General features: G+C 30.8%; 1 protein-coding gene across 4 annotated transcripts; it reads right to left on the reverse strand.

The window, feature by feature from the left end:
- Nucleotides 1-7,577: 7,577 nt before the first annotated feature.
- Nucleotides 7,578-119,163, reverse strand: ktub (Tub domain-containing protein ktub). 4 transcript variants are annotated; one of them, XM_040724988.2, is made up of 8 exons: nt 118,931-119,163; nt 79,586-79,702; nt 72,325-72,421; nt 72,097-72,246; nt 54,595-54,838; nt 22,399-22,590; nt 21,462-21,697; nt 7,578-8,263 (listed from the first exon to the last, which is right to left on the reverse strand). In XM_040724988.2, exons 2-8 carry the CDS (start codon nt 79,678-79,680, stop codon nt 7,817-7,819), a joined length of 1,461 nt encoding a protein of 486 aa, XP_040580922.1. In that variant the 5' UTR covers nt 79,681-79,702; nt 118,931-119,163; the 3' UTR covers nt 7,578-7,816. The 4 variants fall into 4 exon arrangements, with proteins under 4 accessions (XP_040580922.1, XP_040580920.1, XP_040580921.1 ...); XM_040724986.2 differs by lacking the exon at nt 118,931-119,163 and adding an exon at nt 99,623-99,867; XM_040724987.2 differs by lacking the exon at nt 118,931-119,163 and adding an exon at nt 99,627-99,798.
- Between the last annotated feature and the right edge of the window lie 15,207 nt (nt 119,164-134,370).

Here is a 134,370-nt window from a genome sequence, read left to right on the forward strand (position 1 = left end):
AAAGTTTCCTAACAAACTGAAAGCTTAGGTTCTCAGCTTGATTTATAGACCATAAACAAAACAAGCAAGATAATCCTAATGAAAGAAAAAAGATTGTTAGAAATTGTTTGATATTTGGAGACAAGCTTCAGGACAAGTCTAAGAGTGGTAGATCAACAAAGTTGAAGCAAAATAAAGCTTGAAGCTTTTTTCTGATAAAGATACAACCACTGATGACCCAGTCCACAACAAGAAAAATGACATAATCGTTTACTCTGGCAATACCAACACCAACTGGCACTAAGATCAAGCTGCCGGCTTCTATGATTATGTTAGGAATTAGAGAAGATATTCTCAATAGGTGGAATATGGTCCAAATTCGTTCTGTGTGTACATTTCCTACCCGTGAAAATTATTCAATAGTGAAATACAAATGTTGGTATAATTAGCTTAAATTAAGTTACTAAAGAAAGACTGAGGTGCACTGCCCAATAATTAGAGCTGGGCATAAGGATTAGTGCAAGGAAAAGTGGAGCAAGACATATGGTTTTATTATTATTTTTTTAATTGCATAATGTAATGATTTTGGAGGATGGAATATGACGTATTTTTGCTCTAGAAATATTTCATATGAAAGAGAATAAATACAAAATAACGAAAAAATTTAATATCATATAATAATATTTTCTTCAATTTCCTCCATTAAAGTTGCAAATATGATATGTAATACGATGAGAAATCAAGAACTAAAAATGATCACTCTACCCATGGCAGTAAATTACTAGTAAATAGATAGAGTAAAGTACCATAACGTATATTTTGATAGTAAGTGAAATATATAGGAGTAAATAAATAAAAAAACAATTAACTATTAGGTCGCTTTTTGGAGTTGTAAATGTAGATAGGTTGATGACTCTCTCTGTTCCTCATTGGGTCTTACAGTCGAGTACTAAACGTCAATTAATTTAATGTTCAATAGAAATTACGGCCAACATGCCACTTGAAAGGATTTATTCATCTCATTTTTGCTAACAACCAAACACAGTTAATAGACCCGGGTATAGATCCTGAATAGGAAAAAAATCTTGTTCTTGCACACTAGAACACCAATATAAGATCTTTATTCTTCCATCATGATAACCTTGCATGGTTTGTTTAGAGTATACTAAGTGTCTACAACTTTCTAATTAAACTAAACTTATCAAGAAATACTAGTGAAAATGGTCTGAATAATTTTTTTTCCATCATTCAATGTATATAAAAGTGTTAAAATGATACCAATTTTTTTGTATCAATTCCAGTAGCAAAATAGTAATCGGAACTTTGAAACGTTTTTATACTTTTTATAATAAATATATACCAAAAAAAATAGTTATTGTAGCGCTTGCAGGACTTCTGCCTAGAGTGGGGACTTGTTTTAACATTTGAAAACTTTTTTTCCTGTATAGAGAGTTTTATACATAGTAAATTTTGTTATTTAGAGTCTTAAATTTGAAGGAGTCCGTAATGACTTAGTGGAAATGAAAGTACCAGTTAAATATAGCACGTTTTTAAATGTATCATCATCCGGTACTACTGTAGTTCTGGTATACCGAACTACAGTAGTACATACTTAAATTGTGTTCATGAACTGTTTTATTCTTTTAGATATAAAAAATCTTTCACATAACTCAATCATCTGAGGAACAAAATAACAAACAATTCAAATATTGCTTCTTATTAGTTATAAGAAGAACTACATTTTCATCACTAGGAATATTGATTAAATAAAAAAACTTTGAGCTAACATATATTTTTCAGAATATTTCTTACTGATTTTGATGCAATAAATCAAATAATCCTATGTACATATGTATTTTTAAATATTATATTCTTTACATCATAATATTCTATTTGCTGAATTGAATACATATGATTTTTATGTATCCTGTATTGTGTGTATAGTACATTTATGCTTGTATATCCACATATACCTATACAGTGTAGAAAATAAGTATTTGATCCCATACCGATTTTATGACTTTCCTTTCTGAAAGAGTAAATAATGGTTTATAATTTGAATAGTAGGTTTATTTAAGCCTTGAGGAAGTGCACTGAAAATAGATGGAACTTCCTGTACGACAATGACGCAAAACATACAACCAAAGCAACAAAGGAGTGCCTCAATAAGAAGCACATTAAGATCATGGAGTAACCAAGTCTGTTTCCAGATTTCTTCGTACTCTTGATCAGTAGTTAAACTTATAATTTTGTCGAGCGATCAAATACTAAATTTCCTACACTGTGGATTCTAAGTTTCCAGCATTCAAGGGAATCCTGGAAACATATCATCACAAAATCAAATCAATGTGGTAAGGGGAAGTTCAGTGGGGATTTTGTTGGGAAGGATTTTTTCCTCACATACTCACACTTCTCAAATGATGAACACCGATCCTGAATTCTGAAACCTATTCTCAAGAGGGTTTTAATTTGACACTTTTTGAGTTTGTCACAAATTGACAACGATATTGAGTATTTTTCAGAAAGTTATTTTTTTTAAATTAAAGTATAGACTTTCAGCTATCAAATTAGATATTTTTTAACTTTCTTAATAAATTATTCTTGAAGCTATGAGCCTTTAAATACTAAAGCACTAATTTTCAAATTTAAACAACATAACTTGAGTTATAAACATAATACAGACATTTTAGGTTTTGAAATATATTCGCATAATGTATCCTTATCTTCAACACCACACATTTCATAAAGTTTTAAATCTTAAAAATAGCTAAACATCATTTATGGTACTTTATTACATTTTTCTGAAGACCATGAGGCTAATAAAAAATAAGCTCATCTCAGGAATAAAGAGATTAAATTGAACTGAATTCATTATATGTCATTCTTGTGACAAAAAAAAAAGTGTGATTTTGTTGGATAATGTTATTATTTGATTTAACGATTTGATTAATATGGGTTGATGAAAAAATTGCAAGCAACGACTGGCTAGAGAGCTTTCATTTTCAAAGTTGAACACACTAATGTAAGTCATTAAGCGGCAAAAATTCATATATACGTATTATGTATACTAATATTAAAATAAGTGTTTTATTTATTTAAATAAATCAAATAAGTAATATTTGGTAACATGGGACCATTTCATGTTATGTGTCTTTATCTTGATATCTTATGGGTTAAAACCATGTGATATACATTATTTTTTACAGCACAGAAAACTTAGATTTGGATTACATTCTATCATATTTATTCGTTGCAGATATTTCACAGAGCTGACTTGAAATGCAGCTGAGATATTTTTTTGTCTATATTCCCCTGTGCTACTTTAGTCTCTAAAGCGTTCACTAACAAAAACAAACAAACCAGTGCTCCCTGTATGCTACGTACAAACCACCTTCGAAAGTTTTTTGCATTTTTAGATAGTACCTCTTTTTTTTTTATTCAAGTCTTAACTTATACTGTAAATACATATGAATTATGATACACATAAAAAAGCAATAAAAAAATCAAACAGAAAGAGTATCTTTGTATACATGCACACACCTGCAATATTTAACTAAAACGACTACATTGTCTTTTTTAGATAAAAAATATGTATATGACATACATCAGAGTTCACTATATAAAGTGTACCCTGTATATACACCTGATACGATATGCATACCCCTACAATATCTGACTAATATGACTCCTTGTTATTTCTTAGATGAAAATACGTTTATAATATAGGGGAACATTAGGAAAATATATGCACAGTGCACCCTGTAACTGTTTTTAATACAATTAGACATAGTTGAATACATCTAAACTTTACTTATTAATAAGATATGTTGTGTGTAAAGCAAAATTCCAGGGGTTCCCATTCAAGTATGTAAAATTTAATAATGTATTATTTTGGTGTATGATATAGCTAGAAATATTTCATAATATACGTTTCATAAAATTAGCTCTGAGATAAACACAAGACCCACTCCGTATATAGCAAGGGCATTCAGGTAGAACTAAAAACAATGTCAATCCTCAATTATACTTTTAGTCCAACAGGGACACTCATTACGCCTCAGCTTTACTCTATGCCATTCATGTGTACATCCACTAATGGTTACACTTTATAATTTTATTTTTTCTTATCAACGTAGATCAATGGACAATGGCACTCCGGATATATTTGCGCAGGTTTGTGTCATGGTCATTTCTAAAGAAATAAATATACTTTATGCAATGGATGTCACGCAAGAGTCCTAGGTCTGATGGAGTAAATGTAATACTACAATGTTTACTTATACTTAATCAGTACATATGACTAATTAAAGGAACATCAAAAAAATTAATGGTATCTTCTCTCCTCAAGAATAAAATAACAACATCTTTATAAAATAAAGTATTGTTCAGGTTGTTCAAACTTGCACACTAAAAAATGTTTAGGATTTACAACCCTAGTGCAAGTCCTTTTTAGACTCAGAGTAGAATTGAGGATCCTTATCGGAGTAACTTCTGCATATGTCCATTCTAGATATGAATTTAAAATTATATTTATTTCCTTGCTCTCACAGCTAATTTAATGAAACAGGATAACAGCTAAGCTGCAATCCTCTTAAACATTCTTTCAATTGTCAGGGTTACCATGCTCATTTCGCTTTCTTTAATTTTACCTAACAAAAAAGCTTACAATTTAAAACACTAACTCACACTTAAAAGTTCCCAATAAATCTTCAGTGATGTCCTTTATAAATACATGTACTTAGAAGTGCTCTCATCAAAAATGAGAAACATAGTCGTTGCAGATTTGAAATATTAATAAACACTGCGCAAAATGGCAACCACTTAAAATTTTGCATGAGTTTAGGTTGTATTTTTTTTTAAGTATTTGTGTGATTTTAATAGTACTTTTATTTGGTAACTTATGTAATTATTTGTTTTTATTCGGAATCAGGATTGGCATTTTAAATTCGGAACAAGTATAGACCTCAAAATATTGGCAACTCTGAGATATATGTTTATGAAAGTATGCTCATCAGATTTAGCTGATAAAACTGTGTAAGAAAACATCCGTCTTCCATTCATGACTAGTTATCACTCACCTCCATTGCCAACTGCCCAGTCCTCCCTCAACATCCCTACACAACAACTACTAAATAGTTGAAAAACCTCAATTGTATGACGTCAATAAATAAATATGAATTGTCCGCGGATAAATTTTACTCTAAGACAAGTACATTTTATTCTAAAAAAGACCATAAAATTTACTAGTTCTTATATGTGATTATGTAGGCTTTTTGAACTAAATGTAAATGCAAATTCCTTTATTTGTTTACCCATATGAAAATTCAAAATTGAAAAAAGCTTTGAATAAAACTAAAAATTTGTTATTTGAAAGCACAACTATATAATATAATTGCTAATATAAATAAAATGTTGATAAAATTCTGATGGGAGCATTCATCTTATGTTATTATAAAAGTTATTACAAGAAAAATGTAAAAGTATTGTATATTCGATGTGTTCAAAGGCATTTAAAAGTTTGTATGTAATATTTACCATGATTTTGAATTTGAATAATCAGTTGACAAACATAGGAAATATAAATGATTTATGTTTCCTTAATTGGTGAGATGGAGTTGCACTGATTCCGTATAAGCAAACATTATAGTATTACAATTACTCAATCTGATCTATAAATTGTCTTTGAAGTTCCAATGTATTTCATAATGCATATTCCCTGTCCTAAAAACGACTGTGAATTGAACCTAGGTACATTGAGTTCAAGAGAACATATTCTTCCGACATTTAGAAATTGTTCACGAACACTGAAGTGTCGTATTTATGTATCACAATTCCTAGGTATTTCAACCTAATACAAACTGTGAATATTGATATCACAGAAATTATATCTACAATATCTTATACAAAACAAAATATAGAGAAAATGTTTTCCTCTATTCAGAACAACTGCATTCTAAAACAGTTTAATATTTATATTCTTGTGGTGACTTCGGATTAAGATTTGTTGTATCGAACAAATTCGATCATGTAAATAAGTTATGTCTGAATTGGTCCCATTTAAAGTTCGATATATTTATAATTTGTTGATGACTTCATGTGTCTTTTCATATGGTGAAAATCAATAAATACAATAATGTAATTTAAAGCTTAAAATGTTTTATATGTGTACAATTGAATGGGGGCAAGTCAGTTCATAAAATGAGACCCAAAAACCAGTCAACGATTTAAAAACGATTAAATATCGGTCCATAATATGATACTTTATCATAAGTATATTTGGATAACAAAAGTATTTTTGTATTTCCATATACAATTTTGTATGAAAAAGGCTTTCCATTCACCTAATCTAGGAGTATTTCGGTTCAGAAAAGACACAGAATACTTTTAATGAAAAATATGTGCTGTTCTTCCAAACCCCTTCAAAATGCACTATGATAAAACTCTTTTCTATGATTGATTCCTTGAAATGCTTATAATGATTAAGTTATAGAAAAGTTTGCCTTGCTCCTCTATTTTTATTTTTTTTTAAACCAATGTTTTACTATTTTTATCCGTATATATGTTACTGGTAATATGTATAATTAGGTATTGTATAGGATACCTAGGTAATGTATATTATTAATTAGGCATTTGAATTAATAAACATTTAAAAATAGATATTATTTTCAGGAAAAAAATGATAGCAAAAATAAGACTGAAAATGGAAAAGCTGGAATGACCTTAGTTATTATATTATTCGTAAAAACTACTCTGACATTCTGATGTTATACACAGAGACATTTTTCGATGAAAAAATCTTGTTAAATTTGGAAAAACTAGCTTATGAACTTTTAAGTTGTTTTTTTTTTACATAAATCCCACAAATAAAACTCAGGAATTAAATTGTTTATTTTTCATGAAATATTATATCAAGGTATTTTTGGTATTATTTATTTCCGGTTACATTCGCACTTTCCTCACTACTCCGACGCATGATTGCAACTGATTGTATCTCTAAGAAAAACTTTATAATATTTCCTTTCGAATGAAAACACGACCAACCCGCTATTATATCTACAGCCGAAATACCATGCATTATAAAAAAATTAGTTTTATTGCCGCACCCTGTTTCTATGTACTAACCATCCTCAAAGAGGCGTAGCTAATGTAGCGCTAATTGGTGGTTATTCTACAAAAGTGCTGGGTATGAACTTACTTTAAAATTAAAGTGCATTGATTTACCTAAATAGTAGCTGTCTTTTCAAAATGAAATTACATTTGTAACTTCATTTACGTATTATTAACAGGGGTATAAGATACTCTGTTGAATAATACTATTTTATTGTGTGTTCAGTACTTATCAAGATATAAAATCATATATTTCATAATATTGGATTTGACTATTACGACAAATTAAAAATTATAATTTGTTGTATTTGGTTTACAATAAAAATGATTTAAATCTGGCTTATAAAATATATGAATAATAATAATATATTATTAAAATTGATATGCATACGCCATATTGGAGAGATCAATTGCATTAAGCTCTTGAGAGCTATCCATATGAAAAAAAGAACAACAATGACAAGACACAGAAGGAGTTTAATTGAACAGTCTTAATATTTGAAACAATTTATTAACTTTCAAAAGAATACGTATTTATATGAAGAAATGGACTTAAAAATAAATTAGTGTGACAGTCCATTTTCATACCACAAAAAAATTAGAAATGATCATACAAACATAAAGTGAAAAATAAGTAGTTAATTGAATACACTAATTTTGGTAGCAGTTAATTACTTCTTTTTTTTTTTTTTTGGTAGATAAAAGTCTTCAAAAAAGGGTGTTTACTCCATTATTCACAGGCAAGTTTGGAATCGAAACTAGAGAGTGCTATTCCAAAAGCCTGAAGAGCACACATTGGATATCGATAGTCCATAGTAAAAACATCTTCAGCAACCCTTCCAAACTGCATGACAACATAGTCTGTATCCGATTCATGCACAATTTGAAAGTTTTTAACACTGGCTTGTGTGACACGTCCATGGAAGTTTAGAACGTAGCTTTGGGTTTCATCATTCCAAACAGGAGTTTTATTCCTAAGCTCAAGAATACCTTCCAGGTTTTTAGATTTGTAGCGCTCTATGAGGCCATCATGCTCAGAGAGTGCTTTAAATTCGATTCGATTTCCCTCAGCGTTCATTCCCGGAAGAATCACAGTCATTCTTCGAGGACCTTTGAATCCTAGTACATTTGTGTCATAGAGTATGCCAACAAGCTCCTTGCGTTGTGATGTCTGATCCTGAAAAATAGATGAAGAGTGATGAAAAAATAAGAAATATCGAACTTCTTAAATGACTTTGATTGATCAAGGTATTTCTATTCTATTTTCATTATTTATTTAACAACATAATTAATTTGTCAATTTTAAAGCGTACTAATAGAATATTTTTATAAATGAACCTTCTTTTCATTGAACGGAATGATAGATAGTTCATCCATCTTCTTTCCTCAAAATACAGTGTATAAATGTCTTTCTATGTATATGCATACAACCAATATTGGCATCAGTATTAAAATAATATGTAGATTGTACTATGTATATACCTACTCTCCAAACTCTACGATCCTAATATATATGTACATTAATCAAAAAATATACTCTACATGGAACCCACAATTTTATTTTCACTTCCTTTTTTTTACTAACTAATGGCTATTTTTATAGCGGAATATAATTGTTAAAAATTGACCAAAAACGAGTGTGTTATTTTCCAAAGCTTTTACCATTATGTATCCTTTAATCCTTGAGGAGGGTATATCCAAGTATACAATGCTTATGCTCATAAATGATGGTTTGTTATAAGTGAAAGTCTCATGTTGGATTTGGAGTAAAATTGTGGATCCACATCGGATTAAGGCCTATCTATTTATTTCCTAGATACGGAACCTCATAATTATTGATTATTTCCTTAATCTAATTTAAATCAAATTAACATTTTAACTGATCTAAAACCTTCAAAAAACAAATACTCTCTTGTATATAAAGGTTATGTTATAAACACTTTAAAAGAAATCCTTTCATGTCTTTATTAATTTTTTACATCTAAAAATTTTTTGTAAAGTTGAAGGAATTAAAATATTTTTTTGGTTAGATCTATTTATTTTGTATAATTATAAATTAAATTTATTGTTTTTTTAAAAAAATTTTACGAGAATTGAATTAAGGCAATTGTGCGATTGTTTAAGTTTGAATAAACGTTGAAGAGATAATACTTTTTTTAAATAACTGGTGCTAGTAGGGAATCTTCATTGCATTTTTCAACTTTTTCTTCAAAAAGTAAAAAGATCCTAAATTAACTGGAAGCTTAACACGATGTAATTATCCTTAATTGTTGAACAACTACTTAGTTAGTAAGTTCAACAAATTAACAAAGAACAATAAAAATAAGTTAATTTTTAACCAGCTTTAAATATTTTTGTACAAGACAAACTTATATGCAGATAAGTAGAATCTATCTTCCCAATTACTTAAACCTAATATTTGCAAAATTATTTATTAACAAAAATATAACGATAACGTCCTCGAATATGGTATTTTTTAATAAGCTCGGATATAAGGAATGAAGGGAAAAAACTGAAGACTTCTCTAAATGACAATCATCTCCAATAAAACTTATAAAAAGTTACTCTATGATATATATACGACTATGACTTCTATTTGATATTCCGTTATTGCACAAAAATGTAGTTATTTTCTTCTTAGTTATTTTGTTTTGTATATTATTTATCTATTTTTACACAATAATAAAACTTTCCATTGTCTTGACATAATATACAAAAAGAATAACAAACTTAGCATTCTGTTTAAATTCCAAGTCAAGTCAATGTTTGTGGTGGAATTGACTCAAAAATTAAAATCCTATCTACAAGTATTCATTAGTATTTGTTTTATATCAAAGGAATTAGTTACGGCCTAAAATTATTCTTAATTCATTAGGGTAACAAAAAAATGAACTTTACTGTTGTCTAAGGTTTAGAACCAAAAAAAGATACTTCTAACTGGATCATCCATGACAAAAGATTATCAAATTCAAAAATTCCACAGTCCACGAGGGTCTACGGGATGAAAATTCATCTGAGGAATATGTTAACAAAGTAAAGTCGACCCTTTTCTTGGAAATGAAATTCCAGGATAAAAACAATGAAATACCTATTCAGGCATAGTAAAGAATCTAAATACTAATTAATCTAAATCTAATTAAAAAGAAAAAATATCATTTATATGAGCTTTTATAGGCATCAGGATATAATATAAATAAAAAACTTCAAAAATATTTTTTAATAAGAACAATATCCTAAAGAGACTTTGAAATCCACTTGGTCACATTATATAAAAAAAGTAAATATTTATAACTATGCACCATGCCTGTGAAAGTATGTATATTCGGACGAATGACTGTAAATAATAACATTAGAAATTCATAAAAAATATTATAATCATAGAAAAAAAATATATAATTTGCATCAAAAAATATAAACATATTCCTTATATTAATCATAAACTAGCTTTTATCACAATTAAGTAGAATATATAGACATGGAAATTAATGCTACAACTGTTTATTTAAAAAGAGACTTTGAATTCCATTAAAGGGTTATAAGCTTTGTTTATCGCCACTTTTCGAAATAAATAAATGAAATAAAATAAGATACAGATTCAGTAGAAATATTTATAAAATTATGTAAAATTCGCCAACACAAGTTTTACGAATCGTATTTTAAATTTGGTGATTATTTTAATGATGAAAAATGGCTCTGAACGATATTAATCTCAAATTACAATTAACCAAGATATATCAGAAACAAGAGAACTAAGTGAAAAGTTGAGCTCATTTTTGGATTATACGCTCAAAAATCAATTATATTGCTGTCTTAAACTCAACGGTGCACATTCTGACCTCAAAATTGTTCCCTTAAGGGATCAATGTGTTTACGAGTATCGATGCCCCTCTAAAGTATTTTTAACTTCGGATCTACTCCTTTTTCGATAAAATGTGTTCATTAAATATTATACATCATATTTATATTGGTTTTAAATTTAATATTTTGGTTTCTTTTTGATGAAATAAATAGATATGATTTAAGCTAGAGTTTTCTAAAATTCATTATAATTTGATTAAACCCATTAACTAGAAAATAAATTCGCAATTTATCTTGTAATTTTCTGATTATAACATCTTTTGTAAGAAGCGTCCACAAGGGGTGGGCTGGCAGGGCTGTAGCCCCAAAAAATAAGGAAATTTTGCTTTTTACAACAAATGTTTTTATTTTGAAAATTTAAAAAAAAAATGATTTTCTGTTAATAGCTATGGATTTTTGAAATTGTTCTCAAAAAAATTTAATCAGGAAATATTTTGAGAAAAGATTTAATATTTTGTGAGCAGCACAGGATTTTGGAAAGTTTTTACCAAAACTTAATATTTGAGGTTTTTTTTTTTCAAAAACTTAATATTTTAAGAATAGCCATGCCATTGATTTTTCAAAAAAAAATCCAAAAATTTAATATATTTTTTTTTTTTTTCAAAAATCATTTTTTTGTGAATAACTTAGTATTTTTGGAAATTTTTCCCCAAAAATTTAGTTTTTCTAATTTTTAGGTTTCTATTTTTCAAAAAAAGAATCTAAAAACCCAGCTTTTTACAAAATATAATCCTGCGGACACCCTTGTTTGTGTATATATATATGTTATATTTTGCATCTTTTTATAATTTCGAAGTCCAAGGTCATTTACTTATTGTTGTTTTTTTAATCACAAAATTTCTATCAAAAACAGCCAAAATAATAATGAATGCTAATCAACAGAAAAAAAAATATTTAATTTCATATTCAATACTTGAAATTTTTGACAAGATGATCATAAATAAAAGGTTAAGTACAGCTGTAATATTGATTTGATTTTAATTTTATGAAGGAAATAGTTAGTAAAAGTTTGAATAAATAATCTATAAAACTTTTTTTTAAGATTTCAGCAATTAACCTCGATAAACTTCTAGTTAAGAAAATCAAATCATTATTGCAGCTGAAGTAGATATTTTAGAACCAAATATTTTTTTGTATATGAAATCCATACTATTTACGCTTCAAATATTTTTCTTTCAGAGTAAAAACTATGAACAAATTCAGATGTTATTCTATTTTTAACAAACCCAATAAAACATGGTGATTTTATAAGCTTTAAAATGCATCTTTCAACAATGGATAATCGCATATATAATATCACATATACATATGTAATTAACATAACATTTTGCAAAAAATAAACTAACTATTTATGCAAATTACGGATATTTTTATCTCTCAAAAGTTGTCTCAACCTATAACAAGGGTAAAAACACTCCAAAAATTAAAAATAAAATTTTCAAAACCAAATTAGATACGGAAAAACTAATTAAAGAATCGTTATCCGTGCTCCAAATACTACTAGAATAGAACATGAAATGTAAGTTATTTTTGAAACAGTAACAATATTCGAGAAGAAGCCATAAATGGCAAGATATTGAATGATGAAGATAATTTCCCATGAAGAAGGAACACAAAAAAACATGGGAAAAAGAAAACGCCTAGTTCTTATAATTTGTGATAATTATTTTTTTTCCAAACCTTATTCGTTTGGTGTGCCATGACAATTTGGAGGAGTGGGGTTAGTTGTCACAAAATTCATTCTTGAGTATATTACTTGGCGTGTAGAAATGACATGGATACTTTTTTTTTTTTTTTGCAAAATTCACAATAATATTCCATTTTTGGGACAAATTTCATACATATTGTTAATGGCAATAATGTCAATTTTATGTTCAACTTATCCCATCGATGGGTCAAAGTTTGAACAGTATTGATTATAAATAAATAGTTATGTTTATCAGTATGTCACATTGCTCAGAATTTGATATGCAGCAACATAACTTATTTTTTCCAAAGGGCAATATAACAAGTTTTATAGATCAAAAAAGTTATAATTTTGTTTCATAATGAAAATAAACCTCTAAGCTTTCGTTTAACACAGTATTGAGACTCATATCAGATAGATGACATCACCCAATGTCCAATACCGAGTGATTTTTTTCTTTGTTTCGTTTCTCTTTAAATAATTTTTCATTTAGAAGTTTTAGAAGGATAAATATGTAATATAAATGCCATTTGACTGGACAAAATATCTTGTTCTTTAACTTTTGATGGTTATTTAATTAATTAAAGATTTAAAAATGTTGGTTTTTTTAGGAATAAATTCAGTTTTAATGATTCGATTTGAACAAATTGCACCAATTTAGAATTTTTGCATGACACCGGATCTCTAGCATTATCATTGAAGTTATTCGAGTAAACATAATTGTGCAAATTTTCAGTTATTAAAATTAATTTATTAAAATGTTGTTTTTTTCTGTTTGTTTTTTATATATTAGAAATTGAAGCAATTATATGATTTGCACCAATCACACAAATAAAAACTCAGGAATTAAATTACAATTAGTAGATTTTTCATGAAATATTACATCAAACCATTTGTTGGCAATATTTATTCCCTATTACAAACACACTTTGGTCACTATTTTAACGCTTGAGAACGACTGACTATATTTCTTTAAAAAAAATTGGATTTTTGCCTTTACAATAAAATAACGCCCACCCCGCTAATACTTCTACAGACTGATAGCGACGCATAATAAAAAATAAGTTATGTTGTAAACGCCCTTTGATTCTGATTGGTGATTTAAATGTAGACCTCAGAAAACGAAAAAACTCCTACCCGAATGTGGCAATACTTGAGAAATTAATGAACTTAACTTAGTCGATCTTTTTGTGAACTCCGATAAGAATGAAATTGTTAAGTGGACTAGCCTCCAAGATAATTTTTTATTATCACAAAAAAAACAAAAAAAATAAATTATAGATTCGATCCTTTATTTGATCACAAATTGATCGACCTGGAATTTTAAACCAAACCTTGTAGCAAAAAATTTAGAATCCCAAATTGGGTTAATGACGATAATAAATTCAAATTAAAAATAGATTGAGGATTCCATTTGACTCTACGTAATCCTCCAATAAACTTAATAGAATATTTACAAAAATTATTCAAGATACACTTATTACTTTAATCAATAAGAAAAGGAATGCAGAGATTCTGATAAAGGAAGAAGTCGACGACATAATGAAGAGAGGTTCCTTTTTTACTCGAGGCATAACGAGGGGCATTTTTAACATTAGAAAAATTTCTGAGATTTCTGAAAAAGAAATTAGGAAAAATGTTCAGATGGAAAGAAACTCGTACAAAAGATTGAAATGTATGGCAAAAAAAAATTGACTATCCACTCGAGGAATAAAAAAGATAGTAACTGAAAATGAAGTGCTTAAATAATCAAAGTCCATTCTCAAATATTTCCATGAGTGTTACACAAAAAGTGGGATTTAAAGCATCCGGCCCAGATAAAATCAAAATAAGGTATTTACTTTATATCCTGAGGAAAATATTCCATACCTATTGAGATTTGAAGCCAATATAGAGACAAAATGGTAAGCTCCCTGGTATTCTTACACATTTCACAGGGCAGAATCTCTTTGATTCATAAAAAAAAGGTGATGGGAAAAGGATACGCCTTTTGAGACCATTAACAATACTAAATGAAGCACATAGAATTTTGACCAGAGTATTAACTAAGCAAATGAACTTATATTAAATAGAAAGATTGGCCAATAACAAAAAGGGTTTCTACAAAAGAGACATATTGCAGATATTTCAGGGAATATACGGACTGCTATTGACTCCACAAGATTAAAAGACACATATGGATCAATCATTGCACTTTACTTGAGTATAGTTTTCAATTTGATCAGTCATAAGTTTACCCTGAAGCTGTGAAAAAACAGTAACCAATATGTTTCTTTAACCTTATTGGTGCAATTTTGTTCAATGGAACTTTTTTTTTTTTGGTGGATGGAGCCCAGAGTGACCCCATAAAGTTAGGGAAAATCTGCAGACAAGGGTGTTCCGTGTCTCCCCTTCCTTTTTCTAACTGTAATCGAACATTTAAATTTATACTTAAATCGTAAATACAAGGGCATTGGGATTTGTATCCGATAAGTACGACATTTGGTTTATTTATACACGGATGACCTTACGCTTATGATTGAGACAAATTCATGCAAAAAATTGGAAAATAGAGTCAAAATTATATTCTTTTTGCTTTCGAAAAGTTCACCAGGGTTTCAAGAATAAGGGTGAGTTTCGACAAAACTTATAACCTCCCTATAGATCACTGGCATCCTTCGTCCGGTTTGAAGATGGGTGCTTGTGCCATTTAACACAGTCAATATCTTCGGAGGTGAATGGAAAGGGGATGAAAACACTCATTCCAATTGGAGTAAAACTAACTCAGCCTAGGAAATATAACCTACAAAAGAGATCTTTGATAGCAAATTGATTCCACAAATTGTATAATTGATTCTGCTATCCTTTCGGTGGGGGGATGAGTCGTTAATAGAATGGAAATCAATGGCTTGGAGAATCGTTTAATAAAAGTTACATCCCTACCCTAAAGAGGTCACGGTCCTAATTAGTAGCTAACGTTTTACCAAAAATCTATCTCAACATTTTCAAAGATGTAATTTCGAAGCTCAATAGGAATGGATAAATTTTATATACGGTCACGGTGTATGATTGTTTGTATTATTAATTATTTATTCATAGTAAATAGAGTGTATTACAAACAAGTAAATAAATTCAAGATTATTCTGATATATATTATTAAAGTACGAGTAAAAAGACTTATTATATTTTGTAATCTTCAAGGATGATTTAGTGCTTAGAGATTTGTAGTTATAATCATTAACCATGGTACAATCGGGCTTTAAGATTATGAAAATGTTTTCCAGACATAATTAATTAAATTAGTGAGTGATCTTGTAATGAATTATCCACAAAAAATTCTAAATATCTTGTTTTTAACAAAGTGGTTGGAGAAAATGACTTAAAACGCAACCCTATTTTTGATACATTGAAATTTTTCTTCCCTTTGCAAAGGATGGCTGTTTATCATCTTCTACTAAATCATTGATGCTTAAAATTGGCCAACAGTATTTCCATTTCTAAGAAGGCTAAGGAAATACTCACTGAATTTTATAACTGATCTCAAGCTTGATAAATCTTGCCATGTAAAACTGTACACACTTTGAAAATAAATGTATCATAATATTATCCACGCTTTTATGACTGTCCAGATCTTTCAATAATAAAGCAATTTCTTATACTCAATCATATGTACTTATAAAAATTTGAAGAAGAGAAAATTACAAGATAACTCTATTCGGTGTCTCTTCTTGAAGGACCAAGATCTCTCAAGAAGAGAAGGCAATAAATGCGTCTCTAAGTAACTATAAGTCGCTTATAGATCAGAGTATTACTGAATGCCGTGTTAGTATTTAATGTAAGATCCATACAAATTACTGCTGTTGCAAGATACGCTACACTTTCATTGAATTTGAAGTTCAGATTTGATAAAATACTTCCCGCAGATTTAAGTGCAACAAGAAAAGGCTCTACAATTTATAATTCGTCCTATAAAAAACCCATTAGTGAATAATATTATCTATTAAATTATCTCTTAGGTTATTCTGTTTGTTTATCTTATTCCATTGTTGTAGTATTAACTGTTTGTTTTTTCGATAAGCATTTTACTTAATTTTTGTTATAAATAATGATGTTTTATTTGAAGATATTAATTTTATACTATAATATTTAATGATGTCTTAATATGAACGCAAATATTCTGTAAATAAAACCTTGTTGATAAGAGAAAAAAAAATTGATGGAAAAAAATAGGTATAAAATTAAAAAAATCCATTAAAATAATTGATGTATTTTTGCTACACCAATGATGTAGCTTATTCTCTCTTTATTTAATGTTTAACTATGTTTTGTTTTTCTTGTTTTTTATATATGTTGAATTAAATATAAGATACTTTTAAATAAACAAATTAAGAACAGCCTCAAAACTTTTTCTAGCCCAAATACAAATGATTAATAACAATTGAGCATTTTAATGGAATTACTTTTGTAATTAACGCTCTGTAATGGACTGCATTTATTCACAAGATATTTATTTAAAAATCGAAACATGCATAATATAAATAAATATTCATCGATGGATGCATGAAGGGGGAAAAATGATGATTTTAAAAAAAATCCATCTTTGAGAGTTGGTTTTTAAATGAAAGAGTAAAAAGTTGAATTCACAAATAAAAGTAAATGGACTTGAAAATTTATTGAATTTATTATAAAAAATAAAAGAGGACAGAGCAAATAGATGGAGAAAGCGTATAAATAAAAGAGGGATAGAGTCAATCTAAGTGTACGTACGATTTTTTTAATTTTATACTTTACTTTACAAAATATGTTTTTTTTAAAAATGTTTGCATTTGCAACGATAACTCAATATTTTATCTTTATAGTTTTTTTTGTAAAATGGAATAGAGTAGGAAAAAAAAGATGTTAAAAAAATAAATTACTAATCTTCCTTTTGGATAATGAATTTATCTAAAAGAAAAAGGAAGTCCACCATATGTAGCGAGTTAGCATAAAATCAATCCTGCATAAAAATCAAGAGAAGGAGAAAGTCCCAATTTATAACTTATGTACATTAGGACGGTTTATTTTTCAACTTTTTTCGAATTTCGATTACGGCAAGTGTGGAAAGGTTGTGATATGATAAGAAAATAAACTATGCAAAATTTCTGTTATAGGTTGCACATCTAAATCCAAGTTTGGACGGAGACAAAAAAAAATATTTCGTCAATAATTATTAAAATACAGCATTAATCATTATTTTGCAATTGTAAATTATACAATAAATTATTTAACCCAATAAAAAATATTATAAAAATTCATTTCAAAAGCCATTTCTATTTAGCAAAAAGAAAGCATAATAAAGAAAAAAATCATCTTTATTTTTTGAAAATGTAAAAAAAAGATGCATCTTATACGTGGATCATCAACTTTCCCTAAACTTTTCTCTTCTTTTATTCCATAGGACAATTTTAGAAAAACAAATTACACTTTTTAAAGGTTAATAAAAATTTTCAAAATTATTTTATATATAATCCGAAAATGCCTTCTTAGCATCTATCTTTACTAAGTAAAGAGTTTTTGTCTTCTTTCACACTTTGATAGAGAAGTTGAAAGAGCATTGAAATTTTGCATAAGTCTTTTTCATACCAATTACACAACTTTTCCGTGCTTGCTACAATCAAAATTCGAAGAAAGTTGAAAAACGAACCACCCTACTGTGTATACAGCCTAATATTTCATAGACATATTTCTGTTAATTATAGGCTTATTATTCAAATTTCTTGGATAATTTAAATCACCCAAGAGTGTTGTTAACTATAGTTTATAACCTTCATTTAATGTATGAGACTTATGCTAGCCCCAATATGACCCCTTTCAAAAAAATAGATCTTTTTTTAATTATAATCCAACTTTGAAAAACAGCGCAAAGACCTTGCTCATACTTTGGGATGTTTTCTTTAGATAAAGGGGGGGGGGACAAATTTTGAAAAAAATATATTTTAACGGAAAAAAATTTAAAATGAAGATGTAAAATTAAGGTAACACGTAATATTTTATAAGTTTTACTTTACTTTCTAATTTGAATAAAATTTAATATCTCAAATAACCTATTATTAGGAAAATTAGAAATGAAGTTTCAGATCTATTACTCAATCCAAGAGAGAAAGACATGTACAAGGATAGAGAAAAGAATTACTCCGATCTCAATCCTCCATTACTCCGTAAAAAAACCTCAGATTTACTATCTCTCTATATTATAAGCACACGAAAATGTTCCATCCCATTTCATATATATCAATGACATCTTGTAAGTAGTAAAAAAAGGATGTTCGCTCCTCAGGAATTAAATGACAATGGCAACAGCTACTGAAAATATCTTCCGTTTGCCATCTCCAAAAAGAAAAAAATGGAACAGCTAAAAATACACACGACATATTAATAAAACTTTAATTAGAAAACGTTAAAATCACTATCATACTTGAGAAAAAAAGAGTTATGGGACTATGCATTCACCAAATGCTTGGTTTTGTAACTATGATTTAAAATGCAAGGGTATAAAAGGCAATTTTGATCACATTCATCATCAAAAAGAGCTCTAAACTCAGAGTTGGATTGAGTAACAGATCTGAAATTTGCTTTTTAGTTATCCAGTAATAGGTTATTTGAACCACACTAAATGTTATTCAAATCGGATGAAAAAATAAAGTATATTTTCTGTGAAATGACCCTTATACATATATTATAAAATATTTCATAAATTTATTTTGTCAATTGTAGTCTTGTTATTCGAATTACTGGAATGATTTAAGACATCCCAGAATGTTTACTTTGGTTAATAACCTTCATTTGATTTATGATACATAATTAAGCCCCGATATCGCCCTTCAAATAAAATATATCAATTTCCAATTTTTTCCTTATTATTTGTTAATGTTACTGCAATTTGCGGGACCTTCAAAGGGTTACTCAGAACAATACGAGTTTATTAATAGAAATTGACAATAATTCATTAGTAAAATAATATAAATGTAATTCTTACTCCGTTTTGACAATATTCATTCTAACTTGATTTTGGATATAATAAAAAATACAAATGTATTAGTAATAAAATGTATGATAAAATAAACCAAAAAATGATAAGAAATCGTTCTTCATAATGCCTCCAAAAAAAATTATTTACACAACTTTTCATTTAGTTGCATTTCCAATCTTGGATTTGACTAAAACCTTTTTGTCAAATTTGTCTAAAGAAAAAGTTTTTTTTCAATTATTTAATGTTGTATTCACAACTTTGAAATTTACAATTTTCTGTAATCAAAGTAGTCTTTTGATTAATATTTTTTGCCAAATTAATCAAAAAAATGACCCCCTCATTAAAAAAATTTAAGGTAATTTTGTTAAATTTTGTCTTTTCGAAGGAAATTAAACGTAAAATTGTTTCTTTTGTTTGTTTGTCATTTGTTTTTAAAAAACATTCTTTCAAGACTTGAAGAGATGAGTCAAAAAGTCCCCCCCACACACACAAAAAGAAAAATCCTAGTCACGGCCCTGATTACATTTTTGAAATTCTCAAAAACTCAAACTTGACTCAATTCGATACAGAAATGAAAGACTTGAACTTGAAAATATTGACTCAAATACAACACTAGTACAGAGTTATTCAATGTGGTTCACTAACCGCATTATAAAAAGATGTGAACAAACGGCAGATTAAAAAAACATCGAAAATAGCCAATTTATCAGTATTTATTATTATGGATTTTATCAGCTCATTAATATATTAATATTTTTACTTTTGTATCACTCAACTTTTTCAAATTATTCAATATAACATTTCCTATTTATGTCTTAAGTACACCCAGACTATCTTTGTCACTTTATTTTTCTACAATATTTAAAATGAATTACATATTTATATACTTATATTTCATCACATTAAAATCCTACATGGTAATTTATTTGAAACTGTGTTATAATAGTGCTTAGTAATATTTCACTAAAAGCGTAGCTATTCATTTGTATTCGTATATAATAGCCAAAATTTATTCATGCAAATAATAAAATGCTAATCTACTATCATATAATATTATAGTATGGGTTTGTATGTATGTATGTCTACTAATAAAAACGCATAACCAGGATATTTACTTCACAAACGGAGACAGACACATACTTTAGACCAACTTAATCAAAGTTGTTCAAAATTCTGAGTCACGTACTTAAGGCCATGTATAATTATGATCCGACCATATTCCTGGGCTCTGGAGGGCAGGTTTGTTTTTAGCAAATAAATTATTTTTTTTCAACAAGATCGATTCCCCGTGTCTCAAAGTTATGGGTTGTAGATTCGAAAATGCATCAAAAAAATTAAAAATCCAAAAAACGAATAGGAGAGAACGTACATATATTATATACGAATTAAAAAAGGGAATGAGGAATAGGATTAGTGAGTTTGTCTTAGTATAGTTCTGTATAAAATATACAATACGGGTACATCATCCTAGTATATATATGTATATACATTTAAATTGTATTCCTGTACTTTTAGAAACAGAGCATATATATAGAATAACTTATTACTTTGCTTATTTATCAAAAAGAATAAATTATGAAACAGCCGTAACGTATCAAGTGTGACGAGGGAATCGACAGCTAACAACAAAGTACACTTATCATTTTATTGGTAACACAGTGAGAGAGTAGAAAACCCGGTCTAAAAAAAAACATTTACGATGAAACCGAAAAAATGGTCTTAAACTGAGTCTCAACACTAGTAGCTACATTGCAAATGATCCTTCATTCATAAAATATGCGAGTGTTTTTACATACAGGACAGCATATTGATCAAACGTATCGAAAAAATTCATGGACTTACTTGCAAAGCGTTTTTTGATTTCACATTATCCCCTCCATCAAAAATGGTAAACTGCGTGCCCATCATGTTTGAACGAAGCTTTCCTATGAATGAATCACCTGCACGGGATAAGTCCGTGGGGTCTGTTGTGATGAGGTAATTAGAAGTTGCACTTTTCTTTCTTTTCCTTCCAGCGATGAGGAAAACTCTTTTTCCGTCCTCACGTTCCATGTGAAGAAAATAAGTGGGAAAGAGGCCTGGAAAAATCACAATAAAAGTTGTAATGTGTTCTCGTAAAGGGGCTTTTAACACTCCGTCACTTCCCTGGGATGTGTATCTATACATGAGACTGTAATATTTCTGAAATATATTGTTTCTATCCTTTTTCTTTCCCCTTCCAAAAATACTTAATTTTTTCTTATAGCCAATTTTATTTCGGACAGGTTTTCATGTTTTTTTAGTTATTTAAAACAACTGATGAGCTAGAAATACATTAGTAATCTACGTGAAAATTAGTCTTATCTTGCAAGATGTAATTTTAATTTTAAATGTATGCTTATATTTTGTATGCGAACCACTTTTCCAAATGTTTTTACGGCAAAATTTTGTATTTCAAGCGTAATTTATAAAAGTTTCATTTATTAAAGGGTATTTCGTTCTGACTGGTCTAATTCAGTCGCAATATTAATTGGTTTTCTTCAAATATTTTAGGAAAATTAAAATTTGTTGACTTGTATTAAGAATTTCCCGGAATAAGATACAAGGGTAAAAAAGGATTCAATTTGTTCACTGATTCTTACAATAGTATCATATGCATCCACTACAAATAATGTTGTATATTGCTAAAATATCCATTGTTAAATACACACGTTAGGATTTGAAGAGACGTGACGAGAGATTAAATCTTACACGACATTAATAAATTAAATAAATAGATAAGTCGAAATTGCATTATTACCTCTATCCATTCCCTTTCTATCCCGAGTAATTCTACACTTTACAAGAGCTCCTTGAGGCGAGGGCTCCAAAACGAATTGATCTAGATTATCCATCATTGTAGCAAGAATGCCAATGTCCCCTGGCTCCTCCTTCGAGTTTTTAGAGTTCAATATATTACTTGCTTCATTTTTAGTAGATGGTTCGTCTGATTCTGAAATTGAAAATTTCAAACAATAAAAGAGTTGATTCATCATTCCATTTTCATTTAATTATTTACACTCATTAATAGTAACGTACATTGGTACATATATATTCTTTTTTTTAATGTGCCTGTAATTGGTCAGATGGAGTTGAGTTGCACACATTAAGTATATGGAATGACAAATAAAATATGTCCCGCCAGCATGTGAACTAAAATAAACCGAGAGTTCAAGTGGTAATCCTGACAATTTGAGGAATTTTGGGGAAGAAAACAGCTTAGAGGAGAGAAAGGTGATACACACAAATTCCAGTCCGTATATAGCAAGGTCATTTAGGCTCGAATTAAATCGATTTCGATCCTCAATTCTACTCCAAATCCAACTAGTACTTATATTTATATCTCCCGCGTAAACCCTCAGTGTTAACCTCTCTTATTGATGAGCACACACACTAGTGATCACTTTATACTTAGAATTAAATAATAAGCACGTAGAAAAATAAAGCTTGTTAAGATTGTAAACTAGAAAAAACCGCTCCCACTTTCTAGAAATGTGTTATACACCTTTAAGTGTAAAGTAAATATTAAAGTTGAGGGTGGGTTTTCTGTAAGAGTGCGAGGATAAGGCGGGATCAAGATATATGGTATACATGAATTAAGACCTTTGGTAATATCAACTGCCTGTTTTATAATTTTTGAAGAATGCATTTCTGCAATAAATAGGAAAATCTTCTACATGTAAAATAGCTTTAGTTCAGGAGAAATATAATAATTATATTTAAATTTATATATGGTATATCTATTTTATGATGCATTTTACATCAATTTAAACCAAAGATACGAGAGAGTTATTCTTTGAGAGGGAGATGTTTACACAGACACGACGTATTAAATAATGAACAAAAAAGAAAAAAGAGCACATGCATCAAATGTGTTACCTTTTTTAATCGCTATTCTTAGTTTCTTTCTTTACACACATCCCCTCTTTAATGATAGTATTACAATCCTTCCATCTGACCTAGGAATTGTCTTTGAAGTACATTAAGTATATTTCTTTTTCAATGAGCGATCGAGTATCAAACCTGCTCATTGATTTCATAATAAAAATTTATCCCGAGCGCGTTGTTTATTGAGCTACACCACTCCACCTACAAATATTTATGCTGCAAACAAAGGAATTGAGACAATATAAGCGCTTAGATAACAGACAAAACGGAAATGAAAGTGATTTCAAACAATTGAATGTCTAAATATATATGTATGTTGTTGTTGTTTTTTAAACCGTTTATGCATTAATTTATTAGCTTTTATTTTATAATATATTAAATACTATGAACTATCATACCCATAAAGAAGGATTACTTTATTTACGCACTTATTCTTTCAAATAATGTTATAGGGTTGAAAGTCAAGTCAAAGTAGAAACTTCCTTTTGTTTGTCACTATACATTGTACAGGGTGCGTGGACAAAATCTGCCACTTCAAAAAAACAACGACTACAAGCTTATTTTATAATATTTATTGATAAAATAAAAACCAATATATTTATTAGGATATAGAGCAGCTATCTATTCAATGTAGCCACCGTCTGCAGCCAAACCCCACTCAATGCGGCTACGAAACCGAGAACAGACATTTTAGATCTGCGCTGATCCTATCTCACTGAATTTCTCCTTGATGCAGGTGATGAGAGACTGCTTGGTGTTATGGGAGGAGCGGTTGGTTATGTTCTCCACGTAGGATCAGACAAAGTAGTCCAACGGGTTCAAATCCGGTGATGAGGGAAGCCAAGAGGAGAAGGGTACGAACGCAAAAGCATAGCTTTTCCCCCATTCTTGCGTCCGCTTAGCTTTGTGGGTCGGAGCCAAGTCCTGCTGCCCCATCCACGACCTGTCGCTGACAACAGACTTGAGACGACCCCAATGACTATGACAGTGGCCGGAAACTTGGTCTTCATGACTATGGGGACGTCTCTGCTGTTCACGGCAATCCAGCGATGGTTCTGGGAGTTGTGGATTTGATCCTGAACGTCCATCGGGTCTGATGACTCCTCCAGCTGCTTCCTGAGACTTCTGACAGTTCTAACTGGTGTTGACAAAAGGCCAGAGATGTCAGCATTGCTTAATTTCATGTGATCACTAAGCATAATCTGAATAGCAGCGTACCTACGATCTCTCTCATTGAACATAATGACTTTTCTTGGGCACTTAAAATGATGCTATCGCTACAAGTGGTAGCCTATGACCCGGGAAAAATTTTAACACCAAAACAGATGGATCAAATATCAACTGATGTAGTAATGTCGTCTTTAAAATATGCCAGATTTTGTTCACGCACCCTGTATTAATAAGGGTTGAATTTTGGGGGTCTTGAGTTCTACTAAATAAAGTATACAGGGATAATTGAACTTCAGGCTTGACTAGAACTGAATATACATATAACCACGTCTTTTCATACCCATAATTAATTTATAGCTGGACAGCCCGGAGTACAAATAAACTTCATAGGTAGATCATATTGGGATTATACACTTTAAAAGTAATGCATTCAAGTTACCTCAAGTAGATATGTAAAAATTGCTGAATAAAAAAGTGTAATAACCTATGAAAATGGCATACATACACGGTAAATTTAAGATACAACATATATGCTGACAGAGATAACTAGAGTTGTAAATCTTAAGCACTCACAGTAGTTAAAAAAAAAAATTAATGACTCAGATAATTGAAAGAATGTTTTGGAATTGGGAATTACTCTGATTTCGATCATCAATTCTACTATGAGGCAAGATCTAACACGTACTAGTTTGAAAAATCTTGAAGGTTTATACAGTCTCCAAACAAAACATCAATTTTAGCTCCTGTTTTTGAGTTGGTCAATATTGTGGAAGTGAACAGAAGCCTGGGTGTAGGGGCCACAACATAAAGTGATTGGAGGAGTTTGTGAGTACCTTTGGTATTGAGGCAAATCCTCCAACACACACTCTTTGTAAAGAGACAATCAGGAATGACGTGAAAGACATCGACCTCAAGAGTTACATCCAGCAAAACCAAAGGTCTTCACAGCAACGGTAACGGACACCAGATTGCCCAAGTTCAAAAAACTCCTAATAATAAGGGTGCATTTCTTGCCCTGGACATTGTGTCCTCCTCCCTCACCAAATCGGAACCCACTTGACTATAAGATTCGGGGCTCCATTGAGAACATTTGCTGTCCCCACAGAATTACTGTTTAGCTAAAGCCTTCATTGAGCGGGAGTGAATGTTTATATCTGATGAGTATGTTATCATAGTGTACAAGGCATTCCAACCTCGTGTAGAGGCTGCAATTGAGGCTGAAGGTGGAAATTTTGAATTTTAAGGAAGGAAGATATATTTTTTCACTAGTTAATAAATTTCAAGGTGCTAAGCTAAATCGAGTTTGAGCTCTTGATGATTTTGTTAATGTTGTCTGCTATAATGCATTTTACACACACACTCTTTAGGCACTATAGATAATCAAATAATTAAACATGTGGCCTTTTAGAAATACTAACTGATTAGCTACATTGAAATGTATAAATGTAAATACCTGGATTAGAGAACATACATATGCTTTACATAGATACGTACAAATGTAAATTTCAATCCAATTCCATCAATCTCTTCAAGCAAATTTAAAGAAAATTTATGTACATAGGTATATCAACAATAGAATAAAACATACAATTGAAAGAATAAGAAAATGAAAACAGCGTTATAAAAATAGGGATTTCCATCACACAATACCTTTTCTAATATTTATCTAGGGTTTTCTTATACATGGTACATCCATACATATGTGAGCCTAAGCTTATACGCATTTTTTAGAATTGTTTTTATCTTCCTTACTTTCTTTTTTTTCTTTCATGTAAATCACTGATTCCCAAAGTATTATATAGCAAAATTTTTTTACAAAATAGGAGTCTACATATATAGAGGTCACAAAGCTACAGTAAACGTAAATTTTCCTAACATAATTTTAATAATAAATTAATATTCTGTATATTTATGCGTAAAAACTATTATCGTTTAAACATCCAACAATTAAATTCCCTTCATGCAGATTTTAACACTAAGCTTGATAAAGTTTTTACAATGGACTATGGATTATCAGCTCATACACTCTCGGGTCTAGTTGTCAACACCAAACAGACAGAAGTCTAAAGAACCTTTGAAAATATGTTTTTCGTTATTAAAAGTTCCAGTAAATCAACTCTTCTTGGAACCTCAGTAACAAAAGAAGATGAAGCGATTGGCATCAACATTAACACAGAGAATTATAGAATATATGTATATACAGTACACACCATATAAATATCTTAGATAAGGTAAAAGTATGGAATATGGTCGCAATAATCCAAGTAGTTCACTTGCTAAGGTATATTCTTCATTCAGAAAAAATTAAAGAGAAGATTATACAACAAAAATATTTATGAGGATCGAGGCGAGCTTATCTTTCAAGGAGCCCCCGGTATACTCCAATTTAATCAGAGGACATAAGACTAAAAAATAAAGAAAACTGTGTGGAAAACTTTAAACATCACAGGGTTGATCAGCCACAAAAGAAGTTCGGAATTCTAGGCTAAAAGCTTGAGACATTTTTAAAAGGAATACGTGGTTTCCATTTAACGAAATAATTACCATTTGTCCTGCGGAGCTGTTTAAGTCTTGAGGTATTTTTAGTACATACAGGAAACCAATGGCCCATCATGGAAATCAATTGTGGACTAGTTATTCCTATGCTGGGTGGAGTCAAGCCGCTGATATTCAACATAAGATTAAAAACTAGAGATGATTTTTTCAAGACATCAGGACTATCAGAATTTACTAAAATTTTGGAACAAAACCAGTGACCTAATTTTCTATAATTACAATTTGAGAAAATATTTAACCCTCATAATACAAAGTTTTAAAGCCATCCATCCCGTACTACTTTGGGTTTGGAAACCGTACCTCTTCCAAATCGGCAAGAAAGCCAAATTGTTGATTTGGTTCATAAAAATTCCCTTGTTTATGTTATAAATTATCGGAAAAGTAACTAACAAACTAAAAAATATATTTTACACCCCTTTCATGGACTCAAAAGAAAATTAATTCCTATACAGAATGGCTTCTTCATCCTTTTTACGAATAAATTGAGGATACGGAGAGAGACTGCACATTATGTAAGTTCTGAGTAAGTCTGAGTAGACTCCTCAAAAGATCCTACGCTTATTGTTTGAGTAACTGGGGAATGGAAAAAGACCCATCCAATCGGAAATTTACGTGAGTATATTTGATTTAAAATTATGTGGCAACTACTTTTTTTGTTTGGTTAGTTATAATTTATCATATAAGCTGTCCCTTTTTATGCGGGGAATCAACTAACAAATATAATATAACCATTGTAGAGACAATGCTTGTCGCTCGTATTGTTATCATTATTTACGTCAGTCTTCAATTCCTAGGCATCTGAAATGAGCCCAAACTTAAATAAGATCAAAGCAGTGTGGATTATATGACTAAATACTATGTTTATAAAAAAAAAAAGGAAAATGATTTTTTAGAAGCATATTGCAGAATAGAAAAGCATATCTTGTAAGTTCAATTTTAGCTATTGTTCTCTCAAACAACTCTGTTACTATGACAGTAGCATCGTCGGACATTGCTGCGCCTTTAATTCTAGCAGAAGGAAAAACTGTATACTCAATATATTGAAATTACCACTTAGCTCTGCATCTTCAAATATTATTTATGTAATATATCTCAATCTTGTTGAATTGTTAAAGTATTACAAAAAGAACGGGATAGTGTTGGGGATGAAAGTTCAATATCAACCAGGGACAACTTCAAGCAGTGGATCGGTCATTATGTGACATTAGAAACAATGAAACTTTCATTTGGAGCATCAGATACTCTACGTGGGATGCTCAAGTGTTGGAAGTCCTCATAATTTAGCCACATTAAATAGGATATACCAAAAAAGTCGCCATTTTAGTAACTTTCATTATTCACTAAATATATATTTTTGTGTTGAGATTTTTTTATTATCCTTTTATAATTTATATCTAAAATCCTGGACGACATACATAAAGAAAATTTAATCTGATGTAAAAATTTAAAAACAAATAGATGAAATACATGTTGGATCCTATGATATTCTTTATATCCTGTTAAGACGGGAAAAAAAAAGTTCGGTTTCGATACATCAAGTTATGACAGTAAGACAACAAAATGAGACATGAACGTTTAACGAACTTCTGTTGAAGAACTGTCATACAAACAATCATAAATTTAATGTTTAGTTTTCTAATGCATAAATAGTCATATGCCAATTAGTTGGCCTCTTATTTTGTATAACTATGTATATCAAATTGAATTAATAGTAAGACTTTTGATTTCTATAGACAGAAGTGTATTAAGTAATTTTCTAGAAGCAGGAGCTTCCTAGTTGGCAATATAAACACGCTATTTTCCGCAGCTGTAATCCTTATTATTTAATTATTGAAGCCACAACATCTAATAATAACTTGTGCTTTTGAAAAACAAAGAGTAGGTTTTCTCGTGAATTATAAGTGAAGATTGATATCAGAGTACCTTCAGCCTGTATATTTTTGCTATATACGGAATGAGATTTGTGTTAATTTCTAACGGAAATACAAAAAAAAAACGGTTCATTTTTGTTTCAGGTGTCACTTGGTTGAGTAAAGAAGCCTCGTAACAAAAAATACTTTAATTTTTGGGTTTCCACTCTGTTTCTATGCAAAAGTAGGTTTTTATAAAGAGGATATTTTTGATTTGTTTGTTGCTTCATGTGGTAACAGAACTAATGCATTAAAATGTCCTTAGACAAAAATGATTTCCTTTCTTTTATTTGCCTTCGTAGCACTTTTTTCACTTATGTTGGAATCTCTATCTCTCTTTTTCATCACATAAAAATTTTATTTGCTCACATTATTATGAAAAGAGTCATACATCAACATACATAAGTAAAATCAATATAACACCCTTCCATACCACAAAAAAAAAAAAAAACACTTGAATTTTGATTAAATTTGTACGTACTAGAAATGTGATATCTCCCAAAAGTCATTTTACCAAATATTAAAGTACATGAATCACAGCGTCCATTCATTTGAGCGAGTATCATTATGCAAAATTCATTTGAGTCATCATTTCTTTGGACAACGATAATATTTATACAAGATATTCGATCGATGCATCTTCCTGGAGTAGGGTCTTAAAAAATGGATGCATATTCTCCAATCATTCTCGTTGTCAATGTTACAAACGTAAAATTTTCATTCATAGGCAGTCTTTGATTCCAAAAATAACTAAATGTATTTTGTTTTTTTAAGGAGAAGGTCACACGAGAGACAGGTGGACCTTTCGGGTGCTCCCTCTTAACTCTAAGCTATCTCGAGGAATCTTATAGATTATAATCCGAAATTAATGAGTTTTATATTATTATAAAGTGTATCGTTCTGTGTTTTCAATTTATTTTAAGTGGAGGCATAGAAAAAAGATTAAACTGTTTTAACAGCATCAATGAGTGGTTTTTTTTTTTGTTTTTTTGTATATACAGGGTGCAATCTCTATTTAACAACAAACATGATTTTTTCCTAAACTAATCATCCAATTTTAATAAAAACCAATAACACCCTCTTCTGGACCTCGGAAACGGGAGCAGGTCTTGATGACAGCCTCCATTGGTCGAATTAAGAATTCCTCCTGGATCCTGGAGATCAGCTCGGATTTTATGCTGCAGGAGTATTTGTTGATGCATTGCTCAACTGCAACCCAAAAAAAGAAGTCCATGGGGTTGAGGTTGAGGCCCAACACTAATTCCAACCACGGTTAAGGGCTTGTTAAAATCTTCAATTTGATATATCGTACCGACTACTGGGCACGACAGGCAGATTTTTCAAAACACGTAACCAATCAAAGTATATGAAGTGACTATTGCTAGAATTTTCAATTTGATGCATCATACCGACTGCTGGGTAAGAACCACAGATTTTGAAAAAACATGTAACCCCTCACACACTATGACGTCAATCATTAAAAGCGTCGTGGAAGTCGAACATTAGTCGTACACGCCCTCTTGTATAACTTTGGGTCCATCTAAGTAAAAAAAAGTATGACAACCAGGTCAACTTTTACTTTGCAGTGTGGCTTTGCTGTTGATCCATAATCACCTCTAGACTTTTCTTGTTCCTTCCTGACTCTTCAGAAAAAGGACTTGTCCATATTTAAGGAGTTTGCAATCTCAATATTGTAACACCAAAGAAACTCTGCCTATTCCACGATTGTGGAATAAATACTTTGTTGATTGATTATTTTTTTACTGACGCTAAACGCTTCTGGGTATCCGCCAAAACAACAAACAGCGTCCTACTTGAGTATGCACAGCTGTCTCATGGACTCAATGTTTGTTGTTAAACAATGGCCCAATCGCTGTTGTATGAAAAATCGCTGAAAAGAACATCGCCCAATTCAATTCTGGCTCGAATGAATGTCGAAAAGATTAGGCTCACTGAAAATAAACTCGCTCAAATGAGAAACACCGAATATCACGTGTACGATTATAAATAAATTTTTGCATTAGACTGCTTAAGAAATGCAGCAAAGAATAAGAAGAAACAGTTTTTTGGTTCATTATAATTAAAATAGGAGCTGAGTTACATTTTTAACCATTTGATTTTGTTGTCTTTCCACATTTCATAAACGTAGGAACTAAAAACAACACAAATTTGTTGGCCCATTATTAAAATTCATAATGATGGTTAAAACTTAAATTCAAGCTCGAAAATCTTCATTTCATTTAAGAATTTATACAGAAATGTATTTTTCATTCTGAATAATCTACTAACAGCTGAATTTTATGGACATTTTATATTGAAATTATAATTCGTCTAAAGACAGTTTTTTTTTTTAATTAAATACAAATTATCCAATTAGATTTTAAGATTTAACTTAATTTTGAGTTTTAATAATTGCTGAACAAATGAACAAAATAAGAAAACGTTTGTATGAGGATGCACACATTTACAAAAAAAAAAATCATTTGAAATACTAAATAACTGAGAAGTTATAAAAGTAAAAGCTCATATACACTTCCATTAACCTGCCTTTAAAAGTTTTTCTTTTAATCCTTAAAAGTTCATGTGTGCAAATATTATTGACTGATTAAACGTAAAAAGTAGGAGTTCATATTTTATTAATAATAACTAAAAAATCGTATTTTCTCATGAATTTAATATAAATATGATTTACATTGTGAATTTTTATAGTATAAATAGTCTATAATTAGAATACTTAATTAATATTTCCCATACAACAAAAATTAATTAACTATAGAAGCTTAGAACTGAAGTTATCTTTATTTAAAGTTGAAAATAAGAGCTTTTTACTCAGAGGTTCATGGCTTCAAGAAAAGTATATTCAGAAAGTTTAAAAATATTTCATTTGAAAGCTGAAAGTCTGAAATATTTAAGAAAAAAAAAAGGGTGCTTTTTCAAAAATGCTAAATATTTATGTCTATTTAAGATACAATCACGACAATATTTCAAGGATAAAACTTAATTTTTAATTGATCATATAAGAGAAGTCCATATATTTGCGTGCAATAGCTAGGATGAGAAGAAAAGAAAGAGGAGTTGGTAGAACTGAAAAAGTGTCCATTGGTATCCTTCTTGGGAGTAAGATCCCGAATTCGGGATCGGTGATTATCCATAGAGAAGTGTGCAAGTATGGGAAGGAATCCTTGGCAAGAAAATCCCACTAAGCTGCATCTGGCCACTAGTATTTTTTTTTCTTTGTGGATTTGCTTTGAGAACTCCCTTGAAATCCCTCCCTTACTACGGGTCTGCAACGATGATATTGTCTCAAGAGGGATTTCATTTGAGGCTTTTTCTAGATCTAACGTCTCCTTTTTTTATTTTTCTTTCTCTTCCTAGCTATAACACGCAAATTTTATTGGATTTAGCCAAATACTGGATTTGGCTACATCTAATAAATAAAAAATAAATTAAATTACGTACATAATAAACATTTCACTTTGTTGAAAGTGTTTTTTATCAAAGCATCAAAGAATTTTTTGTCGGTGTAACTTATTACACTTCATACACATAAATTCATTATGGCAAAATTACAATACTTTTTTTAAATCAAGGCACTATAAACTAGTATTGGATTTGACTCAAAATTTTCTGGTTGGGATGAGCTCATGTTTGGGCAATATACCAATTTTGAGTAGAGTCAAATTCGATTTTTTGATAATTTCACCATATTAAGTAATGTGAGTTCTCCTTATTAAAACATAAATCAACTCTTCCTTCGTTTTTGACTGTCTTTTTGAGCAATACCATAAATTGGACTCATCATTAATTCAAAGTATTTCAATTTGTATTGATGATTATTCAACTCGAAAGTCGAAATTAAAAATAAAAAAAAAAATAGGGAGTCGAGTTTTTGCGATTTCGATTTATATATGAATCAAACACAACTAAAAACTAACAAAAAATTACTCATATGATGCTTACTTCAAGATTTTAAATCACTTTGAATAGAAGTCATGACACACTCCGTGGGAAAAAGAATCAGAAAAGTACACTGTAATTGCACAAGAAAGTAACTGTTCCTTTAGAACAAAAAAAAAAATGAAAACAACGTCCTCACCGTTTGAGAGACTCTTCACGACTGAGCGTCAAAGTTTCAAAGTATTTTATTATTTCCATTTATATTGTTTAATGTTATCGCCGTTACTTTATCAAAACCTATATGTATATGACAGAGTTCTTACTTTCGTCGCTCTAGGCGCGCGGATTTACAAGAAAACGTCTCTACATACAAAACTACGATTTTTGTGCTTAATTATATTATTAATATTCCTGTATAATATGCATACTGATAAAAAAGATAAAGTAATGCTTACTACTCTCTATGAGAGACTACAGAAATTAAACATTGAGTAAAAAAGGAAGGAGGACAAATTATATAGCCAGGATAAATGCAACAGTCATGAGGAACAAAGATAATGAAGCAATTTATGTCTTGTCATTCAATCAACCATATCCAAAACAATGTTCACAAATGATTTACTACAGAAAAATAATGATTCAATCCCCTAAAAATAACAACACATTAATATGTAATAGCAGGAACACCTGGTACTGCTAGGAGTTACAAAAACAAGTAGACTTTGGTGTATAAATATAGAAGTTAACTGCTCAACAATTCCTTAGAGTTACTCTCTGTTTTTGATGAGTACACTCATACGTAGTGAGTCAATACTTGAATGTATTCTCCTCAAGAATAAAGATAAAAAAGCTTAATAAAAAAAACAGTAATAGGGATACAATGAGTACTTTAAGTCTCCAGATACCTACCTAGTGATAAGGTATGTATTTTTATAATGATTTATAATCTTCTTGTTTTTCCAATTACAGTAAATTTATGCGTACATATCAATAGGAAAAATATAAAGTAATATCAGTAATTGGAGGAATTGTAATTTGATGAAGAAAAAAAAACCATCGTATATGAATTTAAGAGATGTATCCCTTCCAAAAAAAAATGAAGTTCCGTTTGGTCTTAAGGACATTCATGAATGAGAAGGAAATATCTTTGATAAATGAGAAAATCATAGCTTTGACTACTTGACCTTATTGTCAATCTATCTTGAAGTTATGTACTGGGTCAACCGTTATTATTTACCCATTTTAATACACATCGTATTCAAGTCCATGGCAGGATCCTGAATGAATTAGAAAACAAGTTTATGAACTATTAATTGAAACCCAAAGAACATGTTTTAGTCAATGTATCTACCCTCAGAATTGATACTGAGCTACAGGCGGTGACCGAAGCTATTACAGACATTCTGGATATACTCAGAGCTCATGGAGGCCCAGGACTTATTGTCGGAGGTATATAGGGTGAGGTGCTGTTGTGGATCCTTGGACGTTTCTAGGGTTTCAGGCTCTGCGGCACCCAGAAGTCCTTTACCAAGAGGTGTATGCTGGCCCAGAGGAATTCGTGAGTTTTTTGGGGTGTGGGAAGGAGTTTCATCTTGTTGGAACACCCCGGAAGATTGCCGACGATGGATTTTGATCCATAAGAGAACTTTAATACCCAGAATTTTGACGTACTCATCACCCTTCAGTGTGTTTCCAAAGGAGAACCACACGGGATTCATAGCCTTCCTGTTGGATGCAACCAGCACTAACATCATCACCGAAGAAGGGTGTTTGGTGGTGGATACATAGCACTGCTCCTCTGCTACATCCCCAAATGTCTCAACTTGATCTTTATGCCTCATGAAGACAGGGTCAACAGTAAAGTCTTCTCACCAGAAAATATATCAATAAGTTCAACGGTTCACTTGAGGTGGTTCAACATTTTTTTTGTAGGCTCCACAAACACTTTTCTCTACTTTTCTATCCACTGAGGCCTCAGAATACGCCACAGAGACTTTCCTCCTGCCTTGTTTTTATAGCCTGGAACCCCATAATGGTGACTTGTTCATCTTTCTGGTCATGTCAGCAATTGAAGAATTCGGCTTTCTATTGAAGGCCGACTTCAGGCGATTGACGAACACAGAGTGTTACTGCCTGCTCTCCAAGAAAGGGTTGAGGTCCTCTCCGACCTTCAACCCCATGCATACATTGTACAACGTCTTCCTTGAGACCCAGTCTGCTCCCAGATGGCCTTCTGGGACAATCCCGGATGGAGGAGCACAACAATTTCAATCCTCTTTTAGTGATCTGTGTGTGCTCATGGTGGTGACTAGGACAATATTTTTCTTGGAAATAGAAAAAAATTACTATTAATCTCTCAAAATTTGCATAATAGAGATGAGTAAATAATAAAAGTTAGCCTGGTATACACATTCCATGCTTTACAAAAATGAAAGATGCTGGTTATGTATCGGTCTCAAAATTTTGACGGGCGTCCGTCTTTGTTTTAAATCTAAAAATAGACATATAAAATTTACTCAAAGACAACGCACGTAAATATCTTGGTTAACGACGTTTTCATAGAGTCGGTCAGGGATGTTGGATATTATTATCAACATATAATGGTTACAGAAATGATAAATACTTTAATCAAGTTCTTTTTACGGAAGTGTCAAAATAGATAGAAGGTGGGGATTTTCAATCTGGTAAATTTAAGGATAATGTATTTTACAATTTTATTCCCAAAATTAATTAAGGAACTCAAAATATTTTGCTCTTACATCTAAGGGTTCATAGTGAAGCCAATAACTCAAACCAAATACTTCCAGCTTTAACCACAGTCTCCAACCTGCTCCCGACAACAGGCCTGGATGAGAAACTCTTTGTCCATGTTGTCCATTACCTCAAGAATAGAAGCCCACAAGGATTCAAAAGAGTGCGGGTTTATTGGACTTTCTCTGCAAGACACCCCGCACATAGTAGTATAAGGGGTCCAGATCCAGCGAGATATGAGGCCATATTTCCTTCGCCAATTGCTTCAGGAAGTCTGGAGTGTGTTTTTGCTCTCACAATTATCCTGATTCTTCCTTTCAGTTGTTCCCAACTTATTGGAGCCTTGGCAACATCATTAACAGTTGATTTGGGCAGCATCGTAGACTTAATAATATCTTTGGGCCCGGACCCGTCACAGAGGCTCACAATAATGGCCACAGAGCCTTCTTATTCGAAGGATATTTCAAGGATTTTATATTTTTCCTTACATATATGCAATTTTTTCATTTGAATTTGATGAATACACTTCATAAGCATAGATGAAAATAAGAATAGAGTTTATTGTTCTGATATAATAACAGCTAATCACGCACAACTTTGGATTCTTCAATTCCGTTCTGATAATTTTGATGTCAAAAAAGCACCAAGCTATCGAAGGACAATGTCGAAAATGTGGATAATTACCAAGAAGATTAGACAATCCATTTAAAAAATTAACAAAAAAATCCATAAAAAATAATGCATTTTTACAAAGTGTACAAATTGCAATGTCTGTGCAAGTTGCAACTGGTATAAGCAAATTGCCCAAGTTTCAATTTATTTTTCTTCAAATGCATTATTTAACATTTTTTCTTATAGCATATATATGTATGTACATTGATAGTATCACTTCATTTTGATCAATTAAAATTTCATAGTTAATATGAGTTGATGAGTAATATAACTGTGGGGATTTGAACTTTATAATGTACCATGAAATATTATACATATTTTAGTAATTTGTACTAAAATAGTCAAAAATGACACCACAAATATAAGGATTACCATTGCCTTCATCAAAAGTACTTAAAATCTTTTCTTTCTTTTTTTTAATTATACGTCATTTTTTTGTTTTACAAAATGTACAGTTTGCTATTATAAGTTACAAACTTCTTCACGACATATACATGTATATATATGTATGTGTGTGTATTTTTTATTCAGAACACTATAAGAAACCTAATGCGTCATTGTCCTTAAGCTTTTTCCATTCTTTTCCTCACATAATTTATTATAATATTATCAGTAAACAATACGCTCAAATAACCGGTGTTGGTTGTCCCCAATAATCATAAGAGTAAATATTACCAAAACGTGGTATCAAGCAATCAATATAGTATCACGTTTCGTTAGGATATTGTATTGAAAATACAAGTAAGAAAAACTACGTGTACAATAAATCAAAATTTGTAAGAATATGTAATTACACAGATAAATATACAACTTAATCAATAATAGCTCCATAAATGTTATATACGTGAATAATTTATTACTTTTTTATATAATTAAATTCACTGAGAAAATTAAGGCTACAATCAGTAGCAAATAATTTATTATCAAACATTTTTAACTTTTCTATTATATTTATAAATAGATTTTACATTTTACACATGTTTAATTATAATTGTTGACAATATATATATATTAAACAACTTGACTTCAACCTTTGAATACTTAACATGTGTAGATCTTCAGTGATGCATAAAACATATTAAAAATAAAAAAAATAAAAAATGCAAGTGATAATCCTGACAAAAACGTTTTCGAGGAGAGCAGCTTAGATTCCGTGACATTGTATTAGATCAAATGCAAGTAGCATGAAGGAAATTAACAAAATACTAGTCCGTATATGGCAAGGACATATAGACCGCAATGATTCCAAGGTCAATTCTCAATTCTACCCCGATTACAACAAAAACTTACACTTACCACTCCCGAGAAATCCTTCATGGTTACTTTTCGTCTTTCATGATCATACACACTAGTTATTACTTTATACTGGGATGTACTCTCTCCAAGAATTAAATAATAATGATAACAGCTTTGGAGAATAAAAAAAACTGCTCAAATTGAAACTAAAAAAGCCGCTCCCGCTTTTTAAGACATGTTTTATACATTTCTGTAGATATATCTACCAACAATTCAATGTTCAAGGTTAGCATATAGCTAGCTAAAGTATAACGAGCTTTTGAAAGGTAATTTATTGACATCTACATACTTGCCAGTGTTTAAAAATGAGCAAAAAAATACTACTTAGATTTTTGTCCTTACTATACCCTAATAATTAAACGACAAACATATACCAAAAAATAAAACTACAAAATAAAATCCACTCAGGGCTAATTATATCTGCCGTTTAGCTGTTAAAATGTTTGGCAAACATGCTAGCTCATAGCCGACTTTGAACAGCTCTGTAGTTGCGCATAGCTTTTCTTATGCCAGGGAAAAGTTAACCAGGGATATTTTTCCATCGAAGTATTTTTATAATAATGAAAAGCATAACTATTTATTACAAAACTTTTAATGACTGAATATCATTCACGAAAGTAATTTTAAAATCTTTGTATGTTGAAGGATAAAGCCAAATACTTCTAAATTTTGATTAAAAAGTAAATAAAAGGAGATATTATAAACTTTAAAATTAAAGTAGAAAAAAAAGCTTTGTAAATAAAAAAAAATATATATATATATAAAGTTTAGTTTTAAAGTACACAAAGTCCAAGAAAAACATTGAAAATAACGATAAACATAGTGTCCATGCCCCCCAAAAAAAAAAAAAAAAATATATATATACATAGAATGATTTTTGAAAGTAACCTTCATGGTTATAAAACGTCTTAAGTAAGAAGTTCTACTAAGCACAAAATGATCCCTAAATGACGAAGTTGCAGTGAAAAATGGTGAATGAAAATACTGAATATTCAAAAATAATTGCACAACAAGGCAGGGTAAAAAAAACAAGGAATAAAGTTTTTATTAACTTTAAACTCGTAAATGTATACAAGTATTTTGTATACCTACATACAATATCTATCTTCCTTTGGGAGATCTTTATCTTGAAAAATTCATAGTCAAAAGTTATTATTTTGTAAATTGTATGTATATAAATAGATTCCCCTGTGAAATTACAAGTGTTAATGGAGAACACAAAAAAAAAGTCATAATTGATAATCTAAAAAGTTAAATACATTTTGAAAAGGGAATTTGTTTATCGATTAGAGAGTTCAAATTTTGAGTATGTAAAGAAACTTTGACTATTAATTTCAAATTTTCTAAGAATATATAAAGGATTAAATTATAGATATTGTTCCCCTGAATGTCAATATGTACTAAGTAGACTCGGAAATACGGGGGCTCCTTGTTTATAACAGTTTTGGGAACAATCTAAATCCGTGTTATATGAAATTTGTATTCTACTAAAATCTGTAAAATAGAAGAATTTATTTTCTTAAGTCCACTTTTTACTATTTTTCATTTTTTTAAAGTATGATTGGAACCTTAAAAACATTATATTCCTAATATATGATTTAAAATAATGTATGCCAGACAAGATGCTCGTAAATAATAGTCAAATTTAATTTAAACCGAGCATTGACTACTTTTTTATCCATTCATTTCACTACTGTAACAATTTCAATAATTGGAACTTAACAAATAATTTAATTAATAATTTTTAATTGCAAGTTTCTACTATAATAAATAATTTTTAAGTAGTCTTAAGTATAGATGCAGGAGCGTCTGCAGGATTAGATTTGGGAGGAAATTACAGGCCCTCCAGTCCTTTTATCTGCGGGTACACCTAAGATATAAAATCAAATGCTTACAGGACTCTCCCAGACCCAATATGCAAAATTTTACAATTATATTATTTGAATATGTAGTCAAAGTATTAACAAACTCCTCAAAAAATACAAAAAATTCTTGTTAACTTCAATATATAGTTTTTTTATGATATGTTATCATAATATAAAAAAGTGCATTATAAGGGGGAATTTACCTCACTATACGGAGAGTGAGAATAATTCAAAACACCACGTTATGCGAAATCCTCAATGTTTGAACCCGTGTCATGCGGGGACCTCCAGTACTAAAAAAGGGGTTATAGTTATATATGGGTCATTCCACGTCAAGTGTACACACTTTTTTGTAATTTACGACATGATCATTTCCGATTTTGATGATTTTTAGTAAGCTGGCTTTTCTATATAAAATAAGAGAGTGTGTGAAATATTAGGGTTCTGTGACTCACCTGGTCCGTTCTAGGCCCGCTCAAAGTTGGGTCTAATGCATCGGAGCTGCGTTGTTTAGAAGGCCATAATTCCGCTCAAAGTGGCTTGATTTTAACACAAATTACGTCAAAAGATGCACAAGAACACAAACTTTATCTCATATTCAATCATAATCTCATTTTAATCGAAAATAAAAGTTAGAAGCTCAGGTGCAGCCTTCAAAATGGCGCCCCTGCCATGGTTTCAAAGATATCCAAAATTCAGAGTGGGATCTTAATGGGATCACTTCCAACAAGAGCATTATTTTGAGTATATAAAACCGCTTTTATAGCATATTGGTATTATTGTTCTATATTTAAACTCGTATTATAAATAATATACATATTTTCTGTTGATTAATAAAATAAAGTATGATTTTTATTTAAGTATAAATGAATTGAAAATTTATATATTTTAATCAACAAAATATTATGGATTAAATTTTGCACTAATTTCGTCACAAGGCCCTGGGTCCTCACTGTAACAGTTATTTAAATAAATGTGTTTATTTTAACCAAAACATAAGCCCCAAATCCTTAAATTTATAAAAATGTACATACATATGTATTGTCTGAAATATATTCTAAAGGACTGAATCTAAAACAATCTTATGAGAGCGAAGAGGATTTATTTTTACCTTGTTCGTAACATATTTGATAAAAAACAACATTATGAATTGATAAATATGAAAAAAACATTATACAAATATCTATTTGAGACTTGACAGCATAGCAACAAATATGATCTCTCAGGATTACCATATTTTTCATGACATCCAGACTTTGTGGACATAGGGCATTTATAAACGTAGCTTATTAAAAAAAAATTCAATTTACCTTTTTACTCATTTTACAATCACATTATAAACAAAAAATATATTTATAAATCTCTAAAAAATTACCTTTTAAATTTAACAAAAAAATTATATAATATATATTAAAAAATAATCATAATGTTGTTTTCCTTCAAAATTTTGCCAAATGTATCATTCTAGCTTATATAAGTATGATTAATAAAATTGTACTTCATAATGTTTGTTATATTTAAGAACTAACTTAGTCAATCATTCATAAATAAATAAAAAATGACTATTCATGGGTCATTTAAAAAAAATAAGGTTTTTTATGCATATTAAAAAAAAGTCAATACAATGACAATGTAATTTCTTTAAAACAATTTATTAAAATGGGCTTCATCGGTTTTGTCAAATTGTATATGTATATAAACTTGAACATCAAAAATCCTATTTTTAAGCTTTAAAGCAATTACCCAGAACTCAAAGACCGCCAATTAATTCTTCAAATACTATATTTTACTAGGAAGATCATAAAATTATTTTTTATTTCAAAAAACTCAAAATAGGGAGCAATAATTAATAATATGTATTGCAGGTTAAAACAATGTACTTATTTTTAAGTTTAATGGGATTTTGACACTTTTCACATCTCTGCTTATTACTCAATAGCCGTACGTGGAAGATTGGCAGTAGGAAAATTGCCTCCAGAATATTTTTGTCAGAAAATTACACTTAGAAAAATAGCTATCAACGTAAAAATACCCTCCGGAAAATACCACCAATGCTCATAATTAAATATTATCAAATTATAGAGATGAATATACCGATCTGTACCTTCTACAGATTGGTCGTGTCAATCACCAGATCTATTTATATTTTTAGCATCTGCAGATAAGCGATAACTGTCCTGATTTCCCAATTTTAATCCCCTAGGACACAGGGTTTGTGTAAAATAACCTATCTACTTAAAAAAAAAATAAGTACCCTATATATTCTCTAGGTCAACCGATAATGCAGTATAATATAAACTTGGGCCCTGAGGAAGATTAAAAACCACCAGTGCCACTTCAAGAACCATAAAGGGCATCTCCTAATTTCTCAATATTTTTTTGCAATGACAACATATGTTCAACGGTTTATCTGAAGATTATAAAAAAAGGTCAGTCCTTTCTGTAGATGGGACCGATTAGAAGATGAATTACTACATATTTATAAATAATTGTATTTCGGTTAATTATCAACTGATGGTAATTTTACAGAGATAATTTTCCGATGACAATATTCCTAGAACTGCAAATTATAATAAAATAGCAGTTAAACAAATGTCACTTCTAATTTTGCTATATTGGTTAGCAAATTTCATTAAAACTAGTGTTGAGAGTCCGTCCGAGACGTAGTTCCTCAGTAGCATTATTCTTAAAATACTTCGAGTACTCGTACATCATTTTTAAATGTCATGGCGTAGTAGGAATGAAGTTGTTAAGCAGTCCTTCTAATCGCAAAATATAATTTACCGTTCACAAATACCGAACCTGGGTATTTCAGAAGGTACAGTCAGAATAGAATTATGCATGCTGGACTTTCTAGGCATTTCGGACCCTCTGTATTGGCGAAGAAATGTTTCATTGCTTCCTTTTAATTAATTGAATATATAGTAGTGTTCTAGTCATACGTTGGTATTCCATATCATACAACACGATAAGCAGCACCCCATGAAAATGAGATTTTCTCGACTGATCTGTTTGATAAAATAGTACCCAACAACGTAACTCTGAATTGCATGAGGGGTTTTTCCCTTATGTAAATAAACATAATATGTTATATCTAGGGGATAATAGAAGATAGTAAAGTTAGCCAATCTCCTATAATTTTTTTTGGCCTTTTGAGAGAAGGGAGGTACTTTGAATAAAAAAGGGTCTTCATCCACGAATTTTCTTAATTAATTGCCTTTTCAGCTAAAAGAGGTAAAGAATTCACCTTATATAAAACCGGGGGACTATTTCAGCACCATAAAATTCAACTCTTTTTATTTCCATAATTATCTTACTTTTCTATTTACCAAATTACAGAGTGTTGTCCCATTTGTGTAAGTTTTACCGTGTCTTTGCTATTCTATCCCTAAAATTTCAAGCTTATTTTTTAAATTACAATCTAAAAGTTTATTTGAAGAGTCTGGCTTCCCAATCCATGCTGGGAAAACAGCAGTTTTGCTTTTATTAATTATTAAGCCAGACCTGTTGTAATATTTTTCAAAAGACTTTAGAATGACTTAAATTCATCTAACAAACTGACGTTCAGTGTTGGCTTCGACAAATAATGTGCCATAATCTGCATAAGTATCAAGTCAATCTTTAGAATTACCAAAGGAAGTTCTAAAGCTCCTATATTTCATTTGCAGATATATACATACAAAAGGTGCTGCGGGACATCCTTGCCTACAGCTTCCCTTGAGAAGAATATGTTCACTTATACAATCATAGATCTCAATTGTAGATTACCTATATATTTTTTTCGGTTCAGTCATAAGTCGTTTTTTCCAAATCCAACATGTTTAAAGGACTAAAATAGTTCGATCGACTAACTAGTTATAACATTGTCAGACCGGTCTAAGATTTTAACACCGAATCCCAACACTAATTAATACCGACCTTTACTAAAAGAAACAAACTACACTTGACACTGTCAATACAAATCTGGAATATATTTATATAAATCACATCTGGTTCTTAAGATTTTTGTTATCAATATTTGTCGTGTTTTATAAATTTTAGACATTTTTGTGGAATAAAAATAAAGACATGTACTTAATAAAGACTTATTTACAGTATAAATTTATCGTAATCATATTTGTATATAGATTTTTATTCACTGTGGTAATCTTGAGAAAATCTAATGCATAATAAATGAATACGGGTACCACAGATTGAGAACAACTGATTAAGTGCAGCAGTAAAATATTGACTAGATAATTTTTTTTTGGGAAAAAATACCTTAAGGTTAAGGGTGGAAATTATTAAAACTTTATAGAAGATTTACTCAAAAAAAGGCCAAAATTGATAGAAATGTAAATAAGTTAACTGTGGAAATTTAAAATATTCTTATATCAACTTCGTTTGATTATGGACATATTTTAAATTAACATTAAATGCATTTATTTTTTTCACAATCCCTTTGACCTAGCTATAAAATGTATTTTCAAGTATGCTTGATGAAATACATACTCGTATTAGTCAAAAGGGCAGACGAACATACTCATTTGATAATTTGGATGGAAAAACACTTTACTCCAAACATATTACACACACATAGACAATTCTACATATTACATGTCTATCCTATCTAATACACTAATAGGTCCATTCTCTTTAAAGGAATTTAACCAAACTTGGAAATAATCCCTTAAATGAGTTTATTTTATGCTTTTTTTTAGACTTTAGAATATATTATTATGTACTCTTTCTCATTTCCCGGGAAATTATCTTGGAGCTAAATCCCAAGGAACACATTTTTAAGTAATCTATTAGTTAGTCAATTAAAAAGACTATGCATTTCCTTATAGATTTTAAGATTAAAGAATAAATTGTAAGCTAGTCTTGTCCATAATATATACTCAATTCTCAGTTATGACTATCGCTCATAGTGCACAAGTTTGGTTTTTGAATACGGATAAACAAGCTAACTTATGGTGGAGCTGAGGGCAGTGGTAAAAAATAGATCAGGGAGAATGGCCATAGCAAACCCCCCTCCCCCAACATTTTTGAGGAAATATAAAAAAAGTTATTTCATTCTTTAAAAAATTTAAATTTTCCCAAAAAAAATTATCAATTTTTTTTCTTTTTAGAATTTTTATTCCTTCAAATCTTGTCTCTCTTAAAAAAATTTAGTTATAAAATAAATAAATAAATTTTTTTTTACTCTTCTAAAAGATAATATTTGTCAAACTTGGCAGTTAAGAAAAAAACTCTGATGTCAAAATAGGGCATGAGCAAAATAAATAATATACGCAAGGTATTATGATAGTCAGTAGCTTGCTTACAAATGACACATGCAAAAAAGAATTTTGACAGTGTTAATAATTGTTTTAATAATATTCAGGGAGTTGTATGGTTCCCCTACACCCCAAAAATCGTGATGACGACACAATTATACACTTTGACACCCAGACTTCGAATATTTCCTGAGGATTTACAGTCGGTCTAAAAATCCGGGAAAACAGGATCCCGGGATCTCGAGAGAGAAGCCCTAGTAGATAGGTTATGTATGTCAGGTAAAAATAAAATCTTGTATAAAATATATACATATATACAAATAGGATTTACACTATTTTCTTGTGTCTGTGGTCTTATACATCCATAGATATACGTTACTTATTTAAAATATGTATGTTTACACAAAATATACTCTTTATACTAAATATTTTCAGTTCAACAGAGTAGCTTTTCGAAAAGTAAATAATCTTTTAAAAAAGAGTAAATAGTGATATTCTCCCCAACTTTATTCAATTACATTACTACTTATATAAATTAGTTAATGTGTTATTTTTGTCTCATAATGAGAGAAATCATTTAAAGTTTTGTTGAAAAACTTATCACAGATAGGTAACGTTCCCCCATTGTCCATACACTGAATATGCCAAACTTTGCTATTTTAATACCCGGTGATTGTTTTCATTTTTTTCTTTCACATTAAATGATTTTTCATCAAGAGCTTTTAAAGGTATATTTTATTTTTATAAAAAAGATGCAAAATGTTATTAACAACAAAACTTATTTTATAGTTGTGGATGATCAGGTGATGAAATAGATGCAATAATTAGTTATTAGAGATTCTACAAAGGTATTGAAAATGTTGGTTTTCCGAAATTAATCTAGTTCCAAATACTAAATTTGAACAAACCGCACCACTTTAGAATCTATTAATGACACCAAAAATTTTAGGTCTCTAGAATCTTTATTCATGAAATTATTTGCGCTTAAAAAATTTTGCAAATCTCAAATTATCAAAATGAATCTAAACAATCGTTTTCGTTTATGAGAAATTGAATCCATATTGCAGTTAGTTTAATTTGATAAAATATTCTGTAAAAAGATTTTTTGCCAATATTAATTTTCGATTGGAAATGTACGTTCCTCACTTCTCCAATGCATGATAGCAACCGACTGTATTTGCAATATAACTTTAAAATATTGCCTCTAGAATCAAATCACGCCCGACCCTTGATTGCCACGAATTATAAAAAGAAGTTATGTTGCCGCACCTTCCATATTAAAAATTAACTAGAATATGCTTTTTTTACATATCTACTATCAATGAAACTTATATTACAAATGTTAAATTGAGGTACTATAATATTAGTGAAAATGATATGGATTTAAAAATTTGGAACTTTGTAAAGGATCAATATCAGGGAAGGAACCGATTTTAAGTACCATAGTAAGGACCAATACATCTCTAATAGAGACTTAAAGTATAATCACTTAATATACAGTCATATCCAGATATAAGATATTCGTATAGAATAAAAATCTGCTTCTACTCAACGTTCTCTCAAATAACGATTTTTTCGTACATAAAACACTTTGTATTGAAGAAACAAAAAATATGCATAAACTTCATAGGAGTTCATGAGAGTTAAGGATTCTCAGGAGAATTTTACTTTTTGTATGTACAAATCGTAAGTTGGCCCAAAAAAAAAAATTGTTTCTTTTTAAATAAATTTCACATTACTTTTTAATCAATACATATCATGAGTGCCCACCTAAAAAACACTTTTTGCGGAAAGATAGTAAAAAACTATCGATAATCTGTCAAAAACAGAATCCAATCAAAGACACTGGTTGCCTCGAAATGTAGAGTTTCAAAATTACTTATTTACGTAAGTATGCATAAATCGTATTCTCATGAATGCCCTAAGTATATAAAATAAGAAAAATCCAGATAAATTTAACTTCCGTTTCTGTTTCTAATTCTATTGAAGTAGACTTTTTCAGCGTTTTTTTCTTAAAGGAGTAATTCCTCAGTTTTATATCCCTTTACTGACCTTAGTTTTCTTATCCTAAAGTATAAAAACTACGAAGAACAAATGTAAAACTAAGGAGAAAAAAAAGTAAAAATCCACAGAATTAGTTGAGATGTCTTTAGATAAAAAAAAGTTTTTATTCATGTTGTTGTTTCTTTGTTATCTTTATGATCATGATAAGATATATTGAAGTAAAGAATAAATCCAAGACCATAAATAGTGAGAAAAATCTTCTGTACTTTGGGCATGTTAAAAAAACGAAAAACAACATCGAAAACTTGACAATTTGAATCATGTTTTGGAGGAGAGAAGCTTAGCTGTCTTGACATATTATTGGATCAGTTGTGATGATAGAAGGGGTGGAGATTGAAATAAAGAAGTACATTGGCATGAATTAATCCGATGTCGATCCTTTATTCTACTGAGAGTCCAGCAAGGATTTACAATATTAACTTCAAAACAAATCCACAAGGACACTTTCCGTCTTTTAAGTGCACATACGAATGTTAAATCAGATTTTGAATGTAGTAAGAAAGAAAGTTCAATTCTCAGGGGCTGTCTATAATATTGAGAATAGCTAAAGAAAAAGAGTTCATTCTTTAGATTACCGATTCCAAGGAAATAGGCTAGCAAAAAAAAAAAAAAAAATCACGATTTACATCACTAATCATAAATATATGGTGAATGCTTGTATGGAGAGAGTTTTTTATATTTCTTAGTTTTTAGGAGTGTAACCGTGAGAGTAGCAGCACTTTTTTTTTTTCTTTTTTCTTAGTTACTGAAAGCTGATTTGACTTAAACACCCCAAAATTTAAAACAACCTATCCATGTTATTGTTTGAATCTATTTGGTGGTTATAACACTCAACTTCTTAGAGAATACCGGCCCGTGCAGAATTATTTACCGATTTTTGTTCAGAACATATCGCGGACAATAATGACATTTGAATGACTTGAGAAACAATTTATTCATACATTTTTAGAATAATAAAATATTTTCTGATCAAATTTAATCAATGTAGCCACCATTTGACTCAATGACACTGGTCAGGCGACGTCTGAAGCTGCCACAGACTTGCTGGATGTAATCGGCGTCCATGGAGGTCCAGGCCTTGTTGACAGCAGCCTTTAAGGCATTTATGTTCTTGTGTCGTTTTTTTGCAGGCCTTGGTCCCCACGTGCGCCTAGATAGGGAAGTCTAGTGGGTTCAGATCTGGGCTCTGAGGGGGTCAGTAGTCCTTGGCCAAAAGTTCATGTTGTCCTTGAGCCACTCCTGAGCTTTCTTAGAAGCGTAAGCAGGTGCTCCATCTTGTTGAAAACCCCAAAGAGAGTTGCCGACTATGGATTTGATCCACGGAAGGACCTTGGACGCCAGCATAATCCTCCGCTGTTAATCTGAGCCAGTGGGGAACCATACCGGATTCATGGCCTTCCGTTGGATGTCCAAACATCTCCTAAGCTCACAACACGGTCATTTTGCCTGTTGAAAACAGGATCGACCGTAAAAGTTTTCTCATCTGAAAAAATGATGATGCGTCCAGATGAGCTCTTGATATCATTCAAGATTTTCTTGGCACGCTCAAGTCTGACTTCTCACTAACATTCAGTTAGCAGAGGGCGTTCAGTACGCCTCAGGGACTTTCCTCCAGCCCTTTTCAATGCCCTTGAAACAGTTGATGTCGACGTTCCCATCTTTCTGCCCATGTCGGCAATGGCCCTGTTGGGAGTCCTCTTGAACACTGACTTTACTTGCCTTGTTAAGACAGCGGGCTTCCTGCCAGCCCCAGGGGAATACTTGAGATCACCCCCAGCCTCCAAGCACTTGGAAACGTTGTAAATTGTCTTCAACGAGGCCCCAACCTGTTCCTTAATGTTGTTATGAGGCACTCCTGCTCGGAGGAGGGCTGCAATTTCGATCTTCTTTGTTTCCTGATTGGACATGGTCTCACATGTGGAAGTTGTTACGCTCTCACAGGAAGGATTTTTGTTTATTTTAACAATAAAAATAGGAAACAATCAGATTGGTTGCCACAAAACCTCTTAAAAAGTATATTTACATCATCGGTAAATAATTTTGCACGGCCCGGTATATTTGAATTTGACTCGTCAAAGGCTGCAATAGTATTTGATGTTCAAAGAATTATACAAAATTACATTCTTTAAGGAATTATTTACTAAACTTTTCACTTTAAATATGTATTATAAAATATTGATATATAAATTTATTGATTAGTATTTATCAGGTGAGGGAAATACACTCTCACACGCCTTTTCAAAGTCTTGACAAGACTAATAAACATACATGCTGTAAAGTTTAATTAAAGAAGAATAAAAAATGCAAAGAAAATTGCAATATTGGTTGCAACTTACTCGTTTTTAAACTGTAATATACAATATTTCAAATTTATCCCCAATGAGACAGTGATTTGTGAATTTTGAAAAAAACAAAACAGCATTTATAAACTGATAGCAAAAGAATCAATAATTCAAAGGATATAAGTTATAGTAAAACAATAAAACACATACTGCATCAATTACAAAATATTATTCTTCCAAAAAAATACTTCTACCCCTACAACTCACTTTTTATCCTTTTACTCAAAGAAAAATTGAAAAACATTATTGGTTTCTTGTCATAATAATCAGTCTTATATTTAACAATTGTAGTCAATTTATATACCTTGAGATGTTTGAGAAATAGGGCACGTTATAACCGTCCCCAATTTCCCTGTATAATGTAAATGAAGATTAACTTTATAGAAAACCCGTTGTTGGCTCGGATAAATAGGTTATTGCTGTTGTGGCAGATTTGGACTTAGATTAACGTAAGGATTAACCTTCATGTAATTCCTGTCTATAGTTCCACTACAGCATAGAATTCTAAATTATAGAGACTTGGAATAATACAACAGAATTTATATTCCCTTATAAAGCGAATATAAAAGACGTAATTGGCTGGAAAAAAAGGGAACGTCATTTTTTACTACATTCCTTCGAGAAGGAAAATAAAGAAGAACAAGCTCATCTACATGCATGAGTATTCCTTCTGTCCAGAATTCAGTCGCTAGAGATACAGGCTTTTTTTTTGGGGGGGGGAAGGTTGCTTTTTGACAAAACTTTGGCAATTTTGTTGTATACTTTTTATTTAGAAAAGTCAAATTTAACAAATGAACTATTTTCTTAATTTTAAATCAGACAATATACATAAACTACTCAACAAATTTGACTGAAATTTTTTTTAGTCAGGGGTATTGCAACTCTCCATAAACCTCCCCATCCTTTTTAGTTACGATGCTGACAACTGAAGAGAGCTGGTGCTTTTCTCCAAAATATTTTTCCAATTGTGAGGGTTACCAAATTAATTTTTGCATAAATCTACTCATGATCTATGTATAAAACTTATTAAATATAATAGGGGTTGTAAAAAGAAATCCATTATTTTTCCAATTGATGGCTTAAGTAATGTGTATCTCACGTTGTATCAGTGCGATCAGTTTATACTAAATGAAGTTAGACAGATAAGATTTCCAACAACAACAAAAAAACAATACATTTTTGTCATTATTAGACTCAGAATTGTTTGAGCGGTCCTCCAAAATGGGCATCAACTTTTAGAAAATACATCATATTCTATAGTTTTTCCTCGTTAAAGGGGAAAACGCAAGCCAGGCGGCTGAAAATGTGAATAGTGTTGATGGTTTATGATATTATAACTACCAATTAAGCGACATTTTGGTTTTTTTTTATTTTGTTCTGGTAATTTTGATGTCAAAGATGCACTGCGTTCTGGAAGGCCAACTATCGAAAACGTGTTTAAAATAATGGAAATTGTGGAGTCACGCCGTCATGTAAGCACTGTTTTGATTGCCAAGGAAATAAACAGTAATGGAAAAAAAAAAAAATAATCGATTTCTTTTTAGTACACCTTATATACTTATAGATATATGATTATATATAATTTGGTATCTCTATCTTTCTATTCTCAATAGTTAATTCTCCACTTTTTTGAACAATCTATAATCAAAATGTGTTTTTTTTCTATTTGTGTAATATTTCTCCAATTCTTACTTTTTCCCCTTTCTTTTATTCTTACCTTCATTCACCTTCAGCTTTCCTAATAATGAGAGAAATGATGTTAATTATATAATACTAACTATGCCTATAATAACTACAGTGATAAAATTAAAGAGAAAAGAACAAACTACACATGTACATAAAATTAAACTTGAGTTTGACATCTAAGTAGGTTGATCCTCAAATTAAAATGTTGAATTGACTCGAACGCAACAATTAAAATTAATTATGAAGAAGCTTACAAATTCGTTTTATTATTTCGTTAAAGCCCTTTCTAATCATATACCTATTATTCGGTTCAATTGACGCCTTTTACCTTGTAAAAAAAATAATTAAAAAACCCTTTTACAGGCTGGGGGGACAGAACTAGTTACAAGAAATTCAAGTTTTGGGCATATGAATCAGCTTATAGAACTAAGTTGAAGTATTGTCAAAAATTCAAATTATTTTGTAAATATCAAAACCCTATGAAACTTTTGAAATGATAATTTCATATCATAGTCAATGGTATTTTAGCTATAATATCAATTTTAATATGTATAATTGTATTTGTCAATTTTTCCTCATCAATGTGAGTAATTTGAGACAATTCTGGGACGCGTAGAGACAGTATAGATTGTCATTCACTCATAATAGATAATAATTATATTTATAGGTATAATTATTTCAAAATCTAATTGAACTAGGATATATATTTGATTTATGATATTCCGATAAGTATATATTATTTTAAATTATTTCAACATTTAAGGCTCAGATGTTGTTTTCTACTCACAACAAGCTGGGAAAGTTTAAAATTCTCATTTATACTCATTAATAACTTAAATGCCAATAATTAATTGGGAGCCTTTAATTTTGAATTAAAAACGATGATTTACATAATAATTTTGTATGTGTCCGGGTAATACCCTTACACAGAACTTCAATAAAAAAATTATCCATGTATTACCCACAACAGATACTCTGCGTCAACGAATAAAATTTAAAATATTTGTCAGACGGGTGCCCGTTTATACACGGGTATTTGTCTGATAACATATATACTTGTATCACAATTGAAGGTTAATTTCGAATCTTCCACTTTGTCTATGAGTCCTTATGTAAAAGAGTTATAACTGAGGATTCGATATAATTTTTTGGAACTTATCATCGTTCTTCAAAAATCAGCAAGGCCTGTTTACGATTACATCACTTATAGTTATAAATAAAATACAAAAATATACTCTTTCAACTGTCGATGTTTCTGTTTTTTTCCTTCAGTTAGTGTTTTAAACGTTGATTGCTTGAATTAGAACTAGCTCCTGTTAAGTCATCAACAATTATCTACAATTAATGATTAATGACTCTATAGTTTGGAAAAAATGTCCACTAACAACTACATAATTTAAAGGCTTTTTGGTATTTTTTCGGCAAAAAAGTTGAGTGATACATTAAAAGTAACAACATCTTAAATTGTATGTAATATCATCAGGCAAGTTTTGATTCTAATTTTTCTTCCAAAAAGTGAGGGGCTAATGGCCTCTCTATGTTGTGAATATACAGTGATGAAGCATAGACCATATAGTAATAGAAAACTGTAAGTAAAGGATCAAGGGCGTTCGCTACAAATGAGGTAGAAGAACGGAAAAATTAATGCAATGACATAACATAAGTTCAAAACGTCAATTGTCGACCATTTGCCATATTATTTTATAATAAAAGTATTTATTAGATTTAAATAATCCATCATAACCAATATTAAAAAATCAAACTGTGAAATTTATAAATCACAGTTTTTAGAAATGGGTTTAATTTTAACATCAAACCTATCACATGCCTCTTTTTTATGTATATGAATACATTCAACTCAAAACTTTTCAGTTTAAAATATTATAAGTACATTTTTAATACTTATGTGTAGCCCATACTATGGCCTATTAAACTCTATAAGATTAATCAAATTTATTTATTTGATTGTATGTTTTTGGGGTAATATATTGTTTAAAAAATATTCACGGAAATAATCAAATAAAGTAAAGTTTCTGGAGCTCAAAGAAAAAGATTAGTTCTAATTAATGTTAAGTAATTCAATGCATTAATTTAGCAAGTTTCAGAATCTATAAGGATTTTTTCCTATCTAAATTAGATTACCCAAAAAAATCACTTTTTCTATCTTGGGGACAAACAGGGTTAATTTAAGTAAAATGAGGCTATTTTACCAATATATGTTGTGTTCCTTCAAGTCCACTTACTATATGCACACCCTCCCTCCCAGGCTTTACTTTTTTTCGTTGGATTAAAACAGCATTTTTTAAACTGAATTGTCCTCTGACTTTGTCAACGGTCCCACCAAAAGGAAAATATTTTAATATCTAATTTCAAAAAAGTAAATAAATATGATATCAAATAAATTTTTTTACATATAAAAGGGTAACATTTTACATTCTTTCAATGAGGCATTATGCCAATAACCCATTTTTGCATACTGTTTTATCATTTAACCACAAAAATACATTTGACTTCACAAAGAACAAGGAACAAGTTAAATTCAAGCTTAAAAGAAAAGCTCTGCAAGACCTGGACAGATTGACAGTGAAATGAAGCCTCAGTCTACTTCAATCGAGCTTTTGACTACCAGCTTTATGTTTGCACCAAAAGTTGCAAAAGTAGACACTAATAATGCTTAAAAGAGAAAAATAAAACGACAATTATCTCAATTTTGGCTTCATCAGTACTAGGGATGAGGATTGGCCTCTCCCTTTGTGGAAGAAACATGCGCCATAAAATTGTCCAACCAAGGAGCATGGAAATATTCGAAAAGTACGCCCAATTTCTTGGGACAAATTGCCAAAAACGAAGCTACACCCATTAGACCCAGCTATGATGTACTAAGCTGTGAGCTAATACAAAAATAATCTGGAATAAAAATCAAGAAATAGGTACACATTACAGTCAAATATTGATGTCAATTGTAGGCTTCTATTCAAATTTCGGGAACGAGCCGAGACAGCCCGAATATTAGCTATAGTTTAGAATCTTTATTTAATTAATAATACTGAATATTGGCATGATATGATACTACAAAATATATCCCCTTTAATATTTTCATTGTAATGATAAAATTTAGCTTCTTTATGTACCCACAAAGAATTAATCAGAATAACTGTTTTGATAGTTTGAAATTGATGCTAAATATTTGTTGAAGAATACAAATAGTATCCAGATTCAATTTTGAGAAAATTCCTTCTATCTTGCTTTTGTATTGACTGTTCACATATAATCTACCCATTTTAAGTGTCACGAAATTCTATATAATATCCTATTAAAGTAAACAGTTAACGAAAATGTTGATCTAATTAAAATTTACAAGCTCGACCTAAAAATGGAATAACTCATAAATATATTTAAGCAAATTATCCTCAGTAAAGAAAATAAATATTAGGATGTCACGAAATTAAATTATCATTTTCTATCTAGGGAAAGAAAAATAATTAACAAAAATAAAAGAAGAGATTAAGTAAACACGCATAAAAGAAAAAGAAAATCAATAATTAGATGTTAATCCTACCTCCTTCTCTCCCACTCCCAAAACATACATATAGTAAACTTACCATTTTTTTTCTCAATGTCTTCATCCTCATTGTCATCAAAGCCATCTAGAGATGAAGGTATGGCATTTAAAATAGTTTCTTCAGTGTTCCTGTTTTTATTCGACTCAGTAGGTTTGAGTTCACTGTTTTCAAGCACATTTGAAGGAGACATGTGATGATCATGTTCATCTGGATCGTCATCCATAGATTCAGGAGTTGTAATCATAGTCAAACTTTCATTGCTTTTTCCAAGGATTGGAAGAACCTTTTGAAGAAAAAAAAAAGATATAGGCACATATTATATACTTTTCATTTTTCAATCATTATTATTGTTATCAAGCTCTATCATGCCTAATTATGTAATATGTATTTATTAGGACTGGGAGAGTACAGAATCGAACCAGAATTTAATTTTATAACTATTTTTCAAATAGATTTTAAGTAGTTCTTACTTGATAGCATTATCCTTCTTTTTTTTTAGCATAAAAATGAATTATATACAGATTAAAAGCAGTATACAATTTCTAATTAAAATAAGAATAGTCCAATTATCAAAATGGAAAAACTCATACTCAAAATAAAATAATCCACTTCAAAATGGGAATTGTTTAATTCAAAATGGGAATTATCTCGTTTAAAATGGAATAATACAGTTCCAAATGGGAATAGTCCAACTCAAAATGAGAACAATCAAATTCAAAATATGAAAAGTCAATTTCAAAATGAGAAAAGTCAAAATAAAAAAATTATCAATTCAAGAATTTAGGCTTAGAGAATAGGAGGTACCATACAAGAATTTACTACAGAAAGCTATGCAAGATGTATCACTAGTAGTTATATAAGCTAAAGTAAGTTTTTGCGATATATTTTAAGATTATTACATTTTAAAAGAATACACAAACAATTTGTTCTGACTATCTATTTGATTGTGCCATACGTTTATATATAGTCAACATATTTGTGGCATTATATTAGGATTATTAAAAAATATGTAATTTCCAAAAAAAGTGATTTCATTTGATTAATAGATCCTAAACTTTCAGGACTTTTTTTTTTTTTTTTTTTTTTAAACTAGACTATTTCCATTTTGAATTAGATAATTTCCAATTTAAATTGGAAGTAGTGTCATTTCTTGTAGAATATCATCCCAAACAGCCTTTTCTGCTGCCATGGCTTGATGCTTGCAAATCTATCTTGGAATAAAATTGGTAGTCTTTTCCACCAACATAGTAAAGAATAGGAGCTTGCAAAAAGAAAAATAAAGCAGCCAGAAATACTCAAAAATTGAACATAAACCCCCCAAAATAATTTTGGAAGTGGGCATAGGTAATCCATCCAGTTGAAAGCAGTTTGGGGTAAGTAAAAGCACTTTCTGGATCCATGGTGTTTTTTCCCTTCTTTTTTTTTTTTTTTTTTTTAAACTAGCAGTGCAAATGATTTGAGATTTTTGAGTGAGGGAGTTTTACATAGTGATGAAAATCGTATGTATTTTGGACAAGTTTAAAAAAAGCCAAAAATCGGCATGTGAAGTCATACGACTTGAAATATGTTTTGAAGAGGAGCCGCTTAGATGTCATGACGTTTCATTAGAACAGCTACAATTACTTGTGACTAGGGAAGAAGACGCAGAAGGATATAAACAACGTCATTGTCAAGAATTACTCAAATGTCGATCCTCAATTCCACTCTGAGTTCAAAAAGGACTTACAATTATAACTCCACAAAAAATCGTCAGGTCTACTTTCCGTCTTTTATAAGCACAAACAAATATGTCGCTAGTATGTTATAGAAAAGGAAGTTTACACCTCAGGAAGGAAATAATAATGATAACATCAATGGGCGAACTAAAAATGACACACGATTTACATCACTAGTTATAAAGATTATAACTTAAAATAAATTATTATTTCACACGCACCATTATTCAGTGTTATTATCCGGAATACTAATGACAGTATAAATAGAAAATATGAATGCATATTTCGTAAATATTATGAAGCATAAATTGATTTAGTATTTATTAAGTTGATATGTAATTATAAAAAATTCTGTGTAGATTTGGCTTTTGAATTTTTTTCGTAAATGTGACTTTCTAAGACAATAGAAGTTAATTAGAGAGGTATTATATAGGCAGCCTATACAGTATGTGATACTCAATTAAAAAAATGAAATATATTACTGTATGCATAAGTCCATTAATAAATATAGGTTGGTACCTATATAATTTATATCCATGTACGCGAATATATATATACATAATATATTAGACTGTCCCGTTTTATTCCTTCCTGCACAAAAGACTTTTATCTGTGAGCTGAATTAAAATAATTACTTTGTCGAAGTATCCGGCCTCTCAGGCCCTTTTTAGCGTAGTACAAGTAATTTAGTTGGAAAACATGCTATGTTTGTGTCAAAGTTTTGTATTTTTATGCTTCTTTTTGCATCATCTAAAATATTATGCTATGGGCAAATAATTTTGCTAGGTACATATATTTAGTGAAACTTGTTTGTAATAATTTAAGGGGTTTAAAATATGCAAAATGATTTGCAGTTTCCCTGTTTTATAAAACATAACATAGAAAAATTTAACCTTAGTTGAAGTAACGAAACTAGAACAAAAGGATAATTATTTTGTGTTATATTATATAAACGGGGAAACTGCACATCATTGAACACATCTTATGCAAAAACTTATTTTAGCTGATAAACTGAATTCTAAAAAATATTTATTTTACCCATAGCATTATATTTGGGACGGTACAAGAGACCTAAACTTCACTGATTTGGACCCAAAATCACATTTTTCCAAACTAAAATGGACTGTTCCCACCAAAAATAGTTTAAGAATTTTTAAACTTTGTCAAAATTAGTTTTACATTATTCCAAGTAGAAAAGTACTTACCCAAAAACAGGGCAGTCTAATATACATTATGCATACAAAAAATGTACATTATACTCATCGTATAATGCAATAAAATAATTTTCTCCGTTGGAGACTTATTTTTTTACAGGGGTAACCACCTTTTATATTTTTGAAAAGCAATCAATCAAACTTAATTAAAATAGTAATAATTTAGTGTAGTTCAGGGTTTGAAAAGGGTAAACATTTAGTTCATATGGGATTCATTTAGTTAACTAGAATAAAACTAGTGTAATTTTTCAAATAGATATAAGGTTGGGATTCACTATTATGTAATTTTAGCATATTAAAACTAGCTTAACCCACTTTTTTTTTTTAAATAATTTACCTATATTCATATTAATTTACATATTATGTATAGAGTGGGTCAAAATCGATCATGGGAGCTTTTGGGGAAATTGTCATTCTCTGAAATTGTAACATCCTAGATATTAGTAGGTTATATATATGTATACTCATTTGTTTATTTTTCTATCATGCAGAATATACTGGATTACTTATCGGAGCGGACGCGTAGATACTTTTAATAACAAGATATAAACCTGGCGAAGAGGAATCACAAATCAAGCTTACTACTACCGAACTGAACATATCCTAGGGGGAAACATATTGTGTTACTTTTTTTACTATTAAAATTAATTTTCCAGTAATTTATTATTAAAACTGATAAAATGGCATCAATCGGGTCATAACCATTTTTGATGGGAAGAAGAAAGTAATTGAGGATTACGTTACTAGAGTCCCCCTCTTTTTAATTTTAAAGAAGAATTATATGTAATTTATCTCTTGTCTAGGGATGAATTTTACTTATATTCTCATTGTAGAGACCTATTGTCTCCAATGGATCCCAGTCAAATCTCTCTTTAAGATGTAATTAAAACTTTAACTTGTCATTATAAACCTCCAACTTTAATCATATATGAGTGATTCAAATTTTATAACCGAAAACATAGCTCAGTAGTCTATCGTAGATTTAGCTGTAGCTTTAAAGTCGCTAGTTAAATTGTATTTTATATATATATATATGTAAGTCTTCATAACCCTTAAAATCCGGTAGTGGATGTGGTAAGAATCACTGACCTGGGGATTGATCTCAAAAGATTTTTTTTTGTTTGTTTTGTCAAAGGACTTAACATTTGAAAAAACATGTTTAAGTTTATTGAATTAAACTTTTCAAATAATTGTACAGAGTTCAAAGATGTAGATAATATGTTTTCTATAAATTCTTTAAATTATATTCAATCCTTCCACAAATGAAATTCAATTAGAAATGAATGGATGAAAGATTTATTGGCAGATGGATATCGGTTGTGCTAAAATTATAAAAATAGAAACAAATTTAAGTCTGTTTATGAAAATGATTTATTAAAAATTATTGAGTCAACATTACAATTAGCTATATATGGAGGATCTAGAGTAGCTGTTGTTCCAATTTTAATTGTAAAAAAAGAAAGTTATTTATTATGTAGAAAATCATGATGTTTTATTACAGTGGTATTTATTTATCTTAAAATAATTTAATGAAATATAGACTTCCACTATTGAAGGAGAAAGGCTTTTAAAATAGCAAGAAAAAATTACAGCATATCACTTCTTTTAATATAAATTATGTAACAATGTTCAAATGTACACACATACATATATATATATATATATATACAGGGTGATGACTCAAAAATTGGAATCCTCTTCGAACCTCAGTTCTAAAAGTCTGAAAATTTTGTACTTGGCGCCATTCGAAAGAACTGACAAAAAACTACAATTTTTTGTTCCTTTTGTCTTTGTGCAATCAAAAATATCCGAGCAACAAGCAAAACAACAGAAGGTGTGCGATCTCCTCCACACATACGTTGATCCAAAGAAGATTTCAGCCATTGTAAACATGTCCCTCGCCACCGTCCACAACACCAAGAAGGTGATGAACAACTACGACACAGTCTCTAGAATGCCTGGAAGCTGAGGCCATAACAGAGTGAGGAGTACCGAGTTCGTGGACATGGTCAAAGAGGAAATTGAGAAGGACCCGACGAAATCCATGAGGCAGATGGTGAACAACATGGTTCCTTAAGCATCACGGCGACATCGTCAAGATTTACTCCGAATATACCATTTTCAAACTGGACGCTATTCTTAACAGTAGAAATCATTGCTTCTTGACTGAACCAAGAGTTTAGGTCAAGGGAGCCTTCAGTACCGAACATCCAGCTCAGGTAATGGTCGTCGGCATCGTTGCATCCGACGGCAGCCAAATACCTCCCTAATTCTTCAAAGGCAACGAGAAAGTCAACACTCACGTCTACTACGAGGTCCTCATGGCTGGTCATTGTTGAAAAGCACTTTCCCCAGGGACAACTATGTGTTTACCCAAGATGGCGCACCGGCAAACACGTCCAAGAAGGTACAGTATTTCTGCAGGTAGAACATGTCTACGTTCTGGCCCACAGACTTCTGACCTTCGTCCTCACCTGACGTGAACCCCCTAGACTTGGCTGTTTGGAGCGTCATGGAGGGCAAGACAAACAAGACTTCTCACCCGAATATCGATACCCTGAATGTCTTTATCACGGAGGAGTGGGACATATTGATTAAAAAGTGTAGATAATTTTTGAAGTACCAACTTTTGCTTCAAGAATTTACCATAAAAACGGAACAAAATAAAAATATATATAAGTCAAAACGGATTTAAAAAATTTTAAATCCTCACCTTGTATATATATATACAGGTACGAAAACATTTTGCATTTAAAGGCTTCATTAATTTGTTTTTGTTTTTTCTTTTTCTTTCCTCTTTTTTAATTGGATTTATGAGGTAAAAGAAACAATTAAGGATATAAAACGATATTGTTATGAAAGAGGATCTGTCCTACATAAAAGAGGACATAGGACTGAGTTCCAGTGATGCTAGAGGCCTAACACAGGGTCCATCATAGCCCAAAAAAATCTTACAAACAAGTCGACATTTTCTTTGCGGTGTCATAATCACCTCCACACTATTCTAGTTCCTTCTTGATTCTCTAGAAAAAGGACCTGCTAAGGTTTATGAAGTTTGCAAAAAAAATCGATACACGGTGTAAGATCGAGATCTAGACCCAAACATTGATTCAAATTGCTGTAGAAAAAATAACCAGGGAAAAAATCTTTATCAAAACGAGTTGTAACACAACTAGTTAACAAATTACCCCATCCTTTAAATGTTCTTCCTTTTGAAGCAGTTTATAGATTAACAAGATATAAAACACCTAATTATGATTCAAAACACTAATAATACAGCCGGCAAAAAAATACTGAGTAATTTTCATGAATATGTACCCTCTGATTATATATTACAAATTATATGTAAAATATACCTATTTCCTTAATAAAGTTGTTTTTGTATTATTAAACAGTTTCTATAACAAAAGTAATGGAATTTGTTAGCTGTATAATTTACTATTTGCAAGAGCCAAGGGACTACCATTCAGTTGGTCTCACTTGTCATTCCTTAAAAAAGTTAAATCTGTTGACGTTGTTGAAGTGTTTTTTTTTTGTTGTTTTTTCCCTTTTTAACTATTAAAAAGTCTAATGGTACATGAACAGCCTATGCTCAACGTAGTAGAGTTTGACCCCTGATTTCAAAAATGGCCTTCAGAAAAAGGCATAACTTTCTTCTTATTTTTGAAGTTGGCAACTTCTTTAAGCCCTTGGTGTTGAAAAAAGTGAATTATGTGAAAAATTTCAAAGGCTAATTTGAAAACCCTTTTTAAAATGTATGAATCCTCCTTATAACTAGAGTTATCTTTGTTTAAAGTTGAAAATAAGTGATTTTTATTCAGTAAGAAAGTTTACATTTATCTCATTTGATAGCTGACAGTGTAACCCTTGGTTTAAAAAAAATCCTCCCCAAAAATGCTCTTTATCGATGCAAATTTGTGATCAGGGATAAAACTCATTTATAAATTAATCTCATTTCAATAGTTTATATATTTGCATGCCATAGATGGAAATATGTATACAGGTGAGGTTTAACTCAATCTAGTGAATTTTAGAGTCCATGTAAAATGATAAATCTTTTTTCTGAGTTGAATCTTGCTGAAATTGTAGCTCACTGTTCTTTAGTATATCAATGGTGATGTATGTAAGCACCATGGATGAAGGAACCCTTGATAAGGTATTATAAAATTTCTGGATAACGGCTCTTACTTACAAAGATTAGAAAATTGGAGGATCCAAAATGAATATCAACCTTCATAGAAACTTTTCACTGACATGATAATTTATATCATAATTGAACGAGGGATGCCATTTTGGGGCTTCAAAGTTGATAAATTTACTACATTAAGAAAATACTACAAATTTTCAAAAATCTTGATTAAACTCTATTTAAATGGCTTTATGAATAAAAACTTACACTTGCATGGAATACTACTTGCTGCCATCGATAAACACTAATATTTGAATATAATCAAAGTAATATGTGTTAAAATCCCTTATGAAATGTCTAAATTTTTAATCTTTTTTGAGCTATTAGAGAATAGAAAGGTCGGGTATTAGATAAAAATAAATGATTCCTTACATTCTAATAGTTCATCTTTATCTTCAACACGAAAATTCGAATGTATGACAATCTAATAATATATAATAAAACTAGGCAATAGAGTGAAAGGTTTTTATATATACTAAGGTTCATATCAAAGTTCTCAATTTTTTTGGGTGTTAGGCCAAATGAGATTAATAGACCATCTCGCGGGCCCTACCAATTGGCTTTAATATTATTGGAAAGTAAATAACATAAAAGTGATAATTCATTGACGTTCCAATATTTTTACTTATTATAACCAATAACTGTAATTTGCTCGTGACTTATAAGATGTTTTTTTAAATACATACAGGGTTCGGAAGAAAAACATGGACTGTTAATAAATATTAATTATGTAATGAAAATAGTGAGGTTTTGTAAAAAAAAATCCTGAATACTCCGAGTCTCCTGTCCTTTCTGCATAAGTAAACAATAACAAACATTTCTCAAATCTTTCATCATGAGTGAGCAGGAAGCAAAAAGGCAGAGGATCTCAGACCTTCTGGATGCCAAAATTGAGGTAACAGAGATTATGGACATAGTGAAGTCCTCCAGGAGCTTCATTTTCAAGGTGGCCAAGATGAAAAAGGATGGAAAAGACCTCTCAAGGAAAGAAGGAAGTGGGGGACAAAACTTGAAAAGGGATTCTGAGTTTCTGGAGGACCTGAAGAAGAAGATCAAGGACGATGCCACAAAATCAATGAATCGCTTCTCTAATGAATTTAACGTGGACAAGGGGACAATCAGGAGGGCTGTGAAGAAGGACTTGGGGTCGTCCTCCTGCACAAGAACCTCACACCACCTGTTGACGGACACTCTGAAGGAAAGGAGATTGCAGAGGTGCAAGAAAGTTCGTGCGTAGATCAAGGCCAATGGAACCACAGTAAAAAAATTCTCTGACGAAATTTTTTTTCACCGTGGACCAGGTCTACGACTGTTTGCTTTGGGGATCACCAGAGGAGGTCAAGGGGGTGTTCTGTACATAAAATCCGGCCCAAACAATGGTCCTATGGTCGTAGTATCCGACGGCAAGAAGATACATCCCTTCTTTTTAAAGTCTGGGGAGAAAATCGGCCAGGAGGCCTACTACAAGGTGCTGAGGTTCACCATACTGCCATGGCTCAAGGCCACCTACCCAGAGGACAACTATGTGTTGGCCCAAGGACATATTGCCATCATCTTCGCCGAATTTGAGCCCGTTGGACTTTGTTATGAGGGCACTTCGGAGAGATAGACCAACCGGACATCTCACCCAAACGTGGACTTCCTGAAGGCCACCATTGTGAAGGGATGGAAAAAATTGTCCAAGAAGTTGATCAACTCCTGCAAGGCTTTCTACCGCCGTAATTGCTATAATTACTGCTGAGGGCGACCATATTGAGTGAACATGTTCACAAAGGTCGTGTCTCAAAGTTTTGAAAAAAAAAAATTCAAAACTATTTATCAAAAAAGAAAATTATTGACATTTTTCTAAAATCAGTCATTCAGTCCACGTTTTGCTTCTGAACCTTGTACAATACATTAGGTTCAACAATCACTCTGAAATAAATTAAAGCAATCTGCGTATTTAAAACTATATTAAATCAATCAATCAATAAGAAATTAACTTATTTCATTATGCACCTTTCTGGAAAACAAAATTTTCTATACACCTTGGAATAGAGCAAATTCTGGATTAAAGAAACATTTTTACTCGAACCAAAGAGTTGCCCCATTCTGTATATATTTATAAAGGCTGAGACATGAAGCTTATGAAGTAATAAATCAGATAATATATCCTTATTTTTATTGAAACAATTATATAAAAATTTATTGAACTCTACAATACATACAAACGACATTTCACGAAACTTCGATTAAAATAAGCTAAATATGTGAATAAATCCTAAACTGGGAGTAATCAGGGAAAATAAGTAACTGCATAGCATCAGATTTAATGTTTTGGGAGCATAGTAAAAAGTATTGACGATAAAATGTACATTCAAAGGAATAAAAAAGCATTTTTCTCAATTTCAGGGTGTATTATATCCTATTTCATTAACGAAATAAAGAAAGAGCTATTTCTAAAATCTCTACTCATTGAATCCTGCCTAGAATAAAAATTAAGTTCTACTATAAAGTTTACAATAAAATAATATCGAATACAATGTTACTTAAACTGAATTCAATCTGTATATATACTCGGAGGTAAAGAGACTAAAAAGCAAAGAGGAGACATGATGGTTGGAATAAAAAGTAAACAAAAATATGAACTATGTTCAGGATTCACGTAGCCTCGATCAAAAAATATAGAACATAAATACCCTTCGTAGAAGATTAGGGTTATGTATTTTGCTTCAAAATATTTTTTTAGAGTATAATAATGATTAACATACAATGAACTATGATTTTAATTAATAGTTTATGTCTCTGGTTTATTCTTAAGAAAACTATATAACCTCGTCCAACACGTTGTTGACTTTTATTAAATTTCATTAGATAAGTTCGTAGCGCATTTACAAATTTTTAGACAAATCATAATTTGAGATAAGAAAAAACATTCATGATTGATATACAAGACTCATCTTTCCCTTATAGTCTCTTTACTCGTAAGTATACATATGGTATGTATAAATACTGTATTTCTTCGAATATAAATATTATTGAAATGAAGACAACAATATAAAAATGAAGTATTTCTATATTTTAAAGGGGCTATTATTCAAGGAGTTTTGATCAAAATTAGAAGAAATATATATATTTTTATTAGTCAACCTTATTTTAACCCTCCGTTACATTTTTTTCTAATCCTAACGTGATCAATTTTGGGGTTCTTTTTTTGGGACACACCAACACAAAGTCTAAATATGATAATTTTATAAGAATCCTCCTTTTCAATGTAATGGTATTGATAAACAATTTATGCATGTTTCAATTTTTTTTCCAATTTATTTTTTCAATAAAAATGTATTTTTAGTTCTTAATACCTAAAAAATATGAAAATGATATTGATAATGGCTATTTGTGTCTTTCGTAACTTTTACTTCTATAAGGGGAAAAAACAAAATTTGATGAATCTATGAAAAATTTGATAATTGAAGAATATTTTTTTAATTTATTTGTTATCATTTCATTCTTTGTGTATTACACATTTTTAATAATTTCATCGTTAAGGTTCTATTGAATGTCATCCTTATATACAATCTATAATTGGTAAATCATTCGCAGGGAAAATCACTTTTGCCAAGTCATTTCATAAATCTTAATTCATTATTAAAAACAAGGAAATTGCTAAATTAGTTTATTAATAACCTTATTTAATAACTTCTTGTCGTAATTTTACGTTTATAGAAGTCTAAGAAAATATGTAAAATAATATAAAAGTTATATCATTCTGATTTTCATATTAGTATTAGTGTATAATTTTTCAAAAGTGTTTATATCTTTTCAGCAAAAAATGGCTTAATATCAGAGAAAATAACATTAATAAGTGAGATTATACGATTTTAAGACTCCGCGCACCTAGATGTTTCTTTTTACCTTAATTTTACTGGGCAATCTTGATACTTTGATAATAAAATAAATAAAAAGTATTTTTCAAAAATAGTTATATTTTAGTTTAATGTTATTTTTTTTTACTTCAATGGTGTCTTTTATATATATTTTTTCTCCAAAAACATTCAAAGTTATCAAGAAGGTATTTGTAAAAACTTTAAGGCCAATGAGCCAGGGATTAGAACATACTTAGATCCCTAATCCTTGGTGTTTGGCCGGAAATTAATTTTTTTTTTTTTGTAGAGTGCTGGATACTTGCATCCGAAAAGTATGTCTATAATTGAATTTTATTTTAGCCCCCCTCTTTACTTATATGCTCCCTCCTCCAGAATGAAAATATAACTATAACAGCTTTTTAAATGAAGCACAGTAGAATTTGCCAATAACAACAAACTCGCCCCCTAAAAATGATTAGGATTTACATCTCTAATAGTGTACCCATATATTTTAGATACATACTTAAGTAAAGAGTATTGAAGGTAGAATTCTTCAAATTAATTAATAAAATTAGGTACGCACTTCATTTTTTATTATATATCAAAAGCTTCAAATCTATCTGTGTCCTAATAATTAAAAGATTCTCAGTCAAACAAGGAAATGAGTACAAGTAGAAATAATTTTTTCTTCCTTTTGCTTAATTAAGATAAAGAATTTTGTAGATGTACATGACAATTTCATTTTTTTCCCTTCCTTTTTTTTTTTGAGTTGAGGGAGCTTTCTTATTTCCTTTCTTCGGCTCAACTCTGCCCAGCATCAATGTAATATATTTTTTGAAAAAGGATTTAATTATAAACAAATCTCAAGGTTCTATTTTTAAAAGAATATATTTTAAAAGTTAAAATGTGTATGTCATTTTGCTATGTACTATCATTTTATTTTGCAAAAATGATAATCATAAATTAAAATGGTCACTCATAAAATGGTTTCTATACAATATTTCATGAAGAAAACATACACCATATTATGTGCTTAAGGAGTGGAAAATAACTTCTTACGTACATAGGAAGGTAAATATATGTATTTATATATAGGAGGTCCCTGCAAAACCCAGTTTCAAAGTTTTTTGATTAAAATTAAATTTCCATATATTTTACAAGTATCTTGGATGGCATACATTATTTTAAAGACTTTATAATGAATATAATGTTTTTTTCTCCTAGCCATACTAAAATAAAACAAAGGACAAAAAGTAAAAAGTGGACATTGAAAAGTAATTTCTCCCATTTTACAGGGTTTACTACTAAAAAAGCCGTACAACTCAGATATTCTTGTTCCCAAAAACTGCAATAAGCGGGAACCCATGTACCTGGATTTCTTTCCTGGGGAGATATCAGGGTTTACAACTAGACAAAATATATTTGACAAAAATAGGCTTATATATATATATATAGAATTGAATCCATGAAAAGTTGAATATTGTATGAAAGAATTACTTGAGATACAGTTTTAACTATTACTACCAATTACCTGATATGCACATATTCCGTTGTATTTTGCAAAACAAAACAACCATAAAAAAACCCAAATGAATATTTAAAGAGAACTTAATCTTATAACTTAGGAAATATTAGGCTAAGTAAAAAGTTTTGAGCGTAAATATCTTAAGTAAGCTATTTCTCAAAATTAATTTATGGTATAAAAAACTACAAGTATGATTAAAGGTGAAGAGTACCCTTTAAAATAAGTTAATTTAAAGTTTTGTATTTGGTGAAGCCAGTGGTGTGTTAATGCGTTCCAAAATGAAAGTAAAAAAAAGAAAAATTCGATATATCCATCAGTATCACTATGACCAAGTTGAAAGACAGAGTAGGCGACCACAAAATTGAACTATTCATGGACACCATATGGTATTGAATGCAACAATAAAGTGGTGGGTCCAACGACTTCGTTTGGTAATTTTATTGACAAAACAGAACTTTTTTCTTCACCTATTATGAATTAATTTGGGTTGGGGAAAAACTAGATTAAAATTCATTTATTCTTCTTAAAATATAAAATAAATTACCGAAAATTCAAAGTATTTATCATTTGTTATGTCATCCAGGAATTTTCTGGGAGCTCAAAAATTTAAAAATATATTTTGCCTTATTTCGCTAAAGGGTAATGTCCAATGAGCTGTTAAGAGCTTCTTAAGAACATGCACTTAAAGGAGCGTCTGCAGTACCTTTTAATAAGGAGAAGGGCAGGTGAGCTACTGGACTAGTTCAGAAATTAAATCCCGTCGTTTTTTTTTTTGGCTATCTCAGAAAAAAATAACAAAAAATTTTATTAGTACCATTTTAAATACATCATTTCCATAATAATACTAGTACACCGAATTATAACTTGTAGCTAGGTAAATACAGGAGTGGGCATACAAAACTTGCAGTAGTATTTCATTATAATTTGGCCTGTTATTTTTATTTAATTACAATGTTTCGTTACGCAACCAAAAGTCAGCTGAAAATAAAATAAAGAGGAGTGTTTTTATCTTTTATCTCTATGTGTAAAAATGTTGAAACAATAACAAAAAGCGTCTTGGAGAAAAATGGCTACTACACCTCTCATCCAAATTTGGATTGTCATTATGACAGGCGCTGTCAATCTGTTTGCCGCCGTATCGAGGCTGTTATTCGTTGTGAAGAAGAGTTATTGAATAAAATATATTATGTATATATACACATCACAAATGGGTTTTGAGTCGTCTTTTCTTACAAGAGCGTCCACAGGATTATTTTGTTTAGGGTAGAAGCTAAAAAAATTAAATGTGCTCCAACTTCCGGTTCCAATACCAGTTTGGTATAATAACGTTTAAATGCGTCAGTACCCTAGTATAACTATAGTACCAATATACCAAACAACAATAGTATATTTGTGTATTATTTTTTAATGTTACAAAATGCTAGTCAGAACCAAAATACACATTTATATGTTAAGGAATAAATCTTCCAATATAAAAAAAATGCATTATTTTTAAACAACTTTCTAAATAATATCATGTAAATGTTATTACATTGAAAGTAAAAACTATTTACATAATATAAGAAGTATAACCACAAAAACTCCCACATTTGTTGCTTGCCTGCTTGCTTTGTTAATTTAATTATACCTCAGGGAACATACATACATAAATACATATATGTACATAGTTATGTGTTTACTACATAATAAAAACCTAATGTTCCATAGAAAACATTAATTCCACGTGTTTATGGATGTTTTTGGAATGTATTAAAACATCTCTTGTGATTAAACTTTCAACATGATAAAATAAAAAGATAGTAGCAGGGATGCCTCCACACTCCATAATATCACAAGATCAACTTTTTTGTAATGTAATTCAGAATGCCGAGCCCGATAAAATTTCCCTTTATCAAAAGAACATTTCTTACTTTTGGGCAGCCCAAAAAGAATGGTGGTCGAGACGTAGTTTTAAAAAGTGTTCATGTGTCTTTCTAGAATCCATAAAACAAACATTCTTAATAGATGCAATAAGGGGCATTGAGCAAAGGTATGGAGAACTTAATTGAATATCTTACCACAGTCTTTGCAATCATGTATTACTGTTTCTCATAGCTGCTTACAGATAATCTAATTAGATATCATGGCAGTTAGCCTCTCTTAAATAACATTTTTCAAATTGTTAGGGATACCAAGTCATTTTAGGTATATTTTATTTTACATAGAAGAAGTAATTAGAATTTACAATTCTGATATTTTTTATAGGAAAAAAAATTATAAAATCTCTCTTGAAGTGATTTTGAATACAAGTTGCATTTCGTTAATCTGCATTTGAGTGAAATATAAAAAATGCGTACATACATACTAGGGTGGGCCTTATAAATCAATATTTTACTTTGACCCTCGCTTTCTATGCCAATACCTTTACTAGTTTAGTAGTTTTTGTAGAAATCCTAAGTATTACTCTCCGGGTTTCATGAGCACACTCAAATGTAACTACACAATACTTATATCAATTAATTTGTATTCTCTCCTCAATAAAAAGAATAAAATAAAAATTTAAGAGAAAATATATAATATTTTTGGATGAGGGATCCGTACTTTACTCTTTAGAGGGTGCACTTATGAGAACAAACAAAATTCATTTAATATATCAGCGTTTGTCTTTTATTTAAATCTTAGCATTTACTGTAAATAAATATAAATACATAAGAGACTAGTAACTCAAACTAACAGAAAATCCTCTTGTTATAAGCTCACACCTTCAATATTTCATATTCTAAGTACACAATGAGAGCCACCCTAAGGTTTACGCAAATATACACAATACACAACATGACTGCAAAATATAAACTGTACATGCATAATATGTATATTTTTGCATCATGGTAAAGTATCATGTTTCAATACTTTGTTATTCTACTTTTTGATGTACTCTGGGGATCAGTTAAAAATACTTTTAAGTGATGAATTCTATTAATAAATCAAATTTGTACTCGGTAGAGCACCCAGTTTAGTTCTGCAAAAAATCAAATTATTAGTAATTTATCTCATTATGTTCCAATGTTATGGTCTATTGTACATTTTTTTAATTACATTGACCTTTTATCTTGACCTCTCAAAATTTAAAGTCTAACTAACAAAAAAAAAAGGCAAAAATATAACCTCCACTTAACTTCATTGCGGAGGTAATTATGAATAACATATGTGGCCTGTAAAACAGATAAATAATCTAAACTAATTTTTCTAAAAATTGAGTAGGGTTTACATTTGTGTTCTTCAACACATAAACGTTGATTTCTCACAATAAATTATTTCTATTATCCCTTTATAGGCACCACAAATTACACTTAAAGTAGCCAAAATTGATCATCATAATAAAAAAAAAAGATCTAGTCCAAATAAATTTATTATTTGATTTTTTTTTATTATTGTTTATTTTCTCGGTAGTTTAAACATGAGGTCGAACTCGATGATTTACACTATTTTATCCACATTTTCGACAATTGATCTTACATCTTTGATATTAAATAACTAGAACGGAATAGACGAAATCAAATTGGTCGTAATTAACTGTTACAGTACCAGGATCACAAAATCAACACTCATATTTTTAGTTGCCTGACTTGCGTTTTCCCCTATATGAGTAAAACTATAAAATATTACATTTTTTTTCTGTGCTGATGTCCATCTTTGACGACCACTCTAATAATCACTGAACTGGCTAATAAAGTTTTTTTACTACGAAATCTTAAGTTTCTAACGCCATCTAGCGTAAATTGATTCCACTTATACAAAGCGGGATACACATAACTAAAGCCATCAATTGGAAAAACAATGTTTTTCTTTTTAATACACCTACATATTACAATGAAAAATGGATATATTTTATTGCAAAGGCCATATCGGGGGCAATATAAATATTTTAAATCAAATAAAGGCCCCTAACTATAACTAAAATTATAGGAAATCTTAAATCAACCCATACATTTGAAAACAAGACATATACTTAGCTTAAATATGCCATTGATAAATTGGGCTGTACCTGAAATAAAAAAAATAAGTGGATATTTTCTCATTTACTTGATCTTTGTTCAAGGTTCTTTTTATGTTGACAAACTACATATTTAACAGTGTTGGACTTCGATTCAAAAAATTAGACCGTTTCAGACCACAATAATTTTAGCTACCCAAGATTGCCTGGAGTTCATAGACTTCGACGAATAGACCAACATTGGTTTTATAATAAAGAAGATAACTCTTTTGGAAATCCTCAGTGCTACTTTCTATTTTTCATGAGAACAATCAAACGTTATTACTTAATACTTAATATGTTCTCTACTCAAAAATGAAAGAATAATGACGACAGCTTAAGAAAAAAATGACGTCATGAACCAATATTAAATAATATGTATTTATAATATACTTAAAATTAAAGTAAATAAAGTTTAAAGAAATATTGAAATCCAATATATTTTTTTAAAGATCCAAAAATTAAAACGGACACTAATTGGACTAAGTATCCACATTTTGAAATCAAAATGAATCTAATTATTTTTAGGTGTTTAGATTTCCTTATATTTAATTTAGTGGTAAACACCGAATTTTTTCTCCAAATTCAAAATTTCGAAATTTATCCCATTTAAAAGTAAATCACCTCTTATGTTTTTGTAGATCAGTGGTTCTGAAATAAGGTTCTCCTGAGCCCTTGTAGTTCCCACAGAATAAACATAAAAGATGATTATTTGTAGTGGGAACTTCATCTTTGCCCATATATTTTGGACTAGCATCTAAATTGACTTTTTTAGTACATATTCAATTACTTACATAGATATATATATTCAATTTTGGCTTCTTTAAATACTTTTAAAAAAATTGACTCCTCGAATATTACCTAAGTTGGGAGCGAGGAAAGGGGACAGAGGATATCTGACGACAATGTTACAAAAGATTACATAAATAAATAAGGACTTAAGTATATTTTACATGCCACATGATATTGAAAAATAATTTATGTGAAATTTTTTAAACTGAATATATACATTTTACAAATGCAATGTAATAACAACTTTACCTGTACAGAAGTCATGGCCGAGTCAGGATTGCCTTGATTTAAATACTGCAAAGGACCATCATAACCATGAATTTCTTTTCGACCAGACATGGGGCGCCCACGAGTTTTTGCACTTCCAGATTTTAAATCTGAGGCCTGGATCATTTTACTCTTAAAGTAGAAATAATATAATTGTGCATTAAATGATGAACCTTGGGGATATAATTAACAAAATGATGAACCACATACTTGTTGTTTTCTCTTTTGCTTTTGTTTATTCTCAATGAGTTGCCTTTGTTGTTCCAGCTTTTGTTGACGTAGATTTGCTGAAGGTATCAAATCCATTCTAAACAAAAAAAGAAAAAAAGTTCAAATCTATTAAAATAATCAAATTTACAGTATGCATATTAAAATGTATGTATGTTCATGCTCAATATTTAGATAACCATTTACAATTGTATTTCCCTTTTCGACATAAAAACATATATATTACTCGTATACCTATGTTTGTCCTTAAGTACAATTAAATAAAATTGAGTAACTCAAATACAAAACCCTATATGTGATGTCTTAACAAAAGAAAAAATAATCCACAACAAAAATCAACCAAATGATAAAAGTCATAATACTCTTTTTTAAATCATGTATATATACAGTCTAATATTTCCTAGAACATATTTAATTCAATTATAAGCATTGTATTCAAATTTGAGGAGAGATGAGATACTCAATAATAATAACTATAGTTTAAGATCCTCATTTGATTTATGAAATTGTACTTGGCCCCAATATGGCCAATCAAATTTATCAATTTATAATTTTTTCATTTTGATGAGAAATTTTAGTTACATTAAGTGCAATTTACAGCATATCCAAAAGATTCATGGGAAAACTTTGTTGAACGATAATTATTCGTAAAAGAATATAAATATATTTTTATTAAATCATTCAAGCTTGTTTTGTGTTGACGGTTCACATATGACCGTACTCATTATACTTAATAATAATTGTATATTTTATTTTAGTACACTCTAGATTAATTAAACATTTTAACATTGATCTCTTAAACATTCACTTATTTCTATACACTATATGTTTTAACATATCGAGTACAACAAACATATAATTCAAAAATGATTCAATATGAAGCCAAATTGCATCAGTAATGTGCTTCAATTGACCTTGAAGTAATGGACAGACCTTAATAACATAGCCTGAATCAAATTTTGTCAATTTTTCACTTATTCATTCCTTGAGGGCACTCAAGTTTGGTTCAGGTTTAGCACAGGTTCTGGGCTGTAAACGCACCCATGTCATGTAATAAAAGCGGTTAAGGTCAAGCTAAGATAGAGATCCAAATTTTTTGCCTAATATAAAGCAAATTAATCCAAAAATGTATGAAAGGGATCCATTCAGCTAAGTCGAATTCACCAGCATTATTATTCGTCTAGGCAATCAATTTAAGTTTAAATACAATCATTTAGGTATTTATTGATTGGCGTGAATTGCAATGAAAACTATTTTAATCCTTAAAATGGCAATATTATTGGTCCTTAGTCAGCTATCTTGACGTCATTTGATGCCCAAGGTCATCTCTTTCCACAAGACGTCGTTTTGCACGGATGAAAATACAGTGGATCCATTTTGTACACTGTCATTGGTAAAAATATCATTTAAAAATATGTGCCCTAATAAAATGTACTGCCAAAAATTGATCCTTAATATGCTTATCAAATAATGAACAAAATTGTATCCTTCTATAATGTTTATCCTCAGGCCTTTCTCTTTTATTCACTAAATCAAGACCGTCCTTACAATATTTGTTTCTCCCTCCTTTTTTGAGATATATGTATTTAATGAGGTCGATGAAATAGAGAACAATATGTCACAGGCTCTAAATTGATGCAATATATCTATTATACTGTTAATACAATACTTATGTCATGATTGTAATAACCCAATCAATGTTAATAGTCTCATAAAAGAAAATATAATAATGAAGTAAATAAAGTAAATGAGTCATGAAAACCTTTCAATAATTCTTCATCTGTTAAAGCGGGTTAACACTAAAGATACAGAACGGATCAAGGGCGGAACTGGATCGATTAGAATCTTTAGACGTTAATATTCAAGTCAATTTTTGAACTCCAAAACTATCAGATCCAGATCCGAAGTCAAAATTAGAGAAATTATTGTCTCAAATTTTATGAGCTAAAGTTCGGACCAAAATGAAATAGTGTCTGGATTTTTTTAAATTTATTGATCCTTTAATTGCCCTGATTAAGTATAAGTAAACATTATAGTATTAGATTTACTACATCTGACCTAGGAATCATCTTGATGTGGATTAAGGTTACATTTTTACTGGTGCACAGCAAAGAATGCCCTAATGTTATTACAATTGGAATTATTTATATAATAACATTGACACGTCATATTTACCTGTATTGTATCTCGCAACCTTTCCCTAAAAAGAAACAGAAAACAGTCCAAAATCAGTTGTAGTAAGCCAAATCTTGACAACTATTGAATCATTAATTAATCATAGTTGTTCAAAGCTTAACAAGAGCTAATTCGTGTCTACCATATCAATGTCATTAGAGGAAAGGAAGAAAAAATATCGTTAGCTGAGAGCCAAATACAGTGTATATTGTTGTGTTTGTGAGCTAGGTATAAAGCCATGTGAAATAACCACGCTAAGCTAAGGTTTATGGAGATGTCGCTTCAAGCACTAATCAAGATAAATAGAGATGCTTCGTTAGATATAGATTTTTTAAATAAATAGGACTAAGCAATAATATAAGTTTTTACGATCCGTAAAAGTTCGAGTACCCAAATCCAGTTCTGGTCTCAGATATTTTCTGATAATACAAGTTTACTTTTAACATACACGGATAGTTCACATCCGGATCCAAGACACATCCTAACTCTAGTTATTATCCCTGACAAAATAAAAAGGTTATATGATTTAAAATGTTTCTTGTTTGGGAGAGAGGAAATGCCATGTTAGTAATTTCCGTGCTTATGAAATTTAATTTTTAATGGTAATTTCACTTCCACAAATAATACACATTTTAAATATTAAAAAAAACCTCTTTATTTTGATAGGAAGAGTGGTTGAGGTTAGAAGATTATAATGTGCAAAGTTTAAATTATGTAGAAAAAAAAAAATACAGATATATATATTTATAAAAATCGTGTGTATTATGGGCATTTAAAAAAAAGAAACACAAAATCAACATGGTAACTATGAGAATTGAGGAATTTTTTAGAGGAGATCAGCAGAATTACTCCGATATCAATCCCCAATTCTACTCTTAGTCCAAACAAGACTTAAAATTATAACTCCACAACAAATCCTCAGGGTTACACTCTGTCTTGTATAATCACATCCGAATGTTCAATCAGGTTTTGTATATATGTAATTGAATCTATTTAGGAAAGGATGTTTACTGCTCAGGAATTAAATAATAATGACAACTGAAAAGGAAAAGAAAATTCATACATCAGGTTACCAATTAAAAAAAAAACAGGCCAGCTAAAAAAATTACAGGATTTACATCACTATACTATATATACACATATACTCGAACATATATCGAATGGCTCAGATTAGTAGTAAATATCCATTTAATATTAAGTACCTACATATATCAATTCGGACTTTTATTAAATAATTCAACATGATAAGCCCTTTTTTTTAATTTTGTGCTCAATGTTCAAGATGAATGGTCAAGATGTTTCTGGGAAAAAATCAAGGGGAAAAAAATGTCTTTCAAATTTATTATGTATAAATTAATGAAGTTAGTACTGATTTTTTTTTTTTTTAATTATGCAATAAAAAAAAAAGAATATGGTTCATTGAATGACTAATACTTTTTTCCTCACTCAAAATTTAGTTCAAATAGAATATGCATGACTAAGGTTCTAAAACATACGCATTTTCGGTATGTATAAAAAAAGAAACTAAAAATTAGCAGGGTAAGTCAACCAATTTGAATAATGTTTGAGACGAGAGCAGATTAGCTGTTACAACGTTTCATTAAATTAGCTCTGAGTAGCTATGAAATGTACGATATAAGACTCCCACTACGTACAACCAAAAAGCATATTGTGAAGAATGACTCTATTTTCGATACTCAATTCTACCTTGAATTCAATGAGTCCTTATACTTAAACTCTTTTAAAAACCCTAAGCGTTACTCCCCGTTATTTATGAGCACAGATACTCGTGGTTACACTTTATACCTAGATGTTGTCTCACGAATAAAACAATAATTATAACAGCTGAGGAAAATAAAAAGCACTGTTCCAGTGGCCAACAACATTAAAGCTTACATGCTAAAAAAAAGGAGAAAGGATTTACAACTCTAACAGACAAAATGATAGAGTAATTAAAGGTACAATTCTTCAAATTAATTACAAAACGTAGGAACACTTTAAAAAAAATAAGAAGCATTCTTCAAGCTACGAACAAAAAGACTCGAACCCAAAAAAAAAACTTAGGAAATGAAATATTTGAAATTTCAAATATCTAAAGTTTATTGAATGTAAGAAAAAAAAAAAAACTCAGATTTTAGGTTGTACATTTGGGGCCCTTACATATAAGGGTCAGTTCCGAGAAGGCTACAAAGACTGTTGACATCTCCATCCGGACTGCCTACAACATCAAGAAATCCATTGCAGTCCCATACAGTCAATAAGAACAAAAACTTATACAGCAGCAATATGGTTGACATCTGGCCTACCTCTATTTTGCTGTCCTCCATCCTTGATCTCAACCTTACCCCCACCCCTTTACTTTGGAGTTTCGAGTGCCCAAGATAAGAATATATCCACATTTATCATCCAAATTTGGATTCACTTCGATCATGATGGGTTGGTACGCCTTGAACACGGAATTCATTGGCCACAGCCATGGACACAATATTCATCTTGAAGAGCTGTCAATATGTTTGCCAGCCTGTCAAGGCTCTAATTACGTGTGAAGAAGGAGTTATTGAATGAAACATATAGCTAAATATACTATTTAAACACATAAAAAATTTGGGTTTTGAGTTGTATTTTTGTTGATTCTATAAAAATTATGTTTATTGTGATTAAGTCATAAACTGAAAGTTTTTGGTCCCCACTCAAAATATTATAATTAACTTTTTTTTTATAATAAATGGATGAGAGTGTCATATCAAATTAATTCACTTTTAATAAGATAATGAGTTTTTAAACAAAATCAAATAAATAAATTTGCCAATGATCCTCTTGACTTTCTTGATTAATTTTCCTTGGAGCTAGATATGAACCTCTGAAAAACAATAATTAATTTTCTTATTCAAACAAAGATAATTCAATTTCTAAAAATGATTAATGTCTTAGAATCTGTAACAAACAAAAAACATTTTAAAGCAATAGCATCTTGATTTTGAAAGGAAAAGTTGTGGAGGTTTGAAGATCATAACATTTATATATATATATGTTACAGTTAAAGCATGAAATCCGTTAATATGCAAAATAACTAGTTAATGTACATAATAACTGAACTAGACCGTTAATGTGCATAAAAACTAGGTAATATTCAAAATAACTGAACAAGACCATTAATGCGCATAATAACTAAAAAAGATAGTTAATGGGGAAAATCATTGAAATCATTAGTTTCACATTGCCTTCCGAGACCCTTTCCAGAGAAACAAATTGATGCTCGGCTCATGGGATGTCCACAGGGATTGATTAAGAGTAAGCACCCTTCGTCAATTCATATATTACAATCAAAAATGCCATCTCCTTTAACCCCGGTTGATATCCCGGCCCACAGTTTGTGTAGCGTGCCAACACAACAAAAAAAACGGGTTCTAACATGCCACCAACTCATGTTATATCATCAAAGACGCTTCACTGTAAATCCGGTTGTTATAACAAATGACGGGTTTTGTTACGTGCCAACGCGACTGACAAATGGGTTTAAACCCACCACCAATTCATGTAATATTATCAGCGACACCCCTATAGACAGGGTTGATATACCGGCCCACGGGTTGTCTTGCGTGCCAACTCGACAAAAAAACGTGTTGCTACGTTTGTTAGTTGTGTTGGCACGTAACAAACCCCATGGGATGGGATATCAACCGACACTATTGTGGATAGCATCTCTGATGATATTACATGTGTTGCTGGTGGGTTCCAGCCCATTTTTAGTCGTTCTGGCACGCAAGTCAACCTTCGGGACGTTATAACAATCAGGGCTACAGTGGATGGCGTTCCTGATGATATTACATGTATTGTCGGTGGGTTTGAACCCGTTTGAATGATTTTCTACATTAACAGTCTCGTTCAGTTATTTTGAATATTACCTAGTTATTTTGCATAAGTAATTAACAGACTTCTTACTTAACTGCAACATATATATATATATAAATACTGTAAACATGATATATATATTTATGATAATTGTTAGACTACCTGAAGTAATATAATATTCATGGCTTTTAAATCTCATACAATTGGTGATAAACTTGAACATTTATATCAAATATCTTTTTTATTAAGCAGACATTTTTTTTTTTAGTTTTGTATTTACAAATACATTGTTGGAAAAAAAACTCAAGGCAGATTGGAATTGAATTCTCCTCTATCATCAATCAGAACACAAGAAATGGCGGCATATTTTAGAATTACAATGTTTTGAATAGTACTCTCCTTATAGAGACCTAAATAAAGGTACAATTGCTTATACCTTCACAAATTTTCACCCCTAATCAGATCTAAATCAAAGAAGGGACATTCAAATTTTTGAATTGGGATAGGATGGTACTAAAATTATACCTTTTTTTTAGTACGAAATATTTTATTCCTTTAATATTTATGTTATTATGTCACTCTGCTGTTATCACAAGATAAAGGATAGTGTTGTGTTGATCCTTATTTAATACTAAAAACTGCAGTCCTGTCTATTTCAATGCCCCTTATGAGTCCTAAAACTGATAAAGCTCGGTCCTTGATGACGTCACTCAACTTTATTTATTTTCTTTTTTAACAGTTCTAGCACTGAGAGTCCAAAGGATCGATGGTATTAAGGATCGATCCCAAGGACTGATAGATTGGTCCTAGACTAAACTGGACCGTATAAACAAGCACTGTCACAGAAAAAATCAAGGGGGAGAGACAAATTTAATAATTCGCAATTGTTAAGTACAATAGTCTAGGATGTGGTCTCACTTCTGCAGTTTCAGTAAAATAAATATAAATTTTGTTAATATCTCTATTTACAAAGGCAACAACCTCGCCCTCTAGTTCCCTATGTAGTTACAAATTTATAACACTGTTTACATGTCATTTAATGTTATATCATGCATACAGACATATATTTTGTCTGTCTGCATTAGTCAGAACTTATTGAAAAACTTGAGAGGCTGTTTGAATGACTTCATAACACAGAATGATACCCCATAATAAGATTAATAGTCTAATGCCGAACTATTTAAAAAATTATATCCCGAATGACTGCAATACGTACTTGCGTTCAGCTGCACTCCACACATGCTTTGAATTTCCAGCACTTCCAGACCGTGAAGGAGGTAATAAGTCTGGATCCCATGCTCGACCAGACATTTTTCTCTTACCCGAAGGCCCTCTATATAAGAAAGAAAAAATATTAGATAACTCCATTTTTTATACATATAATATTAAATTAAAATAAGTCTTAAATCTAGTTATGATTAAAAATTTAAAGCCCAATCCATCAATTGTAGGACCAATGTTGAGTTTGGGCTAATATAAAAATGTTGTTATATATATATTGAGTGAAAATATGATATGATGTTAGCTTTTAAAATAATTGACAAAATAGCTACGATTGATCTAAATTATTGTTTTTTCTAAATCAAATTTTCAAAATAAAGTATCTAGAATACATAATATATAAAGTTAAAAATGAGGGATCCGATTTCTACATATATTTATCTTTGTGAGGATAATTTAATATGTACAGTGTATAACTTATGTTGATAGATCGTTTAAAAATTATCGAAATTCGATAAATAAACTTCTCAACTGAACAATTTTAAGGCTAAAATACTAAGCATAAATTATATTTCATTTTAAAAATGATCATGGAACAGTCATACAAGAATTACATATATATTGATTTGTTTTATATATTCATTGTCCTATGTCAGATTGATTACTTTGATCCCTACAGCTCAAAGTAAAGAATTAACTAATAATGTGAATTACACAAAATACAATCCTAATTACAAACAATGGGTAAATATCTACTTCTTATTACAGGTACATATTACAATCTTAACCATAAGTAATAGTTTCTCTTTCTATCCCGAAATTGTAGACGACGATAAGGTTTTAACGCGGAAAGTAAATTAAATTATCGTAACCATTAGAATAATAAAGAAGAGGGAAAAATCAAAACCATTTGCTGTCATAAACAAAATTGATTTCAGGCCTTGGGGCTTGTAGTCTATAAGATAGATATCGATTCTTCCATAATATTGAAATGATAACGAAAGTAGATTTAAGGTCTTATTATGTGGAGGAAGTTGTGCATTGAAGAGTATCAGACTTGGGGCTAGGAATCATTCCACGGACTGAGGGATGAACCTGGAGGAGGATCATATCTCATTATGGAATGTACAACAGCAAATCTTTCTTGTATCTAACTTAAATTATGGTAGCATCATTACTTTCAACCTGAAGATATAATTTGATTGGGAGGCGCATCTTACAAATCTGTCACTCCCAGAACTTTTCGAGACTAATTTAGTATAATAATATTGAGTCCCATAATTTCTCAATTATCTCTTTCTTATTAAAAAGGTACTGTTTACGCTATTGAAACCTCAACGTTGCCCACAATATCGAGATAAAAAAGAAAACAATGATGTATGGCCAAGATTGTTAAATCATACCCTTTATTACTTATCATGTATTACACCATTGTCTCAAGGAGACTATGGTTTACCTTGTTCCCCAAAAGTTCAACATGCTAAAGTTTGCCATTGCTTCCAAATTAGAAAAATATTATGGACGTGAATAAGTATGGCTTAGCTATTGAATATCTTGACTTGAATATTCGACGAAAATAAACCAAAAAAGAAGACTCAATCGAAAAATAATCCTTACACGTTTCTTGAATATTTAAATCGAAGCAACATTGAACTAATAAAAAATAAATTTTAATTATTTTTTTTTTATAAACTATCACAAAATAGTGTTAAGAAAATTCTATATATATATATATGTTAAGTTATGATAATTAATTATCCGCATCCTAATTCAAAGGAGGATGAATGATTTTCTTACCTTGTCATTTGCAAGAAACATGATTAAAATATTTTCCCAATACTTAAATTATATTTTGGAGCTCTATCTAGGGTTCAATGATGGAGATGTGAAAACATAGAAAACTAAATGTTTGAGGGATATTTATCGTTTACAAATTGATCTGCAAGTTAGCTTCAGGTGATGAAAAGAAAGGCATATGAATGGAACATGTCTTTTTTACGTATATTTTACTAGCATGACATATCTATGGTTTATGAAAAGCGTTATTTTTATGAGGAATTTCATGAAGTCTACTATTAATATCAAAAATATTCCATGTGTATTCCTTACCGTGACTCAGATGAGCCATGCATTAATGAAATGGGCAGAATCGTGAAGCTAAATTAAATTAAATATATTAATAAATGAATGAATATTCTATATATATATAAATACATTTTATTTCTTTGAAATACCTAAGATACATTAATAAAATAATTATATACATTATTTTATTAATTATCAAACCTGTAAAACACAATTTATCTCAATTTAACTTAGGGCTTCAAACTATGTCTTTTTCTAACAAGATTAAATTTATTAACAATTGATTAATCCAGAGTTACTTAAGACACACTTCCAAATCTAGAGTCCATTTCTGTAGAATTTTTGGACCTTTGTTCCCTTTTCTTAAACTACTAATATTATTATTTTATCATTATTCGCTTTTATAACACTTTCCAAACCATTGGTTAGTTTGAACCTTATTTTTTCCCATCAAGAAGCAGTGTAGAATTTAAGCACATTATTTTTTTTGATCCATTATTTTGGAAATAACAAGTGGTTTTACACTTAGCACAATAGCTCAAAAACTAATGAACAAATTATCATCAAATTTTGGCAGCTGTCTTTTTAAGGTTTGTCTTAATTGAAAATGGGATAATTTAGTAATAGTGCCATCAATGTGGGAAGCGCTGTACTTTTCAGCCAATGTGTTACATATTTTTTGTGCAAAATTTAATGGGGAATCATTCCATTTGTATATTTCTTATTGCGAAATCTTAAGGCTATTTTTATATTGATTGCTATTTTATATATTTATATTTTTATAAATATATGAAACAGCAATCAATGAGTCCCTTTTAAGAGTTAAAAATAAATCAGTACTGTATGTATATCATTGGATTGAATCGATCGGTTTAGTAAGCTCAACAATATTAAGGAGACCAAGGGTAGAGTTTTATGTTTTGGAGGCCCCTAAATTATTTTGTTGTGGTCCCACCAGACTGGGGGACCCTAGACTGTAGCCTTCATTAACCTGTAAATAGAGTTGACATTTTTCGAAGGTACGAAACTAAGTTTAGAAATTAGAAAAAGAATAGTTATATACATAAAATGAAGTTTAAAAGACGCCGTGGTGTTAACTTATCCATCTAAAGTAGGATTTCTTCCATATTTTTAATGTAAATGTTATTAAAAATGGACAAAAAATTAAATATTATGAATTTAATTATAATTTTTTTTTCTACACTAATATTATCTTAAATTTCTAAGTGTTTCTTCTCTTTGGCAGAAATTTATTTTCTCCCACTAAATCATATAACAGGCAGCTGATATTAAAATAGGTCTAAATTCAGTAGTACTATACGTTTAGCTCCTACCTTGTCATGGTGTTCTTTTTCCCTGAACAAAAATGGCAGCTGGATCTATAAGATTAATCTGCTCCTGACCATTACAATAATCATCTATTTTGTACTGAACATAAAAAACTATTAATTTTAACGTGATGTCATTATCACAATTGTCGCGTAACTCAACTATAGATTTTGGAGTGTATCTAACAGGGTTGTGGAGTCTGATTCATTGCCTTTTTTGGTGGAATCGGAGTAATTAGTCGAAAAATTTACAGCGACTCCCAATCCACCTAGAAAAATTATCATCATTTATGAAAATAAAACTCATTTAAAATCTAAGGCGTACATTGAGTTTTCGTATAGTCTTTATGTAAATGGTTATTAATTATAGGCAATAAGTACTATTAATGTATTAAACATGAAAGTTAACTAATTTATAAGTTTACTTCACAAAGTTCAAATGTTCTCTAAAGTATATACAGTTTATGAACATCTATACAGTTTATGAATATCTATACAGTTTAAATTATGGTATTGGGTAAAGCATAGCCAGTAACTATACTAGTACAATACTTAGTTTTGTGAATAGTCGATCTCATCAGTGTAAAGTGTAGCGTGGCAGTGAAAGGTTGTGACTATTGTTTTTCTTCAGTTACGAGGGCATAAATTATGTTCGGAAACTTATGAATGTATTTGCAATGGATAATTTTTTGATCCATTTCATTTCTTGTTCATCATGTTAAATATATTATATTTCTTTTTTTTTTTAATCTAGTACCATTGTTTACTCCATACACGTATAACTAATAACTACTGATAGCCATAAATTAAATATAAATTTAGAGTCTCCACACTATGGCCTATAAATTGTATTTTTATGAAATTGTGTGTTGGTGTCGGAGTTGGATTTGGAGTCAGCCGTTTTATGTAACGACTCTGCCAGAGTTCATTCAATAGAGAAAGGGGCATTTATATGTCACAAAATGCTGACACGATAACTACGCAACTTTTCTTTAGTATTTCAAAAAAAGAAGGAATACAACCCCTTTACTGCCTCCCCTGTTTCTGCACTTATGATTCCGACGGATCATAATCTAGCTTTTGAAAAACGTGTCATCAAGAACATAAAAGGAAATTAACAAGAAACAAAGCATTTTTTTTTTTTTTTAATGTTCATCAGACTTCAAGTATGCTTAATTATTCTATAACACTGATCAATTACACAGTCACAAACAGTTGCTTAATTTTTTTACAAAAATTAAGAAAGCGGATTTCAATGATCCAATCAGTTTTTTAATTGAAAAAGGAGCCATATTAAAAAACCAATTATTTTTGACATAATTAATTATTCTTTTTGTTTTCAACAAAACGGAGCTAAACATTGTTTTTATGAGTTCTATAAGTTATTTAGCAAAAAAAATCTCAATAAATATATCCAAGTAAAAGCGAACATTTTCAAGATATATATTTTTTGGCACACATTTAGCACGTTAATAACAGCTTTTTAAATAAAAGTCTAATTAAAAATATACTACAGGGGAAGCAAAGATTATATGTCTACGTATTTAATAGCGAAAAATATGATAATGAGTCAAATGGCTCTAGGACAATTGGGCAAAAACATTTTTTGCTGAAGAACAATATATATATTTTAGTTATTGATATATCCGCTTGTATGTTTCAATTCAATTTAAAATGATATTATGATAAATAAATATTGTCCATTTACTATATCACATCATTACCTTTATTATATCACGCAACCTTTCTTCTAAAAAAGGTCCGAAATCATCTGGTAGATAGCCAAGTACATCAATCACACCAATTGCCATTTATATCTTATATACTCCCAGACTATCACTATCATATTATTTCTTCAACTTTTTTATAATGAAGTACATATTATTCAAATCTACATATTATTTTATTCCATACTGTATTATAATATTACTTAGAAATATTTTATTAAAAGAGTAGTTATTATATCATTTCTCCGAAGAAATATCCAAAATGTCTTCTTAAAATTAATAAAATGGTCAATATATATATTATATAAACGACGAGGGATCAAACAAGAAATCGTATTCCTGTTCTTCTGAAAACAGAGCATAAGTATAGAATAACTTATTAGATATATAGTAAGGTGGAGCTTATTGTTTAAATTTGATAATCTTAAGTTGCGAGGGTTATAAATTTTTCCTTTTATGTGAAATACATCGTATATAAGTTTTGTACAGGTTTGAAAAATATTTAAAAGTAGCTCATCGGTCCAAGATTTTGAAATTTTACGACTTTTTTTCAAATTTGAAGATCAACTAAACCTTTTTTGTTGCAACAAACTTCATAACACATGAACCTTAGTTAAATAAATTAACAATCTAAAATATTTTGTAATTTTTTTGCTAATGTTTGCTTCTAATTGGTCAAAAAGCGGTAAGATTCCCATTACTTGCATTTTTTGCCATATGTATATCTGTCTACTCATAATTGAAATATTATCCATATTTACAATTTATTTTCCCAAAATCATTCGCAATGGTAAATTTACTACCTGAAGTGGGCACAGAAGGTTAAATTGCCATAAATATGATTTTTTTCTGACCTTTTTTCGATAAAAAAGCCTTTATAACCTAAATTAATCTTATATATGCAAAATCTTCGTAGTAGTCGTAATTAAAAAAACTGTTATGGGGTAGTATTGAGTTAAAAATTATCATTTTACAGCAAGATTATTATGGGGTAAGCTTAAGAAATATCCCAACGTAAAGAAAATATTATTACTATTTTTTTTTTTTTTTTCAATTATAAAACTTTCATATTTTTCCTAATTTATTATTCCCCTTAATTTTGATTATAATGTAATAAAGCTCTAGTAATTTCAATTCACATATGTTTTTAAATTAAAATTATAAAGGAGTCTTTTTTCTTGAATCATGGATATATAAGCTTCGATGATCTTCGACCACTTGATTTGGAATTGGAGCTGAGATTCATCAGATATTAGTAGACCATGAAACTCTTTAATGAGACCGACTCCACGCTCAGCAGGATATTTAACAAATTTTAAATGAATAAATGTATCAACTGCTTGTTGGTAGTCATTTCGATCATTCCATAAGTCAGGATCGTCTTAATAAGTTTATCTTGGAAGTGTAGACATTGAAATAGTTTATTTGATTTTTCTGTAGCAAAATCTTCAAGGTTTTATATTTTAACTCATTTGAGAGTAAAAAACGGCCTTTCTTTAGTTTCATTACTCAAATTTTGTATGATCTTTTTGATTCTGAACTTAATGCACTGTAAAATATAGCTAATCCAAAAAGTTACTAGGATAAGTACCATGATTGCTTGAATATTTTATTTTAATGTTAAGATTCGATGTGTTTGAATTAGTGGAGGAATGTTTAAGGGGGGATTTTTATTAAATTCGGGTCATCATTAATTGAACTTAAGGCTTGCGGAGCAGACATCCAGACTCGGAGATACACTCTCCCTATAAACACAAAAATATTGCGCAATCTTCGCTGCTCTATGTCTGCCAATTGGAATTGTGATCGAAACATTCAAATTGGTAGACAGTATGAAATATTTGATAGCCGTCGGGCGTGTTGTATAATAACCAAGTGATATACACTTTACACCTCGTGATGCACATCATCAAGGAACATAATTACAAGGTTAAGGAATTATTTATAGTGGCGTCGAGAAAGATTTGTTTAGATAAATTTCTTCGCATAATCAAGGGTCTCTTGTCGCACATCTTCTACAAGACTAGCTATTTTACAATCTTTAATTTAAAGGAACTAAAACCTATTCAAACATTTGAACATCACGAAAAGACGAAGGATTCAAAAAATGACTGGAATGCTGAACTTATGATTAACTCCATAATATGGTGTCTATATGCCACAGATAGAAGGTTTTTTCCTATTTTTTTCTGAAGAAGAACATAAGTTCTATCAGTCCTACCCATATTGAATTTGTTGTGTCAAAGAGCATGTCTTAAATTTGATCACGTATTTATGTTCATGAAAAATTTGAACAAAATAGCAATGCTCAGAAATTTTATCTCAGTTTAAAATAAAATAAGGTTTAATTACTTTACTTACTGATTAAAATTTGGCCATTAAGACTTTATTAATCAAGTGAAGGTCAGAAAAAGGTCAACATCTATGTAATGAGTATTTCTTAATACTCAATTACGAATTATTAAATGGATTTACCTTATTAAGTGTTTTTATTATAAAAAAAAGGTCATTAAAAGGTCGTAAAAAGGTCAAATTTATCCTAACTTAACCTGATTTTTTCATTTTAAGTCATAAATTAACAATTTCTTATAATTTGGGAGACATATCTGCAAATTATGATAGTGTTTATTCTTTTTGAACGTTAGTGAATAAACTATAATATATTTTCGATAGTGAATTTATTTAGATAAATCTCTTTTAAAATTTTCAAAGTTTGGAGCCATGGAGCTGGCTCTATATATTTTTTTTACCCGGCTCCAAATTCGTATACGATGTCTTTAGTTTAAAAGTAAAAATTTTGTGACCCTTGCAGCTCAACATTTCTTAAATTTTACAAATAAGCTCCACATACATAAATGACCAATACCTTTTGATCATACTAAATTAAATTGAATGAGGATGCTAACCAAGTTGGAAGATTTCCCCCTAGATGGTATGGTTAGAGGTAAATAAAAACATAACTACATAAATTTCCAACTTGTGAATCTTTACTCCGGTTTGACAGCCTTGTTTCTACTAATCGTTCATTATAAACCGAAGAGAAATAATGGAAGATTACAATAACTGGACGCTGAAGACCTTCGTTCTGAATTAAAGCGTCGAAAGGCTCGTACTTCAGGCCGGGAACATGAGCTTGTAAATTTACTGCAATCTTTCGATTGGAACTGTAATTTCAGTTCGTTCTCAAGTGCTCCAGTGCCTACTGTGGACCATATGCCTATTTTTCCTACATGTTAGTATATTCAGGACAGTTACTGAAGCCAGTTCAAGTAAATTTCCAATAATTTACAAAGGCCAAATTGAGCAATATGTCTTCGTTAGGCAAGCTCATGATACAAATTCCCATATTGAAAAAGGATCTCTTGAAAAATGTCAAAGAGTGAAAAATGGAAGAACAATTGAAGCCTTGAGGTTCAACTAGACCTCAAGTTAATCCAACTCTACCATCTTTTTCACAGGGATTTTGACACCTGAGATGAAGAAAAGCAATAAATATTAGATAAAATTAGTCATAGATGCAAATGGTGAGATTCAACACAGCTCATTTGAGTGTCCAGCTAGTATTGGACCGCACTCAACCTGCAAACATATAGTGGCAGTTTTTTTTTTATTATTTTGAAGTTGAGAGGAATATATTTCCCACGTTAACTCCTTGACAACAAACTATGTTTATTTGTCTGGAAAGGATATTTCAATGAGATATCAATATGGGAAAGAAAATCTACAGGCAGCCATCTACGATCATTGGTACATTCCAAAGCCTTATGTGCACTTCTAGGTCGAAAAGAGCATTGAAGTGGACAAAAAACAAAGTTGAGCAAAAAGAAAAGGCTACTAAAAACCAATCTTGCTCCTCAAATTGGTTTCTACATCGACAATATAGGCTACCTTCTTCGATGTTTGGAGATATTTGTAAAATAACCGATCATCGTGATACGGAAAAAATGTGTTAATTACTTCTTGATCCCCCCCCCCAAACTTATTTCTCCACCATTACCTCACGGTCATGCAAACGAAAAAACAGCCATCACAGCCTTTGAAACTCATAAGAAATTGAGAGTCAAACCTTGCGGCTTGTTTGCCGACCAAGACTTCAACTTTTTAGGATCAAATCCTGACGGCATTGTAAACGACACGTCTTTGATAGAACTTAAATGCCCTTACATTGGTCAAAAAGCAAAATTTAATGAAGAAAATCTTAATTCTTTCTTTCCCTTTTCCTTCAAAGAGTTAACAGTAAAATTAGATTTTAAAAAAGACATAAGTACATGCATCAAGTTATGAGGCAAATGGCAATCACAAAGCGCAATAAATGTTACTTTGTTGTTTGGACCTTCAATGATTTTTGTATAGAAGAAATTCATTTTGATGAGCATTTTTATAAAAATCAAGTTTTACCAAAGTTACAAATTTTTTGGGAAGAGGTGTATGCACTTTTTATTGTTTCACGTAAGTAACATTTAATGTATTTTTGTAACCGATTCAATATTTTTTTCTATCATTTTGCAGTAAACGTCTTTCCAATCTATACTTTCACATCATACTTGTATAAGTATCTTATGAAATAAGTGTCATTATTCATCCTTTAAAAAAAAAAAAGAAGGATGAATAATGACAATTAAGTACCAAAGTCTTAACCAAAAATATGAGGACTGATCTTAATAGGAAAGGAACAATAGAGGATCTGACAATAAAATATCGATAGATTTATTAGTAAAACGTTTAAGAACTTGAAAGTTATAATGAGTCAATATTATTATTATTTGCTGAGATTGAATTATTAAAAATCGAATCAACATAAAAAATATTGAAAATCGAGTCAAACCAAGTCATTAATTTAGAAACGTTTTAATATTTTAATATACAAGATGACTTTGTATTTTCAGGAATACATTTTGTTATTTATTTATCAATACTTATATTTTCCTCTTCAAAGTAATCCCCCTCAGATACAATAGACTTTTGTCAAAGCTTTTTTAAATCCTCAAAGCACTTCTCATTAACACTTTTCAGTACAATTAATTTCATTTTCACACAAAATTTGATACAAATTCTTAGATCCATGTTTTAAATAGCAAAAAATCGCCCAACATGCAAAATACTTCTAACAGTTATGCCTCTCATAAACAAACCAAACATATTATATAGTAACATAATCATGCTTTACTTTCTGAGCACACCTCGTATTGTGTAGATTCAAAATCTAAGTTTTAAAATATATGTATTGATTAAATCTTTTATTTGATTGAAAAATAACAACATTATTATTAATATTGAAAGGAATACACAATTTTGTAAGATAAAGATAAGAATTGGGTAAAATTGATGATTTTTATCTTTTTATTGGTGACTGCATAAGTTTCATTGAAGTAAATTTATTATTAATTAAGCTATTGTAATAAAACCTTTAATTTTCATTTATTGATGTACCAATGTAATGATTTCTTGATTAAATTAGACAATAGAGTTAATTTAGTTAATTTATCGTTTATAAAGATCTACAAAGTTATATTGTGAAAACTATTTTGGATTCAGAGACAATCAAATATTATCAAACAAAGAATGCTTCATATGTGACCACTATGTTTTGAATTTTTTCATAACAAAATATGAGTAGAAAATTACCAAATTATAAAAAAAAATGCTTAATTAATATCTAACAGCAAGACGAATACTAACATATTTGCTAAATGTAGGTAAGCATTTGTAATTTCCAATAATTTGATATGGCATAAATTTGTCTTAAATACTCCAAATTAGTATTTTGTGGGCCTTATCTAAGAATGATGTCCAGTTCAATTCAGTCACACTTGTAGACCCTTAAATAAAAGCAAAATCGATATTTATTGACGGTATACCTAGAAGGAGTGTTTCTTTACTTTTTAAATGTTCAGTAAGTCTAGCCTCAGGTTTCGCTCCTGACTGGCACCAACAGTAGATATATATTCGTTTATTTTAAGATACACTTGGAAAAGAAAATTCAAATAAAATTGTTTAAAATGTCATTAAAACATATTAAACATATTAAATATTTATATAATTTATAATTATGAAAATAAAAAAAATAAAGGATCTCTTCTACAATGTGAATTTATTTTTTGCATCAAATTTTAAAAAAGTAAAAAAAGAAAAGGGCCCCGCAAATTCATAATTACCACTGGACCCCCTCACACTAAAACCAGACCTAGTTGTGAAACTGGATTAGACCAAATAATTTAGGACGGACACAGTACTAGAACAAGTTATATAACATTAAAAACACGTTGAAAAAGTGTAGCTGCTATGAAGAAAATATCACGTTATGGTAATATGTACATTTTATGATCATGAAGAGTACCATCAACAGGTAATTCTCATTAAAAAAAGTTAAAGTATTTAACAAATTTTGAATATGATGATCACAAACTTTACAAAAAATGAAAAGGTGATACAGCGAAGAACTTTGTTTAATAGGCAGTATCATCTTACCATAACTTTTGTTGGCTATAACTAACTTGCATAAATAAAAATAAGAAAACAATCATTAATTGAGCAAAAATGAATTGTCTAAGATAAATAAATGACATGTCCAACAGAGAAGACTCACGAGATATTATAAGTCAAAAGAGATTCAACAATTATTTAAAATGTAATTAATTAACAATAGCATATATTTACATATCTTTACATTCAACTAAGCCATTCACAAAATATAATAAGTAAACAACACCTTGATGAACTAGATTATGTTTCTTTAAAAACTGAAGGAAAGCTAAGTTTTCAAGAAGCCCTTCCAAAACCAAGTAAATATGACAAAAGCCTACAGTCTATGTAGTCCCTTAAAAATGAATATAAATGAAATTGCGTTTGTTTCGCGTGTTAATGCACTTCTCTTTTATACATATACAATCGGAAATAAATGTGGATTTTATGTAAAAGTACATTGGCCTTTCATTTAGAGATATTAAATTATAAAAGAGAATGTCCCCAAAATCAGTTTTACGTCCATTTATGACTCAAAAGAAGCCGTTTATTATGTCAAGGAGCCCCTTGATAAGGGTGAGCATCTGGAAGAAGTCCCCAGAAGTGATTGTCCAAGAAAATTGACTACTGGAGCTGTAGTCAAAGCCATTAAATAGCAACCAGATCTCTCCATGGCGGAGATGGCAATGAACGTCAATGTCTCAAGGTCCCCCATATCAAGGCGCATGAAAGAGCCTTTTAGTGTTTCTCTACAAGCCCAAAAAGTACTAACTCGGACATCAGATATAGTGAAAATGTGAACAATCAGTTCAGTTCCAGTATTTTTTGGTGAATTCTTGGGCCTTCTTATCACCATAACTGAATCTCCAGTATTATAGTTTTTGGCGGAAAAAAAATTTCCAGGCCCACAGAATCCGTCACCCAAATGTCGAAATCTTAAAGGACTCTGTCAATGAGCAATGGGGTTCTTTGTCAGAGGAAGCCGTTATTGATAACTACGGAGATCATATAAAGATTAATTATCCTAAATATAGTTATAAGTGATGTGCCCGACCCGGTATTTAGTCAAATGAAAATGGCTTGAAATTCACTTTATTTAATTATAAAAAGAAAGAACAACTTGTCCCATTTGAACGGGGATCAAATAAACATGAAATTTTCTGCAACTTCTATCTAAGCAATGTAACATCCAAACATATTAAGCTCAATATTCTAACATTTTTGCTTCATTCAATTTTCCTAACAATTCAATATATCCTCGTAATGTCGGATCTTCTCCTTTCTCTCTTTTAAGTGAAGTTTGAGTGATGCAAAGGATAATTTTCTGTTATTATTTTACCTGACATTTATAACATAAGACCTAATACATCATCTATCCATGCTTAAGAAAATAATTTATTTAAATAAATGGAACATAACCTACTACAATAACAGTTAAAATATTAGATCGGTCCAGATCTTTTTTAAAGATGTGAAAAGAACAACCATTAAACTATAGTAACAAAAATTTCTTGTCACAATAAAAAATTTATAAATTCATATATTTTCTGCTTTAAAGGGCTATGAGGGGTCCAAATTTAGTAAATAAAATAAAGGTACATAACTATGACTATCATTCTTGGGCATCCCAAATTATTGCAGATATTTGAATACAAAGGTTATAAATGACCGAAATAAGTCATCAAGTATTGGGTTGAATATAGCGTTGCGTCGGCCCTTATTTATTCTATTCAGTCTTATGATCGGTCTCATCGATCATTGGGTCCGGTCCTGAACGATCGTTTCTTGGATTCTTTCATAAAAGAGTAAATGGTTTATTAAGCCAAATAAGATATATGAAATATGTAGCGGGTATAGAAAAAGTACTGAGTCTAAGTAGTCATTAAAATACTCATAATTAATCAGGATGATGTTGTACATAGAAAATTTTACTTTATAATATTTTTTATTATAACAATGCACATTAATTATGAATCTGGCCACCATCAGCCTCAATGACAGGCTCCAACCCCCTCTGAGACCCCTTGCACACATTGGCAACGTAGTAATTTTTCATTACCCTCCACTGCTGGTTAACGGACGTCTTTAGGGCATCAATATTCGGCTAGCGGACTTTGCAGGCCTTCTCCTCAATTTGCCACCAACTGTAGTAATCTAGGGGATTCAGATCTTAGCTTTGAGGGGGCCAAAGATTCTTGGACCAGAATTTTATGTTGCTACCCATCCACTCTTGTACAATATTAGCAATATGGGCGGACCCCATGCCCCGCTGAAATAAGTACGTAACCTTTTTGGTCTTCTTCATGGTGTTGGTCATCTATGAGACCACATTTTCCTTCGACACCATCGTATTCGGCCGCGGGTAACCAGTATCCAACAAGAAATCAAATTGATTGCAGGCATTTTTTCTCCAGTTAATTCCACAGCCCCTAACATCATCACAGAGGTCTGATGTTTGGTCTTGGTGACTGTCCTGATGGTGTTGTCAGCCTTGCCAAAACATACCACCCGATCATTTTGCTTGTTGTAGACGAGGTAAACGGTAAAAGTATTTTTATCGGATAAAAAATTTACCCGGTTGCTGGTGTGCTTCAAATCATTCAAAAATTGTAGATATCACTGAAGACGGAGTTTTTTTAACGTTGGAACAGAGGTGGCCTCTCCATTCTTCTAAGCGACCTTCCCCTAGCCTTTCACTTTGTTGGGTCTTCCATGCTTGGATTTGTCCTTAAGGTTGTCCCATCAGCTAAACGATTTCTGACACGACAGACTGTCACCTTGCTTCTGTTTAAGGTATTCATGATGTCCGCGGTTCTTCTTGCCTCCATCGCGACATATACATCATTTTTGTTTACAACATGTACATCAATCAAAGCCTCAGAATCTTAGCTATTCAAAAATAGTCGGAACTTTAAGATTTCATCAACAACACCTATTCAAAACTATATTTTTAGAAGGGATCATTCCTTTTTCTACACTCAGGCATTAAGATCATTGTCCATATCTTGGAAAAAATATTCCTATTCGCATTATTATACTATATATTAGTTCTATTATATAACAGAATAATTAAAAAATAGAGAAACCTCCTCTATGACATAATGAGGGATCGATTTACCTTTTAAGTACCGAAAAGTGGGCCTGAACCGATACAACACTAGTTGTATGAATAAATTATTCTCAATAACAAATTAGGATTTTCTCCTTTTTTTATTTTTGTTAAAGATTGTTTTACGTAGAGGCAACACATGTGGAATTGCTAATATTTTGTCTTCATTATTTGCTATACTTCATTTAAAATACTATTAAAAAAACCAGAACTTTTTAAATTGTTCTTCAGAAAATAATAATTAAATACTACAAATATATATTATCAACGAAAAACTTTCAAATATTATTTTTTCGTTCTTCTTTATAATAGAAAAGACGTGTAGTAAGGGCATTTGAGTACCAAATATTTTATTCTCATATATTGATCAAGCTTCTAGATTCACACATTGGCAGCTTTACGATGAATAAATATATTCTTCCTCTAAAACTTGGCCTCTGGAGTAGACAAGTATAATTATAGATTATTTAAGATGATCGAGTGATTTTTAATTCATAATATTTTTCAATAAGTGGATGTACATATTTGTTTCAAATTCCACCTTCGGTGGGAAATACCCTTTTTTAACTCTCTAAATAATAAAATTGGATTCTATATTATATCAAATGAAATATGATGATATCCCAGAACTCAACCACCTCGACAGTAATCGACATATTACATATAATCTCAACTAAAAATGCCAAGGAAACTTCGCCTATCAAGCAGGAACAAAATTTCGAAATCCATCTCAACTCACGTGGCCTTTATAAAAAAAAAATACAATTTCTGGTTTGACAACATCCCTCTAGTTAGCGTAAGTGAAAACATTGACACGAAAGTCAGAGGTAGGGGTAAAAAATTACCATACTGCAAATCTAACCAGCACGCTTTGCTCACAAGTACTTTGATATTTTCATCAAGTACAGTTCAAGTCGCGAGTCTTAGCTTTTACGAGTCTAGTCACAAGAGTGTGATTATGACATCAAGACGAGTTAGCAGTCTCCAAAATATAGATTCGAGTCCAAATAGAGTTACTATTCTGGCCCCTCAGATGTCCCCCTCTCTAATTGATACTCCTTCCGGAAGGAATTAGTGTTTAGTTCAGGGGTTCTACTGTAAATTAATATAGTTTTATTTTATATAAAATAATCAAGTAAATCCAAATGTTGATATTAGATTGAGTTCACCAACAAATCTGACATAATTAACCATTTTTAAATTTGTTGACAAACAGTCATTAAGGTTGATTGAATGACGTATGTCAAGTAATACTACGGATTTATGTCAAAAAAATATAGGTCATGAGAAGGAAAATTCAATTTATGAATTACTGTGTTGGATTTTTAAAAAAAATACAATAATGTGTACAAAACATAAAAGCAAATATGAAAATGTAGTAACTATTTTGTAAATATTTCAAAAGACTTTATATAGTAGTGCATAGGCATATAATAACTTTTTATTGTCAATGCAAATTCTAAAGCCTTAGATTTTGTTACACTCCGTCTTGTTTCCTTTGTATTCAAAAATGAGATTACAACAATATTATCTTGGAATTTGCTTTATTCGTTTATTTTAGCAAATAAAAATTATCTAGTTGGAATTAAAACTTAAACTTAATTTTGAATTTGAATATTCGATCGATAAACAAAGGAAATATTTAACAATCCTCATAATGGAACTAAAGGGTGTCTTATTAATTGAGTCTTTTTCCAAACGTAGTCAGCAGTACCCCAACAACCAATAAGATCAAATAAATCAAGATCACATTGATTTAATCCTACATTAGCAAGTTTCTCTCTATCAGTCAGCTAGATGGGGCGGATCATGGCCAAGCATATTGTAGAAACGGACACCAAAAGTAACCATGGCAGATCCAATAACGACGAGGAAAAATATACTTGTTTAAAGCTGTGAATCATCAACAACTCAAATGGTCCATTTGTAAAGTACTCCAACAAAATTTTAATCTGTCAAAGAGTTGTACTTGTTGGGTAGCACGAGATGGAGCTGAGAGAGGTGTGCGAAGTGAGTCTTGGCAGAGTTGAAAAAAATAAGCCCTACACATAAAAGGGACAAAGGGATGACTACTGACAAGATTTGGATATTTTTTATGGTCTCAGAGACGAAAGAACAGTCCCACCAGTTGAAGATTTTCCATAAATACTAAAGAAATAATCTAAGAAGCATTTCATTGAAGAAATAACGAAAACTTCTAGGTCAAAAACCTCGTATTTTATTAGATGAATTATTGTAAAAAGCCTCAAACATGATTTTTATTATACATATTATGAGATTTATTTGATTTTTTTAAATAAACAATATGCCCATAAACACTCATATTTGGCTTATCAAAGGAATGTACTAAAAACTAATGATTAATCCATAATCAATTTTTGAGTTATATCTATTTTTAAAACTTATAAATATGCAATTTCTATTTGAAGTATATGTTGCTAAGCATAAACATAAATTAGCATGCATTTAAAAGATTATGAGACAACTCGAGTGTTATCTTATAGAAGAGGTTGGTAATTTTTAGAGATGAGGGAGCCAAATTTGATATATAACGGTGTAACACAAAAATTTACAACGTATTTTGTTGTCAACTATAGATTTTTTCATCTTACTTGATACTTCATAGCAATTTCAAAATGTATTCTTATGAATTAATAATTGAGGTATTAAGTTCAACTAAAACATGATAACTATTTGTTGATCTTTCATTATATTATATAACCACTAGCGGTAGTATCCCGCATTGTCCGGCGATATTAGGTGTTGTCAAGCAGACATACTTTAACAATAAAATATAGAAGATAGCTCCCAAAGAAATTCTCAGAATGAATGAATAATAATTATAGGTTAAGAACAAAATATAACGTTATCACTGATGAGCCAGGTGACTCTATGGCTCTAATATAGCTATATACGCGCAATGCTACATTCAAAAAGCCTGCAAGATTTTATTAATATAATTACTTTTTATCTCTTAAATATGAATATGAGATATTTCCAAAAATCCATACATTGTTTTTTACTCGCTAGATGGCTCCTACTTTGAACTTTTTAAATACTTTTTTACAACAATTAGCAAGATATTTTGTGGAAGAAAATATGTTTACTCAATTCAGTCAAATTGTATCAACTCACTGAATACTCAAATTTTATATCATGGGCACATAATAAAATACCGTAAGTTCCTTAATATAGCATCCTTTTAGATTGAAGGAAGCAAGAGTTGATGTGATAATAAAGAGCCGGGAATGATACTTCATTAAAAATAGGAAATAAGTATAAACCTATAGGCCTATTTATAATTTGAAAATATCCAGTCTGTTAATCATTACTTTAAACTACACGCCCTTCTAACTCAATTTCCCCTTTTAATATAAATGAAATTGGTCATTATAATTTATGGTTGACATTCCCTTATTATTGCATAAAACATCAAGAGCCTATTTATTAAGAAAGACAGAATTATTGAGGATTGTTGATTATAATATGCAAAGTTCTTAGATATAAAAAGTATTTTGGTCCATTTTAGAATTATATTAGAATTAAGTCTATGAGCATAACTGATATGATAACCCAACTTAAGAAGTAAAGAGTAGCTAGTGAAGTGGAATTGATTTATTTGACTAACTACAATATGAGTTTGGGCCTTTTTTGTTTGTTTTTTTCTTTTTGGTGGAAAAGTTGCGAAACTTAAAGAAGATATTGACGTGGGATAGTGTTTCTAGGAAGACCTTTTTATTAAATATGACATTAACAAATTTTATTGAATCCAAACAGCGTTATTAAAAAACAAAACACGTCTTATTTTGATGACTTAAGATGGATACTAGTGTTGGTTTGGTATAAAAACTCTACATTGGTCTGAGACAGTCATGCTTTTTTGGTGGACCGAATTAATTTAGTCTTTAAAAGAAGTTTGGTCTGGATCGGTCTCATTTAAAATTCGGTGTAGATCGATTCTATAGATGAATTGTAGATGACGTCATGTGTGCTTAAACATTGAAGAATAACGTCATATGAAGTTAAATGTATTGATAAAATCATATTTGTATTATTCAAAAATCAGTAAAGGGGAGAAATCCTTCCAGAGATTGAGACCAAAAACATCGGTCCCCGATTTGAAAATGATTAAATTTCGGTATACGGTCTCTGATTGCGATCTTTAAACAAATATTGATTCAAATGGTTCTATAAAAATCTCATAAGACCGAAGCGGATTTTGAAATACACTCTATATTTGTTTATTAGTGAGGTCACACCATATCTACTAGATTAACAGACGCATATTGATTTACACATAACGAAGTTTCAGGGGATTATACTATTTAATTATTTAGTTTAAAGTGAAAAATTAAGATATTCAACGCTGAGTTGATTTGTTTTATGAGAGGAATATAATATATATATATACAACTAAATTTAATCATCCAACTTGGAGGCATAATATGTTCTTCTAGTAAGTTTAAAATTAGATTCGGAATTATAAAGATCAATTTCATTGTTCTATATATTATATTTAATGTTTTATAATTGTTGGATTCATTTATTCTATATTAGAACGGGTCTACTAACGATAAACAGAGAACAAGAGAGTGAAGAACAAATTTATTTAGATTAATACAACCAAAATGGTAAATAATTTGTAATTGTATTGATTTAGTTGAAGAAAAAATTAGTAAAACACTCTGATATGATATCAAATATAAGGGGAAATGAAGAACTGTTATACTCTTACAACTGAGTAAGATGATATTATTATTGTAATCTATTAAATTTGACGCCATGAATGAATTGTCACAATGAATGGCGAATAATAGAATGAGAAAGGCACGGATATAGGAACCTAATTGCCAATAGACTCACGATCAATATAAAATGGTATTAAGTTACGACATAATGTACACACATATATTGTTTGGTAATATCCAGGTATACTTAGTAGTAGTAGTAGGTAGCATTCCTCCGAAAGAGAGTGTTCATTTACAAAAAGGAAAGAAACCTTTCATCATAGCCACAAATATAATATGAAACTTAATTCCTAAATTATGTTTGAAACTTTTAATACTTTTAAAATCTATATTATTATGTACAGCAGTTTTTTAGAAAGAAAGGATTGAATAAACATGAAATTATCAATAAGAGTAATAACTAATAACAGATGTTAAGAGAAAAATCGATACGCAGGTATGTTACAAAATGTTTTCACCATTGTTTCAAACCGAATAAATAATAATGAATAACAATGGATATGTATACCTAGCTCAAAAAAAAATGGGAAAACTAAAGTGTTAGAAAAACAGAAATAAATATTTTGTACTTACCAACCTCTGGATATACTATTTTCTAATCCTATCCCTCATGAAACAGCTCAAAATCAAACTCTTTTATGGGAAAACTAATTATTTTCATTCATGAGATAGGATACTATTTTTCCGCTGAGCTAACACTGCATGATTCTGTTAACGAGTTCCATACACATAATATCTCATATATAACTATATTGTGTACTCTAATTTTAATATAAAATAACAAATAATAACAGACGGGTAATGACGTCATGAAAACTAAGGTATAATGTTCTAAGATATTCGGCGTACAATTGGTGGTGCGCGCAGGAGAGGAAAAGAAGGAACAAATATATTGAGAGTGTGTTACATGAGTAGGAACTGCAGGATAGTTAGAAAATCAAATAGGAGACTACAGTAGGTTAAATCTGGGACATATAAAAAAATACTTTTAAGTGTCCCAGGTTAAATACTATAAGTATTAATTACCTAAATAATGTTTGTAGAAAATCATCTCGCTAGATTTATTGTATCACGCAACCTTTATTTCGAAAAGAAAAAAGCCCAAAATTCGTATATAGTTTGCCAATTCTCTCCAAGTGTGGAACTATTATTCAGTAATTGTTAATACTTATTCAAATGAGCTAGTTATAGTTCAACCAATCAACATTCAGCACATTGATTAGGAGAAAAGGAGCAGAAACATCCACAGCTGACAACAAATTACAATGTATATGTACTTTTCTGTAAATGAAGTAACGCCTTGTATTATGTATGTACTTAATACTTATATATTATTAATGTAACCAGCCTTTCATTACTAACTATTGCAAATTAGTGTGAAAGCCCTCATTACCAAATATTTTGAGAAGAGAGGGAAGAGCTGATTTCTATTTATAATAATATGACAGTATACATTTTTCCATGTAGAACGTAAATATTTGTGTAGGATGATATTATATAGACCGATAATTACTATTATGATTCTAAGATGCCATCAAAAACAAATGAGTTAAACGTGACGTCATTATTTTAACCAATTCCAAAGAGATTACGTCGTAAGTCATTACCTTATTGTATTCCGCTTTCAGAAATGTGGAACTTTCATAAGCCCTTTTTTATATTACCAAAAGTAACAGAAAAAAGACCCAGTCACTTGGTACCGGAATTTTGAAAAGTCTTTCAACAATATGATCTTCATTGGTGTCAAAAATTGTCTCCAAGCGAGACTGGAAAGCCAAATAAACTTTAGAATTTTTTGGTCAAGTTTCTCCTTTCTTAACAGAGATTTAGACTTCAGTTCTTCAAAGTTACGATGATATATTCAGGAGTCTCTGAATTATTCTATTTATATCTACCGGATGTAGAAAAAGTACTGAGACCTGCCTCTAATTAGTCATTAAAATACTCATAATTTAATAGGATGATGTTGTACATAAGAAAATTTTATTTTATTTTAACAGTGCACATTAAATATGAACCTGGCCACCCTCAGCCTCAATGACAGCCTCTGACGGCCTCCAGAACCCCTTGCACACATAGGTATGATAGTCATTTTGATGATCTTCCACTTCCAATTAACGGAGGACTTCAGGGCATCAATGTTTGGGTGGCGTACATTGCAAGCCTTCTTCTCACTTTGCCACCAAATGGAGCAATCCAGTGGTTTCAGATTTGGGGTTTGAGGGGGCCAAACTTTATTGACCAAAAGTTTATGTTGCTACACATCCCCCTTGTTCAATATTAGTAGCATGGACCGGAGCCTCGTCCTGCTGAAATACGTACGTGCCCTTGTTGGACTTCTTCATGGTCTTTGTAATATATGGGACCACATTTTCCTTCAATGTCATCAAGTAGTCGGCCGCAGGTAATCAGTACCCAACAGGAAACCAAATTGGAGACCGTTTTTCTCCAATTGTTGCCATAAGCCCCAACATCATCACAGAGGCCGGATGTATGGTCTTGGTGACTGTCCTGATGCTTTTGACAGCCTTGTCAATGCATGCCACCCCATTATTTTGCTTTTTTGTAGATGAGGTCAAAGGTAAAGGTATTTTCATCAGAGAAAAAAATTACCCAGTTGCTGTGGTGCTTCAGATGATTCAAGAGTTGTTGATATCGCTGGAGATGGAGTTATTTTTGACGTTGGGACAGAATGGCGTCTTCAGTCTTTACTTTGATGGGTCTTCCACGCTTGGGTTTGTCCTTAAAGTTGTCCCCACTGGCCCAACTGACTGTGGTCTGGGCGACATTTAAGGCCTTCATGATGTCCGAGGTGGTCCTCCCGGCGTAGATTAAATTGCCTATGATGGATCTTCTTGTTTTCATCGCCACATATAAATAGTTTTGATTTACAACTTGTAATTGAATCAAAAGCTTAGAATCTAAGCTATTCAAATATAATCGGAACTTTGAGATGTAATCAACAAAACCTGCACAAAAAGCTATTTGTAGAAGGTCTCATTACTTTTTCTACACCATACTACTTTTTTGTACTTATGAGATATTATATTATTTTCTTTTTATATAAGATGAATTACAACTAATCATTTTGCAAAATAAAATTATTATATTTCTAACTATATAAATCAAAAAGTACCTAATTTAAAAAAACACGACATCTTTTGACAAAGAGAACATTACTCATTATTTTTATTTATTATCTTTTAAATTATGATTTTCCTTACACTTAATTGAACTTGATACTAGGCACCTAAAAATATATCATAATGGGAGAAGTAGACAATGAGTATTATTTTTTACAGAGTAATTCCAAGGGTAATTGAAGCATTTTTTTTATTATTATTATTTGAATGTAAATTCCGGGTCAGGAGCGCTGGAACCAATTAATAAAAGTGTCTTTCCTTATTATTGATAAAAAGTGGGAGGTGTATTTAAGTCACATTTGCCCCAGTTTTTATCCTAAGAGTATTTTAAAAAATAGCTCGAGGTCGATTCCAGACTGAAGTGCTACAGCACTGTACTCATTTAATATTTAGTACAAAAGTGTCCAATCCCTTAATTCAATAAATAGTTAATTTTGATGTATTTTATTATGATTCGGTACAAAAATTCAGAATCGTTTGTTTAAGTCATACAAATAATTAATCGCAATACCACGGCGTTACCATGCCAACACAACAATGTACCGTGTATTTTGATCTTAACTTTGGATATTTCCACTAATTTTCTTTTAATCAATATTCTTAACATTGATTGTTTGAATTATAATAAGCTCCTACTAAGTTAAATAACAATTCCTAACAATTATTTAATAATAATTTCATAGTTGGCAAGAGTTAGATAACTACCAACAGATTTTGAACTTTTTTGTGTTTCTTTTTGGAAAAAAAGTTTGCAAGATACAATAAAGGTAAGGAAGTGATACGTATATATAGTTCTGTAAAAATATGTGATCAATTTAAAAAATATGTAAGAATAGGTTTTTAGCGATGGAAACCCCTCTATTTATATAGTCAGAGAACAGGAGAATATTCACATCACTAAAGTTGTACGAAGTGAAGCCAAATAAAAACCAAGAATGGAGACACGATTGGGTGTCCAAATCAGGTAAAGTTAAGACCACTCTGAATCTGAATGAGTTCTTTGAGTCATATTTACAGCAAAGGGCACCAAAACATGGGCTCGAAAGATGGATTTAGAAATACATCAATAATTTCATATTTTCAATAATAGTCAAAAAAAATAATGTTAACAAAACATGAAGACAAGAAAAACCTTTTTGCACAAAATATGGCCACCTTCATTATCAATCACAGCCTTTATACATCACCTGAAGACCAAGCAGGAGTTAATGACAAACTCCTGTAACAAGTTGTCCCATGCAGTCACTATGGAGGACATATGTGAATCTACATATGAGTGTGAGGTCCTGTTGGCTTCTCTCTCCAAATTGTCCCAATAGAAAAGTCGAGTGGGTTCAAACCTACAAAGGAAGGGGCCGTATATCTTTGGACCAGAATCGAGAATTGATATCTTTTTCATAACTTTTTGCATATGGTGGTCGTGTGAGGCAGGGCTCCGTCCTGAGTCCACACATAGTTACTCTTCGGATATTTGGTTTTCAGCCATGGCGAAATGGAGTTTCCTAGGCACCTTATAGTAGGGTTCCTGTCCAATTTTCTGCCCAGCCTTGAAAAAGAAGGGAGGCATCTTCTTTCCATCAGAGACCACAACGCAGAGGCCTATTTTTCGGACTGGATATTTGATGCAGTAAACCCCTTGGACCTCTTCTTTTGTTTCTGCAATACAGCGGTTGTTCCGGCGATTGTGGAATTGATCAACTGTGAAAATCTTTATGTCCGAGAAATTTTTCACAACTTACCCATTTGCCTTGATCCATGTGAGGATTTCTTGCAACTCTTGAGTCTCCAGGCTTTCATGCCCTCTGTCAGAAAGTGGCATGGGGTCTTATTGAAAAAAAACTAAACCAAGTTGTGTTTTATATGCCTACTGATTATCCTAGTAGCTGCAAAGATGTTATTTTAGAGGTAGTTTATGGACTTAGTGGGATTTTCTTTATATTATTCTCCAACTTAACAAGAACTTTGTCTCCCTCTTTAAATTATGCCCTCTACTTTCTGACATCCTGCAGAGGTCTTCTCCATTTTTTTTCATCTTAACAACATAAAAACCAGGGTCCTAGAACACTTAATCTTCATTAGATCAACTCCATCGTCTAGGAAATCTGAGATGCACAGCCTTTTTACATGTTCTCACTCATGATGATGAAAGACTAAATGATTAGTACATATGTGTGCGTCTACAACTGAACACTCCGAAATTTTTAAAAATAGTTAAATAATTATGTAGTTTTTAAAGTGGTCGACGAATTAATTTATTTAACATGAAAGATGAGAGTTTTAGACACATGTCTATTCAATATGTCCACCCATGTTCTCCACTACTAACTCCAACCTGGACCGGAACTTACTGCATGACTTGGGGATGAAGCTCTGGTCAAGGTTGGCCCAGGCATTCTTAAAGCAAACTTCAGCTGGTCCTTGGACTTGTATTGGACTCCCGACAGCATCTCCTTTAAACGCCCAAACACTGCGAAGTGAAGCTGCGAACAATCAGGCGAGTGAGGCGGCCAAGAACTCTGATCGAAGAAGGCTGGAGTCTCGATCTGAAGGAGCTCTTGGGTAAAGTTGCTAGTGTGGCAGCTGGCACCATCCTGATGTCACCACCACCTGTCCTGTAAGTATCCTTGGCCCAAGGGACCACTTTGTCCTTCAAGTATTGGCAGTAAGTCTCGGAGTTAAGCCTCTCGGGGTACTCCAATCTTATTTCTAAACGTCGGACCCAACAACAACCAGAACCTGGAGGTTGGTGAAGTGCCGTTCCTTACCCACATACACCACATCATCATCTCTGGCACCGAGAGACTCCCCCAGATAAAATTCGGTGTCGTTGGCCACCATCTCGCCTAGGCTGAAGGGTGTCTCATCACTGAACAAAACGACGACATTGACTGGCTTTTTCTTAAGCTTATTGAGAAGAATAATCGACCTTGCGAGGCGTTTTTTCCTGTCTACAAGTTTGAGGACTTGACGAGGGGTTCTCTTATAGACCTTAAGGCCAAGATCTTGCTTAACTAGATGTCCATGGTCCTTCTGCTGACGTTCAACTCCCTGGAAAGGCTGCTGACGGTGAACTTGCCTCTCTTGTCCTTGACAGACTTTTTTACGTCAGCAACCATTTCATCCTACCTTCGAGGCCTTGACTTAGATCTTATGGTCACCTCAGGAGTCCCTTTGGCTACCACGCAGTAAACAGTGGTGCGGCTGCAGTTCAGAACCTTGGCAATTTCAGTGGGAGTTTTTCCCCGCGCAGAAAGTTCCAAAATTCCGACTCGACGTCTCTCCATATTATCAGCTGTTGTTTCACTGTTGCTATTTAGATTTTGCTGGAGTTTTGTTTATAACTAGTCAAGACCCTTGCCTCGAAGTATAAACCGGTTTCAACTCAATAAAATCACGAATATGTGCATGGCGTAAAATTTAAAGGAGTGTTCAGTTTTATACGCGCACATCTGTATAGTTTGTTTATGTAAAAAGGACAGCGAAGCAGAATATCAAAAATAAATACTACACCTTTTCATACTAATGAGAAAATAAACCTTAACTAACAGTTCACGCTTTGCTGCCCTACCCTGTAGAATGTAGTATTATTAATAGTAGGCCTACTCAGAATTGAAATATTGGATCTGTCCCTCAATCAAATTCGAGGTCTGAAAGATGAATAATTTAGTATTTTGATAAATTTTGACTTGTGATATATTGTAAATCAAAATAATGATAGGAAAGACTTATGCATCTAAATCAATTAGCTAAACAAAACTTATGCAATACTAGTTTTTGGCCTTAGAAATTTTAAGGGTGGTGGCCTTTGATTTTTTTTTTTTAATTTGAACCATCTTAAGATAGAATACTACTTTTAAAAAACTATTAAGTGTTGAGTGGTAAAGTCATGGAGATAGAAGTAAGGATGTTATTTATAAAAATCATAACTTCATTTATGCAGTAAAAAATGGAAATTTAGATTTTCATTTTTCAGAATATATAATTGGAAAAGGAGGACAAAGAGCATAGGGATTTTGAATCAATTGATCACAATTGATCAAATAAGTTCCTACATAGGATTAGACAATCATTGGAGTATGTACCGTATATTTCTATTTTTGTATATTTATAATAATTTTCTGTTTTAGGAGTTATTGGATTTGATGACATAGAAGTTTCTCTCCATTATACTTATTATGTTCATCCTGTAATAGTTCATAGTAGATAGGAAAAAAAAGTGGTAGTGCTTTAGATAATGAGGAGGGATCTCCTCCGGCCTCATCCCTCAGTCTACAGATCGACTCACAATCTCCTCCACATAATGATTCCTTCACTTTATGAAGTTATTTCTTTATTTTTAAAAGGTTGCGCGATATTTGAATATCAATTATTCACTGTCTCCATTTTCGAGATAGACAGAGAAAGTATGACGTGTGGGTAAATTAAAGCAATGAATCCAATGGTTCTTATTTCAATAGAAGGTTTTAATATCATTTTCGTATTCAACGGCTTAAATGACAATAATATATGTGAGGTTCAGTCGGTGGGCGTTTCAAGACCTAAATTTTGTTACATAGGATAATATTTGGATACTTTTCATTTCAAATTCTGAGTAATTAGGAGGGGGGAAAGTTTTTAGGATAACAAAATTAATACATTAATAAATATTTAATAACAAAAAAGTATAATCATGATCGATTGATATTATTTTTTAACTGTGCAACGCACAACTTCATTAAATAATTAAAATAATCCTGTCATGAGTATGTTATATTTCAGTATTTATAGGAAATAACGAGAGTCTAACTGACATTAAAAAATATTTAAAAATCAAGGGAACATTAATTTTTCAATCCTGAGAGATTTTTTAGTCAACAATGACAAGTCATGTTTTTTTCATGGAATCAAATATCTGTATATTCTACTAAATGTCCTGCTTTATGTTATAGTCATTAATCCAAAGGTGTAGTCAGTTATGTATGATAGTGCACCATTGGAGGCAATAGAGCCAAGCACGATTCGAAATTATCATTTTAAACCAAGTTTTGGCTAAAAAATATAAATTAGAAACTATTTTATTAAAATTACAAAACTCGAAAATAAATGGGAAAGAGATAAGTACTTTTTGACACTCGTAGGCTCCACTTACGATAAAATCGGCCCAAGTTGCATAATCTAAGTTTATATTTATGAAATTGAAACCATGTGGGCTTAAATGCAGCTCGGTTATAATTTTCACTATAACCCTACCAAATCTATTGATTATTTATTTAATTGTTTTGTAAATTTCGTAAATTGAAAATGACAGTTATTATGCTAAAAAAATTGCAGGGATTATTTTATTCTCGATAGGTATCCGACTTAAATCCCTTTTAGTCATATGTTATGTACATACATACAAGTGTGGTCTGAAAATTTTCCGCCTTCAACGTGAAGATAACAGCACTTACAAATAAAAGCTAGTCACATCTATATAGTATTTCTTAAAATTACTCACCAACGTTTGTGAACATTTTGACACATAGTTATTATGTAACAGTTGTTTGATTGAGTTGACGTGAGTGCTTTTGAGCGCAATTTAGGTGCAATAAATCCAAGTTTTAACGCCAATGAATTACTTTTGATGAAACTTGGATATATCATTATACGCCCTAAGCTAAAATACAATCCAAACTGTGGATTTTCTTCAAATAAAGAGGTCATTATGAGCAAATATTTTGCAAAGAAAAACGCTGTGTACTATTTGGACGGGTTACAGAGATGTGAGAATTGATGGGAGACTATTTTGATAAAACAAAACAGAAAAAATATTTTGTATCTTTTTTAGGTTGACAACTTTTCAGACAACTCTTGTATATATGAGGCTACTATGCCATAAAGCAGGCGTGTGCAAACTGAAGTTCTGTATGTGGCCTGCCAAAAAGTATCCATGAAGCATTATACATGTGAAGTTTCTACCTTCCCTCCAAAAATAGAAATAAAAACGCCCTGAAATTCTTAATTGTGAAACATTTCTTCATTTAATACTATGGCATTGATTACAGCTTAACAAACAGTATTTTTTTTTCTGTTGACACACCACATATGTACAAAGACAATATTGAACAAAAATCAAATAAGGAAAAATTCCCAATTAATTTATTAAGTCCATATATAGGTATAGCCTAATATTTCATATATGAGTTAATTAAAGGCTTTTTTAGTCAAATCTTATGTATGCTCTAAGATGACGCAGAATTTAGACATAACTTGGAACCTGTATTCGATTTAAGAGACTTCATTTGTTTCAGAAATGATCTTTCAAGTATAAGTATTCAATGGCTTGTTCTTTTATTGTGGCATATTTTGGCAACTTTAAGTATAATTTACAGTGCCTCCAATGGGCTAATAAAAATAATTTGTTCATAGAAATTGACAATAATTTGCTACAGAGTACAAATATAATTTGAATTCAATTTGAGAAAAATCATTTTTGTTGCCGAGGCACATGTCTATCAGAGTCAAGAAAAAATAATTAGTTCCATCCAAATAAAAAGGATCACAGTGGACAGAGAAGTGATACTAATTGCCCCACTACCATCTAATTTACCATAAAATCCTCCCCCAGAATGAAGTAATGCATGAAATCTCAATTGGTCCATGTTGTTGTCATATAATTACATATATTTTTTTACTGTTTTATCTCCTTATCTTTATTCTTTTGTTCCTATTCCACAAAAATGAGTATATTATATGTACAATGTACATATTACGGTTTCTTTTTCGGTGTCTCATTTTCCCGGGACTTTTCGAGGTACTACATCTACAGAAAATCTTGCATTTCATTATTTGATACTATAAGTTTAATTTAATTATTATAATTATGTATGTACAAAATGGGGAGCCAAGACTTGCAGTAGCATGACTCAAGAAGGAAAAACGTTACTTTGATAGAATCAAGAAAAGACAACTCAAAACCAATTTGTGATATGTTTAAATAATATATTTAGCTGTATTTTTTATTCAATAACTCCGTCTTCACATGCAATAACTGGCATCCACCCACCGGAGAATAGATTGACAGCTCTTGACGATGAAGGGCTTGTCCATTTTATTCCATACTGTCATGATGGCAACCTGGAGCGAATCCAAATTTGGATGATAGGTGGGGCATACATTATTATTCAAGACGTTTCTTACTGTAAAGGGCAGAGTTCAAGGCTGGAGGAGAGCAAAAAGGAGGCGGGCCAGAAGTCAGCCATTTTGTTGCTGCATAAGTTTTAGTTCTTATTGCCTGTATGGGACTTTAATGGAGTTCTTGATGTTGTAGGCAGTCCGGATAGAAACGCCAAAGGTCTCTGTAGCCTACTGGGCACTGACACTGTTGCAGAGAAGATTGCAAACGAGTTGAATGGGGGTTTTTTTTTTTTGCTTCTCCATTTTACACTTTTAGACATGGGATAAAGACCAAACTTGTTTGCGTAATGAAACCTTTTAATTGAAAATAAAGTGTGTAAAATCCTTTTTAAATGCTACTGAAAGTTATGGGGGCCTACTCTTTATAGATGGTTGACTTTTAGCTTTAGGACGCGGATTAATTTGATTATTTCTCAATTACACCCAGTCTGACCAAAAAATTGGTCTTACATCACTTAATATTTATGTTTTTGATAGCAGGGAGGGGGTTACGGAATACAAAAAAACAGGACCTGTAGCCTCTAAAAAAACAACCTGCGTACGGATAATGAAAAAAAGAAAATAAATAGAAATACGGATAAGACTAGACAAAAATTAGCTCACTCTTTAAAAAATGTATAAACAAATACTTACATATCTGTGTATTTTTATTTACTAACGGAAACCTGATATTTCCCCGGATCCTTCTCAAGGACAGTTTCCCGGAACATAAAAAAACTTTGTAGATATATATTTATGGCTTACAGTCACATACATATCTCAAACAGTTTACTTTAATTTTATGATGCCTTAATCTAGTTATACGACTCTGTCATGCATACATATTGAGTACTTGTAAAATTTAATGGGTAAATCTGCATTTCCCCTGTCTTCTTATACTTAATGTATCCATTATAAGACAGATATTTTCATAGACTTATCCACAAAAAAAAATGCAGTTGTGTAAATATTTTTAAACTGGTTCATTTTGCAAACAATCAAACGAATTACGAGTATATTATTCAATTCATTATAGAATATAGTTAAGTTGAGGACTTTAGTTATATTTTGCAGCATCAAAATTATGGATAAAAAGGTTTCTCATTTACTTAAAAATTGTTCTTTAGATAGGTCTTATAATACCATTTTTTAGAAATAGATATTATAAAATTATTAGTAAATTATTTATATCTTAAGAAGAAGAAATGAGAATGATTTTAGGGGGTCCTGAAAAATCCAAAATTAAATCATGTTTCTGACATTATAAGGGGAAGTTATAACTAATTATTTGTTGGAAGGTTTTTTATAGGTACTTTTTTGGTCATTATTTTTGTTGAAACACATCACTTGCACTGAACTAAATTTGTACTAAAAACTTTATCTCAAGTGAATCTTCAATATAAATTTAACTTTTTATTGAGTACATAACATAAGGTAAGCTTATAATAAGAAATATGTCATAAGATACGATATTTCTCAGTTTTTTGTAAACTCTATGGTAGTCCTACATAAAAATATTGATAAATGTATTAAGAAAACAATATTTAAACACGGGAGTGAGCTCAGAGTCTTACATTGAAATACTTTGGATTTAAAAAATTAATTAATTTAAATATTATTACATTATTGTGCTAGGGTGTATTTTGTGATATAAAAAGGGTTCATTGATGCTCAGGGAAACAACGATTTTGTCTCGCAATAATAATGTACATAGCCATTTTACTACCCAACAATATTACCAGAACCGTTTTGTCCACAGCCCTTATACCAAAATCATTTTACCGGAGACTTTCTTATACAATTCTATACATTTATTCTCTTTTGAATATGACGTCCACTCTTGAAAGTATTATTATTTTTTAGCACATTGTTACCTTTATTGTATCATGCAACCTGGCATCCGAAAATAAATAAAAGGTCCAATATAGTTTGTAGTTTTTTCCCCAACAATGGAATTATTATTCAATAATTGTTGAAAAATGTTTACAGCTTAAAATTACCAAAATTTTATTCAACCAATCAACGTTCAGAACACTATATATTTTTGTGGTATGTAGTTAACGCCGTGTTATATCAAGTATCTACACGCAAAAAGGACTCACGATCCGGATAGCATACATACATGTATAAATATATACCCAGACATACTTTGCTTTATTTATATAGATAGATAAATTGAAAAGTAATCCAATAGTTGTTGCTAAAGGAATCTTCAGGGAATAAGTGGATACACAGTAGAAGAAAAACAGGTTTTTTCATTCTTGTTGCTGATTGCCTTAAAATTGTCAGCTACCATAATATCTTGGATAGGTTTTATTTACTATTTTGTTGGCTTAATTTAATCATTTTTTTATAATTAGCCAATAATTGCCATATATTTTTCATCATATCAAATGTGTACTGCTGAGTATTTTAAAAATGGATCAGTTAAAGATATATAGTATCCAGGCTTCTCGTTCATGAAAATGTTTACCTTTCCGAAAAACATCAATAGAAAGAAGTTGTAGCTCAATGGCATCAAACAGTCTAATTAGATTCCAACCAAGGACTCGAGAGTTTATCAAACAACATAATCAACATTTTTTACTTTGTGGGGGATGTAATTGACATTTTAGTATTAAAACATTAGTAAATATAAAAAAACCAAAGCTCTCGTTAATCTTAAAATGTTTAATTTGAGAATCTATCTCATGAATTCAAACGTTCATTTGACAAGAGGAATTCACCTATTCGTCTCTTTGCATATGTCTTCCTATTTCTTCGAAAAGAGTTCCTAGATGAGTTTCGACTGGTTCTCATCCTCTTTTAGATGGTAAGGTCAAATGAGTTCAGTCCTCGGAATCTGTCACTTTTGTGATTAAGGAATGACTCACCAAGATAACGAAGAGCTCACATCATTTTATATCAATATTTTTTAAAGAGAATATCACTGGATATAGTTCATTCATGAACTACTCCTTGACACTTAGTAATGGATGATTAACTTAAATAGAGTTATTTGCATCACAGTAATTTTGAAGAGCTTTGAGGAAAGTGACCATGAAAATCTCATGAAAGTCAAAATAACTTTTTTAAGGAATTTGTACTTTCTAGCTCATTTTTAAAAGCAACGACAGCAGAAGAATATCTATCAAGATTTACTCTTCATTCAGTTTATAGAAATCCAAATAGTATGCTTATTAGAGCCCTCTGATCCCTTGTGAAATGGAAGGAAATGTCGACGTTTTAATAACCTTTCGTTAATTTTAAAATATTTTTGAGTTAAATACTCTTGACTCATGCTTTGTATCAAGTTGACTATTATATTTTTCTTTATGGAATGTGGATATTTAATAATTATATGATGATGGTCCTTTTAAATACATTTTTTGAACATCGAAATTTGTTTCAACTTATTGATGTAGCCTATATTTTTTTTTTTTCATGCAATCTGAATTGCAGTTATTTATTTTATAATCCATGGATTCTGGCTAATTTCAAATTTATTCAACCCCTTGTTTGAATATTATAATATTTGCAAAGCTTAGGGAGAATGATATCAATGTTATTTTTTTATTTCCACACTATGTATCCAATTTCATAATTTAGGAAGATGAAATTTTTGCTGAGAGTAAAAGAGTATTCGTAAAAATAAGAATTTAAATGATAAAAATCTTTAAATAATCATCAATATTATTTCCCTTTAAAATACAACATATTGTACATATATTCCTGAAAATCGTTCACTCTCCATGTCTATAATAATTTATAGTGCACCCTGAATGCGTAGATGAGAAGCTTATTTCTTATCCTTATATTTATGTAGTTGTTGCTAATTTTTTGTCGGCCTGCTCCTTTCCTTAGTCCTTTAAGTGTTGCTAACCCATAACATTTTAGGTAGTAAGTATGTAGTTTCGTTCGAAAATAAATTACATCCTTCCAAAGAAATATCATTTATTAAATTATATTGGTCAATCTCGACCCCTATACGTAGTTAAACACTAAACATCCTTTTAAAGAACAACTAATCAAACATTCAAGGGAAGAATGAGGAATAAGTGATGTTTATGTTTTCATTGTAAGCGTATTAATCAAACCTTGGGTCAATGCATCTCAGGCATCTAATGCTCCTTTGAACCACCTCAGTATTATAAAAATGTTAGTCATCTTCACTTTCGTCATTTATAAATTCATTAGTTTGCGCTCAAAAGTATAAGTTTCAGAGATTAATTAATAAAATTGCATGATTAAGAACAAAAATGTATCCGAATGATATACTTTTTTGTAGGGTGCCATCTTCGAATAGGATAACCTAGATTTTTATTGCTGTATTTATGTGTTAAAATTGAATTATAAGGGTCACTTTCTGTGAAAAGGTCATAAAAAGTTCACTAAGGTCATGATAATAAAAAATTTATTTTTTTCGGATATTTAATGTAAATTAAAGTAATATCAAATTTTTCGTCTAATATGCTAAAGAAATTTAAAAAAAGGGTAATGACCTAAATTTCAATCAACTTAAATTGACGTTTGTTTGAACATGTACACATTATTTTTTTTGAAAGAATTATAAAATACGTTACAAAAAACGGCATTCTACAGTGTAGCCTTGGAAAAGTGTCAACACCCGATTAGAAAAGCACCTTTGACGGAACCAAAATAAACCAAATCATACTCAAGCAATCGAATGAGGACTAACTCACGTAGCCAGATACACTGCAAGAGATGGCTATATTTTGCAAATGATAATGTCCAGGAAAAGGATGTAACAGTTTAGCACAATACGATAATTAAATTTTTAGCTTGGAATAATTGAAATATATTTTAAATTTATTATTATTTTTTTTAAAAGTATAAATGTCATCACTGTAATTTTTTTTATGTAAATTAAGACTTATATGGTATTAAATAATTTAAAATACAATAAATGCTTGTAAATATCGATAGCAACGCTGCAAACTATATGAGCATAATATAAGCTGAATTTTTGAAGGGGAATATGTTTCAACGATATGAACATTATATATACATACATATATGATATACATTCTTATTATAATATAAAAATATGTATAAAAAAAGTAATCACAATACCGTAGGGAAAATGAATCTCAAATTGCCTTCAAATCGATTAACTTATTTTTATAACTGTACAAACAAAACCTGAAGAGTGCAGCTTGCTACTGATAAAAATATTTTTTCACTGCATCCTAAAATACATACCTAACTCTGTTGGGTTTTGGTCTGAGCATCTTAAATTGGACAAAGACCGTAAGGATTTTTAGTGGACATAACTAATTCGGCTCTTTACAGAAGTTCGATCTGTAAGACCGATCCAAACTTACTTTTTCTTTGGAACCAAAGAAAAATTAGGTCTACATGGGTTCCAAAGAAAAAGTAAGTTTGGATCGGTCTTACAAAAACATCGGCCTTATTTAAATTATGTCTAGACCGTTGCTATAAATAAATTGTCGGTGGCAACATGTGTATTTCAAAATAGTGAACATTAATGTCATCTTCTTGTGTCTATAATTATTATATATATGAAATAGGTGTTAGTGCAATTTTCTTCATATCCTTTCATTTCTTATTTTGATTGCTTATTTTATTTAAGATATGGTGGTGAATATAGTATAAAATGCAACATATTCATGGGGATGCTTTTAAATATGTAAGGTATCAATTATTTGGTGCTCCAAAGTGATTCATCTCAGATTATGTATCACCAGAGCAGTGATGATAGGATCAAGTAGGGCGTAATAAATAAAGTCTCGATATTTTTTTAATAATTATATGGATTATCTTTGATTCCTTCACTTCCGATCTTTTTTGGATTGTGGACATAACCAACCATTTGCAAAAAAGACCTAAAATAATTATTATTTTCTACAAATTCCTATTTATATTACTAATTTAACTAAGTGGTTTCTGGAGAGTATCAAGATAACAAGGCAAATCCACAAAAGCCCTATTTCCAAAAAAAAACAAAACGTCAATCTTAAGAGAAACTTTATACTTGGTCTGGCTGATTTAATTCAAGTTTTTTGTATACTAAAAATAAAGAAAAATAAAATTTATCAAATTATTTTATTAAGGTTTTTTTTTTTTTACTTGATAATGATTTGGCTCGAATCAGTTAAAAAGTTGAGGTTACAGCAAAGTTTCCTCTTTAGTCATTATAAAACCATAAAACAGCATTTTTGCAGGCAAGCTGAACCCCAACATTTATCATTGTTATTAAAGCCATAAAACACGCATATGACTATTAAAACTTTCAACCTTTAAAAGTTTGGCCTTTAAAGCCTATTTAAAAAAAAGTTTTTAAGGTATAGCTACAATTCATTGCTATATTTCGAAATAAAAGAACTATATAGATGAAAATTAAAGTAAATATTGATATAAACATTCACCATTTGAAAAATGAATTATGTAATACTTTCTCTTGGTTACAATTAATAAATAAAAATTATGATTAAATACTTTTTTCTTAATTACAATCAAGATAAAGTAATAAATAATTTATTTTTCAAATGCTGAATGCATGGATCAATTTCTTATTTACTTTGATTTTCATATATATAGTTTTTTATGTCAAAGTATGATACTGAATCATAGGTAAACCCTTCAAACTTGATTTTTTTTAAAGGCCAAACCTTTAGAAGTTGAAAGTTTTAATGGTCAATCTCGTATTTTCGCCTTAAATAACAATGGTTGGTTTCAGAGTGCAGGCATTCCAAGATGAATACACTCTTTAACTTTTTTTTTTTTTTTTTTTTTTTTGGAGGGAAGGAGGGAACTTTGCTTTTAGAATTTGTTAGAAAAATTTCAAAAATTAAAATTTTTTAATGCCCATTTCCTCATGAAAATTTTTCTTCCAAACGATGAAATTTTTCAGTACAAAAAAAAAATCCTTCATTTTGAGAGGAGGGCTACAGCAACTCCAGTCCACCACTATGTGCTCACCACTGGCAGGACCCTCACCTTCAGAGCACAAATAGGTATATATATATTGAGGGAAAACCTAAAACAAAAGTTTTTATCTTAAATTTTAATACTATCTATATTAAAAATGCTGTGGAGGACACATTTAGACGACGTGGGTAGCTAAAGTTCATCTCCTCATATTAAAAAACAAAAGGGAAGTACATATTTGGTACGTCAACATAAAAAAAATCTTGAACAAAAATCAAAAAAAGAAAAATTTCCAATATATTTTTATACATCATGGACACAGACAGCCTAATATTTCATAGACATATATGACTCCATTATAGACTTGGTATTCAAATTTGTAGGTCAAAAATCAGAACATTTAAAACCCCTTTTCACTCCTATATATCTTTCTTCTTCTTTTTTTTTTGTACCATTTTTATGCCCAACTTTTGAAACAAAAGTTGATAATTAAACAATTTTCTACACTTTTTGTAAAATGTGCATCCCTCCATTCTAAATAATGCCTTCAATACGGAGACAAATATATTAGGCATCGATGAAGCTCAAAGACAAGTTGTTTCACTCTCCGTGATCACAGTCTTCAGGGCATCGGCATTCGGGTGAGAAGTCTTGTTTGTCTTGCCATACAAGACATAACAAACTAGAAGACGAAGGCCAGAAGACAGCCATGTTCTCCTTGCAGAAATACTACACCTTCTAGGACGTGTGTGCCGGGGCACCGTCTTGGGTAAACACATAGTAGTCCTCGGAGAACGTACTCTTCAACCATTGTAAGACATGGTACCTGAGGAGCTTGTAGTAGACGCCCGTATTGGCTTTCTCGTTTGCCTTGAAGAAGTAGGAATTGTCTAGTCGCAACGCCGAGGACCATGACCTGAGCTGCATCTTTGGTCCTGAAGATTCTTTCACCCTGAGTTCAGCCATGAAGCGATCATTTCAGCTGTTCATAACAGTGTCCACTATAAAGATCGCCTTGTCGGAGATGGTACAGCCTATGCCGTTTTTCTTATCGCTTAAACATTTATGATCGCACATAAACAAAATTTTCGATTGTCACCGAATAAAAACATTGTAAGACTTTTAAAACTGAGGCTAGATGGTCTAGAAGAGAATTCTAATTTTTGAGTCCTCACCCTGTACATTTTTAAAGAAAAGTTCATAGACGCTTAATAACTCTGAGCAATGTAGGGTACACTTATATTGACAAGCTCTTACTTTACTGGATTTACTACCATGTCGTGGGAACATTAGTTTTTATCGTTTCCACAAATCTTTATTCCTCCATTTTTTTATTCTTTTTTAATTCACAGTTCAAAAATGAACAATTTAATAGAAAACTGAACGGAAAAAGTGTGAACGGGTCCAAGCCTGGTAAGAATAAAAATGTAATCCAGACTCCATTTTCAGAAGAATCATTCTTGCTTATTTATTTGTTGACGGGATATATATGTAAATTAAAAAGTAAATACAAATTCTTTTGCATATTTTATTTTTTTGGTTTGCAAAAATTGCATTTTAAATGTGTGTTTATTGTCATTCCCATAAATAATGGATATGCATGGTGGGGATTTTAAATTCGGAAAATTTAAGGATAGTGTATATCACAATTTATTTGCCAAAATTAACTCAGTATTTCGCTAATCTTTTTATGCTTCATGAAGAGATCCAAAATGAAGGCAATCACTCAAACCAAACACATGCAGCTTCAACCACAGCCTCTAACTTGGTACACGACTTGATGAGGAACTCCTCTTTCATGTTGGACACTGCCTAGAAAATGGAAGCTCGCAAGAATACAACAGTGTTATGTGCACATTTATTGGACACCAAGACCCCTCGCCCCACACACATAGTAGTTCAAGGGGTTCAGATCGAGTAAGGAGACCACATTTTCTTTGTATTAAAAATGTTGCTTTTCCTTAAATAAAATTGGTTTTAGTTTCCTGATATGGACAATTTGCAGCAATATAAATTCTAGCATTATACTGGATCCTTTAATATGAACTTAAGCTCTCTATTATCATTACATATGGAGTTAAGATATTTGCATTCCTAGGCAAGGAAGCACACAATAATGATTTAGGGCGTTCGTATTCAGAGGGCATCTTCAGGATTTTGTATTTCTTATTATAGTATTTTGTCAGATGAATCTGTTGAGCCCAGTTTTATAAGCGTAGATCTCCGACTTACTAGGATATTGAGTTCTGAGCTTGTTCCAGATTTAAAATCACCTCCCTGTATATCCAGAAACCCACTAAATATATGTATATTGCTGAAAGAGAAAGTGTGTATGTTTTTTCTCGTAAAAGGATTGTGAATGAGTCAAAAACGTAAATTGAATTTTCAATATCTGATGTTCAACATTGTATATTACACAATGTATATGTAAATGAACACAAATTAATAAATGGAGTACATTAAATCATCAAAGGAATAATTGAATACTTATATTATATAAATTAGTATTAAAAAATGAGAATAAATTATTCAAAATATTTTGAAGTAAAGTTATTATTCATAGAGAGCATAGCTGGGTTGCCTTATAATAAATAGTTGGTGTTTAATATATGAAACCAATAAAAAATTATTATAATGGGAAGAAAATACAGAATTTCAAGTGAACTCATTGCTATTAAAAATAGAATTATAAGATTAAAAAATTCTTTCGTACCTGAATATGTTTTTATCAGAGCAATTCAAAACTTGGCAATTAACAAACTATGAGGGATTGCAAAAAGGTCTCAAAGGATTCAAAGATGAAGTTATTATTAAAAAGTTAGTAAAAGTTATTTTTATGATTTTTTTCTGTAGTAAGAGTTATTTAATGGAGAGGCCTTTTTCTTGATAAAGAAGAAGAAGAAACTGAAATGGATGTGTTAGGAGTGAAAAGACAGGTTTTTTCATAGGCTTTCTAAAAAGAAATGAATTCAGGTTGAAATCATGAGTAAGCCCAGGTAATGAATGTATACCTGTACAATGTACCTACATGTAAGCTTCTTAATTTTGATATGCACGCGTTCATATTATAAAAATTAGAGTTTAAGTTCGGTCTGAAAATCCGAGGCTGGTTGGCCACCGGTTTTTTCTTTTTTCTTTTTTTTTTTTTAAATCTTACTTTAAATGATCAGATGAAGTTGCACTGATTAAGTATAAATAAACATAATAAAATTGTATTTACTCCATCTGAACTAGGGATTACCTTCAAAGTCTATAGACATCATGTATGTATATTCCAAGATTAGTAGAAATAAAAGATTCTGTCATAACGCTTTTCCGACTAATGTTTGACTTCCACCACACTTTTTAATAGTGATGTCAATTATTATAACTGTTACCAAGAGCACCTATATATCGTATTTCTTGAGTATTACTGTTAGAGTATCGCTGTCATACTCTATGACGTCAAAATCTATCTGGCTTGCCTAGCAGTCGGTACAGTACATCAAATTGCAAATTATGCCAAGCCCGATTTAATGATGACATAACCTTAGATTTCTATTAACCTTGACTATTCCCCCTCTAGTAGCGACTGTGAATCAAATCTACAGATTAGGTAGCCATAACTACCAGTACCATTTAATTATGACTTTACCCTCGTTATTTTCCATAATGAGGTTGCATTATGCAACGAAACGACAACTGAAACAAAAATAAAAAAGTTTTATACCTCGTGTCTATTAGTGTAAAAATGTTGGAATAACAATAAAATAGGTAGCCAGGACCTCACTGGACTTTGCCGTTTGGGCATCTTTAAAATAATGTCTTCCGTACCTATCATCCAAATTTGGATTCGTTTCGAGCTGCCATCATGATATCGTAGTACAGCAAGGGCACGACCTTCATCGTTGAGAGCTTCCAATCAATCTGTGCGACGATATCGAGGCTGTTATTGCTTGTGAAGGAGGACATATTCAATTTTTTAAAAATAGCTAAATGTATTAGTATTTAAACATATTACAAATTGGTTTAGAGTTTTCTTTTATTGTTTCCATTAAAATCACGCAAGTGTTGAGTCCCCACTCTGTACACACATTGAGTTCAAGAGAAAAATTTAGACAACGGTGTGAGAAATATCGATCCAAAACGGTCTAGAAAATATCAATTTCGGACTGAGTCTCAACACTAATAAGCATATTCGTTTAGCTCTATGAAGAGATTAAATCTCGATTATTTCTTTTTACTAGGTATGAACGTACAAAAAAAAGTTCATTGATCCACAATTTATATTTGCAATTTCTAAGGCTTTATCATAAGGAAAATTGATAGAAGCAAATAGAATAATCCTTTTAAAATTACGGTTTTTTTTTAAATTATTTCATTCAACTTATTAAATATTTTTATTACTTTAAGGGTATATTTTATCGAAACCTTGAGATCAACTGTATCAATTAATTATATACCCTACCATGCTCCATTTTTAAAGCAACGCATATCTAGAGTAAATTAGTATTATGAGGGGAAGCCGGTTTTCTTTTATTGATGGGGTTTTGTGATAATGACGTACCTTGAAGTTTCTTGAAGATTGCACTACGAATAGAGCTTTAGTTTATCGAATTATAAGGCGCTAGTTAATTACTGGAAATGATAATAAAAGTTGACCTTAGGGATAAATCAATGGCTCCTAGTGGAAAAAAAAATATTTAATGAGAAAAGGTTTGTCAAATCAAAATGTCTTCTCAACGTCATCAAAGCCAGTGATGTTGTTTTCTAAAAAGAAGTTATTCATGATTAACTAAGTCTCTCACAGCTAGACAGACGGGCACTTAAAGACTTCGAAGAAGCCTGTTGAGGTACTTGACAAAATTAAATTCATTTTAAAAACCAACCACGCTGCTTCAATCATGGTTTTTCGAGGGATTTCCCATAGTAGACATTTCAACAGCAAGTTTTCTTTTCCATTCTATTTTGGCCATGTTGTCAATAGAAGATATATTTCAATAACATACCCTGCTTCCACTTATTTAACTATTTTTCTGAAAATATGTGTTGCTTGAAATATGGAACATGAGGTATTATCAACTATTAAAAAGCCCTAAATGAGGTCAACTACAGAAGTAGAAAAAAAATTGTAAAGGGATACAGAATGAATATAAATAACAAGAAAAGCAAGGAACATTTATTTAGGTTATTGACCAAACATTAACTGTATATATTTTTATTTTTTTTGTATTTGCTAAATAGCAGGAATTGATTCTTCTTTAAAATTCAGAAGCTTATTGAGGAATGGTTGACGTTGAAAAATGGATGCTTGAATGGTCAGCAAACCAATGATTAGACAAAGACCAAGCCAATTTAATTTCATATCCGATAGTGAAGTAGAATTGGTGCATATAAATAGGGTATAATGCTATAATGGATAGATTGTATAAGTTTTCCCGCACGCCATACTTTCTCTTTCTATCTCAAAATTGGAGAAAGCGATAGTGGATAGTTGAAGTCATTGAAATCAAATGATAACAATCTTTTAATAATAAGTAGATACTTTTTTTGAAAAGCGAAGAGTATATAATTGGTTTAGAAAGAGATGGATCTCAAAATTTTTCAGAATATTTTGACAATTAGCACTTTGGAGTCGATCCGTGGACTATGAGGCGAGGCCGGAGGAGACACATTTCATTATTTAAAGCACAACGACTTCTTCTTGTATGTACCATGAGCCATTACATTGTCATTGCAGGATGAATGTAATATATACATGGAGAATAAGTTCTGTCATCAAATCCATTCCCTCATGAAACAGAAAATTACTATAAACATACATAAATAGAAAAATATAAAGTACAAACTCCAATGATTGTCTAATCCTACGAAAAAACTTATTCGAGCAATTGTGATCGATTGAGTTGAGGTCCGTCTTCTTCTATTCCAATAATTTACGAAGTGTTCCTTTTTATTAAAAGGTTGCAATAATTGAATTTCAACTATCCCCCGTCGCTCTTCCCTACTTCGAGATAGAAAAATAAATGATGACGTTCGGGCAAAATTATACAATATACCCGTTATAATGAGCGTTTAAATTAGTGACAATCCTGTAGGTGAGAACTTGACACAATAGCAGTTTGAAGATAAATTTTTATAATTGTAATCTCCAAATGAAACGGGAAAAAGCAAGATGAAACCGATAATAAACAGTAGTGTTGTTCGGTATAGCAGTACTATATATAGATTGAGATCCTAAGTGTGTAATCTACAACATCTTAAGCATGAATTTTGCCTATTTTAATGCAACAAATCATTGTTATCTCGACTTCTCAGACTGAAAACATGGTACATAATTACATTTATTTCATTTCAAATTTATTTTGATAATTTATTATGAGAATAAGTTCAACTTTTATTTCCTGACATTTATTTATTAAATTATATTTAGATATGAATGCTACGAATCTTCTTTAATTCGAATAAATCATGATTACATTGATCACTCGATGTAGAGTAATTCACCTATAAAGTGATATATTATAATAAACTTAAAATTTATTTTTCATTTCTATAATTATTATTTTTATTTGAAAATCTTATCATGGATCAATTACTCAACATCATTGATCACATTTAATATAAATATTGATACCTAATAGTAAATCAGTAGACAGATTTTAACTTCATTATTTGAGTTTTTCTTTTTTTAAGATTGAACAGATGTTTCTCTTATTTTTTCCTTTTGTGCAACTACAAAGTTTTTCATCATAATATTGAAAAGTTTATTGGATATTAAGGGAAAGAAAGAAAAAAAAGCAATGTCCTGATTTACAGGACGTTGAAAAAAATTGTCAAGATGTAGGCCAAGACATAATAACAGAGTCTAGAGATTTACATTTTTGCGTTGAGGTTATGGAGAACTTACTACTATTTTAAATACATAAATTTTTTCAAAAATATATCATTCTGAAGCTACAAATCAAACATGCAAGATATATAAGATCTGTTGGAGCTACTAGTCCTCCTCTTGAGATAAATGTAAGAATATCACTCTTTTGGCTCATTAATTCATCACTTAAATCAGTCACCACACTAGTTACATCTATTTCAAGCTTCTTATGATTTACTAAAACCAATAACATACAATTTGGACATCTTAGTTGTTTAGTTATTGATCTAGCAATATATCCTAAAACGTAGTATATTACTCCCTGTTGTTTCTTGAGGGATTCAAGGGATATTTTTATTTCTTGAAGAATTTGTAATAACAAATTAAGATTTTATTGAAGCGTTTCACTATTACATTCTGATAGCAATTCTTTAACTTCACTAATTGACAACTTATTTATCTTTGAACATCTAGCATTCGATGGGATGCATAAATACATTTAACCCTGTACTCCCTAAATTAAATTTTAACTGAAAATATATATTTTTTTAATTATTTAACCATAATATTAGGATGTGTATAGTTAATATTTACATCAATAAAAGTAAAAATTGTCAGTTGGTACCGAAAATTTGACTAAAAAGCTCAATCGATAAAAACTGTTGTATTTATCTTAATCTCAACTTATAATGTATTTTAGTGGCATACATGTATACCTTCATAAACGTACATGATTGTTTACAACTACTTAGCGTACCAGGAATTTCTTCCATCCAGTAAAATGCAACGGATGTCAAGGAGAACTAAAATGCATGTAAATAGTCACCAAATTTTTTGTTTTGACTGAAAAGTGGTGCGTTTTTCGAAAATAACACTAACTTCAAACGTAAAAAGAACCTTTTCTCTACCTGCTTCGTACTGTTGCTCAGCTTTACTTTTTTATTTATTCTTGGATATGTGCTTTTTTATAGTATGTCGAATTAGCCACACAGGTTTAACATTTACTATTTTCCAAAATTGTTTTATAAATTTCATAAACTCAACTGTTTCTCTCCATTCATTTTCTGCTGTAGAACAATGTAGCAGACCATGTAAATTAGAATCGCAAAAAAACGAATCCGCCAGTACAACATTTGACCTCTCTATAGGCGTAGGTTCAAAAAAAAAAAAAAAAAAAAATCCGCACAGTTTATGAGCATATTTAACCTGACTTTTCATTTCCAATCCCCAAAGAGATCTGACGGGGCTTAATGAAGTTGAAACATCGAATTTGTTGAAAATTGCAAAAATGAATAATTTTCTGTTTAAGAAGTTAAAGAAAATATTTTGGAATGAAGAATTCCTTCCATGAGCCGCCACAGAGTTTATTGCAAAAAAAATTACATTCGAGGAATGTGCACCTGATATCGTAACAGCAACATCAAACCCAATTTTGATCACTAGTTCCATAACTTTCATGAACCAAGCTTTTATTAATGAAGATGATATTTTTACTATAGGAACCATTGCTACGACATCTTGATATTTTCCAGCAATTGAATTGATCGCGAAGCATAAAATAATCCTGGATAGTCTATTTTCCTTTTAACAGAGTAGACTTTGCCCAATACATTTTTAAAAACCTTATCCTGGTTAGTTAATTTTTCATCCCTTGTTTTTAAATAATTGAATATTCCTTTTGATATCCTACTTGATACCTGCACAACAGAGAACAGTTGTTTTAAATATGATATATTTGGCAGACATCGCATTTTTAAAAGTTCTTTATAGCAAGGAGTTGAAATGTTTGGCCAGATAAAAGCTGTCGCCAATTTTTTGGTGGAATATCTTCACTGGTAAGAGGGTTTAGTTGCCAGCTTCTACTGCTAGGAAATAAATTATATTTTTTCATCGGAAATTAATTCAAGCTAGATAGGAATTGGAAGGATTGAAGCTGTTTATTCAAATAATTGTATCTTGTTGGGTAACATCCTAATAAATAGTCTTTAAAAAAACAAGTAAATTTAAAACTTTGGTAATTATATTTATTCGCTCTGCAACCACAAAATGAATTACTTCACTCATTAAAATCTTATTGGTAGCATTCCACATTTGAAATTTTAAGTCTCTTTGAATTATTACGCTAAATCCAATAACGAGACAACCTAAAATGAATTAACACTAGTTACCAAACATTAATTAAATAAAAATATTGTTAATATATTAAAATAATAACTAATTAACTTCTCAAAAAGGGAGTTATCCTTTCACTGATTGTGTGTGTTGTGCAAAATACCTTATTCTGATTTTTTTAGGTCCAGAAATTGAACTTCAGCTTGCATCCAATCTAATCATATTTTATAGGTACATAATTGATAGCTACCTAATTATTGTTTGAGCTCCGACAAATTTGAAATATCATCTTCTCTCAAAGGCTTTTGTGCCCTTTATTCCATTTCATCACTTTTAAACTTACGCCTCACCTCAGCAATTGACCTTATTTAATTATCACTTTTGTTTTTAATTCTTAAGATGGTAAAACACTTTTTCTTAAAATACGTCTTTTTAGTTCTCCATTCGTGCATCTAGTTTCTGTTTCAAAGCCTTCATGCCTAAAATAAAGAGAGCAAGCAACTTTTTTTTAGAGATATGAACGAATTTACAATCTATATAACCAATAATAATTGTAAATAAACCCACATCAGATAATACTAAAATAAATATAATGTATTTTTACCAGGTATCTAATTTATTGTTATAGCTGATTTCCTTTTCTTAAGAATGTCCATGTTTATGTTGGAAATTTATGCAAAGACATTCTTACCATTGAGCTTGTGTTCAGATTCTGTACCAGTGTGGTAACAAGGAACCACAAGAGTTAAAGGCATATCTCACTTTGTGAGATCATTGTATAGAAAGATTAAAACATGTATGTATATAACATTAGAATGAACCTTTGTATAGAATGTGTTTACATCAATATCAATAGAACCGTCTATCAATAGAAATATCGTAAGGTGGTAACTAAACATGGCGCAGTAGGAAATTACAGTACATTATCCACGAATTAAATCAAATGTAACTCGTCAAATTACAGCTCTCAGGAACTTTATGGGAGGAGTGGAGTCCTTGACATTGGAGGAAAAACTGAGGATATGATGAAGAAATTTCAATTCATCATGTCCAAAGTCGAGGAGGCCAAGACTGAGGAGATTATTCTTGAATAGGTCACTGAAACAGTAGAGAAATTAAGGCTATCACCCTAAACATCTCCAAAAATCCCATAAAACTATAAGAAAGTAATCCCCCTCCCGTTTAAGAAGTCAAAACTGCAAAAAAATAATAACTGTTTGAAGCCAGAGAAAATCACGAAAGACTTTACACTGGCAGAAATTCAGATTATGCCAGACAAGTTACGGTCTCACTATTCCACAAAAAAAGATGGAACAAATGAGCAAAGCAGAGCAACAGGGATATTGAAAAAGTTGTATAGATTTAAAATTAAAAAGTATATCATCATTCACCACAACTCCAAACTCTCCAATAATGGAGGATAATTAGATGAAATATACAAAAAGTTTCTTCAAGCAATTCCCCTCCTAACACGAAGGTATGGCTTCTTTCAATGTCATCAAAAGCAGGGAATCCGTGTCTTCCTGCCTCATGGAGGTCAACAGGTAAACATATATATTGTCGTCGTGGACTGCTATTCAGTATGGCCCCTCATAAGTCAGTTACGATAGACTTCAACTAAGTTAGTCACTGATATCATGTTGACGTGGTTTGAAGATTGAAGGCTTCTAAAGCATATTCGAACGAAAGAGTGGACCACAACTCCGGACAGGAAATTCTGGGACTTCTGTAAAAGTTATTCATTAAATATGAGCTTGCATCCCCATACTTATCCAAATCCAATGGATATGTGCTGCCGTCATTTCTATGAAGAAGATCCTCCAAAAATCTAATAATCACTTCGTTCATCACTCCTGGAATGGGGAAATACACGCAGATCTGACGGACTCAGTATCGATATTTGGCTACTCACAAAGAACTCAGGTCCCAACATTGTCCATTGTCTACACTCGCCTGTCACCTTCCGATTTTGAGGGGGCGAGGAGAAGAAGAGAGGAAAGGACCTCTCAACCAAAAAACATTACGATCGCACCTCTACAAATTGAAACCCTTTCATTCTTGAAGATCACGTTAGGATCCAAAATACAAAGACAATGATGTGGGACACACGTTGAGTAATTATTAATAGTCGGAAAATGGAAGATCCTACTTAGTTGATGCTTCCTAAAAACTTATCTACCAGATTGTCCTTAAAAACGACTTACACAATATTAGTATTACATCATTATCCATAAGTGTTGTATATTAATGTTTTGTGAAGTGTATTAATATTATGGGTTAATAATGTTAACATATTATGGTATTTGTCGTCTTGAGGGGAGATGAGAGGTCATCGAATAGAAAGATTAAAACATGTATAATATTAAATGTATCTTGTATAGAATGTATATATATCAGTATAATAGAATTGTCTATCTATGGAAAAGTCGTAAGTTGATAACTCGACACAAGTCTAGGAAGAATAATCACTTTCTATCAAAAATAATTTTTATTTATAAGTAATTGACGATAAAATAAAGTACTAATATATTCTTATTTTATCAAACAGTAATAGTTATAATAGAGGGGTTGTGTGATTTATAAAGTGAATATTTATTGATATACTAGGCAATCCATGCTTTGGCTATCATTTTTTTATCCATCAATTGTAACAACTCGATGCTGATTCCAATGAAAACTATAATCTTGAAAAGTTTTTTCTGCCTCCATGAAAATGTATTTTCCAGTGGTTGTTCCATTCATGCTGCAAATGAATACCAACTCTTGCAAAGTCTGAAAATCCAAATTGACACCACGAATGAACAAGACAAGTTGTGACATACTCGAACGATCAGTATACATATCCAGCTCCAGAGAATACAACAAAATTTCCGACCTTCTTCGCATATATTTGTAGCACCATGTTCTCTTCACAACTGAACTTGCTGAAAGGCTGGTACTTTCGTACAAACCATCTTTCTCAGGACATCAGTCATTTGTTGCTTCAATAAAACAGTCAAACATGAAATTGCCATAAGTATATCATTTTCCTTATTATGTCATCGTATACACTATTTAGTAGTTCGTGTAAGAGTGATTCAATCATTTTGAGCAAAAAATTTCGTACAAAAGTTTCTTTGGGTTTCTATACCTCATTTCATGGACTCATATTGGGTAGTATTTTAATATTATGAAATATATATGTTATGGGTAATGTGGAAAATCTAGCGTTTTGCAATATGCTCATTAGAGCGGACAATTTGCCAAATGCTCGGACAATCTATAAAATTTACAATAGTGGTCATTGGCAATTTAAACTTCATTCACATTGTAAGGTGAAATGATTGTGGGTAATTTGATTATTAAACAATTCATTGCATGCAATTTTGATCATTATGGATTTGATTAAGATACCATTTCATTGTAAGCAGTTTGATAATCTAGTGGAGGGATGTCCAACCTGTGGATCGTGGGTCACTATGTGGCCTGTTTAATGTTTAAGCGTGACCCACTTCTCATTCTCACTTCAAATAGTATTTTTTTGCAATATTGTTTCAATATCATCAAAACGCGTAGAACTCTCATAATACATACAAAGAATTAAAAATATTTGAGGGTATCATGTATTTCTAAGGTTCTAACAGGGTTGCCAATTTAGCTTTTTTAAGCAATTTGGCCTATTTTTATATTTGTTCTAAAATTGAAAGAAACTGTATTTAATAGTTTTGTATTATTTAGTCATTTTTCAAGAAATTTAACTTAATAGGTTCTGGGGTACGTTAAAATGTTACAAGCAGGAATGTAGCCCATTATATTAAAAGGATAGATAATCCTTGAACTAGTAATTTTTATTGAAACTTAAATTGTGTTAAGATAATCAAACTATAGTATGATAAGAAATTGTCACAAGAGACTTCATTTTATTTTGCAAAATATAAAACGGCCAAAAGGTTTTGCAGGTGGATCAAAACCTATCGCCACCACGATTCTGATTATTAATGGACACTTCGAATATTTCATACTACACCCTGCCCCCACGGGTTACACTATTTAACTGTTTGTCCACAAGGGGGCCATAAGCTGTCGCTGCCGCTATTCTGAGTACCAAGGAACCCTTAAAATATTCTATGATACACCCGGCCCACGGGCTGTGCATGTAAACCCCTAGTCCAAAAGGTGTATAATTACCCTTTCCAACCATTTGCCTCTGCATTAAAGATCCCTTATACTATCCTATAAGACACTTTACCTACGGGTTGTGCGAAAGAAACACAGGTTCAAGAGATGGATCATTACCCACCACTACCGCTTCCTTGAGCATCAAGGACCCCTTTCAATATCCTATAATTGATACCCCAGCCCATGGGCTGTGCAAGTGAACTGCTGGTAGAAAAGGTGGATCATTGGCCAACACCTCCACTTTATTGAGCATGAAGGACCCTTTCTAATAGTCTATAATAGACCCTGGCCCACGAGTTATCCAAGTAAACTTGTACATGGAAATCCCCATAACTCAAAATCAACAAAAGTTGATGGATAGTGGTTTGTTGAGTATGCCCTTAACCACACATTTCACTCTGGAATTGGGCGAACTTCATACCAAGCAATGTATCACCATCCGATAAAGGTCAGACTTGAAGGCTTACATTTATCCAAAGAGTGTGATATAACCACAGAGAAGCATCTATTAGAAATGTGTGGAAATATAGGACATGAAAGGCCTAAAGTGGAGTTGATCACAAAAAATGGGTATTCTGTCAACAATCTGTATGCGGAGAACAAAATTTTTACATCTGCGGCCTTAAATGCTACGCTTTGGAACCTTCCAGCGTTGCCAAGGGGGGAAATGAAGATGATTGGATATATCTAAAGTTCTCACATTGACAATCTGCTCAGGACAGCCAAGTGCAACAGAGAGGAGCTAATCACAACCTTGAAGAACAAGCAAACAGGATGATGCAACTCTCCTCAAGGCAGTTTAAGGAAACTGTGGTATGATAGTGCGTCAAAGTTCAAGTTCCATGTATCGATCGTAGAAAAACACTACGTCTTGGCTGTTGTGATCCATATAACAGAGAATGGACATTATAGATTACGGACAAAAAGGATGTCTTAAAACAGCTCAATGTAAGATTGAAGTTTGAGCCTTGCAAAGAGCCATTCCTCAGTGTTGATGAAGTTCCCAAAGTGAAGGAAATTAAATTGTGACTGACTGTATCAATTCTGTCGGATGGAAATGAACAAGGCTTTAAGCAGTGCAATTGCATAGATTCAAAACAAATAAGTTCATCTTAAAATAAAAAAAGAAGATACCTCTGTATTAGCAAATGCCATAGTAGCACAACATGCTGCAAAAGTAGTTTATTTGGTGGATATGTTTATGTTTAGGATATATTAAGTGAAAATATTTAGATAAAAAGTTAGCTAAAATTAGGTGGGTTTTGAAATTATTACATTTGATGTTGAAAAGTATATTTGAATAAGTTTTTGGTTTATGTCTATTTTGAAGAAACTAATAATATTTGAAATAATGAAATATACAACCGTGTAGTTCGAAAACTATCAAATAGGATCAACAATTCTAATGTAATTTTTTTATAAAAACCTTTAATTGTTGCTGTAATCATCTTGATATACTCATATTTTATCACCTTCCTTCAAATTACTCACCTTTTCGTCTAACATTTTGGTATTAAAAAATACCTGAACCCTCCGGTAGCAAAGGAGCTGCATGACAATCATAAAACATCACCAACTTACACATACCTTTACAGAGCCTACTAAGGATAATACCAAAAAAAGTTCAATCCCTTAAGTTGTGCGAATAACAAAGATTCTTTATGCTGAAGTGGTGGTGGTGGTGGCTAATGACCCACCTTTTCGACCAGTGGTTCACTTACACAACCCATGGGCTGGAATGTATTATAGGATATTGAAAGGGGTCCTTAATGCTCAAGGAAGCGGTGGCGGGGGGTAATGATCCACTTCTTGAACCTGTGGTTCTTTTACAGACCCCATGGGTGAGATGTATTATAGGATATCAAAAGGGGTCCTTGATGTTCAGGCAAGGGATGGCAGTAGGTAATGATCAATAATTAGAAGGTGAGAAGGCAGGAAAGGAGTCACGAATACATAACAATTATAAAATATTCGAAAGGACCCTTGATACTCAGAATAGTGGTGGCAATAGGTTTTAATATACCTTTTGGACCAGAGGTTCAATTGCACAATCTGTAGGCTGGGGTGTATCATAGGATATTAGAAGGGGTCATTAATACTCAGGATATTGGCGGCGATAGGTTTTGAACACTCTTGTGGACAAGCGGTTCACTTGTGTAACCAGTTCGCCAGGGTGTATTATATATATTAGAAGGGTTCATTGATACTCAGAATAATGGTGGCGATAAGCTTTGATTCCCTTGGAAACCAGCTGTTAACCCGCACAACCTGTTGGACGAGGTATATTTTGCAAAATGTAATAGAGCCTCTCGTGATAATTTCTTATCATACAATAGTTTGATTCTATGACTACAATATAAATTTCAATGAAAATAAACTAGAGTATCAAATTGCTTGTAATAAAATTGTATCATAATCAAATCCTTGATGATCAAATTGCTTAGCAATGAATTCTTTAATAATCAAATTATCCACAATAATTTTAGATGATAATGGAAACCCAGTTAAAATGACCATTGACCACTCTATTAGAAATTTTATAGATTGCTTGGGCATATTGCACATTGTCCGCTCTGAAGGGCATTTTGCAGATTGCCCGTAACATATATATGTCATTTATTTTAAAAATTGTGAAGATATAATATGAAAATGATAGTCTAGCATTACTTAAAAGATAAATAACAGTTGGTTTGATTTACTTATTTGGCTAACTACTACTGTATAGGGGTTTCCATTCGAATCAAAGGGAATCAAATATCTCCATAGTTATACCTAGTACATATTGGGTGGTATTGTGGGCTAGTAAATTTTTACACTGTTAGAAAAAAAAAATCACTAGTCCTGTTGGCTAGTGGCCACAAGAGACGAACTCACAACTACTCCAACAATATATAATTCTTGTCACTCTTCCTTTTTTTATTATAAAAAGGTTGCGATAATTGAATTTAAACTTTCTGCTTTCGCGGTATCCAATTTTGAGATAGAAAGAGAAAATATAACATCGAGGCAAACTTGTAAAAAATACTCAAAATGTTGTAAGCTGTTGATTTTTCTGGTTCCCTCCTCCCTCTCATCAGAGTGCTGAAACTTGATTGGTTGAATTTGACTTTGTTTTTGTTATGCTGTGAACAATCCAACAATTATAAAAATAACAATAGAAAGAATTGGCCAACTACCCACTGTTTTTTTTATTTGTATATTTTTGGAAGAAACGTTGCGAGATACAATAAAGATACCACCCTGTACATGAACTTCAACCCTTTAGTATACAATATATTTTGCATGTATTTAACATAGTTTCTTTTAGTTTATGAACAAAATAAACTTGCGATAGAACTTCATGGCTTAAAATTTAATTAAATTTGTAAAAAAAATGTAGATGCATTTAATAGGTACATTATAAATAAGTATATATCCTATATTGTATTATCACACCCAGGTGTGCAGCAGTACCATTAATTTAATCAATTAAAACCTAATATGTTGCAAATGTATGTATTTTTTTTACTATTACATAGCATTATAATAATGATAAATGTTAGTATCACTTTGATAATTATATTAATCATACATTTGTATAGCTTTTAACCAAAGATAAGGATGTTTAGAAGGAACAAACTAAATATAAGGATTAGAAAAGAAAAAGATCGGACTCCACCCCCCTCGCCCCAAAAACCGTTGAATTTACAGTTTTTTTCATCCCATAACTACATAGACAAAACTTGCATCAATGTTTAGTAATATCTCAAGGCACTATAAAAACCAAGACTGACGACAAATTTCTGTTCTGGAAATTAAGTCGACCCCCCAAACGGTACTTCCCACTCCTTTGAATCAAAACAATATGTTGATAATGCTGTATCAGGCATTATAACAATCACAATCTTACCATATTTTCACCAAATAACTAAAGAGTCTCACAAGTTATAATGGAATCAAAAGCAATGATGAAGTGCTTAGAATAACATAAATAATAGTCTTATAAATGAATTCAGTGTCATAGATATCAGTTGTTTGTTTTTATATTTTCGTAGGACATCAATAACCAAAGATGTTCAAAATGCCATCCAATTTTAAACTATTATGTTTATTAATGTTTTATTCTAGACACAAATTTTCTATTATTCATTTTACAAATGTGCACATATTTTAATTATTTTTAATGTGTGTATGTTTGAATAAATAAAGACCTCATTGAAGAAAAAAAATAATAGATAAAAATAATTGAGGTGAAGAAAATATAGGATGATGTAGATGATTTGGATGCAATGTTGTTAAATAGATTTTTTTAAGACCAACTCTATCAATTTGATTTTTAGAAAAATTCAAAAAAAAAAAAATCGTCAGATTTACTTTATTTAACAACATTGCATCCAAATCATCTACGTCATCTTATATTTTTTTCACCTCAATTATTTTTATCTATTTATGAACATAGGTAGGTGCAAGTATAGTATGTATTATATCTTAATATTTGGCTTCTTATATTGATTGTACTATGTAAGTTTTATTGATGATAACCTCGACGAAAATTGTAACGGCCTCATTCATCAGTTTTTAAGTTGTGCGTACAAATTTCCCTATAACAAGTTTGATTTGCCATAAATATACCAGTATTGTTCTGGATTTATTGATTGCAGTCACTGTTTTCATTCATATCATTGAAACTGAATTGTAATCAATAGTTTTCGACCATCAGATTTAATACATAAAATTTTTTAGTTTTTGTTTAAAACAATAAAATTTTGAATAGGTATTGTTGATTAAATCTTATAGTGTCTTTAATATTTTTGATTCTAAGCCTGTGATTGATGTACATGTTGTAAATAAAAATTATGTAAACATATGTCGCAATGGATGTAAGAAGAGCCATCATAGGTAATTTAATCCACGCTGCGAGTCTTTCGGATCAGAAATCGTCAGCTGATGGGGACAAACTTAAGGTCAACTCAACGATGAAGATGTCCAGAGTACGCCAAAAAGAAGGAGGTGCATCGGTCTACTGTGGGTAAGGCCATCCAAAAGGCTGG

Source organism: Lepeophtheirus salmonis, chromosome 14, assembly GCF_016086655.4.
Source record: "Lepeophtheirus salmonis chromosome 14, UVic_Lsal_1.4, whole genome shotgun sequence".
Lineage (NCBI taxonomy): Eukaryota > Metazoa > Arthropoda > Copepoda > Siphonostomatoida > Caligidae > Lepeophtheirus > Lepeophtheirus salmonis.

What these genes read in the sequence shown, in the direction of transcription:
- ktub (XM_040724985.2), bottom strand. Translation starts at nt 81,084, where the DNA reads ATGGCAAACTTTAGCATGTTGAACTTTTGGGGAACAAG. An exon ending in TGGAGTGCAGCTGAACGCAA is followed by an intron (nt 72,422 to 79,585) that starts GTACGTATTGCA and finishes TTTTTTGTTTAG; the next exon opens with AATGGATTTGATACCTTCAG. An exon ending in TAGAAAGGGAATGGATAGAG is followed by an intron (nt 21,698 to 22,398) that starts GTAATAATGCAA and finishes TGATTTTTCCAG; the next exon opens with GCCTCTTTCCCACTTATTTT.